At 44.5% G+C, this 133,846-nt stretch overlaps 4 protein-coding genes and 1 non-coding gene across 8 annotated transcripts; 2 read left to right on the top strand and 3 right to left on the bottom strand.

The window, feature by feature from the left end:
- Positions 1–892: 892 nt before the first annotated feature.
- PALB2 (partner and localizer of BRCA2) lies at positions 893–24,422 on the bottom strand. Of its 2 annotated transcripts, none has more exons than XM_055562772.1 (13): positions 24,214–24,422; positions 21,988–22,047; positions 21,750–21,852; positions 18,117–19,607; positions 15,116–15,783; positions 14,712–14,783; positions 12,589–12,750; positions 11,437–11,522; positions 11,018–11,179; positions 9,783–9,899; positions 6,879–6,966; positions 4,578–4,726; positions 893–1,400 (listed from the first exon to the last, which is right to left on the bottom strand). In XM_055562772.1, exons 1-13 carry the CDS (start codon positions 24,286–24,288, stop codon positions 1,193–1,195), a joined length of 3,441 nt encoding a protein of 1,146 aa, XP_055418747.1. In that variant the 5' UTR covers positions 24,289–24,422; the 3' UTR covers positions 893–1,192. The 2 variants fall into 2 exon arrangements, with proteins under 2 accessions (XP_055418747.1, XP_055418744.1); XM_055562769.1 differs by having other exon boundaries at positions 15,116–15,930.
- Positions 24,423–24,498: 76 nt separating this feature from the next.
- DCTN5 (dynactin subunit 5) lies at positions 24,499–55,131 on the top strand. 2 transcript variants are annotated; one of them, XM_055562773.1, is made up of 6 exons: positions 24,517–24,693; positions 25,444–25,512; positions 41,624–41,742; positions 44,672–44,783; positions 50,574–50,676; positions 53,782–55,131. In XM_055562773.1, the coding sequence occupies exons 1-6, from the start codon at positions 24,646–24,648 to the stop codon at positions 53,877–53,879; spliced, it is 549 nt and encodes a 182-aa protein (XP_055418748.1). In that variant the 5' UTR covers positions 24,517–24,645; the 3' UTR covers positions 53,880–55,131. The 2 variants fall into 2 exon arrangements, with proteins under 2 accessions (XP_055418749.1, XP_055418748.1); XM_055562774.1 differs by lacking the exons at positions 50,574–50,676; positions 53,782–55,131 and adding an exon at positions 47,057–47,194 and having other exon boundaries at positions 24,499–24,693.
- Positions 55,132–56,507: 1,376 nt separating this feature from the next.
- LOC129638248 (U6 spliceosomal RNA) lies at positions 56,508–56,614 on the bottom strand. Its single transcript, XR_008707755.1, has one exon. It is a non-coding gene; the product is annotated as a U6 spliceosomal RNA (small nuclear RNA).
- A 10,015-nt stretch (positions 56,615–66,629) lies between these two features.
- PLK1 (polo like kinase 1) lies at positions 66,630–77,919 on the top strand. Its single transcript, XM_055561587.1, has 10 exons — positions 66,630–68,147; positions 68,808–68,976; positions 70,097–70,241; positions 71,179–71,272; positions 72,520–72,739; positions 75,321–75,476; positions 76,488–76,565; positions 76,755–76,909; positions 77,007–77,189; positions 77,426–77,919. The coding sequence occupies exons 1-10, from the start codon at positions 67,746–67,748 to the stop codon at positions 77,630–77,632; spliced, it is 1,809 nt and encodes a 602-aa protein (XP_055417562.1). The 5' UTR covers positions 66,630–67,745; the 3' UTR covers positions 77,633–77,919.
- Positions 77,920–78,009: 90 nt separating this feature from the next.
- Positions 78,010–102,349, bottom strand: ERN2 (endoplasmic reticulum to nucleus signaling 2). 2 transcript variants are annotated; one of them, XM_055561585.1, is made up of 22 exons: positions 102,266–102,349; positions 99,944–100,049; positions 99,570–99,603; positions 99,273–99,345; positions 94,171–94,243; positions 93,924–94,031; positions 93,500–93,601; positions 91,385–91,649; positions 89,266–89,344; positions 89,026–89,173; positions 88,802–88,923; positions 86,997–87,152; positions 86,567–86,735; positions 81,734–81,818; positions 81,415–81,604; positions 81,234–81,333; positions 80,959–81,158; positions 79,320–79,467; positions 79,103–79,230; positions 78,464–78,587; positions 78,313–78,380; positions 78,010–78,222 (listed from the first exon to the last, which is right to left on the bottom strand). In XM_055561585.1, the coding sequence occupies exons 1-22, from the start codon at positions 102,347–102,349 to the stop codon at positions 78,010–78,012; spliced, it is 2,775 nt and encodes a 924-aa protein (XP_055417560.1). The 2 variants fall into 2 exon arrangements, with proteins under 2 accessions (XP_055417560.1, XP_055417561.1); XM_055561586.1 differs by lacking the exon at positions 86,997–87,152.
- Positions 102,350–133,846: the final 31,497 nt, after the last annotated feature.

Below are 133,846 nucleotides of genomic sequence, written 5' to 3' on the forward strand. Positions count from 1 at the left end.
TTGTGCTGTTGACTAAGTGACTCTTGTGAAAATGCAGGTACTGGTATCCCGGATGCATGTGAGAATGCAAATGAACAACAGCGTTTCTAAATTAGCATTTGAAATAGGCTTTGCGTTCCTTTTAGTGGGTATGTGAAAATATTACAAATTTCATAAAAGTATATTGCAGGACTTCCGTGATGGCTCAGTTGGTAAAGAATCCGCCTGCAATGTAAGAGATCCAGGTTCGATTCCTGGGTTGGGAAGATCTGCCTAGAGAAGGGACAGGCTACCCACTCCAGTATTCTTGGGCTTCCTTTGTGGTTCAGCTGGTAAAGAATCTGCCTGCAATGTGGGAGACCTGGGTTCGATCCCTGGGTTGGGAAGATCCCCTGCAGAAGGGAAAGGCTACCCACACTAGTATTCTGGCCTGGAGAATTCCATGGACTGTATAGTCCATGGGGTTACAAAGAGGTGGACACAACTGAGTGACTTTCACTTTGTTCCCTGGCAGTCCAGTCGTTAAGAATCCATGTGCCAATGCAGGGGAAACGGGTCTGACCCCTGATCTGAGAAGATTTCACCTGCTGTGGGGCAACTAAGCCCATGCACCACAACTAGGGAAGGCTGAGAGCCCTAGAGCTTGTGCTCTACAGTAAGAGAAGCCACACGGATGAAAAGCCCAAGTGCCATAACCAGAAAGTAGCCCTTGCTTGCCACAACTAAAGAAAACCCGTGTGTAGCAACGAAGACTTAGTGTAGTGAAAAACAAAAGTATATTGCCTATTAGTACACTGAGTTAACTGAGATTTACTGTGTAAGTATCACTGACTAAATATTCTAGCTGTAAAATCATTAGTTCTTGTTTCTGAAAATCATCTTTACAGGAGAGGAAAAAATATGCCAAACAGGATGTATCAAAATAAATATTTATTAACATTTCAAGCTTTATGTACATATGCCTTTAAAAGGAAATGTGCAAATGTGAGGAATCACAAAAATCCACTTATATACCCTCCCTCCCAACATAAGTACACATGAGCATTCAAGATCAGTAGTGCCCCACCATCAGAACACAGTCTGTCAGAATGAACACAGGTAAATAAGTGTTTTAAAACTCTTTCAAATAGTCTCCTTTAAAGCAGCAACTCCAAAGAGTACTAAGAGGCCAAAAATACCCAGAACACTGTGTTTTCCAAGTTACCCTAACTTTTTAGAAGCGGTATACAAATATATTTCCATCTTTTTGTCCAGCCAACAAATGAGAATCTGTACCTGACCATTTAACAAAAGACCAATTCTGGCCAGAGACAGGAGGAAGGAGAGCAGCGCAGTGACCCAAGAGTAAGTCCCAAACGGCAATGGTTCCAGAAGTCAATACTGCTGCTGCGAAATGGTCTTTCACGTCGCCTTCCAGGAACCTAGCAGCAAGCAGAGAAGAGACAATTCAAATCACGTATCAAAAACAAACAAAAAAACATTAAAACAAAAATAGGCCAAAACCACGGTCTCTAAAGCAACAAGAACAAAGACACGTGGGAACACGCATGTGTCCGTGTGAAATCCTAGGACTGCTGGCCATGATTGCTAGCGGCCCTGCCTGTCTCTCTGATGTACCTCTGTATCTCCTCACAGCAGCTCACAGTGGCCTGCTTCCCACTTGTCAAACCAGCCGACCCTGGCCTCACCTTGGTGTCTTTGCTTTTGCTTGTCCCTCTCCCTGACAGGTCTAACCCCAGGGCATTGCCTGGCTGGGTTTTGGTCACTGTTCAGGCCTGTCGCCCGCATAGAAGAGTCACACCTATTCAGCAACCTGAGCGTGCACGCACATATACATTCTGCTCCCTGTCTATCGCAGCACCTTCTTTTTACCATCACAGCAATGTGAGATTGTTTGCTTCCCTATCTGTGAGAATATGAATGTGAGATTCTCGTTTCCATATTTGGGGGCTGTCTGTCCCACAGAAAATGTAAACATCATGAAATAAATCTGGCTGTCTTTTTTAAGACAGGGCTCTGCAGTCAGCTACCAGGCTTTGAAAGAGTGCCAAATTCTAACCACTAGACCACCAGGGATGGTACTGGGGTTTGAATTCTAACAAAGAGATGTGTGACCCCAGCAAGTTATTTAACTTCATCAGTAAAATAGAGATACATGATACGAGTATCTACTTCATAGGACTGCTTTGAAGTTTAATAAAACAGTTGATATAAAAAGCTTAGTGCAGTACTTAACACATAAGAAATGCTTTGTTGTTCAGTCACTCAGTTGTGTCCGACTCTTTGCAACCCCATGGACTACAGCACACCAGGCTTCCCTGTCGTTCACCATCTCCCGGTTCTTGCTCAAACTCATGTTCATTGAGTCGGTGATGCCATCCAACCATCTTGTCCTTTGTTGTCCCCTTCTCCTCCTGCCCTCAGTCTTTCCCAGCATCAGGGTCTTTTCTAAAAAGTTGGCTCTTTGCATCAGGTGGCCAAAGTATTGAAGCTTCAACTTCAGCATCAGTTCTTCCGATGAATATTCAGAAGTGATTTCCTTTAGGATTGACTGGTTTGATCTTGCGGTCCGAGGGACTCTCAAGAGTCTTCTCCAGCACCACAGTTTGAAAGCATCAATTCTTTGGCGCTCAGCCTTCTTTAAGGTCCAACTCTCACATCCATACGTGACTACTGGAAAAACCATAGTTCTCACATCATATGTGACTACTGGAAAAACCATAGCTTTGACTAGATGGACCTCTGTCGGCAAAGTAATGTCTCTGCTTTTTAATATGCTGTCTAGGTTTATCATAGCTTTTCTTCCAAGGAGTAAGCGCCTTTTAATTTCATAGTGCAGTCATCGTCCACAGTGATTTAAGAAATCCTTAATACAAATTAATTATTCCTCACTGCCACATCACCAGTGCCTTGTAGAGGGCCTGGTACACAGTCAGCCCTACGTGAATATTGTGAGTGAACTGAATGATATATTTTATCCCTGGCTCACACCCAACTGTTTTTTTTTTTTTTTTTTTTTTTGCACCAAACTTTGTGTAGCTGTCTCTTAGCTCATCTTTTGAAAATCCGTAACGTTTTCCTTGACAGTCTCTCCCCAACCCTCCACTGCCAATTAAAGTGCCCTTCCATCCCAAACAGTGTAAGCCTTCTGGCATTATGCACACCAAACAGCAAAAAAATTTGTTTCTTTTTTCTTTTCTTTTTTGAGCAGAGGAGGATTTACTGTAAGGGCCAAGCAAACAAGGAGAACAGGTGACTTGTGCTCAAACACCTGAGCTCATTATTTTCTAACTTCCATGAGATTAGAAACAGTAGTGTTTCCTACAGGACTGGCACCAAACAGGCTTTCAAGATTTGCTAAACAAACAGGTTTGAAAAGGGCCAAAAGAAATGCTTGACCATGCACCTGCAATTTCTGGGCCTATGACTATGCTTCTCTCTTTATATTCAAGAAAACAAGTTTTATGTAAGCACATATTACAGATGAGAGTTCTGAGGTTCTGGTTGCGCTAAGAACACTTGCAGAAATGCCACGGCCAGCTACATACACAAGGAGAGGGACTTTTAGAACACGCATCACCTAGCAAGCTTTGCACAAGACCGAAAGAAAGAGAAATACACATATAACCATCAAGGTTGCTCACCCCTGAGTTACTAAAGCCAAACTTTGTGATCCTGATTTACTAGGTCTATTTTTTCTTTTTTTTTTTAGGTCTATTTTCATAAGTAGTATTTAGAAATGATACCTTCGATGTTGCTTGCTTCACCTAAGAATATTCGCACTACTTCAGAGCTTTATATAGCTCAGAAAACTGTTGGGATGCCCGTAACTGTGGCATCGGTAAATAGATCTTCTCATCAGTCAACAGATAAAATATTTATCAAAAGATAAATATCAACTGCCTACATGATGGAGGTACAGTCAACATTTCAAAGTACATATATCTTCTTTTTTTTTAATTATTTATTTATCTTATTTTTGGCTGTGCTGGGTCTTTCTGTTGCTACACGCAGGCTTTCTGCAGTTGCGGCAGCAGGGACTACTCGTAGTTGTGGTGCGTGAGCTTCTTATTGTGGGGCTTCTCTTGTTGCAGAGCACAGGCTCTAGGAAATGGGCTCAGTAGTTGCAGCACAGGTTTCACTGCTCCATGGCATGTGGAATTGTCCCAGATTGAACTTGGGTCTTCTGTACGGGCAGGTGGATTCCTATCCACTGTACCACCAGGGAAGTCTAACAGATCTTCTTAAGTGCATTTAAAACTTCCTTAATTTAACTTTTATGGAAAGAACATATACGATACGTTTCTTGTAGAGAATATTAATTACTCTGAAGTGTTTTGGTGTGGGGAAAAACAAGGCTTGACTATACATAAAATACCTATCTGGTGCCATACCGGTGGGCAATCATAGGATGGTGGGAATCTGAACTTTGACTCAGATTTAGTAAACTCCACACTTCAACCTACTTCTTAGTATTCTTTACCATGATCTGTAGTATTTCATGTTTCCATTCACGTCACAGAAAAATATTTGGTTTCTATATATGCACAGATGTTTCTCACAATGTCACACTCATTAGACGGCAATCACACACTTGCCTTCCAGCTTGCCCGTGAGGAAGGCAGTAGAGCATCACACCCATACTCAGGGTTGTCTTCGGGTTAATCACAATCAGCTGAAACACAGGGCTTCCCGATAACTCGTTCTCTTTGGCGCAAGGGTGACTTAGAACAACAAACAGGAGCCCCTGATGTAGGAGAAGAATTAATGACCAAATAAATCATCAAGAGTATGTGGCGGGGGGGAAGAAAGCATTGGCAGAGACAAAACTACAGAATCACAGGAATGGCCAACAGACTCTTAAGTCTCGAGGCTTTAATCCCTGGATCACTCTTTTTCAGGCAGAACCTCTGAGGGGACCACTGAGCTGGACTTTGGGCTTCTCCAGCACAGGGCTCCCCATGACTTTACAGCCAGTCTTTGCAGGTGTGAATCTAGCTGACTTACCAGGTTCCTCAACTTTAGAGCCTACTAACATTCATGCCATCCATCTGGGGAAATGCTGGTGTTAAGAAAAGAGGGCATAGAAACACTTGGAGGGAGTCTTCAAACCAGAAATGCTCACCTGTAAGTTGGTTTTTGAAAATTTGGAGCACATTTTCCCATAAAAACAATCTTTTCAGTGGTGACAGGATTTTCAGGACAGTTTGCAATATCCTATTTACTTGTAGACTAAAAATGACCCAAAAAAGGCACCATCACCTATGGTTATTTCTGTGGGAAAATGTGTTACAGACCTCCCACGACTTTAAAATTACATGTTCTAATAATAACATCTTTGTGTATGAAAATATATATGTCACACATATGTATAAACACACATGTATATTATTGAAAGTAATTATTTCAGGGGTAAAATGGGAAAGTAATTATTTCAGGGGGTAAAATGGGAAAGTAATTATTTTGGGGGGTAAAATGGGAAAAATTAATTACTGGGCCATCTTAGGATTAATAACATTCATTTCTAATTCATACATTTCTGTAATGACTGAATTCTTATAAGGATAATTAATTACCATTATAATTCATTGGTTGTTAAAAAAAACAACTGAAAGTCAAAAAATGTTAAATGCTATACACTTAACTAGGGGTTGGCAAACTCTGGCCTACAGGTCAAATCCAGTTCAGTGCTTACCTTCGTATGGTTTATGAGCTAAGAATGGTTTATGCATTTTCAAATAGTTAGAAAAAACAGGAAGAACATTTTGTGTCACATGAAAATTATATATGAAACTCAAGTTTCAGAAAGCTTTATTGTCCAAAATGTTTTATTGGCACAGTCACATGATTTGTTTATATGTTACCTCTGGCTGACCTGGGGCTGTAGTGGTAGAGGAATTGTGACAGGGACCACATGGCTTGCAAAACTGAAAATATTTACTAACTGGCCCTTCACAGAAAAAGTTTGCTGATGCCTATACTGATCTATTAACTATTATTTCTGGAGGTTGGCTTCATGGTGACATTTTACTTCCTATATCATACATTTCTACATTAAATGTTTTAATATCAAACAGGTATCAACGTAATAACAAAAATGTAAAATTATTTAAATGCTTAGTAGGGGTATTTAATCTTTCCAGAGATGAACTTAACCCTCTTATTTTAGAATAAAGAAAGTTAGCCCCAAGATGATGGGATAGGTTATCTAAGACCACACAACTGTTGAGCTCATTTCCACAGAAGTTGCTAGGCTAGAGGGAGAGGCACCCTTTGTGTTCAGAGCCTGTGCGTGCTGATGAGCGCGGGGCTGCCACTGCGCTGGGCAAGTCAGTCTCCACTCAGCGCTGAGCCGGCTGCTTCTGCCTCTGCTTGTGGCTCAGCAGCCCTTGTTACTCAGGCAGTTACCTCTGACTCCTGGACCAGTACCTTCAGCCTGTTCAGATGTTAAAACTGGATTGTAAGCCAAGTCTACTGACACAGCCCCTAAGAAGCTGTGTTTGTTTCTATACAGGAATGCTAAAGCCTGAGAGAAAAACATGTCGAGGACCCTTTAATCACCCTCCCTAAGGGGATTCATTCACATCATAAATCATTTATGGCAATGTGGTTGGGAGCCAAATCTGAAAATCAGCATATTGTTTCTAGGTACAGTCTAGAAATCAAGGTTTGCCCTTAAGTCATACAGTCAGAAATTTTACCCAGTCATATTGTACCATCACTTATATGCACTCATAAATTTCAAGAAAGAGCAAGGAGTGCTATCCAATTTTGAAAAAAAAAACAGGCACCAGAGAGGGCCTAGTAATTATGACTTACAAAGTTATTGCTCTCATTCAGTGAGAGCAATAGTAACCCACAGACTAGACACAAAGTGGTCCCAGCAGATCAAGACTTACCATTTCAGAGTAAGCTTTGTGACAGACCGAAGCTTGGTAGGAATCATCGATGTGCATCTTTTTCAGGAGCTGACCAGTTTTTAAGTTCCTTGGACACCAAAAATAAATAAGCTCATATCATTCTCCCAACAAACTGGTTTTCACATAACATTGTTATGTATCACAGCATCCTTCAGGAGGTGACCAAGGGAAAAACTAAGGGACACAGGACCTTAGTTCTGATTAGCCACTGATTTGGCTAAAAACAGAACTACAGTTTAACTTTGCCAATAGTGTAATTTGATAGTTTAGCTTTAGACTGAACCTGCTATGCCATTAGGGATAAATCTTTTCAAATTCCAGGAGAAAAGTTTTCCAGGATCTCACTTCACTTGTACTGAAAGTAGGCACAGGGCATAGCTCTATCATTATGATTTTATCACGTCTCTTGTTATATGACTAAATTTTCCATGTAAGTCAACGGTCAGGAAACCAAATGTGGTTAGGAGAGAAACCACACCTAGAATAGACTTGTAATTATATCTCTATAATATGTTAATACTAGAGCTAGACTAAGATAACAGAGAGAGAAGGGAAGACAGAGATGGAATAAAAAATGGAAAAAGGAAGACCGAAGACGGTGAATAAAAAGAAAAAAATGTTTGTTGGAACCACTCCTTAGTTCTATGAGGATGTGTGACACTGACTGACTGTTCTACCATGTGACTCCACTTATGAGAAACCCTCGGTTTTTTGGCCGTGCCACATGGCATGTGGGATCTTAGTTCCTCAGTCAGAGACAGAACCCACACCCCCTGCAATGGAAGCCCAGAGTCTTAACCACTGGACCACCAGGGAAGCGCTGAGGCGTTGCAACAGAACTTAAGGCAACTGTGGGGCTGCATATACCCCTTAAACTCAGAACTTAAACTGATACTTGGAAGCTCTAAGAATAGTCCCTTCCCAGCCTCGAATTCCACTGGGATCCCTTATTTACAAAATGCCAAAAGGCTATTATTAGAAAAAGAGGGAAACGGAAGGATGGAATGAAAAAAGGGAAAGAGTAGGGAACAGCTGGAAAAGAATTTTTGTAATGAAACATTAGGGAAATGGAAGGTGGAGAAAGCAAACATGGAGCCCACTGAAGGTTTTATTTCGTGGGGGGGTGGGGGGGGATGGGAGAATGAGTATTTGTAAAGTGATAGTATAAAACATAATCTGGAGGTTGAGTATTGAGACTAATCACTAGATTATATTAATAGTTCAGGAGCCAAACAATGAAGGGCCAGACTACAGAAACAGCAGACAGAACAGAAAAGACAACGTTAGCAAAGAACGTTGTCTGAAATAAGACCTGCGTGCAGAAACCCCGGGGCAAGTGCCAAAGATGGAAACCTGGTAGGTTAGGTCAGGGTCAAACTCCAGAGGCTCCCTGGTCGGGGGGGACAAAGTTTCTCTCGGGCCACACTTGCCTAGTTTATTCCTAGAGGGTTAGGGCTGAACGATGCAGAACGGGCGCGTAGGAATGACACTCATAACTTTCTCTCACCAAGACCCATTCTGGCCTCAATGGAGTAATTACTGGAGAGTCTTCTGAAAAAAAAGATCAATCTCTTCTCCTACCGCAAACTAACCTTGCAAGTGAAAAGGCCTGGTGTGGCCCTCCCCTGTGGTCAGGGAAGAGGTGGCTGGGGACTTCCACTGTCATTTCCCTATCACAAATTTGTTCCTGTGAATTATCTAATCAAACAAGTTTTACACATCCAGTAATTCTGGATTGTATTCTAGACACAATGACACATCATACAAACTCTGCATGCTGCTCCTCCGAAGAATACTGATTTTGTTTTCAACTCTATAGTCAACAGTTAAATTGGCTAAACTCAAATTCTAAATGCTGAAAACCCAGTTCAGTTCTCTTTGCTTTACCTTTTCTTTGCTTCTGCATTAAAAACAGTATTAAAAATCAAGCCTTTTCTACCAAAGCAGTTTCTAAGCAGCCCTTCTGCATATTATTGAATAATCCATGTATGCAGTTTAAAGGTCAGCCAGATATTTAACTAGAGTTCAGGGCTCCTTCCGGAGAAGGCAATGGCACCCCACTCCAGTACTCTTGCCTGGAAAATCCCATGGACGGGGGAGCCTGGTGGGCTGTAGTCCATGGGGTTGCAAAGAGTCGGACATGACTGAGCGACTTCACTTTCACTTTTCACTTTCATGCACTGGAACAGGAAATGGCAACCCACTCCAGTGTTCTTGCCTGGAGAATCCCAGGGATGGGGGAGCCTGGTGGGCTGCCGTCTATGGGGTCGCACAGAATCGGACACGACTGAAGTGACTAGCAGCAGCAGCAGCAGCAGCAGCAGGGCTCCTTTTCTGGCTGTCTATTTTTCAGAATTTTTCTTTCTTGCTTTCTAGCTGCTGCAATCACCTTGATTTCTATCCTTTGGTCCTTCAAGGCAGTAGGATAGAAGTTTTTCTGTAACCAAGTGTGCAGACTGGGGCCTCACCTTCGAACAGGAAATTTGCCCAGTGACACTTCCTTCCTCTATGTATTGAATTTCCTCCAGTATATATTTTTTTCTCCCTCTTTAGTGCTTTCAGATATTTGTTCTCTATCTTTTGCACAGAATTCGTAAGTATTTGAAGCAGAAGAGTTAATCTCAGAAAGCTACTCAGCCATTAACCAGAAAGAGTACATTTTTGACAGCAATAAAATTTCACTTATTTTAAAGTAGTCTGCTTGGACTATTTGAATTAATATGATGTTCTCATTAAGATAAGTATATAGCATCTGTTAGTAAACAAATGATAACACAATCATATTTACAGAGTTTCTTATTTAATCTTAATAATCCTGTGAAATTAAGAGATATAGCCTTATATTACAGATGAGAAAAATAGGGCTCTCAAGGGGAAGCTTACCAAATAACAATGTTGTTCATTATAGTGGTACCAAGCAGAACTTCCTGCATCCCTTGAACCTCAGCAAAAGTTAGTATGGTCTCTTCAGGGGGCATCAAAAGCTGTTTTTCTTTGCTTCTGTATTAAAAACAGTATTAAAAATCAAGGCTTTTCTACCAAAGCCGTTACTAAGCAGCCCTTCTGCATATTATTGAACAATACATAATAGACACTAACCTAATGACAGAAAAAAAAATTCACCCAGAAAACATGTGTATTCTAAACATTCTACAATGAACATATACTTTCACATTATCTATCTGGATATATTGTAAGCACCTCATATTCATCATCTCCAAAATTAAACTTACCAGCTCTATCTTTAAACCTGTTTCTTTCAGCACTGCTATCTCAACTAATTGTTCTACCACCTACCCAGATGAGCAACCCAGAAACTTGGACTTTATTCTTACCTCTTTCCTCTCTATTTACTCAATCACCAGGTCCTAATGACTTTACTATCTCATCTCTCTCAAATCCACTGCTTCTCCCCATCTTCACTAACATTTTCCTAATTTAAGCAAACAATTATTTATTTCTTGCCTGTTTTATTGCAATGCAGTTCATGCAGTTGCAAAGAGTTGGACATGACTTAGCGAATGAACAATTTACTGCAACAGGTCATGGATAAATAAGACAAATGAGGTTCATACCCTCTGTTATTAGGAAAGACAAATAAATCCAATAAAGTGTAATGAGTATATGACAGACATAGAAGATGCTGTGAGTTCTGTTTTTAACATGTTGAATTTGCGGTATCCATGAGATATCTAATAAACAGGCATGTAGGTCCAGAGGTTAGAAAGAACTCAGTTAGAAATATATGTTTGCAGCAGCCAGGATTCAGATGGTACCTGAAGCAATGGAAACCAAGTATGTGGAACCAGGTAAGTGTATAGGATCTTGAGGTATCTGTAACACTTAAAGGACATACAGAGAGGTCAAGGGAGACTGAAGGAAGAACAGACTACACTTTCTGAGCCCCTCTGCTCCCTGCCCTCTTCCCTGCCACGTCTGGCTCCACCTCCCTACACTGCTTCTGTATAACAGCCCAGGACAGAGGCAGAACCTGCTGAACTACAATACAACAGAGAAAACAAGATGCTACTGATTCAACTTTCTCTGAAGCCCTGTGATGAAATCATTTTTGATCTAACAGTAAAATCAACCAATGCTTTTCTTCAACCAATGCTTACCCTCCATCTTCGGCAAATGTCATCATTTCAACTTGCTGATCACAAAGGGTCCCACTGCTACTGACGAGCCTCCTCTTTGCCAGGCCAAGCACAGCTTTTATATTTCCAGAACTCAGGAGCACTTGCTTTTCACTTTTACCGTCGGGAGAACAAAGTAGTGCCCTAAACCATATATAAGGGAAAATGCAGAGCAGTCAGGAGCAAGCCTTTAATATGGAAGACCAGGCTCAAACTTTCAAAGGAAGTTTCAGTCAGGGATGTCACTCTATTAATAGCTTTTTTCAAAATGAATCTCTCTTTGGACCTAAATTTAGAGTCTTTCAAGACCCAAGCCTAGGTTATAATTTGCACGCAAAACTCAAAACAAGCTGACAAAGATCCAGGTAAAGGAAAAAAAACACGCCTTGAGAATTACTTACCTGATTTCTCTGATTTCCAAATTTCCCAAAGCCACACACACAAGATTGCAAACATCAGGCACTGCAACTATCTGTAATACCGGAACCTAAATAAAACAAAGCAGCCCAAAATTATATTTGGTTATTTCATTTTTAATTAATCTAAATTTTCCAACATTTGTCACATTTCTTTCTAGTGTCACCACATCTAGTTTCAAACACTTGAAACATTCAGCAAACATCCTCTTTTTACAAGATGTAAACTCAAATAAGCTATGTGCATGATAATGTTTACCGTGGCATTAATTTAACATAATAAATGCTTCTAGCAATGGGAGAATAATTAAATTCTGGTATGTGAACGAATGGAACAATATGCAACCATTTAAGACAAGTTTACGCACTGAACAAATATTTATGAGCAGCACTCTGCCAAACACACTGCTACTGGCTGTGGGTATACTGGAGAACAAGAATGAAATTTGCTACAACAGTCGATCTTAAGCATTCTCACCAAGGGAAAAAAAGGAAACCGCGAGGTGATATGCTGATTAACCTGATTATGGAAACGCTTTCACAGTGTGTATGTACATCAAATCATCACACTATGCACTTTAAATATATTACATTTGTCAATTACACCTCAATAAAGCTGGAAAAATAAAATTAAAAACAAACAAGTAAGTAGGAAGAATATGTAGAAACAAGCAAACATATTTATATGGTAAGAAAAGACAGGCTTAAAAATTTTAAGCATATTCAGACTGCAACCATGTAAAATATATACCAAGGTAGACAAGGACAGAAGAAACTACAGCTAGAAAAAAAGCAGAAATAACGTTTTGGTGAGAGGTATCAGCAAGTTTAGAAGTCAGAATAGACATAAAATTTCAAGCTTCTCCAGCAGGTATAGTGTAAAAATCCACCTCTGGATAAACATATGATAAAGCATGATATTAACTTTAGAATCTACATGCTGGGCATATGGGTGCTCCCTATATCACTTTCCCATATATTTGGAAATTTTCATAATTAAATACTGGGGGGAAAAAAACCTCATTTTTCTGCTCTGTCTTGCATAGTCACAGATCCCATATTTTTGGTAAGCTGCCCATCTGTATTACCATGCAACTGATTGCAAAGATCTCTTTCAGCTATAAGATTCTGATTTACCTCTGTGAAGTGCCAGGAATAAATTTTTTCCCACTGCCAAGCATCCAGAGGTTTCCAAAGAGAAACGACGTATTCACAAGCAGTTACGATACACGGCTCTTTGAAACCAGCTATTTCCCACCAAGTGGCACTCACATCCACAGAACAAGAACCTGAAGGATTCTGACACAGAATGGCAACAACAACGGCGTTAAAGGGATTCTTGGGGGCAGAATAAACATGAACAGTGACCGATTACAAGGATTAGATGAAATACCAACTGAATGTAATTAAACTTTCATGCAGGTCAAAAGAGACTTGTGGGTCTTATGTAACTACAAAAACTGCCCATACACACTCACAATGGATAGTTTTTAAAACGTGTAGCTCCAGACTGGAACAGATTCAGATTTAACCTTCAAAACAGACCATAAGAACTAATTGAAACATTAGTTTCTTAAGAACCGTTGGAAATGTAACATTCTAATGAAATACCCATAGGTTGAAGAGGGAATAAAACTGAAACAACATACTATTTCTAAATGAAGATGCAGAATGTGCTGGCCAAAGCAGTACTTAAAAAAACTCCTATAATTATAAAGGTGTTAAAATTTACTAAAAATTAATACCGATAAAAATAAAGTAAGCAAGCAGCTCAAGAAGTTAGTAAAAGAATAATGAAATAAGCACAATGAAAAACAGAAGGACTTACTAACAATAAAAACAGGAAAAAAAAAAGAAAGAGGAAACCAAAAACTCAATTAACAATCAACACAACAAAAAACTAGGTTTTGGGGAAGACTTACAGAATGGACACACCTCTTAAGTCTGATGTAGGAAAAAAAAATGCTTTCAGAGGGCTTCCCTGGTGGTCCACTGGTTAAGAATACATCTTGCAATGCAAGAGACACCAGTCTGATCCCTGGTGCAGGGTGATCCCACATGCTGCAGGTCAAGTAAGCCCATGCACCCTAGAGCCCAGGCTCCACAATAAGAGAAGCCACTACAATGAGAGCCCATGCCCAGCAACTAGAGAGCAGCCCCCTGCTCAGTGCAACCATAAAAAAGCCTGTGCGTAGCAACAAAGACCCAGCACGGTCAAAAATAAAGCAAGTAAATTAAAAAAAAACAAACCACTTTTAGAAATGGAGAGTGAGGAGAGGCTTAACTGTACATACCCAGACCAAAAACTATAACAAGTAACTTTTTACCTACAAATTTGGAAATATGAATGAAATGGCTGATTCCTTTCAGAAACTGTTATTAAAATTGATTTAAGAATAGTTTCGAAACAACGTAAGTGTATCTTTTACAGAAAAGGAATCTGGAACCCAGAGGCTAAACAGCTTGTGCCAGGTCACATAGCCAGTGATCCGGAGAAACAGTTTATGTGGATTTAAATCTTTTTTTTTCCGACACCAGTTGTTCTCAATTAGGGGTGGTGATTTCACAACCCTCCCCAGGGAGGGACAGTTAGCAATATTTAGAGACACTGCTGTCGTTCCTGCTGGAGTCGGGGCGGGGGGGGGGAGGGGTGGCGCGCGCGGTTATGACTGGTAGAGATCATGGCTGTTGCTGAATACCATACAATGCACAGGCCAGTCCCTAAGAATAAAGAATAATTCAGCCCCAAATGTTAACAGTAGTAAGACTGAAGACCCCCGCTGTGTACCATCCTATTTTAAGTATAAAAAGTTAACCAGGACATGGGTCCAATTCACCTCACAGGATTTACCAGAATATTATTTATATTTCTCAGAACCATATACATCACACAGCCTATGGAAATTAACCATTCACTATGTTATAATCGAGAACTGTTACCCATTTTCTTATAAAGTAAGTGATTCTTCTAGAAGTACTATATTATTTGGGTAGGAGAGTCATGAATGACCCCTCTCTGTCAAAATGCCTGATTTAAACTTAGATACAAAGTTGAGCTCCCTAGCTTAAGCTTTTCTTGGCAATAGCTTGACATAAAAACTTCTTTAGAAGATCTCAGAATATATATAACAGGTAAATATTGTGAAAAAGAATTTAAATGTTTTTCTGAATCTATTTTATCAAGGATCAAATTCTTCTGAATTTTCCAACCAGTTCATTGCATTTTTCACATGTAAGACACAAGAGATAAGTCTTCTGACCTTTAACTTTGAAACCAGCTGTAGGGTGCCCGGGTTTAAGCCATCCCAAGCAGGAACCTCTGCTATTTCAGTCTGTGGAAACAAAAGTCACATCATTAATGTATATATTATACATGGTATCTGTCTGTATCATGCATTCTTCAAACTATTTCCTATGTTTTATTTTCTGTAACAGCAGCAAAGCTCCAAATGCAACTGCTTCATGAATAACAAAGAGAAGAGCATCCCTTAAAAATACACATATTTTAATTAATCCTAACTTCCCCAGAATGAACTTAGTATTTACAGTGAAGTCATATCAAAGAAACATGGTAACACATTTTAAAACACTGAGGAACTGAGTCCATGTTCACTAAGACACGTCATTTCTTCAGAGAAAATTTCATGAAGAATGCAGTCTGTACCTGCTCAGCAGAATGTCTCTGTGATTCCTGGAGCTGACTTGCTTCATAGGTGAAAGACTCGGTGGGCAGAGTTGTTGCTTGGGGACCAGCGTCAGGGTCACAGGAAGGCTGTCCTGCTCTTCCTGCCACATGCTGGCTGCTATCTAATTTCAAGGGGCTGCTCCAGCTGTTGCCTTGTTTACGATTGCCAGCCAGGCTGACTGTGGCTTTTAAGTGAGAAAGACGGGGTGGAGAGCAGGTTTGTCCAACCACCTCTGCAGATACCTTTCCTCTGTGGGCTTGGGAGCCAAAAGCTGGAGTAGCGCCTAACACGGGGAAAGCAGGTGAGCACAGCTCTGCTGTCAGTCTGTCATTATCATCAGAGGCAACAGAATTCAAAGGAGTAAAAAGTAAAATGGATGAAGAAAGGTCCTTTCCCCGAGGCTGGCTTCTTTGGCTTGGCATTTTAGGATGTGCCTTTCCTGGAAGGGTAATTAGTTCCGCTTCCATGCCCTCCTTTTCTATATTGCTTTGTTTAGGGCTTGGTTCCTCCACAACAATATAACTTTCCCCTTTAAGATGCCCCTCTCCATGTACTTTTGATCCAAAAGTCTCCATCAGCTTTTTTGAGCAGGACTTCAGTTTTTCAAGCTTAAGAGACCCAAAGTCTTCGTCAGGTAACTGAAAGTCTGTGATTTTGAGAAAAGATGATAGATGCTTTAAACTTAGCATTCTGTTCTTACGAAATGGAGCACTGAAAGCATCATCATCCGAAGAGAAATAAGCGTAATTACTGTAACAAAGGAAGTCCTCTTTTTGACAGTGACCTTCCTTTCCTAAAACAGAAAGCAACAACAAAAACAGATACTCACCAATTCCCAACAAAGAGTGAGTTTCTAAACTCCAACATCATGCAGTGTTTTCCCACCCAGGACTCTAAAACTTCTGTGGACAGTTCAACAATCAGACATAGGTTAGTGCATACTGAGCAGCTCTCCCTCTGCAGGACCAAACCCAGTGTGGCTGACAGCACTGGCTGCGGCCAGCCTGGCGCCAGCTCTGCCCCCGGTTCGCTATGTTATCCTGGGCAAGTCAAATCCACCTCATTTCCCCTTGTCCCTTCTGACGGAGCTGGGTTAAGGATCTCTAAAGTCCTTTCTGATCCACAATTATCATTTCAACAGGCTATCAGAGTATCGTCTACAAAATGCTGGCTCTTCTCTTGAAGAAAACATAGTTCCCTTTTCAAACAAAGATTAATTTACTAGACTTCAAGCAACAGGAGCTCTGTATCATTCAAAATGTAGCTGCATCCAATACTTTATAAATGGATAGAGAGCTGTGCTACATGTACACAATGGAATATTACTCAGCCATGAATATGAATGAAGTGTTGATACATGCTACAATGTAGATGAATTTCGAAAACCAACTAAGTAGGCAAAAGCAGCCAGACACGAAAGGGCACATACTGTATACTTCCATTAATATAAAATACCCAAAATAAGTAAATCCACAGAGACAGAATACAGATTAGTATTTGCCAAGGACTGTCGAGAGAAAATGGGGAGAAACTGCTTAACAGGTATGGGGTTTCCCTTTGGGATGATGAAAATGTTTTGGAACTACACAGGGGTCATGGTGATAAAACACTGTGAACGTAACTAAATGCCACTGGATTGTTCACTTAACTTAAAACAGTTAACTATGTTATATGAAGGTTACCTCAAGAAAAAAAAATTTTCTATGTACCTGTAGGTTATTGAAATCACAGTAGATTATTTCAAAGTATACAAAACAACATTTCAAGCTTATTACTAGATTATCCCGCTTTCCAATTCCTTTCTTGTTGGCATAAAAGATGATGATTAAAAGAGTCATGATTATTATTTTTTAAAAATATTTTAAATTTATTTATTTGGCTGCACTGGGTCTTAGTTGCAGCATGTGAACTCTTTCAAGTTTACATGTGGAATCTAGTTCCCTGACCAGGAAATATGGAGTCTTAGCTAATGGACCACCGGTGGAGTCCCCATGATTATTATCTTTATTTAAATTAATAAATTGTGGCTCATAAGTCAAAGCCTGTCCAATGGTACAGACCTGCTGGCTGCCTGTTTCTGTAAATAAAGTTTTATTGAGACAAAGGCACATTTACACATTGTATATGGTTACTTCCACATTACACTTGAATAGCTATGACTGAGCACAGACTGTATTTTCTATTTGGCCCTTTATAGAAAGTTTGCTGAGCTCTCACACAGAACTGGAGTGAATTATCTAAATTCTGTGCTCAGTTTATCAGATACATCACCCAAGTAAACAAAGAAGTTTAAATTATAACTTGTCACTTGATATCCTCCAAAATCTTGTGTCCCATGAACCTCAGAGACACTATTAGACAGTTTACCTCCCAAAGTGGCTCAGACCTGTTGCATTTTATTACACAATCATTCCTAAGGGAGTTTGTCAGTGAATTCTTACTCTGACATTGATTTCATTTCAAATATACTTCCCTGTATTAGTTACTTCTCCCCATGGATAAAAGACTGTATTGTAATTGAATAAACACTAATTTTAGGTAAACATCCAACACATTTTCCCTCTCAGTGTCAGCTTTTTCAACCATATTTGTGAACTCTGACACCATGCAGCCAGATTTGAACCTTGACCCTGTGGCTTTAAAGACACTTTGATCACCTGGCCTTCGATTCCCCATCTGTAAAGTGAGGATAAAAATAGATTCTGGGCACTTCTCTAGTGGTCTAGTGGCTAAGACTCTGCACTCCCAATGCAGGGTGCCTGGTTCTGACCCCTGGTCAAGGAACTAGATTCCACATGCTGCAACTGAAAGATTCCATGTGCTGCCAAATATATATGAATAATAAAAAAATAGATTCTGCCTCATGTACAGTTGGTGTGATGATTCAGTAAGTATCTATATAACATTTATAAAGTGACGAGCATATAGTGTTAGCTACCACCATCATCAGCCACCACCGCCAACCACATCTCGATTTACCTTTAATTCTCTTCTTACTGTGAATAATTGCCTTTTCATTCTGATTTTTGTGCAAGGCAATTTCTTCCTTGGACTTCTTAACACCTGATGTGCCAGTAGCTGGCAAAAGTAGTTCATGCTGATCTAACGGAGAGGTGCATGCTGACTTTCTTTTTCCTCTGCATTTTTTACCTGATGGCTTGGTAACTGTCTTCCTAGAAAAGTCATCTTCTGTGGAGTCAGTGGAAAAGCTGACTTCAGTTAATGAGAGTGGTTTCTGGGGACTTCTTGAACTTGGTTGTTCTGCGTGTTTGTCAGACACCTTAATTTCACTTTGCTTAGTTTTTTCGTTGGAAACGTTAAATTTTTTAGCAGATTTCGTACTCTTATTTTTAAAGCCTTTTTTTCTGACACCTAAATGACTCTGAATTACAGCCTCCAGTGCTACTTTCCTCTGGCAACCTGACATGTGCCGTGTTGTCCTAACGTAATATTCTGCAGGAAAGAGAAGGCCTTCAAGCACTGTGCAAGAATGTATTTGATCTTCTGTAGAAACAGGAGAAATTACTTCCAGGCTAAGATTCTTAGACTGACTTAGAAGTTCTTTTTCCAGAAGACTTTCATTTCTACCACCGAGAGCATCATTGGGAGATTTAAGAGACATCTCTGTGTGATTTTGTTCTTCTAAGTTTCGGTTTTCATTTTCCACTAAGTTATCACAAGTGAGTTCATTTATAAAACATGAATTATCTGCCTCTAAGTTAGGACTTCTAGCTGCCTGGCCACTTGTACTTCCAGCTTTGTTTACCTCTGGGTTATCTGTAGAGACAGTCATTTTTTTCTTCTGTACCTCTAAGTTTACAGGTGAAGCAGAGCTAATGTTTCTTAAGCTGTGAGTAGTAAGTTCACAGTTACTTTTAGGACACTTGTGTTCGAGGCGCTGTCCGTTACTGCTATTTGAAGGTGTAGGCAGAGGAAGAGTAGTCGCCCTGGGGAAATCATTTCCTCTAAGGAGGGCATGAACATCTCTCTGTGGTTTGGTGCTTGGTAGAATTAATACACTCCCTACATTAGTTTCTGTAACTGGTGCTGGAGAATTTGGAATGGCACATTTAGGACTTGAAAGGGGGTAAGTTCTTAGTTCAGTTACAGGTGTTCTAGGATTTTCTCTATTGATTTTTTCCTGTTCTTTTAGTCTTTTTCCAGAGAGTATGAGCGAATCAATGTCAGAGAGAGATTCTCTCTCCTGTGAAATATATGTTCTCTCCTCTTTCTTTCTTCTCCCCAGCAGCTTATTCTGCCTTTTCTTAGCATCAGGGCCATTGACCCTGAAAGGAAAATGCTCCTGATTATCATCTGATCCTTGTATGCGTGATCCTTCCACTGAGACACGTCCAGAGCTAAACGACTCAGGCTTAACGTCAAGTGAGCTGGGTGTCTTTTCTCCAGTTTCTTCATCGACATGGGTGTTGATTTGCAACGTGTCACAAGGAGATACTGTATTTTTAGGTTCTGAAGAAGAAAAATTATATAGTTAATATTTTTAAAATGAAACAAAAACTACCCCATATTTACTTTTAAATATTACATACAAATATTACTAAATATTTATTTAACATAGAGTCGATGGTATATCATTCAGGCAGATCAAAGTAAGTTTTTAATAATCTTACAAACTATAGTAATATTAAGTAAATGTAACAAAAATGGAATTGTGTTGGGAAAATGATTTTCAAACTAAACAATTATCTATTCTTAGGACTTCTCTGGTGGTCCAGTGGCTAAGAGTCTGTGCTCCCAATGTTAGAGGGCCCAGGTTTCATCCCTGGTCAGCAAACTAGATCCCACGGCTGCAACTAAAGATCCCACATGCTGCAACCAAGACCTGGTGCAGCCACATAAATTATAAATATTAAAGCAAGATTATTCTTTATTGCAATCATCTTTTCTTAGTTTTTCCTTCTTTAAAACTTTACTGAACTACAACTGACAGATAAAAATTGCACGGTTAAAGTGATGCTTTGATATATGTATACACTGTGAAATGCTGGCACAATCAAGCTAACTAACATATCCATCACTTCACATAGCTATGATTTTTTTGTGTGTGATGAGAAGACTTAAGGTTGGCTCTCTCAGCAAATTTCAAGTATATAATACAGTATTATTAACTGCTGTCACCACGCCGTACATTAGCTCTCTAGGACTTATTCATTCTGCATAATTGTAACTCTTAACCCTTTGACCAACATATCCCCATTTCTCCCATATCTCACCTGATTTTTTACTTCATGTCCCTTTTTGGGCTCAAGTAAAATAGTTAAAAAAGTTAAAATAGAGAAAAAGAGCAACTAAATAAGCAATCCAAATAAAGTATAGTTTCTCACTCACAGAATGAGAGAAAATATTTACAAATCATGTATCTGATAAGGGTCCAATAGCTAGAATATATGAAGAACACTTACAACTCATCAATAAAAAGACAAATAACCTAATAAAAACAGATATTTCTCCAAAGAAGATATACAAGCACATGAAAAGATGTTCAATATCATTAGTCACTAGGAAATGCAAATCAAAACCACAATTAGATACCACTTCATATCTATCAGAACGGTTATAATTTTAAAAATAGAAAATCACAAGTATTAACAAGGATGTGGAGAGACTGAAACTCTTGTGTGTTGTGGTAGGAAAGAAAAATGGTACAGTCACTGTAGAAAACAGTTTAGTACTTCCTCAAAATTAAACACAGAGTTATCATACAACCCAGAAATTTCATTCCTAGGTACATATAGAGAGAACTGAAAATATATGTGCACACAAACAACTTGTACATGAATCTTCACAGCAGCATAAAAGCCAAAATTTATAATAGCCAAAAAGTAGAAACAACCCAAGTGTCCATTAACTGATGAATAGATATACAAACTATATCATATTATATTATGGCTCATAGCTTCATTGAGTTACACAAGCCCCTTCACCACGACAAGGTTGTGATCCATGAAGGGGAATGAAATATTATTCAACTGCAAAAAGGAATGAAATACTGATGCACGCTTAGATGAACATATAGATGGATGAATAAAGGTTGAAAACATTATGCCAAGTGAAAGCAGAGAGTCACAAAAGACCACATATTGTATGGTTCCATCTATATGAAAGGTGCAAAACAGGAAAATCCACAGAGACAAAAAGCAGATTAGTAGTTGTCCAGGGGTTAAGGGTAGGATGGGTACAGGGTTTCTTTTTCAGGTGGTAAAAGTGTTCTGAAATTAAGACAGTGATGATGGTTATACAATCTTGATGACGATTATACAAAGGAGCAATGAACTATACACTTTAAAGAGTCTACTGTTACTCCTTATCCTCTGATTGTGACAAAAAGAACCACAGCTAGGAGATTTCCCTGGTGGTCCAGTGGTTAAGAATCTGCCTTCTAAGGCAGAGGAAGGGGGTTTGCTTCCTGGTTGGGGAACTAAGATTCCCCCACGACAGGGGACAACTAAGCCCGTGTGCCCCAACACAAATCCCGTGTGCCACAACTAAGACTCGATGCAGCCAAATAAATAAATATATTTAAAAAGAGAATCACAGGCAAATTTACATGGGAAATGAGTAATAAAGTGTAAGAGAATGGGTTAGCTTTACCTGCGTGGGTTAGTTGTGTTGAAACTTCTTGCTGGAGTGAGGAATCTTGTTCTTCCACTGTTCTCCTAAGAGAATTTTTAAACTTCTCGGCTCTTTGGGCACGCTAAAGAAAACAAAAGCAACTCAAAAAACAACTTTATAAAAAAAAAATAAATTTTTGTTAACAGCTTAAATAAAGAGCTGTCTTTATATACTTTGTGGCATTAACACCAAGTTGAGAGAATATGATTTTACTTACTTGAAGGCGGGCCAATGTCTTGGTGTATTCCCTTTTCAGGAATGCTAATTTTTCTTTCAACTGGAAGAGGAAAAACACCAAACAAAACTGAGCAGGTGGGAAAGAAGGCATTAGAGAGAAGGGATGCAGGGCCTATTGGATACCAGTGTGCAGTGGTCAGCAGGTCCCTCAGCTGGAGGTGGGGAGGAAGCGGCACTGCCTTACTCTACTTTTAGTTCTCACAAAACATCAAGTTCTCTAATGCATCTCTGCATAACTTGTTCCTATCACCTGGAGCAACTTTCCCCAACTTACTTTGCTAATTCCTACTGATTCCTGAAGCCTTGGCTTAGATTTTTATTTCTCTGAGGAAAACTTGTAGGGAAGTTTCTAAACTTCTAAGTCCTTCTCCAAATCCAAGTTAGGATTCCACCTCTCCTCTGTGCTTGCTTTATCACAGTACTTACTATACATACTGTCTGTTCACTTCTCTGTTTCCTCCTACCTCACTGTGAGATCCTTGAGGGTAGCAGGGGCTATCATCCTCAGACAGTCATTCAACTTATGAGTCAGTTATTGATCCAGGTATCTCCAGCACCAAGAACAATAACTGATGCCCACTATGTCGGTAATAGTTCCAGGTGCTACATCTACAGAGGGGTCAAGGCCACTGCTTGTGGGCAGCTTACATACAGTGAGGGATACAGATAGTAAGAAAACAAACAGATAAGATGATCTCATGTGGTAATCAATACCTAGACAAACAGAGTGATGGGAGGGTGTCTGGGATGCAGGAGAATGGAATACTTTAGAGACAGTGGCCAGGGAAGCATTTCTGAGGAATACCATGTGAGCTCCAACCTGATGGAGGAAAGAGCTAGCTTTGGAAAGATCAGAGGGAAGGCAATTAGTCCAAGATCACACAATTTAAAACCAGCACGACTCAAACCATGCAGTCTGGCTCTAGGGTCTGTGCTTGTAACCTCTTCTCACAGCTTCGTACTTATCACCACCCTTATCACCATCTGAGAATTACCTTGTTGATTTGTAAATGAACTTTTCCACCACCACTGCAAGGCAGGCTGGGAGGAGAGGACGGATGAGTTATGGTGAATGAAGAGTTTTAGCACCACGCTTGGAAGAGCCAGTGCAAGATACATTCACGTTAATAACATCTGTCAGTTCCCTGGTGGCTCAGTGGCTAAGACTTTGCCATCCCGATGCAGCAGGCTGGGTTCCACCCCGGTCAGGTAACTAGATCCCACATGCCTCAAGGAACATAGAAGATCCCATGTGCCACAACTAAGAGGGGGGCAGCCAAATAAACAAATATTTTTTGAAAACCACAACAACATCTGCTGGCACAAGCACAAGGAGGCATATATAAGAACAGTCAGAGCAGCACTGTCGTAGAAAGAAAACCTGCAAACAAAAGGCTCTCAGCAGAGAAACATGTAAAGAAAAGATGCCACTTCCATTTGTAGGGTATTATACAGAATTTAAAAAACAATTTAAAAAAAGGTAAGTAAACATGATGCGGGGTCCATCCCTCGGTTGGGAAGATAGATCTCCTGGAGGAGGGCCTGGCAACCTACTCCAGTATTATTGCCAGAAAACTTCCATGGAAAGAGGAGACTGGAGGGCTACAGTCCAGGGGGTCGCAAAGAGTCGGACACGACAGAAGCGACTGAGCAGAAGCAGGAGCAAACAAGGACTCATGTGGATTTTAAACACGGAGAAGCAAAACGGAAGTTGCAGAACCATCTAGATCATACCATTTATGAACATTCACCTTCCCCCAAAATACATAATTACTCTTTGGTGATTAAGAGAATACAAATACGCCCCTCCACACCTCCACCACCCGCCCAACATGCACACACAGGCACACAAAAATATCTATAGTCCAGATGGTTGAGCGATTTACTTAACGGGGCGGGGTGGGAGAAGCCAAAACTGAGAGTGTGCAGGGTGGGGTGGGGAAGATGTCAAAGGGGACCTTAGCTTTATCTACAGTTTTACATTTTGTACTTTTGCATTTCTGCTGTAAAGAAAATTTGTTCTTTAAACGCCACCAAGGGAGCACGGCGCTCTCCCACACTTTCACTTCCTGTGCCCCCTCAATCCAGATAAAAGCGTAGGTTAGAGGTCACTGCCGCCCTTGGACGGTCGAAGGAAGCAAAGACAAGCCTAAAATCCTGGGATAGGGGGTCAAAATCTGAGTCAACCCTTCCGCATCCCCGGCACCTTTTCCTTCTCTTCACAGCTGAGGGTTTTCCCAGGAGGCTCTTCCATCTGGCCGGCGGCCAACAAAAAGAGCATTCGTCGCTGGCCCCAGGCCTGCGGACGAAAACAGCCCGGCTGGCCCTGGGCCCCAAGGCACCCCGGGGAAGGTTTGGGGAGCCCGGGAGCACGACAACACAGGGCCAGATAGCCCACGCCTGACGGGCGCGCCAACAAACCTGGCCAATCACAGCCGCCGCTCGGCCTGCGCACGCGCAGTCGGAGACGGCAGAGAAATGGAGTGAGGCCGCCTAGCGGAGAACCGAACTATGGATGATAACCCCGGCCTCCCAGAGCGGAAGTGGTGGAGCCGCCGGAAGTTGCCTGAGTTCCAGTCAGAAAGACGGGCGGACGGACTTTGACAGGAGCCAGAGCCGCGCCTAGGAGTTGGTGGTCATGGAGTTGGGCGAGCTGCTCTACAATAAGTCCGAGTACATCGAAACGGTGCGCGTGTCCAGACATCTGCCCTCCCCTCTCCAAGCCTGCGTTCTCTGAGGCCTCCGTCCTGTCTCTGCCCTACCCCTGGTCCTTTCGGCGTTAGTTCGAGATTACCTAATGAGAGTTCCTGTATAGTCTGGTTTTGTTATTTATTCCTTGCATGGCCAGTTTAGGCTTTTTTTTTTTTAATCTATTCCTGATTTCCTCGTAGAGATAAAATGCCTTCCAGAAAGCAGGACAAGTCTCATTCATTCTGATATTGATTACAGCTCTGGGCTTCAGGCCTTGTAAAAAAAAAAAATTTTTTTTTAATTTTTTTTGGTTAAACTAATGTGTGGTGATTTATTACTGTGTGCTGAGGACTGTTATTCGTTTTTAATAGTCAATACATGATGTATGTAAATTGCTCGAAACGGGTTTAGTGCTCAATCAGCATTACTCTTATTTTTTCATTGAAATCTCACAACTCTGATATTGGTAAAGTCATTATCCTGGTTTTAGATCTGTAAAACTGAAGTATAGAAATGAGACTAAATTCATGTCTGCTGCTGCTAGCCTATGTATGTAGCACATACAACTTCTGGATCTGTTCCTTGAATCCCTAGTTTCCTGATTCATCTTGCATTTTTGATATTCTGGACTCATTCCATTGCAGACCTCACCCATCTCAAGTCCTGTTCTCTGCAATATGAGCTTTCTTGGTGGAAATTTGTAGCCTAGAATCCACTGATTTTGCTCACCTCTGTTTTCTTTCAGGCATCTGGGAACAAAGTTAGTCGCCAGTCTGTATTGTGTGGAAGTCAGAACATTGTTCTTAATGGCAAGGTAAGGGACAGAGTCAGCCCCAAGGTGCATATTTCTGCTTTCTTTCCACTCATTATCAAATCAGCAAGGCAGATGAAATGTTGCCATGTCTCCTATTTATTGATGTACATTCTAAAATTCTGTTTTAAAAAGAATTCTCCAACTTGGATTTATTGGATACAAAAAAAGATTCAATAAAGGGAGGCAGCAGAAAGCCTTTTTCCTGTTATTCCAGGAACAAAATACAATGGCACCCAGAACTGAAATTATTATATAGTATTGTGTGTTCTACGTTACAGGACACAAAACATAAATTTTAGTGTAAAAACTAAAGTGATACTGATATAATTATCCATTTACTAATTAATGGTTCATTATTAATCAAAACTCTTAATGTGAGAATTAGGAAAGATAACTGAAATATGAAATCCTTTTGAAAAATGGAATGTGAAAGGCTTAGAACACTTAAGAACCAGAGAAAATATCAAGGTATATTTGAGCTTGACAAAAACTGAAGTCCATAGTTTCTTCCTGCTGTTAGGAACACTCAATTTGCCTTGAAATATTAAATCTTTAACTTCTAGAGGTAAAATAATTTCATTGTAGTCAAAAGATCACAGATATTTTCAGTAAAGACACAATTACTGTCTCTATTACTGTCTCTATACCAGGAGATTTAATGGAAATATAGTTTAGTAGTTAAATATAATTAATAATTATAGATGCACTGTTTCTGCACCAAATTAGAAAATTGAATTCACTCCATCTGACTCATTAGCAAGTATGTGGCGTTTTAAGTATACAATTCATTGACATTGATTACAGTCACAGTGTTCTGCAGTCATCACCACTCGATCTATTTCTAGAATTTTTTCATCACCAAACAAAAACTCTGTAAGGAACAGCTCCTATTCCCTTCTCCCAGGCCCTGGTAACCTCAATCCACTTTCTGTCTCTATGAATGTGCCTATTCTAGATATGTCATTTAAGTGGAATTATATAATACTTGTCATTCTTTGGGCTGGCTTATCGCACTTAGTACTATATTTTAAAGATGCATCCATGTTTTAGCATGTATAAGAATTTTATTCTTTTGATGACTGAATAATATTCCATTGTGTCTATGTACATTTTATCTATTCATCTGTTGATGAACGTTTGGATTGTTTCTACCATCCTGCTTTTGTGAGTAATGCTGCCATGAACATTGGCATGCAAAGATCTATTTGAGTTGCTGTTTTCAATTATTTTTGTCTATACCTAGAGGTGAGGTGGCTGGGTCATATGGTAGTTCCATTTTTTAGCTTTCTGAAGAACTGTCAAGTTGCACCATTTTACAATCCCATGGCAATGCAAGAGAGTACCAATTTCTCCATATCCTCACAAACATGTTATTTTCTCTCTTTCTTGGATTTGAGTATGAAAGGTATTTCATTGTGTTTTTTTTTAATTCATTTTTTATTGGTGTATCGTTGATTTACAATGTTGTATTAATTTATGCTGTACATCAAAGTGAATCAGCCATACGTATACATATATCCATTTTCTTCTAGACTCCATTCCTGTATAGGTCATTACAGAGCACTGAATAGAGTTCCCTGGGCTATAGAGTATGTTCTTATTAGTTATCTTTTATATACAGTAGTGTGATTTGCATTTCCCTAATGTCTACTGATGATGTGCATCTTTTATCTGATTGGTCATTTGCACATCTGAGGGCAAAAGTCTATTCAGTCCTTTGACCATTTTAAAACTGTGTTGCCTTTTTGTTGTTAAGTTGTATTTTTTTATATGTTCTCCATATTAAATCTTTGTCAGATCTATGATTGCAAATATTTTCTACCATTCTGTAGATTGTCTTTACTTTCTTGATAATGTTCTTTGATGCACAAGAGTTTTTCATTTTGATGAAGCCCAGTTTATCTATTTTTTTCTTTTGTTGCTTAAGTTTCTGATGTCATATATCTAAAAATCCTTACCAAACCCAAGATCATGAAGATTTACTCCTGTGATTTCTTCTAAGAGTTTGTGATTTTAACACTTTTATTGAAATGGTCTCGATTCATTATAAGCTAATTTTTTGTTTGAATTAAACTTAATTAATTTTTGCATATAATGTGAAATTGGATCCTATTTAATTAATTCTTAGTGTGTGGAAATTTACTTGTCCCAGCACCATTTGTTGAAGAGATTGTTCTTTCCCCATTGAATGGTCTAGTCATCCTTACAGAAAATCATCTGTACTTAATCATTACTGTAGCCTTGTAGAAAATTTTATAATCAGGAAAGATGAGTCTTCCTTTCAAGATTGTTTTGGTTATCTTGGATCTTCTATTTCTTTTGTGAAAGGTGTTTTATTTGGCAATATTTGGTGCACACAGGAGACTGATGTGTGATATATATGTTATGAAGCATAAAAATTGCATCAACATCATGAACCCACCACCCAGCTGAATAACTGGAACATAATCAATGCATAATAATACAGTACAACCTGAAGTTTCTCTCTTATTTCTTTCCTCCTTCCAAGAGGATAGCGCTATTCTGAATTTTTTGTCTTATAAATTCTTTATTTTTCAAAAACTTTTTTTTTGCCATATACATGCATGCATGTGTGCTAAGTCACTTTAGTCGTGTCCAACTCTTTGTGACACTATGGCCTGTAGCACACCTGGCTCCTCTGTCCATGGGATTCTCCAGGCAAGAATGCTGGAGTGATCCCTCCATGGGATCTTCCTGACCCAGGGATCAAACCTGCGTCTCTTATGTCTCCTGCATTGGCAGCTGGGTTCTTTACTACTAGCACCACCTGGGAAGCCCCACCATGTACATATGTATTTCTAAATAATATATTTTGTTCAGCTGTACTTGGTTTTCTGTGACTTACTATTATTACACTCAATTATTGTAATGATAACAATAGGAGACATACATTACACTTACTAAGTAACATTGTTCTCAACTCCTGTTTCTAAGATTCATTGTGATTTATGCATTTTCACTGTTGTGTACAATTCCATTTATCCCCTCTTCTATGGGTGGATAGTTATTTTGTTTCCAGCATTTTGTTATTATGAACAATCTGTTTTGTTTTGTTTTTCCCCAGCCCCTGTCCCTTTCAGAACTTTGACATTTCTGTTTTCCTAAGCCCTTATATCAGGTGTCCCAGTGCCTGCAGGGAGAAACAGGGTTTGTATGAGTAAAGAGGACTAGTATAAACCAGAGAGAGCGGTGGGGCCTGGTGAATTGGAGAATGCAGGACCTAGCTAAGCTCAAGTGGATTGTTGTTGCCACATGGGAATGCAGACATATACTTCCAGAGCTTCTAACTGTCCCACACTGGAAGTCTGGATTTTAAAAAAAAATGTAAAATACCCTACTATTTAAATAGCCTCTAACTTAAATGATAAAAGTGACTGAAGGGGTAAACAAAATGGTTTCTAGATGCAACCTTAGATCTCCAGCTTGCCACCTCTGCCTTGTCCTTGTTGAGTTCAGTGAACTCTGCTTTAGCACTGTTTTCCTCCCTTGAAGGTCTTTTAAGGCACTTCCTTTCATTTTAACACCCTGTTGCCCCTGTTTTTCATCTGACTTCTCTTTAGCTCCATTCTTCTGAGATAGGAACCAGAATTTGAATTCCTCTTGCTCAATCTCTTTGACCATCTGTGATATCATTTCCTTCTTATGTTTTTTTGTATTTGCTTCTTCAGTGTGAATGTAATTTAGGCTGACTGAGGGACTTATATGGATTTTCTTTATTTCCAAATTAAGACTGTTGTCTTTATTTAAAACACAATGAAACAATAACAGCCATTACCAGATACTCAGAACTCTTGATATTCTGTTTTCTTCTAAAAGAAAAAGAAGTCATTTTCTCTGATTGTAGATGGAAACATAAGCAGAAAACAATGATTGAAGTAAATTAAAAATCTTAGATGAAAGAATTATGTACTAGAAATAGACATCTCTCTAAGGTTGAAGAAGAGAGCTTTTTTTTTTTTTTAAAGAAGATAGCTTTTAAAACCAAGAGAGGAATTCCCTAGGAGACGAGTGATGGTGGTGGTGGTTGTTCAGTCGCCCCATTGTGTTTGACTCTTTGCGACCCCATGGACTGTAGCACGCCAGATCCCCGTCCCTCACCATCTCCTGAAGTTTGCCCAAGTTCATGATCATTGCATCAGTGATGCCATCCAGCCATCTCATCCTCTAACACCCTCTTCTCCTGCCCTCAATCTTTCCCAGCGTCAGGGACTTTTCCAGTGAGTCAGCTGTTCACATCAGGTGGCCAAAATACTGGAGCTTTAGCTTCGGCATCAGTCCTTCCCATGAGTATTTAGGGTTGATTTCCCTTAAGATTGACCGGTTTGGTCTCCTTGCTATCCAAGGGACTCTCAGGAGTCTTCTCCAGAACCACAGTTCAAAGACATCAATTCTTTGGTGCTCTGCCTTCTTTACTGTCCAGCTGTCACATCCATAGGTGACCACTGCAAAAGACCATAGCCTCGACTATATGGACCTTTGTCAGCAGAGTAATGTCTCTGCTTTTCAACACACTGTCTAGGTTTGTCATAGCTTTCCTGCTGACAAGCGGTCGTCTTCTGATTTCAGTCACCATCCTCAGTGATTTGGGAGCCCAAGAAGAGGAAATCTGTCACTACTTTCACCTTTTCACCTTCTATTTGTCAGGCAGTAATGGGGCCAGATGCCATGGTCTTAGTTTTTTTTAATATTTAGCTTTAAGCCAGCTCTTTCACTTTCCTCCTTCACGCTCATCAAGAGGTTCTTTAGCCTCTTCACTTTCTGCCATTAGACTAGTATCATCCACACGTCTGAGGTTGTTGATATTTCTCTCAGCAGTCTTATTTCTAGCTTGTTACTCATCCAACCCAGTATTTCTCATGATGTGTTCAGCGTATAGGTTAAGGAAACAGGGTGACAGCAGACAGCCCTGTCGTACTTATTTCTCAATCCTGAACCAATCACTTGTTCCTTATTGGGTTCTAATTGTTGCTTCTTGATCTGCATACAGGTTTTTCATGAGACTAATCAGATGGTCTGGTATTCCCATGCTTTCCACAGTTTGTTATGATCTGCACAGTTAAAGGCTTTAGCATAGTTAATGAAACAGAGGTAGATGTTTTTCTGGAATTCCCTTGCTTTCTCAATGATCCAGTGAATGTTGGCAACTTGGTCTCTGGTTCCTCTGCCTTTTCTAAACCCAGTTTGAACATCTGGAAGTTCTTGGTTCACATGATGCTGAAGCCTAGCAGGCACAGTTTTAAGTATGACCTTACTATCGTGGGAGATGGGTGCAATTGTCCGATGGTTAGAACATTCTTTAGTACTACCTTTCTTGGGAATTGGGATGAGGATTGACCTTTTCCAGTCCTGTGGCCATTGCTGGGTCTTCCAGATTTGCTGACGTATTGAGTGCAACACTTGGAAGGAAAGTTATGACCAACCTAGACGGCATATTGAAAAGCAGAGACATTACTTTGTCAACAAAGGTCCGTCTACTCAAGGCTATGCTTTTTCCAGTGGTCATGTATGGATATGAGAGTTGAACTATAAAGAAAGCTGAATGCCGAAGAATTGATGCTTTTGAACTGTAGTGTTGGAGAAGACTCTTGAGAGTCCCTTGGACTGCAAGGAGATCCAACCAGTCCATCCTAAAGGAGATCAGTCTTGGGTGTTCATTGGAAGGACTGATGCTGAAGCTGAAACTCCAATACTTTGGCCACCTGATGCAGAGCCGACTCATTTGAAAAGACCCTGATGCTGGGAAGGATTGAAGGCAGGAGGAGAAGGGGACGACAGAGAATGAGATGGCTGGATGGCATCACTGACTCCATGGACATGGGTTTGGGTGGACTCCGGGAGTTGGTGATGGACAAGGAGGCCTGGCGTGCTGCGGTTCATGGGGTCTCAAAGAGTCAGACATGACTGAGCGACTGAACTGAACTGAGTGCAACACTTTGGTATCATCATCCTTTAGGGTTTTGAATAGCTCTACTGGAATTCCATCGCATCCACAGCTTTATTAACAGCAGTGCTTCCTAAAGCCCGCTTGACTTCACACTCGAGAATATTTGGCTCTGGGTGACTGAGCACATCGTCGTAGTTATCAGGTTCATTAAGATCTTTTTTGTACAGTTCTTCCATGTATTCTTTCCATCTGCTCTTGATCTCTTCAGCATCTACTAGGTCTCTACCATTTCTGTCCTTTATTGTGCCTGTCTTTGGGCAAAATAGTCCCTTGATATTTCTGATTTTCCTGAGGAGATCACTAGTCTTTCCCCTTCAGTTGTTTTCCTCTTATTTTTATGCACTGTTCATTGAAGAAGGCCTTCTTGTCTCTCCTTGTTATTCTTTGGAACTCTGTGTTTAATTGGATGTACGTTTCCCTTTCTCCCTTGCTTTTCACTTCTTTCTTCAGCTATTTGTAAAGCCTCCTCAGATAACCTCTTTGCCTTCTTGCCTTTTTTTCCTTTGGGATGGTTTTGTTCACTGCCTCCTGTGCAGTATTACGAACTTTGTCCATAGTCCTTCAGGCACACTGTTTCCTAGATCTAATCCCTTGAATCTGTTTGTCACTTCCACTGCATATTCATTGGGGATTTGATTTAAGTCGTACCTGGCTGGCCTAGTGGTTTTCCACACTCTCTTTAGTTTAAGCCTGAATTTTGCTGTGAGAAGCTGATGATCTGAGCCACAGTCAGCTCTAGGTCTTGTTTTTGCTGACTTTATATAGCTTCTCCCTCTTTGGCTACAAAAAAAAACGTAATCAGTTTGATTTTGGTATTGACTATTTGGTGATATCCATGTGTAATGTCATCTCTTGTATTGTTGGATAAGGCTGCTTCCTGTAACCAGTGCATTCTCTTAGTAGAATTCAGTTAGCCTTTGCCCTGCTTCATTCTGTATTCCAAAGCCAAATTTGCCTGTTACTCTGGGTATCTCTTGACTTCCTACTTTTGTGTCCCAATCCCCATTGATGAATAGAACATCTTTTACTTGATGTTAGTTTTAGGAGGTCTTCATAGAACTGATTAATTTACGATTCTTCGGCATTGGTGGTAGGGGCATAGATTTGAATTACTGTTGAATGACTTGCCTTGGAAATGAACCAAGATCATTCTGTCATTTTTGAGGTTGCACCCAAGTACTGCATTTTTGACTCTTTTGTTGATTATGAAGGCTACTCCATTTTTTCTAAGGGATTCTTGTCCACAGTAGTAGATATAATGGTCATCTGAATTAAATTCGCCCTTTCCAGTCCATTTTAGTTCACTGATTCCTAAGATGTCTATGTTTGTTCTTATCATCTCCTGCCTGACCATGTCCAGTTTACCTTGATTCATAGGCCTAATGTTCCAGGTTCCTATGCAGCATTGGATTTTGCTTTCGTCACCAGACACATCCACAACTGAGCATTGTTTCCGCTTTGGCCCAGTGGCTTCATTATTTCTGGTACTTGTCTTCCAGTCTTTTCCAGTAGCAAATTGGACACCTTCCAATGTGGGGGACTCATCTTTCAGTGTTACATCTTTTTGTCTTTTTAGACAGTTCATGAGGTATAAACGGCAGGTATACTGGAGTGGTTTGCCATCCCTCCAATGGATCACATTTTGTCCGAACTCTCCACTATGACCCTGCTGTCTTGGGTGGCCCTACATGGCATGGCTCATAGCTTCATTGGGTTACACAAGCCCCTTGACCATGACAAGGCAGTGATCCGTGAAGAAGGGACCAGTGGTCAGGACTCAGCATTTTCACTACTGGGGCCAGGGTTCAGTGCCTGGTCAGGGAACTAGTATCCCACAAGCTGTGAGGCTTGACCAAAAAGAAGCAAAAACCAAGAGGAACTGTAGTACTTTACAATCAGCAGCAGATGTGAAAGTTTCTTTTTACCGATAGGGGTTTTATGGGCTGAACATATGCAGGTCAGATTGGTTAGCTCTTTCAGGTGTGAGTGCATTTCTTTTTTAGTATCTTCTCAGAGCCTGGTGTTCTGGCCAGTGATTTATCTAAATTCACATATATTTGAGGTGTTTCCATCTACCTCTGTACCCTGACCTTCTATCTTGGGCCCCAGACCTTTATTCACAGCTGCCTGTTGGTCATCCCATAGGACCCTCAAACTCCACATTTCAAAATTGAGTTTATCATCAAATCCCCAGAATTGCTCACCTCATCCTAGATTCTCTTTTTCTTGCCCAACATCTGAACAATGACCAAGTCATATAGAATCTCTTTTTTTTCCTTTTAAATATTTTATAATGGAATAATAAAAATAATTTTTAATTAGGTATATTATGTACAATAAAATGTACCCATTTTAAATATGCAGTTGGATGAGTTTTGGCTGATGTGGACATCTCAGCAACTAGTACCACAGTCATGATACAAAATATCCCCATCACTCTAATTCTTCTGCCTTTCTGCAGTCAAGCCACCTGGGTAACCTGTGTAAAACTAATATAGGTTAATTTTTCATTTTCTAGAGTTTCCTATAATTGGAATCATGTACTATTTTGGGAGTCAGGCTTCTTTCACTCAGCATAATGTTTTTGAGATTTATCCATGTCATTGGATATATTCAGGGATTAGTATTGGGTTGGCCAACAAGTTCATTTGGGTTCTTCTGTTACATCCTATGGGAAAACCCAAATGAACTTATTGGCTGACCCAATAGTTGGTTATTTTTAAACTTTTTTTTTTTTTGCTGCGCCGTATGGCTTTTAGGATAGGCCACAGCAATGAAAACCTGGAATCCTAACTACTACCACCAAGGAACTCCCTCATTACTTTGTATAGATGAGCAGTGTTATTTGGAACTTTGGGACAGTAGAGAAAACACAAAATAAGTCCCTATGTGTTTATTCGCCGGCTTCTACAGTTAGCGGTGTTCTGGCGTTCTTCCTTCGTCTCTATACTCACATGCCAAATTCAAACCAGTTTCGGAGTGGAATATTTTGAAGCAAATTGCAAGTATAATTTTGTTGTTGTTGTTCAGTTGCTAAGTCACGTCCAACTCTTTGCGACCCCATGGACTGCAGCACTCCAGGCCTCTCTATCCCTAAGCATCTCCCAGAGTTCATCCAAGTTTATGTCCATTGAATCGGTGCTGCTATCCAACCATCTCATCCTCGCCTGCCCTCTTCTCCTTTTGCCTTCAGTCTTTCCCAGCATCAGGGTCTTTTCCAGTGAGTTGGCTCTGCTTCCTGAGTAATATTTCTAAAATGAAGATTCAGTTGTGTTAATCCTTTGCTTAAAATCTTTCATTGATTTCTTATTTCCTCTATGGAAAAGAAGTCTAAACTTCTATAATTAGCATACATAATTCCTCATGATCTGGTCCTTGCTTACTTTCTCAGCTGTAACCCCAGCCACATGCACTCTTTTTAGATTTTTTACTTATTTATTTTATTTTTTGGTTGTGGTGAGTCTTCACTGCTGACGTGGGCTTTCGCTAGTTGTAATGAGTGGGGACCACTTTCTGGTTGTGGTACGTGGGCTTCTCATTTCAGTGGCTTCTCCAGTTGCGGAGCACAGGCTCTAGGCGTGTGGGCTCAGTAGTTGTGGCTTGTGGACTCTAGAGTGCTGCTGGCTCAGTAGTTGTATCACATGGGCTTAGTTGCTCTGCAGCATGTGGGATCTTTCTGGAGCAGAGAATGAACCAGTGTCCTTTGTACTTCAAGGTGGATTCTTAACCATTGGACCACCAGGGAAGCCTCTCATGCACTTTTTAACCTCATTTATTCAACAGACACTTCAAGAATGCCTGCTGCTGCTAAGTCGCTTCAGTCGTGTCCGACTCTGTGCGACCCCATAGATGGCAGTCCACCAGGCTCCCCCGTCCCTGGGATTCTCCAGGCAAGAACACTGGAGTGGGTTGCCATTTCCTCCTCCAATGCATGAAAGTGAAAAGTGAAAGTGAAGTTGCTCAGTCGTGTCCGACTCTTCGCAACCCCATGGACTGCAGCCCACCAGGCTCCTCCATCCATGGGATTTTCTAGGCAAAAGTACTGGAGTGGGGTGCCATTGCCTTCTCCTACTCTTTACCAAATATGGAGCATTAATTCCCCCCAATTTCTGGGGGAAATTAATAATCCCCCCATATTTAATTAATTATGTTATTCAGTCCCTCCTGGCAATGTCTAGGGAAGCCATGTGTCACATCCTGAAGTGAAGCATTTAATCTGAGTCCAGAAATTGGGAAAGGAAAAAGAACGTCAGTGGATTCACCCTGAGAACACGAAGCTGGAGGCAGTGAGTAGTCTTAGGAGATTAGACAAAGATGGGGGCAGCTGTGATTCTCCCTGGGCAAACAGCCAAGACAGGAGGGCAGGTGGAATGAGTGCATCTGAGAAGGTGCATAGACCAGGTCTGCTGTAGGTATTCTCAACAAATGTTTGTCCGTCCATTGAATCCTATTCATGGAAATTATAAGGGCAAAGCTTGTGATGTACTGTGAACATCTTGGAAAAACAGTCAACATTATGAAGGCAATTCTCTTCACATTAAAAAGTTTTCCCTTTTGACAGAACATGTGATTCAGTGGAGTATAGCATAACTCTCAGTGTCTTGTTTCCTACTCTTTTGTTATGTTTTAGGCTATGTAAAATATGCTTTGTTTCCTCTTTGACCCCTCACTCCTAGAGCAATGGAAATAAACACAAAAATAAGCAAATGAAACCTAATTAAACTTAACAGCTTCTGCACAGCAAAGGAAACTGTAAACAAGATAAAAAGACAACCCTCAGAATGGGAGAAAATAATTGCAACCAAAGCAACTGACAGAAGATTTATTTCCAAAATATACAACGAGCTCATGCAGCTCACTATCAGAAAAACAACCCAATCAAAATATGGGGCGAAAGACCTAAACAGACATTCCTGCAAAGAAGACACACAGATGGCCAACAAACAGAAGGAAAGATGCTCAACATCATTCATTATTGTTGTTATTGTTGTTCAGTCACCAAGTTGTATCCAGTTCTTTGCAACCCCATGAACTGTAGCATGACAGGCTTCTTTGGCCATCACTCTCTCCCTCAGTTTGCTCGAACTTATGTCCATTGAGTTAGTGATGCCATCCAACTATCTCATCCTCTGTTGCCTCCTCCTCCTCTTGCTGTCAATCCTTCCCAGCATCAAGGTCTTTTCTAATGAGTCTGCTGTTCGCATCAAGTGGCCAAAGTACTGGGGCTTCAGCATCAGTCCTTCCAATAAATACTCAGAATTTATTTCCTTTAGGATTGACTGATTTGATCTTCTTGCTGTCCAGTTGAATCTCAAGAGTCTTCTGCAACATCACAGTTGAAAAACATCAGTTCTTTGGTGCTCAGCCTTCTTTATGGTCCAACTCTCATATCCATAGATGACTACTGGAAAAACCATAGCTTTGACTATACAGATCTTGTCGGCAAAGTGATGTCTCTGCTTTTTAATACGCTGTCTAGTTTGTCATAGATTTTCTTCCAAGGAGCAAGTGTCTTTTAGTTTCACTGTCCACAGTAATTTTGGAGCCCAAGCCACTTCCCCCCCCATCTATTTGCCATGAAGTGATGCGACTGGATGCTATGATCTTCTTTTTTAAAATGTTGAGTTTTAAGCCAGCTTTTGCACTCCTCTTTCACCTTCATCAAGAGGTGCTTTAGTTTCTCTTTGTTTTCTGCCATTAAAGTGGTATCAACTGCATATCTGAGGTTGCTAATTTAACTCTCAGCAATCTTGATTCCAGCTTGTGAGTAATCCAGCCTGGCATTTCGCATGATGTACTCTGCATATAAGTTAAATAAGCAGGGTGACAGTATACAGCCTTTACGTACTCCTTTCCCACTTTGGAACCAGTCTGTTGTTCCATGTCCGGATCCAACTCCTGCCGGGGTCCAGCCCCGGCTGATCCAGGGTATTCGAAGCGGGGACGGCGTCGGCGACTTATTTAATTATTTATTCATCAAAGATATAAAGAGTAATAGAATAAGGATAGCTCAGTGAGGAAATTCAGTGGAGAAAAGCGGCTGAAATAAGGATAGCTCAGTAAGAAAATTCAGTGGAGAAAAGAAGCTGAGTGGCTTGGTTTACGCAGAAAATCAATATAACCCGTGACACCAGGTTAGCTCTGACCACGGAGGCCGCAGGCGCCCTCTCGAATAGCGGAAGGTGCCCCACCTTAGACACCTTCTCGAGTGGGTCTTAGAAGCCCAGGCAAATAAATGGTCGCAGAGGACATCCGCGCTCCAGATGGACACTCAGCTGGAATTTGGGAGAGAGAGTGACATGGGGAGACCAAGTTTCAGTGAACAAGGCCCGCACTTTATTTTCCAAAGTAGTTTTTATACCCTAAGTTATGCATAGAGGATAATGGGGGAAGGGGTAGAGTCATGCAGCAAGCCAGGCTTTTTTCCTGTAAACTTATCATATGCAAAAGTTCAGGTGATAGACATCATCTTCTGGCCAGGAGGCCTGTTAACATTTTAAGAAACTTATCTTTCTCTAAAGGTGATTATTCCAAAGTCAGGCGCCAGCCTTCCAAAAAGCATTGGACAAAGCTGCATTTTACATTTCTATACACCCATTATATCAATCAATACACTGCCAAGGACACAGTAGGTAAGGAGTATGGAGACTTAGCAGCAAACATTGGCCCAACAAGTGAAAAACCCTTCACCAATACAATTTCTAATCAATCTCTTAACTACTCAAAGGACTCTGTGTTTAGGCAGTTTAGAACATCTCCTGCCTCTCACAGTTGGGAGGCTCTGAACAATCACATGTGGCCGGAAAAACCCATTCAGGCAGGCTAGAGGATTTCCAAAGGAGTTTGTAGGTTGAAACACTGTCACATCCAAGAATTATTAACTGGAGCTGTAAGCTAACTCTTTTTCCAGAGAGAGGTAGTGGGGGACAGCCCCCTGTAAAGTCAGAGGTGTAGGTGAAAGCACAAAGCAGAAAGTAGGCAGACTCTGGTTTTGGGGGTAGATGCTCGAGAATTTCCAGGGGGACTCCTGAGGCTCGATCCCGCCTTTGCGTATGCCGAGCCTCCTTCCTCATGACCTTTGTCATGGGCGGAGTGCCTCATGCTGGCTCCCGGCAGTGATAGAATTCCAGTTGAGCTATTACAGATCCTCACTCAATATGCAATATGCCGGCTCCCAGCAAACTATTGCTTCTTGACCTATATGCAGGTTTCTCAGGAGGCAAGTAAGGTGGTCTGGTATTCCTATCTCTTGAAGAATTTTCGAGTTTGTTGTGATCCACATAGTCAAAGGCTTTGGTGTAGTCAATAAAGCAGAAGTAGATGCTCTTTGGAATTCCCTTGCTTTTTCTATAAGTCACGGATGTTGAAAATTTGATCTCTGGTTCTTCTGTGTTTTCTAAATCCAGCTTGTACATCTCGAAGTTCTCGGTTCGCATACTGCTGAAGCATAGCTTGAAGGATTTTGAGCCTAATCTTGCTGACATGTGAAAATGAATGCAATTGTATGATAATTTGAACTTTGTTTGGCTTTGCCTTTCTTTGAGATTGGAATGAAAACAGACCTTTTCCAGTCCTGTGGCCACTGCTGAATTTTCCAAATTTGTTAACATATTGAGTGCAGTACTTGAACAGCATCATCTTTTAGAATTTTAAACAGCTCAACTGGAATTCCATCACCTCCACTAGCTTTGTTGGTAGTTAATGCTTCCTAAGGCCCACTTGACTTCACACTCCAGGATGTTTGGCTCTAGGTGAGTGACCACACTATCATGATTATCCAGGTCACTAAGGCCTTTTTTGTACAGTTCTTCTGTGTATTCTTGCCCCCTGTTCTTAATCTCTTCTGCTTTTGTTAGGTCTTTGCCATTTCTGTTGTTTATTGTGCCCATCTTTCCAGGAAATGTTCCATTGTTATCTCCAGTTTTCTTGAAGCAATCTCTAGTCTTTCCCATTCTATTGTTTTCCTCTATTTCTTTGCACTGTTTGCTTAAGAAAGCTTTCTCATCTCTCCTTGCTATTCTCTGGAACTCTGCCTTCAGTTGGGTGTATTTTTCCTTTTCTCCTTTGCCTTTTGCCTCTCTTCTTTTCTCAGCTATTTGTAAGACCTCCTCAGACAACCACTTTGCCTTCTTGCATTTCTTTTTCTTGGGGATGGTTTTGGTCACCACCTCATGTACAGTGTTACAAACCTCCATCCATAGTTCTTCAGGTACTCTGTTTACCAGATCTAATCCTTTGAACCTATTCATCACCTCCACTGTATAATCATAAGGAATTTGATAAAGGTCATACCTGAATGGCCTGGTGGTTTTCCCTATTTTCTTCAACTTGAGCCTGAATTTTGTAGTAAGGAGCTGATGATCCGAGCCACAGTCAGCTCCAGGTCTTATTTTTGCTGACTGTACAGAGCTTCTCCGGCTTGCAACTTCAGCTGCAAAGAATATAATCAGTCTGACTTTGGTACTGACCATCATCTGGTGATGTCCATGTGTAGAGTCGTCTCTTGTATTGTTGGAAGAGGGTGTTTGCTATGAGCAGTGCCTTCTCTTGGAAAAACTCTGTTAACCGTTGCCCTGTTTCATTTTGTATTACAAAGCCAAACTTGCCTGTTAATCCAGGTATCTCTTGGTTTCCTAGTTTTGCATTCCAGTCCTCTATAATGAACAGGACATCATTTTGGTGTTAGTTCTAGAAGATGTAGATCTTCATAGAACTGTTCAACTTCAGCTTCTTTGGCATAGTGATTGGGGCATAGACTTGGATTACTGTAATGCTGGATGTAAACACAATGAAAAGGCAAAAAGATATGACACCAGAAGGTGAGCTCCCCAGGTTGGCAGATGTCCAATGTGCTACTAGGGAAGAGCAGAGGAACAGCTCTATAAAGAATGAAGGGGCTGGGCCAAAGTGGAAACAGTGCTAAGATGTGGATGGGCCTGGTGCTGAAAGTGAAGTCCAGTGCTGTAAAGAACAATATTGCATAGAAACTTGGAATGTTAGGTCCATGAATCAAGATAAATTGGTCAAGCGGGAGATAGCGAGTGAACACTGACATTTTAGGAATCACTGAACTAAAATGAATAGGAATTGGTGAATTTAATTCAGATGACCATTGTATCTACTACTGTGGGCAAGAATCCCTTAGAAGAAATGGATTACCCCCTCATAGTCAACAAAAGAGTCTGAAATGCAGTACTTGGAGGCAGTCTCAAAAACAACAGAATGATCTCTGTTTGTCTCCAAGCAAACCATTCATTATTAGAGAACTGCAAATCAAAACAACACTGAAGTATCACCTCACACCAGTCAGAATGGCCATCATCCAAAAATCTACAAACAATAAATGTTGGAAAGGATGTGGGAAAAAGGAATCCCTCTTGCACTGTTGGTGGGAAAATAAAATGATACAGCCATTATGGAAAACAACATGGAAGTTCCTTTAAAAGCTAGGAATAAAACTGTCATATGACCCAGCAATCCACTTGGGCATATACCTTGAGAAAACCATAATTCAAAAAGACACATGTATCCCAGTTTTCATTGTAGCACTGTTTACAATAGCCAGGACATGGAAGCAACCTGGATGTCCATCAACAGATGAATGGATAAAGAAGTTGTGGTATATATTTATATAATGGAATATTACTCAGCAATAAAAAGGAGCAAAATTGAGTCAGTTGTAGTGAGATGGATGAACCTAGATTCTGTCATACAGAGTGAAGTAAGTCAGAAAGAAAAAAACAAGTAGCATATATTAATGCATATATACGGACTTTAGAAAAATGGTACTGATGAGTCTATTTGCAGGGTAGGAATAGAGACACAGATGTAGAGAACAGGTTTGTAGACATGGGGGAAGGAGAGGGTGAGATAAATTGGAAGAGTAGCATTGACATATACACACTACGATCTGTAAAATAGCTAGCTAGCGGGAAACTGCTCTATAACACAGGGAGCTCAGCTTGGTGCTCTGTGATGACCTAGAGAGGTACGATTGTGAGCGTGGCAGGGAGGCTCAAGAGGGAAGGAACGTATGTGTACTTACAGCTGATTCACGTTGTTGTACAGTAGAAATTGACACATTATGGTAAAGTGATTATCCTCCAATTAAAATACATTTTAAAAATGTGCTGCTTTGTTTTATAGACCATTGTGATGAATGACTGTATTATCCGAGGCGATCTGGCAAATGTAAGAGTTGGACGTCATTGTGTTGTAAAAAGTCGGAGTGTCATAAGGCCACCATTCAAGAAATTCAGCAAAGGGTATGTAATTTAATCATTTGTTTCAGTCTTGAGCAAGATGCTGCTTCTGGTGGTGAAATGCATGTGTGGAGTCATGGGAGAAGGAGCGGGTCTATACTTTTTGGAACACTGAGTGAGAACACACCACAATGAGCACAATTGGTGGCGGTTGTCTTAGTCTAGTTGGTGGTTAGTTGCCAGAAACAATCCACGTAAGCTGGCAGAAGCAGGGGCGGGGTGGAGGGGGCTTCTGGTTAAACAGACACAGGTGTATTTGATGGAATTTCAGGGTAGAAAAAGGGGGCCAGGTTTCACAAGGGACTGGAACCTGGAGCTGGACAGCTTGCCAAAATCAAGACCACTATTCTGTCTGTCTGCTGCTCTGCCACTGAGACAGTTTCTTATCTGTCCTTCTCTCTGTACTTCTTCCCTCTTTTTTCTTCCTGCTGTATCTTCCCACTTTTCTCCTGGAGCCAACTTTGCTGCCTCAGCCCTTTAATTACATCATGTCTTCATTTAGGCTTCCAGCCTAAATACCAGTCAGAGATTTTAAATTGTCCTATTAACAAAATCTTGGTTAGAGTGAATCTGATTGGCTTAGTTTGCAGTTAGGTGCCCACCCCTAGTCTACAAACAGCTTTGACCCAGAGGGTATGGTCAAGTCAGGCTGACTCATCTCTCAGTGGGAATAAGGATTGTCAAAGAAAAATTGTGGGCAGAGCAGGAAGACTGCCTGCTATGCTTGATATGGAGTATTCTCTTTGCCTCCCTCTCTGTTTGCCCTCCTGGCTCCTACCCATGGCACCATCTGCTTCCCATCCAATAATTCAACAATCATTTATTGAGTGTTTTCCTTACGCCAGTCACTAGGTTATAATCTGGGCATATAAAATATGGATAAAATGAGGTATCAAAACCTAGTGTTAGAAATAAAACAAACAAGTGAATGTAACAAAAAAGAGAGATTCACAGGTGTATAGAACAATCTAGTGGTTACCAGTGGGAGGGTGAGGGGTGAGATAGGGGATGGGGATTAAGTACAGACTACTGCATATAAAATAAATAAGCAACAAGGATATATTATACAGCACAGGGAATATAGATAATATTTTATAAACCTCTAAAATTGTGAACTACTATGTTGTATGCCTGAAACTTATATAAAATTAGCTACACCTCAGTTAAAGCAACAGCAATCACCGCCACCTTGTGGTAGAGATGACTGACTGAACAGCTACTATGGAATATAACGCTGCAGCAGGATAGCCACTGTGTGCTAGGGTGCTGCTGGCCCTGGGGTATGGGCATGGCTAGGGAGGAACAGAAGAGGGCACTTAATTCAGACAGTAATACTCGGGTGTATATCATGCAGGAGTCGTCTGCATTTCTTGTAGTGATGCTGGACTCCAGGATTTCATTACATACAACAATTGGAGCAGGGAGTCATTGTATATCATACGAAATTCGAATGAAAACATTTGCTCATTAGTTCAGAAGGTGCTTGAGGGGGAGCCGGAAAACCTTTTCATGATTTCATACAGTAACTGATGCTCTGCTGGAATTGTTGACTCCACCTCCTAATAAAGGCATTATTGGGCTGGATATGGTCCAGGAAGAAGACTGAAAATGAACAGTCTTTTCAGTGAATGGAGGGATGTATAAATAAGAATAGTCCACATGTGGCAGCCTGGATGGGAGGGGAGTTTAAGGAAAGAATGGATACATGTATGTGTATGGCAGAGTCCCTTTGTTGTCCACCTGAAACTATCAGAAAACTGTTAATTGGCTATATTCCAATATAAAATAAAAAGTAAAAAAGTAGTCCTCATGAGAAATACAGAAATACAACACATGCATAGAAGGTGAATGTCGATTTCCTCCCCTGTATGTCTCAATACCAGAACCAGAGAAGAGTAAAGAGTTTTCAGTTTAAAATTGAAGAGTTGACAGCCTGCTATAGACTATGATAAAATTAAGGAATCCACTGTTACCCAAGGGGTCTAGACTAAAAATGCAAATAAACTAAGGAAGATTTAAATAAGTTATAGGTGTATGGAAGACAGGTATCATCTCTGATAAAATATTCCTGACAAAATAGAACACAGGACTGGAAAGAGCCAGTGAGTATCCAGGTGCTTTGTATTAGTTCTAGTCCCAATATTTTACATCCAAGAACTGAAATTTCTTGGAAGTATGATCACAGACCACTATCAGTTACATTTGAGGAGTCCTGGAGAATGCGAATGATGTCACAAGTCTAGAGAAACCCTACTAACTCCTTAAGTCTTGGCTTAAATGTCATTTTCAATTAAGCTTTTACCAAACCTCCAGTCTAAATAAACTCTCTTTGTCATGCCCTCATGATGTGTTATTTTTCCTCTGTAGCCCTTATCACAGTTGTAACTTATTACTTATTTAATCATTTATTTAATCTCTCTTCTCCTGATTGTAATCTCCTCATGGGCAGGATCAAGTCCCTTTTGCTCGCCATTGTATTCCCCAGTTCCTAGCATAGAGTCAGGCAGTAAAACCAGACAATATATAAATTTTCAGCATGTTGGGAATTATATCCCATGAACATTACATCAGTCCCCTGAAGCATTATAGAGAAGATTAATGAAAATGTGATCTGTGGGCATTTTCAGAGGAGGCTGGAATGAGCAAAACATTCATTTGTTTTTATTTGATGCTAGCTTTTCTAACTTTGAAGGTCTTGCCCTTGCTCTTTTGCTATTTGCTTCACATTTCTGTAGTCTAACATTTCTGATTTCGGTTTAGTAGTCACATGCATCTTCTTCAATGTTGCAGAATTCCTCAAACATGAGGATTCTTTCCTTGCTAGGGGCAGTCTTATTAAGACAAGATGGAGTTGCAGTTATGATCTTTAGTTTTATAAACCTTGACCAGAAATACATCACCTTGACTGTTCTTTGTTCTCTTTCTTCTATAGCGTTGCATTTTTTCCTTTACATATTGGGGACCACGTCTTTATTGAGGAAGATTGTGTGGTCAACGCAGCTCAGATTGGCTCTTACGTTCACGTTGGCAAGAATTGTGTGATTGTGAGTATGCTGGCTTGGCTGGCTGAGCAGCCTCACTCCCCTTTGAGCTCCTGTCCCTCCCATCAGTGGGCCTTTGCTTCTGTCATCAAGCAGGGTAGAAGTTTTTTCTGGTCTACTAGTTTACCAGAATTGTTATTAAATTTGGAATTCTTCCTAGGCACTAGTAATCATGGCTAACCTTTATGGACTCTTTTCTATATGATGTTAAACTCTTGCCTTTGGTTATTTCATTTAATCCTCACAACCATCCAAGGATGATAGACTGTAATTATCCCTATTTTCAGGTGAGGAGACTGAAGACCTCTGATATTAGGGGATTTGACAAGGCTAGTAAATGCTAGAGTTGGAATTTGAACCCCTGTGGTGTGAGTAGCCATGCCACTATGTGGCCTCCCTGTCACCTCACCTTGAGAATCTTAGAGTCTAGTTGTGTGAGGGGATCTTGAAGGGTGAATCAAAATTGGCTTATAGACAAGAGGAGAGAGAGTGTTTCAGGGGAGAGATTGGCATGTGTAAGGGTCACAGTCACCAAAGGGCATGACGTCAAAGGAGCTGCACGTGGTTCAAGATGCTGGGCCTGCCAGGTGCTAGTGGGCCTCTCGCTCAGCAGAACCTGTAGGACACAGGTCCACAGGTGCCATGGCATTAGTTTGTTAATGCCAAACATTAACCCAGCCAAAGCTTTCCAAGGCTGAATTTCTTGATATTTCTTAGATGAAGAGGTTGATTTCAATTAGGATTTCTGAGTCCATCCTGAGTGAGAATGATCAGAGGCAAACTTCCTAAATTTTCAGGGAAAATATTTCCTACATTTTATATTTGCCCCTCAGATTCTAGGAAAAGCCAAGACCCCTCTCCTGTTTTTATTTATTTATTTTTTTCACTAAAAGCCATTCACTTTTATTAATAACCATGTATTAATTTCACACATAGTTGAAATAAAACCTTTTATAATCCACGGTATGATCCATGATTAAATACACATCAAAAGTACAGAGAAAGATATTCATTTTTTGATATAATGATGTGAGATTTGTGACTTTTAAGGCTTACCAAACAAAGCCTAGGAAGCACTTAGCAAGCATGATATACACTAATTCCATGCCTTTTCCAGGAAGGGTTTCTAATACATTTCTAGGTTGCTGTTAAGTCGCTTCAGTCATGTCCGACTCTGTGCAACCCCATAGATGGCAGCCCACCAGGCTCCCCCGTCCCTGGGATTCTCCAGGCAAGAACACTGGAGTGGGTTGCCATTTCCTCCTCCAGTGCATGAAAGTGGAAAGTGAAAGTGAAGTCACTCAGTCGTGTCCGACTCCTAGCGACCCCATGGACTGCAGCCTACCAGGTTCCTCCATCCATGGGATTTTCCAGGCAAGAGTACTGGAGTGGGGTGCCATTGCCTTCTCCACCCTTTCCTGTTTTTAAATGGCTGCTCCTGTTAACACAAAGTCAGCTCTCTGCTCTGGATAAAACTCAGACCCTAAAGTATGAGAAAATCTGCAGAAACCATGCAGTCACTTTCCAGGAGCCATGAGGCTACAGCAAAGGTGGACAGTGCAGAGAACCATGTTCCAGTCTGACTTGTTACTCAAAATTAAGGGGAGCAGTTGTTTTGCCAAATATTCTCTGGAGGAGTTCCTTAATATGTATTAGAGACAGAATGTCTTTGGTTCAGCCTGATGTTGAGGAGAGGGAGATGATAGTGAAATCCATCCTCTTTCCTCACTAACTGCTTGATTAGAGCAGGCTTTCCAAGCCAAAGCTGAATTTTTCTGATATTTTCACAGTAATGTGAAGATATCAGCATAGTAGCTTAGTCCTTTGGGTCCAGAGCCAGATGTCTGAATAGTTCATATCCAAATGCTATTCCCAATGCTTAGGAAATTTTAGTCCTATTGTTCAGCATCTGCTTTTTATATCACTTTTCAGTGCATCAACTCCTGGTATTGTCATTGTTTGGCACTGGCTGTACTTATTTGCTGAGTCTTTACAAATTCTCAGGAGAAAGATGCTTTGAGAATCTCAAAGCTAGTAGGAACTCTTTAGAGTCCAGCTGTCCCCATGACACACAGATCCTTCCTGTAGCATCTCATGTAGTACTGTAACTTCTGCTTGGATATGGGAAGGTATGAGTGTTAATCAGAATTGCCCAAAAGTCTTCAGGAAAAGCCTAACAGGCATTACGAGTCAACTGTTATCATGCCTTGAGGTTTACATTTATCTTTAATCTTAATAGCATCCCAGCAGGCTTGGTTTTACATGCTGTTTCACAGGATGGAAGAAATTTGCTACATAACTGGGTTAAAGAGATATGGGACTTCCCTGGTAGTCCAGTGATTAAGACTCCACACTCCCAATGCAGGGGGCACGAGTTTGATCCCTGGTCAGAAAACTAAGATCCCACATGCCATGCAGTGCAACCAAAAAAAAGAAAAAAAGGAAGAAAAAAGAAAACAGCCAAAAAAAAGGAGATGAGGGTAGGTGTAATACCAGCAACATGTAGTTCTTAACTCCTTCTTGAAAAGTTCTCCAGGAAAGAATAAAGAAGCAGTTACAGCTGTTTACCTCCTCGGCTATTGGCAACTCATTCATGCCTAAGAAGTACCTGCATTTTTTATTTTGCTGCTGTGGAATCAACCAGTTTACCCAGAATTCTCTGAAACCCAAATGAGCACATTTCTCTGAGTGGGCAGAATGGCTAACTAGACAAGCAGGTGCCCTCCGGCTGTTTGGTAACCGAGGTACACAGTGGGAAAGCTCCTTTCCACTGCTCTTCTTTTCCAGGGCCCTTTGTCTGTGGATCCCTGTCTGTGAGGGTATCCTGCCACATGCAGCACCTCATTTCCTTTTGCTCAGTGCCCCACGTGCTTGGTCTGGGTTTTTAGGAGCCTCGGCATCTTAGGGAATCTTTGAGTTAATTTGGGAGTCACCAGGGGAGTTGGCCATCTGCTCCATTTTTGATATTGCCAATAACAGGTGATTCATGGAAGAGAGTTTTCCAAGGAGAAGTGAAGATATGCAGATATAACTTGCTTCTGACCTAAAGATGTTGCCCAACTTGGCTATTATCCACCCAGCTGGAGACAACTGAAGAAATTCAGACCTTCAAAGTATAAGCTTTTTAAAAAATTCATTTGGCAATCTACCCAGGAGCTCTTGGACATACATATGATTTAGGTACTTAATATTGGGGGATATTTTAAACACAATGAAATCAAAGTGTTTCCTATTCTTTGGTAAAGTCTGAGATCTAGATGGGTTAGCATTATCTTGATATTGGTTATGTGTTCCACATCCTCAGCCCAGTATGTTTTATCTGATATTCTGACCAGAACACGAGTGAACTATAGGCTTGGATGATGCAAATGCAACTGGTAAAGACCAAGACTTGCATTTACTCAGCAAGTCATCTGAGACACATTGTTGTTCAGTTGCCAAGCTGTGTCTGACTCTTCCCAAAACCGTGGACTGCAGTACACCAGGCTTCCCTGTCCCTCACCATCTGAGTTTGCCCAAGTTCATGTCCACTGAATCGGTGATGCCATCCACAGTCTCATTGTCTGTCACCCTCTTCTCTTTCTGCCTTCAGTCTTACTCAGCATCAGGGTCTTTTCCAGTGAGTCAGCTGTTCACATCAGGTGGTTGAAATATTGGAGCTTCAGCTTCAGCATCAGTCCTTCCAATGAATATTCAGGAATGATTTCCTTTAAGATTGAGTGGTTTGATCTCCTTGCTTTCCAAGGGACTCTCAAGAGTCTTCTCTAGCACCACAGTTCAAAAGCATCAATTCTTCGGCGCTCTGCCTTCTTTATTGTCCAGCTCTCACATCTGTACATGACTGCTGTAAAGACCATAGCCTTGACTAAATGGACCTTTGTCAGCAAAGTGATGTCTTTGCTTTTTAAACACACTGTCTAGGTTTGTTATAGCTTTGCTGCTAAGAAGCAGTCTTTTTCTAATTTCATGGCTGCAGTCACCAACTGCATGATTTTAGAGCCCAAGAAGAGGAAATCTGTCACTGCTTCCACCTTTTCTCCTTCTGTTTACCACGAAGTTTTGGGACCAGATGCCATGATCTTAGTTTTTTAATATTGGGTTTTAGGCTGGGTTTTTTACTCTCCTCCTTCACCCTCATCAGGAGGCTCTTTAGTTCCTCTTCACTTTCTGCCATTAGAGTGGTATCATCTGCATATCTGTGGTTTTTCTTGCTAAGGGAGATGCCAAATGGAAGGCATCCGAGATACAGCTTTAACCATATACAGAAGTGTCTCCTTTTCCTTAAGTCATGAAACACGTGACTCTCCCAAACCTTATTTCTTGCCCCCAAATTGCTGTGGGTGATGGTAGAATTGAATGACTACCTAATAACTACCGTTTACCCATGGCAGAATAAGTGAACTCTTAACTTCATACCCAGAAGAATTTCCCAAGACTTGTCCAGTTGGAGTTTACAGAAGAACAAACGGGCTTCCCTGGTGGTCCAGTGGTAAAGAATCCACCTGCCAATGCAGGAGACACGGATTTGATCCCTGGTCTGGGAAGATCCCACATGCCGCAGGGCAACTAAACCCACGGGTCACAACTACTGAGCCTGTGCTCTAGAGTCATGAGCCACAACTATTGAAGCCCATGTGCCTATAGCCCCTGCTCCACAACACAAGAGAACCCACTGCAATAAGAAGCCCATGCACCGCAACTAGAGAAAGCCCACACACAGCAACAAAGACCCAGTGCGGAAAAAAATAAATGAGTAAATAGATAAATCTTAAAAAAAAAGAAGAGGATAATAATAATAAACCTTTAAAAAAAAAGACAGACCTTAAACTGGTAGGTGCAAAACAAACGTACTGGCTAATATGAACCACGGTCACAGAAGTAGATCCTAATATCATACACAAATGGCTCCAACTGACATCTCAGTTGATGTCATGTGAATTAATCTCCTTCCTGTTTTTAGTTTCCTCTGGAAACCTCTCAGGCAGGTCCTTTAATGATGGAAACCAGTGGCTGGTTCAAGATTCTGTCCTATCCTCTAGAATCCTTACTAGAAAGAGCTTCTTTTCCCAGTAGTCCCCAGCAGAAGCCCTGACCTTGAGATTCATCACGGTTCATACACCAATTCCCTAAACCAGTGGCTGCAGCCAGGCTTGGGGTTTAGAGTTTGGGATGAGAGATGAAGCACATGAACTGAGATAGGGATGGGGTGGTATCCAACAAAAATATAAGTTCTGTTACAAGAAGAAAGGGAAATGGACGTCGGACAAGCGCAACCACAGATATCCACTAAGTAAAAGCAAAGAAAATTAAACAGAATTCTTGAAGATCAAATTTCATATAGTCTGAAATACCTAAGATAGCCTGAACTGTCCCTAGTGTACAACCCCCACTTCAAATTTAAACACACACAGGACTCACACACACACACACTAATGTTTCTACCTCATGCTTGTCAGGTACCATCTGCAGTAGGGATTGTGGCCAACCCTTTTGTCCCTGATCATGACGATTATAGGCTTCCCAGATGGCTCAGACAGTAAAGAATCTGCCTGCAATGCAGAAGACCTGAGTTCGATCCCCTGGTTGGAAAGATCCCCTGGAGAAGGGAACGGCAACCTACTCCAGTTTTCTTTCCTGGAGAGGTCCATGGACAGAGGTACCTGATGGGCTGTAGTCCATGGGGTTGCAAAGAGTCAGACATGACTGGAAAGTAAACAACAATAACACAGCAGACAAGACAACTTTTACTCCCATTTCCTGGTCTGTTTCCTATTAACAAGATTTTAATTTCAGGGGCGCCGGTGTGTGCTGAAAGACTGTTGCAAAATTCTCGACAACACAGTATTACCCCCAGAAACTGTGGTCCCACCGTTCACCATCTTCTCAGGCTGCCCAGGTAACCCGCGGGTGTTAATTATTAAAACTAAAGTTTATTTTCTTTCACAAAAGTCATGCATGTATTTTCTGTCTCTTAACAGTATGTTAGTCTAGCTAACTGAAATACTCTTCTGATACAGAGTACCTATAAATGCTATCCAAAATATAACTTGTATCTTTTTACATGCATAATCGGATTCATAAGGAACTTATTAGGAATCAGAAGCAAAGTGGAAACTAAATGCAGACTTTCAAGGATGCTTCAGGTGATGCCATCTCTATAGTTGTATGGTTTGGGATTTGATGCTCATGTGGCATGAGAGATAAAGCCTCGGATCCACACAGGGCAACGAGATCCTCTTGAAGGGCTTTCCCTCAGTAAAAAGTTGATGGAGGATGAATCTGCCCCCAACACAGGAAAAGTACAAAGAAGAGTGTCTCTCTTGGCCTGGGCTCTGGGCTGAAAAAGAAAGTCTCTCCAGATGATGGCCTTATCCTCACAATGGTTGGGGGTTTGAACTTGTACTTCCTGCCTGCTCAGAAATGCCCTAACTGAAATATTACCATAAAACATGGCAAAGACCAGTGAGAGCTCTGGGATACCCAAGAAAAGCAAATATATTATCATTTGACCTTGGCTGATGAAATGCCCACAGGCAAAGTCCTTATGAGCTCAAGAGATGCAGATTACAAATGTGGGGAGACAGAAGCAATCCATGCTCATTGTAGAAAGCTTGGAAAACACTGAAAAGCAAAAAGAAAAAGAAAAACCTCACATTCCCCCACCCCCACCTCAAGATAGTCTCTTCTTCTACCTGTTGTTTCACTCAGTGGAAACCTCCTAGAACATACAGAGGTACGTGACAGATTCACAGATGGAAGATGATATGAAGAGAGAGGATTTGACAGTATATGGTATCTAGCCACTGGGTGGTTTAATTGTTTTTCCAATATAAAAAAAATCTCATTACTCAGATCATTGAATATGAGTTTCAAAGAGATACATAAATCATCCACTAAGATTCTTTGGGGAGGAAATGAGCCATTCTGCACTTTCATGCATCTCTGCATTTGTAGAGGAGGAAGAGACTCATTTAGTAATTCTCCCCATACTGAGTTCCCACTGTGAAACAGCTTAACAGTTCTTAGCAAGTGCTAGATCAGAACAGTCTTAAATTGTTTTGAGTGTTTGTGAGACAAACATCTGATCTGAGGTGAGAAGTATGTTGTTGGAAAAATAGTTTAATCTCCTCTAACTTAGTCAAGGCCCTTAGAACCAACTTATGATCTTTGAACATTGATGGCAGATTGCAGGGAAGCACTTCTAGGTATTTGAAATCCCAGTAAATTCTGTGTGTGGAGGTTCTGCCTGGGATCTTAGAGATCATTGTGTAGGTGAGGAAACTGAGGCCTGGAGAGGTTGAATTGTCCAGGGTGTCAGTGCTGGTTAATGGGGAGGCTTTGACAAGCATTTAAGACTCCTTGTTTATTTATTTATTTTTATTTGACTACTCAGCTTATGCAGTCTCAGTTCCCCAACCAGGCACTGAACCTGGGCCGGGGCAGTGAAAGCAGCAAGTCCACTAGACCACCACGGAGCTCCCGAGACTCTTTGTTTAGAGTCTAGTACTTTTTGCACTAGCAGGGTACTTCTCATGTTTATTTGTGTAGTTTCACAAACAAATGCTAACCATCTAGATACTACTGTTGACAACCTCCCTCTTTATCAAGAGGTGTGGGGTGGCAGGAAAACTAGCATATTTTTTGAAGGCTCCCCAGAATGAAAGGCGAGGCGTCCAGAAAGATTCTGAGTTAGGAACCAAAAACTCAGATGCCCACAGGAGCCAGACAAAATATGTAAATAGTTGAAGTAATTGCCTATCATAGCTGTTTAAGCATACAGGCATGAAATTATGTGAACTTCTGGTGTTTCATGAGGAGCTAAAAATCTGAATTTTTATGTGTTGAGTACCAGTTTTTTTTAGTAGATTAAATACTGTACAGATTCAATATATATTTGGAAATCTTAATGTGCTGCTAATTTGTAAAAGGTGCCTGCGAGAATTGTGTATTTTTTTTAAGACCATTTTTTCATTCCTGTTTTCTCTCTGTATGTATACAAGAGTATATGTGTGTGTGTTTATATGTTTATGAGTGTATGCATATGTGTGTTTATGTATGTATTTGTATATATAATATGAAACTTTTTATATATAAAAATAGACTCACACTCTCTATTCTGTTAGGAAACTTGCTTCCTTAGTATATCTTGGGCATCTTTTCTTGTCAGTATGGAGCAATTTATTTCATTCCTTTTAATGGCTATAGGGTTTGCATTGCATAATTATCCCATGGTATAATCAATCATCCTCTGGTATAATGGATCAAAAAAAGTTATACTTGGTTTTTTATAATTAGAGACTTTGCTGCATTAATGCTTTTGTATCTATATTGTGCAATTGGGCAAGATTATCTGTGGAATAAATTCTTAAAAGTTGGATTATCAGATCACAGGGTATGAACTTTTAAGTTATGCTAGTTATTCCTACATTGCTCTTCAAACATCTGTGTGAGTTTATACTAATACCATACTGTGTGAGTGCCTCTTTCCTGGAAATTCTTCATTAAGTTTCCCCCATCTTTTGTCTGTTTGGGCATTTCTGTTCTACTCCCATCTATGATTCGAATATAACTGCTCAGGCCTTGGATTCAGTTTCATTGTATGAATAGCAGGGCAGTTTCTCCCCTGAAGAGCGCTCACCTTGGCTTGCCCCACAGGCATCACCCCAGAATCCAGGGGATAGATGAATCCTTACCTGGAACAGCCTCTGATGTAGTCAGATTTCCTTAACTCTTCAGTAATGTACTAACTTCTTTTACTTGGAATATATTTCTGCATTTTGAGAACAGTATTATTCCCCACCCCACCCCCAACTCCCTCCACACACAGATTCATATTATCTTGAATATATGGTCAGGAAATATTCTGTTAGCACCAAAGATGGAAAACCTAGTATTTAGACATTTGCAGCTAAAGAAGGCTTCTGGAGGTTTCAGCAGAAGTCAGAGCTGCATGTGGGCCTCCTCTGGCTCCTTGTGGTTGACCAGGTCTTTCTCTCCCCAGGACTCTTCTCAGGGGAGCTCCCAGAATGTACCCAGGAGCTGATGATTGACGTCACCAAGAGCTACTACCAGAAGTTTTTGCCCTTGACACAGGTCTAATGTCTCTGCCTTGTGTCTTGAATTTGCTTGAGCTCTGAGATGAACTTGGGGACAAAGTGAGCCAGACAGCATCTACAAAGAGCTCTTGTGTCTTTGACACCTCCCACCCTCTTTATTTTTTTTTTTGGTTTCATTGTTTAGAATTTCTCAGTCCTCCCAGGCTCTAAGTTCTTAAGACTTTACTAACAGAACGACTGGAGGGTTGTCTCCAAATGCTGTGCTTAAACTGTATCTATTCACTGTCACTCTGTACCATGATGTGGGGAGCACAGACTCATCTGTTCCCAGCACTCCCACCCCTTGGCCCTGCGGACAGCCGGATGGAGCAGGGCACTCTGCCCCAGTGGGGAGGCTGTGTGTGGCCCATGGCCGTGAGCTGCCACAGCGAGCATCCCTGTTGGTGTCCCTGCTGCTCATGCAGTTGGCCAGTTGCCACAGCTGCTTGTCATCTGCAAAAAAACTGTTTGCCACTTTTCAGAGCCCAGATTCCTCTTGGCTGCTAAAACTTGAAGGGAGGGTGGTTAGTATTTCTCTTCTTTCCAAAATAACCCGATCATCTTAATTTGGGGTGAATAGTAAAGACTTTCTAGCATTCTATTCTAGGGCCTTGGCTTTCACTAAAAGCTTAGTGAAAGCATCCAGAAAGCATCCCTTAGCATCCAGATTTTATTTTTGCAAAGTCCCAGGTTTAAGTGTCCCATGTGGATGGACTAGACTGGCAGCCACTCCTTGTCTCATGGTATTTAGGGGAAGCAGTGTATGTCTTATTTCACTGGAGATGTAGCATTTTTGACACTTGCTCCTTGGCCTGGAACCATTCAAACTACACTACATTTGCCATAAACCTCACAGTTCAGACCAAAATATCTATACTTTGGCCCAATCTCATATGTACATGGGGGCCTCTTAAAATCATTCTGGGGGCATGGAACCCCGAGGAGTAGACAAAGTTGCCAGTGCTATCCATATCTTCTAGGTAATATCTCAGCCCTTCCCATTCTGCTCTAGTAGGAAGACTTAGAAGTGAAGGCCTGAAAAGGTTGGCCTTGCTCGATGCTCTAGTGCTGTTGTGAATGGGGTAGGACAGTTCAGCCTCAAAGGTTAGAACCTAGCAGCAGCTGTCTTGACTTAACATCTGGTCTGGGGTTTGCAAAAAGAACTGTATGTAGTCATCTTTGCTAGTTGAATATAAGACTGCTTTCTGGTTTCTTATTTTTTATGTTTGTACATTAAAGGCTGACACATGAAACAAGTCATTTGAAGATGATCACTGTTCACCTCCAGCAATGGCGACCTGTCTTCCTTGGGCACCTCACTGTGTTCCCGGTGTCCTCCTACAGACTTTGTAGTCACTTGCCTACTTAGAGCTTACAGCAGCCCTATAAGCTGGATGTTATCGCCACTTCACTGGTGAGGATAAAAACTCAAAAATGTTAGATAACTTGGTCTAATTGGCATGGTGAAGGAGTCACACTCGTGTGTGTGGCTCCACAGCCCACGCTCTTAAGCTCTGCCACGGTGAGATGGGACAGTCCACTGCATCCTGTCTCATGCCAGCAGTCTGTGATGGTTGCAGCTTTTTGGGGAGCCATATACCCTAGCTCCTTTCTCTTTTTGGACCACCAAAAAGGAGGATCTTGGAGTTGGCAGAGCTTAGATGTGCCTTTGGCTAACCTCTTGCTCCCTAGAGAAATTTTCCAGGGCGTGTCCAATAGATTCCCTTCCAGTGCATGTTTGAATACCTCCAAAAGGAAGCTTGCCACTTGACATGACTAACTGTCCGTTTTCTTCTTTTATTTTCTTATTTTATAACTGACATGATTTTTTGACTATCCATTTTGTTGATGAACAACCAAAATTAACAGAAAGTGGGGTGTTTATTTTCCTGAGCCTTTTAAAAATCTTTAGGTAATTTGAGCTGTTGTCATTAAGTCGCTAAGTCATGTCCAACTCTTTCGCAGCCCCATGGACTGTAGCCCGCCAGGCTTCTCTTGGCCATGGGATTTCCCAGGCAAAAATACTGGAGGGGGTTACCATTTCCTTCTCCAATGGACCTTCTTTCCCTTCCTGACCCAGGGATTGAACCCGAATCTCCTGCATTGCAGGTGGATTCCTTACTGCTGAGCCCCTAGGGTAGCCCAAGTAATTTGAGTACACAATTCCAAAAATCCTATCCAGTTACTAAAGAAAGGACATACAATGTAATAGATTTTGCAGATCCAGAATCCAGTCCTGTGCTCTACTTCCCACAGGCAACCACTCAGAATAATTTTCAGACTGTTGTACCATTAGTCTGTTCTTGACATGAACAGATACACACGTCCACACCAGCCTCTGTACTCATATGGATGTACTATCCCACATCTTTCTCCTTTTACTTAACAATATATCTTAGAGGTTGTTCCATTTTGGCACATACAGGTGATAAAAATGGCAATTGTTAACATATATGTTGTTTACCATGTACCAAGTACTCTTCTGAGTTTTTTGTTTTTTTTTTTTTTTTTGGAGGAGGAATTGCAGACTGAATCCAGGGGCCCTCGATGGGTTAAGTTACCTTGCTTATGAGCGAGTTACAGCTAAAAAGCTGATGTGAATAGATTATGGATATGGATAGGGGTGAAATGGCAAAATATGGAACACTTCACAAATTTGCGTGTCATCCTTGCGCAGGGGCCATGCTAATCTTCTCTGTATCGTTCCAATTTTAGTATATGTGCTGCCAAAGCGAGCACCTGAGTTCTTTTTTTGGCTCTGCCGGGTCTCAATTGCAGCACGCATGTGGCATCCTCGGTCTTCGTTGCAGCACGTGTGGTTTTTAGTTGTAGCATGTGAACTCTCAGTTGTGGCATGTGGAATCTAGTAGTTCCCTGACCAGGGATTGAACTGAGGCACCGTGCATTGGAAGCTTGGAGTCTTAGTCACTGGACCACCCAGGAAATATCCCTCTTTTGAGTTCTTTACCTTTATTGATGCCTTGAATCCTCACAGTATCTATGAGATAGGTCCAGTTTTTCTCCCTAAGGAGCAGAGATAAATTGTCCAAATTTCTACATCTACAATGGTGAATTTAGGCATTCTGGCCCTAGAGCTCATACTTTAAATCATTATGCAGAATCCTTCCATGTTCTAATAACTTTTGCAAGTGAAAGTGAAAATCGCTCAGTCGTGTCCAACTTTTTGCGACCCCCTGGACTATACAGTCCATGGAATTCTCCAGGCCAGAATACTGCAGTGGGTAGCCTATCCCTTCTCCAGTGGATCTTCCCATCCCAGGAATCGAACCGGGGTCTCCTGCGTTGCAGGCAGATTCTTTACCAATTGAGCTATCAGGAAGCACAGTACCTTTCATTGCCCCAAATGGAATCATTTGGCAAGCCTTTGCTGCACAGAAAGCATTTCAGGCAGGCAAGGAAAAGAGGGTTGGGACTGGGTATTGTTGGCCCATCTGCAAATGTCTGCCATAGGCAGGAAGCCTAGTGCCCCCTCTGAGAAGATGGCCTGGCCCTGGGCCTTGTTGTAGCTACAACTGTGTTCTGACTAGTTAAGTGGGAGCTGGTTTCTTGAAAGAATTGTTCTGCTTGTGGCCATTAAATGGTGTCTTACAGTTCTGTAGCACAAGTTAGCAAGCTATAAAAGAATATACAAACTAAATTAGACAAAAATCGAATTTCAACGCTTTGTTGCAAGTGGCAGAAATCCAGCTTGAATCAATTTAAGCAAAAAAGGGGTTTTATTGACTTACACAACGATCACAGAAAGGATCAGCTTGAGAAGCAATGTAGTGTGAACCCTGAGCAAGTTACTTAATCTCTCTGTGCTTTCGCATCATAGGCTATACAATGGGGATCATAGGCTGTAACAGTGGGGATCCACAGAGTTGGAATGGATTAACGGAGGTTTTTACTACCTCAGTTAATCGATTAACTGTAGTATTTACTACGTGTAAACAGTAAGGGCAATTCCTGGCGCTTAGAAGCACTCTGTAAGTGATCAGCTATCATTGTAGGGACAACCCTATCCAGAGATACAGGGCTCTTTGCTTTTATATGTTTTTCATCTTTACATTAGTGGAGGTATAGACTGTGCTGTGGTAACAAAGAAACCATCAAAATACAGAAGACTATTTGAATATGAGAGAGAAGGTAATTTCACTGACCTCACAGTGCAGGGATAGGCAAGTGGTGCAGCAGAGGTAGGTGACTGGGCTCCACGAGGTCATCAGGCACCCAGGCTTCTACTTTCTTGTCACATGACCACATGTAACTGCACAGAAGGCTGTAAATTTACTGTCTAGCTGGGCAGCCAAAACTCAGAGGAAAAAGGTTCTGGTAGCAGGAGAGGGAGAGAGTGGACCTTGAGAGTCAGCAGGCAGACTCTCTAGGCCTGTGTGTTGGTTCCTTTTCTCCTGCTGCACATGGTCTTGCTCCACACGTTAGGGCACGTGGCAGCTGACAGACCCAGCCTGGCATCCTCCCAGCTTGGTGGCCCTGAAAGGTTTCTTTGCTTGAGTTCTAATTTGGACATGAGTCTGAGTGAACTCTGGGAGTTGGTGATGGACAGGGAGGCCTGGCGTGCTGTGATTCATGGGGTCACAAAGAGTCGGACACGACTGAGCGACTGAACTGAACTGAAAGAAACTTTCTCTTCGGGCTGTCGTGAGCCCCCTGTGACCAAGAATGTATGGCACTATAATTAACCTGATCTGGGTCATGACCTTTCCTCCCCTCCCGTCCTCAGCATTACAGAGAAACAGCAAAGCGTATTTCCAAAACAAGGTGCTGGCAAGACAAAACACTAGCTACTATTATTAGTAAGTGAGTGTTTAATTACGGACTGATACTGCTTTAAAGGTGTTGACAATTGTGTGTATCCTAGGAAAAGCCAGCTGGACTCTGTCTCCATGGTGGCTCTCACCCCAGGGGCAATCTGTCACCAGACAATTACTTTTTTAACCCCAGAGAAAAAAGTCTCTTTGTCCTCAGAATACTCCCAGAAGAGCGAGCAGGTGGAAGAGACATGGGTTGGGACGCTTTCCATTTGATTTAGGGCAGAGAGGGGATTATTGGCTCATGTAGCTGATGAGGCCAAGTCTAGAGCTGCCATCGAGCTGGATCCCAGGACTCAGAACTCACAGGGTCACCAGGGACCTGACTCTCTTCAGCTCTTGACTCTGCATTCCTTTGAGTTGGCTTCATTCTCCAGGCTTCACAATGTGACCCTGCAGCTCCAGTTATTGGTAGAAAGAGCTCTCCTTCTCTGATAAGCCCGTGGACCTGACTATCACTAGCCCAGGATGGAAGTGTCCAGCCTCAAGTAACCACTGTGGCCAGGATGATGGAATTCACTGATTGGCCGGGCCCCGGGGCACGTACCCATATGGATTGGGAGCTGGTGCCTGGTGGCTGTATTTTACCAGAACAGGAGATAAATGGGTGCTGGGCCGGAAAGATTCTGAGGTGTCTAGTTCAGACCTTTTCCCCTTCTCCAGATTTCTTTCTTGCCCAGTCTTACCTCCTGTCCAATCTCTCATTACTCTTGGTCTTGGGAAATACCTCCTGAGGGGTATCTTGGCCTGAACTGGGAGCACGGTTGCTTAGCCAAAGTGGAGTGTTCAAGAAAGAGCCATTTGGAGGATGCTCCTCTGCTTGGATGGGCTTCCTAGGTGGCTCAGTGGTAAAGAATCCTCCTGCCAATGCAGGAGATATGGGTTTGATCTCTGGGTCAGGAAGATCCCCTAGAGGAGGAAATGACAACCCACTCCCGTATTCTTGCCTGGAAAATCCCACCGATAGAGGAGCCTGGCAGGCTACAATCCATGGGGTTACAAGAATCGGACATGACTTAGCGACTGAGCGCGTATGCACTTCTGCCAGAAACTGCTTCCCTGTGCACCTTACGAAGGGACCTTTTTCAGAGTCTAGGTAGAATTTTAATTACATGCCTGTGCTCTTGTCTGAACCCACACTAGCTGTGAACTCCTGAGGAGTCAGGCATGAGCCTGTGGTTTTCCAGCACATGGGGTGATTACCTGGATTTGAGTCCCCCTACCTCTGGTCCCCACCCCACCCCAGATAAGTCTCAAGTTGCAGGATCCTGGGTGCAGGGAACAAGGTTGACTGATTGACTTCCTTCTGTTGGCCAGTTCTGTTTCACATGGCTGCACAAGGCCCTTGTGGTTTGTTGGGGTCTGTGGTGGGTTCTGAGTTAGTCACTTCTGCATGAGCCAGTTCACTCAGAGCTGAGGCCACAGTTACTTTCTTAGCCACTTGGGCCCATCTGGGTGATAACAGACTTCGAAATGAATCAGACAAACATTGCTGCCTTTTCCACATCCTTGGAAATTTCTCAGCTATAAAGCAGGGATCTTGGTGGCTCGGGAAGCTTTCCTTGGTGTCTGGATCTGGCTGGTGAGCCCACAGGGTGTCCAGAACATGGAGCTCCAGTCCCATTCTGACTCGCTCTCAGCCATTAAGGACAGATTGCATCTAACAAAGCTGAGTGGTTCTGGGTGGTCACATCAAGCTGGCTGGTCTCCTAGTGGTAGCTGCTGTAGGGCTGTAAGGCCCCTGTAATGGCAACGGCAATGTTAGAACAGTGTGTTCAGAGGCGTGGTTATTTCAAAACAGGTGTTGGCAAAATGTCCTGCCAACTTGGACCAGTTCCCATAAGTCCATGATCACTGAAACGCTTCTAGAGCCCCAGTGATGCGCTGTGCTTTCGTGCTTTTGCTGCCCTTTAGGGCTGGGGGCGGGGCCGGGGGGGAGGGGGGCCTGACCACATGCTGCAACACTTATTTATTCATTAAACAAATACTCACTGAGCCACGACTGAGTGTCAGGCGCTGGCCTAGTGAAGAATAAGACAGAGCCACTCCCTGCCTGTAGGGATCTGACGGCTTAGCTCGGTAAACAGAACAGTTCTCCAGTGGAGGCATGAGGGGCTCTTCTTGAGGGTCTTGGGGGGCAGCAGATTGAATCCCAGCCCTGCTGTTCTCTAGCCATGTGAATTTGGGCTAGTTATCTCACCTTGTGGAAACTCAAATATCTCATCCTTAAAATGGGAAAGATTCATAGGGGTTATTATAATTAAATGCATTCATATATGTGACGCATGTGTAGGGACCCAGGGTGAACACTCAGTAAATGGTAGTTATAACTAGTATTATTAGAAATGATACATCTTATAGTATATGTGTATGCCATACTATTATGTATGCATGTGAGCATGCTGGTCACTTTAGTTGTGTCCAACTCTTTTTGACTCCATGGACTGTAGCCTGCCAGGTTCCTCTGTCCGTGGATTCTCCAGGCAAGAATACTGGAATGGGTTGCCATCCCCCGCTCTGGGGGATCTTCCTGACCTGGTGATCTTGTGTCCTGGCCCCTTATGTATGTCTTACACTGTTGTTAGGAAGTGAACCCTTTATAGTGTAAGGTGTGGCATTCCTATATATTTTTAAAAATTTAAAGTGAAATTAAGACCATCTTTCCCTATCATCTTTCCCTTCATCACAAAGAAAAGGCAGGGCAAAGAAATCACCCTTCCTTGCTTTGTATCTGTGGGGTGTCAGACACTTATTAGAAAACCTTTACTCCTCCCAACTGTCAAAAAAAAGTAGGGATTTTTACAACCCAGCATACAGTGTCAAGGAGGCCAATCTTAAGAGAGGTTAGGTAAATTTGCCCAATATCACATAGCTAATAAATGGCTGAGCTGGAATCAAAGCCAAGTCTTATCTGGCTGCAAAGTCCATGTTTTATGCAGCAAAGCCCTTAACCTGAGGACTGCACTTGCTGCTCTGTTGGTTATCCCTTGCTTTCTTGAAGTTTCTGCTGCATGTTGGCCACACCTATTCTCGTTATGCACTCTGACCTGGATCCTAAAGTGAGAAGAGGCGGCCCAGGACATCCTGCTTCCCCAAGGAGACTGAACAGCTTGTTCTGTACCTCCAAGGCCATTGGATACCAGGCAGATGGTTGTGCATACGAAAATCATTCAAGAAAGAGACACAGGAATGGTGTTCACTCCTCTCTGACTTTGATCCTAAATCTGAAGCCTGTGTGGGTTTTCTTGGCCCTGCCAACTTTTCTTTAGCTACATTCATCACAGCCTTTCATATCTGCTGGTTGGACTTTCTGGTTTTCAATGGAAGTAGCAAGAGGCTGAGGAAACAGTATGACCAGAGGAGAGGGGAGAAGTATGGAAATTCGAGAGGCCCAGGAACTGGAAAGTCCTGTTGAAGACTCCGAGCTCCCTGGGATTAGGTACAGGTTCTTTTTATTTCAGTAATAATAAAAACATTATTCTAAGAGATTCCTCTTAGAATTTCTCCACGAAAACCTTAGGAGATAGGCATGTCATCTTCTAGATAGAATCCTAGGAGAAGGGCACCGTAACCATCCCTGTTTTATAGACCTGGAAATTGAGGCAGAGAGAGGTTCAGTCACTTGCTGAAGTCACATGGTGTTTGAACCCGGGGTTTCTTCAGACCGTGAGTTTAAGCATATCATATTGCTTTTTGGTAGGAGTGAATGAGTGAGTGAGTGAGCTAGTGAACCAAAGGAGTCTGGGATTTGGTTCTTTTTTAAAATAATGTTATTTATTTATTTTTGAACTGTGCTGTATCTTTGTTACTGTGCACGGGCTCTTCTCTAGTTGCGAAGAGCAGGGCATCTACTCTTCGTTGCAGTGCTCAGGCTTCTCATTTCAGTGGCTTCTCCTGTTGCAGAGCATGGTCTCTAGGGCACACGTGCTCAGTAGTTCCAGTTCCTGGGCTTTAGAGCACAGGCTCAATAGCTGCAGTACACGAGCTTAGTTGCTCCTAGGCATGTGGGATCTTCCTGGACCAGGGATTGTCTCAGTGCCAGTGTCTCATGCATTGACAGGCAGATTCTTTACCGCTGAGCCACCAGGGAAGCCCTGGGATTTGGTTCTTCCCAGAACAACAAGGCCCTGAGAGGCAGTGTGCCAACAGGTATGCTTTGGAGTCAGCAGAATTGAGTTGGAATTCAAGCTTGCTACCTCCTGCCTGCATGACCTTAGGCAAGTAACCTGATGTAGAAGTGCTCATTTCTTTATCTTTAGGTGGGAAAAGTAATCCTTTTCTCCTAGGGTCTTTGTGTGGATTAAAAGAAATTATCTCTATAAAGCTCTTAGCCCCGTACCTGGAATATAGTAAGTCCATAAAGGCTCACTGTTAGTGTTACTATTACTGATACCATGCAGATAGATTGTATTAACATGACACAGTTGCAGCTATATAAATTTGAAACTCCCTGTTGATAAGGACTAGAATGGAATATGAAAACAGTTGTTAAAGGATGGCTGAAAGGGAATTAAGTTTCTTTAATGCTTCATAAATTTTTTAATAAGTGTTCCTGAATGAAATAAATAAAACATACATGCAAATGGGTGCTCAACAGGCCTTTGCATGTACGAATGAAAAACAGTCTTAACTTTTTAAATTAAAAAAAAAATTTTTTTGACCATGCCCTGAGGCTTGTGGGATCCTAGTTCCCCGACCAGGGATTGAACCTGTGCCCTTGGCAGTGAAAGCTGGGAGACCCAGTCATTGGACCACCAGGGAATTCCCTAATTTTTTTTTAATTGGTTGAATCTGTTGCTTAAAAATGTATGATAGTGGATATCCTTGGTGGGGGGGTATTACTGAAAGGGGGCCTGTGCAGCAAAGAGTAAACACTGCTGGCCTGTGATGATAACCCTGTACATTGCTGAATTTACTACTAGGGGTTTGAGTACATTTGCAATGAGAAAAAAGGGGAAGTTTTTAAAAAATGGCTTTGTATTTTGTGGCCATTTTATCTGGAGATAAGATAAAATTGATTTATAATGTTACATGCTTGTAATTCCATAAGTGCTAGTGGAGCCATCTCAAACATACAACATTTAAATTAAGAAGGTATTGCTGGGGTATAGCTTCCTTGCTTTTCCTATCCATAGGTAGGTTGGAATTTAAATTCTTTGGATTTTTAGAGCCAGAACAAGTCTCCATACCTGATGATTTTTGCTATGATTTGTGTCTGTTGAAACCTCTGGAAAGAGGGTGACAACATAAGAAGAGAGGTACTCTCTGAATAGAAATACACATTTGGATTTTGAAAAAGCAATTAGTTAAGTTTCTAATTGGCCCTTGTTGAAATCAGATGTCTGACCCTTAGAGGTTGATGATTGTCCAGTCTGATATGCATGTTTTTGAATGGGTCAGTTTGGACTCTGAGACTGACAAAAGGGGTACCATGCTGTCTGGCACTGCAGCACGCCTTTGCTGAAGAAAAGTACCCACCTTGATTGGAATCCCCAGTTCACTGACCCTCGTTGCCTGGACCTCACTCTAAGCTGAAACCTGACGCTGGCTGTCAGTACACTCTTTCAGCTTCCCAAGGAGCAGTGCTGAACTGAAAGCAGACCCAGGCTCCCTGAGCAGAACTCAGGCAGACTCGGGGACCACTGGAGATTTAGGGCCCCTCTCTGGAGCTCTAAATGATGACAGCATACATCGTGGATGCTGGCTGTACCGACTGGGTCACATACTAATGCCCACAGGAAGGAGCCATTCTTTGATGGGACCGTCCAAAACAAGCTGCTGATCAGCTCGTTTATGTCTAATGCAGAGGCTGATTGCATCCTGACTTGTGATCCCTCCCAAAACCTGCAAGTTGGAGGAGGGCACATCACAGGGACTCTGACCGCCGGCCGCCTCCTGCTTTTGACATATCAGATCTGGGCCTTCCCTGGGGGTGACTCGATGCTTTTGATTTGTGTGCTCAGCCTCCTGGGTGAACTGCAACTTTACTACTACGGGTTGAAAGGCTTACTCCGCCTCCTCACTTTCCCCTCTGTACACACACCTTGTAAGGCAGAGTGACTGCTCTGGTGTAGCTGTCTCTGGAAAAGGACTGATCTTTTCTAGGCTGTCTCTGGGAAAAAGGGGTGGAAGGTTATATAAACCCACTATGAAAATTTTTACATTGAGGACTTCATCCTCTATTAGTGTGCTAGGGCTGCAATAACAAAATAGCACAGACTGGATGGCTTAAAAAATCGAAATATATTTTCTCACAGTCCTAGAGACTAGAAGTCCAAGAGCAAGCAGTTGGCACGTTTCTCCTAAGGCCTGTCTCCTAGGCCTGCAGCTGGCAGCCTTCTCTCACTATATCTTCACATGGTTGCCCCTCTGTCTGTCTGTGTCTTAATCTCTTCTTATAAGAACACCAGTCATATTGGATAGGGCCCACCCATTTTACTTTAATCACCTCTTTCAAGGCCATATCTCCAAATACAGTCACATTCTGTACTGGAGGTTAGGACTTCAGCATATAATTTGGGGAAAACACAGTTCAGCCCATAACATATCCTGATCAATTCCTGAATATTTTTCTGGTTAAATTATATTAAAATATTTATCTTCAAAATTATTCCCATGTCTCTTGCACACAGCCCTTCTGGAGGAAAGGCCTGGATGAGAATAAAAGATTATTGAAAAAATGTCAGGTTAGTACTGCTGATCAAAAGCCTGGCACCTAGGGAGCTTTGGGGGCCGGGGAGAGCATTTATGATCTTCATTTCTCAGAAATATTCTGGAAACTTTCCCCTTTTCCTGAAGGAAAGCTCCCAGTGCCATCAGCTGGAAGATTGGCCCTCAGCTGGCATCTGGGTTCTTGAATTTCAGGAGAGTTCTCACCATTCCCTAAATGATAGGAGTTGCTTACTGAACTTAAACTGTGTAAACAGTGTGGTTTATGCTGCATGCCTGCTTTCCTTCCAGGAATGTAGAATTTTGGTGTGTTACAGGCAGAGGGTGCCTGTGTGACCAAGCCCCAGAAAAGCCCTGGGCTGGAGTCTCTAATGAGCTTCTCTGGTAGATAACATTTCACACATGTTGTCACACTCATTGCTGGAGGAATTAAGTGTGTCCTGTGTGACTGACTCCACTGGGAGAAGACTTTGGGAAGCTTGTGCCTGGTTTCCTCTGGATTTTGCTCTGTGCACCTTTCCCTTGGCTGATTTTGCTTCATAACCTTTCACTGTAATAAATCCTAGCCATCTATGAGTAGGACTATATGCTGAGTCCTGTAGGGGGATGGTCTTGGGGCCCCCCAACACAGGGCACAAGGGGGACTTACGGGGTTGTTGGTCGTGTACTCTTTCTCAGTCTGGGTGCTGCTTACATGAGGTGTACTCATTTTGTGAAAATTCACTGAGCTCACATGAGGTGCTGCTTACATGAGGTGTACTCATTTTGTGAAAATTCACTGAGCTGTCCAATTAACAGATATATACTTTTTTGGTACATAGATTCAACTTTATAAAAAGATAAAACAATATTACACACCACAGGGATTAAAAAATAATAATTTAAAAAAAAACTTCCTTTTTTTTATAAAGCATTTTAGTCACTCCTTTTTGCCAGGCATTGTGCTGAGTGCTTGGGACATGGGGTAGGAAAGATGTCTTCATTGCCTCTGAGTTTATTGGGAGTTATGTAAGAGATAACTGTGAGATGACTGACTTTTGCTGACTCCTAGCATTGGAGAAGGAAATGGCAACCCACTCCAGTGTTCTTGCCTTGAGAATTCCAGGGATGGGGGAGCCTGGTGGGCTGCCGTCTATGGGGTCATACAGAGTCGGACACGACTGAAGCGACTAAGCAGCAGCAGCAAAGACATCATAGGATGCTGGGCTTATAACTTGAGTGATTCTCAGGGTTGCCACTTAAGTATCTGTGGAAGCCAGAAAGGCAAAGGGGCAAAGGAGGGTTAGCAGGGAACTCTGACAAACTGGGAAGGTATGTTAAGCATAGAGTTGCAACAGCTAATAGTTTTTTCTTAAGGAAAAGCCACAAAGCTTAATTTTTATGTGAGCGCTCTTGATTTTTTCAGTCCTGTCTATGAATCCAAATTTTAAAAAGTGAAAGACCAAACAAAACACCTCTGCAGCCAAATTTGACCTTGGCTTACCAGTTTGCCAGGCATTCTGCCAACCTGTCATCTTTCCCTCTTACAAAACAATTGAGGGTCCACCATTTTAGGCACTGGGAGATAGAGCAGTGAGCCAGCCAGACAATTTTCTTGCAGAATGACCCTGGCGGGGGTGGTGGGGTTCTGGTACTGCACTTCTCAAACTTCAGTGTGTGGGAATCACTGGGTAGATTCTGAATTGGGGGGGTCTGCGTTGAGGCCTGAAGCTTTGCCTTTCTAACAAGCTCCCAGGTGTTGATGATGCTGGTGGCCCCTGCTGTTATTTGAAGAAGAGTAGGGGGTTTGTCTGGAAGGTGCGTTTGCCTGGCAAGCATCCTCTTTATACTTCGATTTTAGTTTATGGGGTGATTTGGAAGACAGCTGGTGACTTCCGAGGCTGATATTAGGGCTCCCCCATGCAGTCTCTCATGCTAGGCCTCTGTCCTCAAGAGCTTATAATCTAGAAGGCGAGGTGGGGGGTGGAGGAAGGTGCTGAGAAAAGCTTCCTGGAGGAGGTACTCGCGAACTGCAGGCGCTTCCCCTGCTGCCGAGAAAGGAGAAACCCTGAACTCCCCCTCTTCTGGGGCGGGGTCTCAGCAACCCCACTGCAGCTATGGTTTCCCAGGCATCCCACGTGTCTTCCGTCCGCCATCCCTGCCAATCAAGCTCCTCCCAGGGGCTGGGTGAGAGTTTAAAGGCGGCTGCAGTGCCGAGCGCTCCCAGAGTGCCGCGCGGCGGGCGGGTTTGGATTTTAAATCCCCGCGGCCAATCAGTAGCGCGTAGGCTCTTGTAACGTTCCCGGCGCCGCGTTTGAATTCGAGGAGAGGCAGAGCCGTGCCAAGCCTCTGCCTAGAGCCTGCTAGGTCCGCTGGGCAACTCCGGGAACATGAGTGCGGCGGCAACTGCAGGGAAGCTGGGGCGGGCACCAGCCGACCCAGGGAAAGCGCCCGGAGTTGCAGCTCCCGGGGCTCCGACGGCCGCCGCGCCAGCGAAGGAGATCCCGGAGGTCCTAGTGGACCCTCGCAGCCGGCGGCGCTATCTACGGGGTCGCTTTCTGGGGAAGGGTGGCTTTGCCAAGTGCTTTGAGATTTCGGATGCGGACACTAAGGAGGTGTTCGCGGGCAAGATCGTGCCTAAGTCGCTGTTGCTCAAACCGCACCAAAAGGAGAAGATGTCCATGGAGATATCCATTCACCGCAGCCTCGCTCACCAGCACGTCGTCGGCTTCCACGGCTTTTTCGAAGACAACGACTTCGTGTTCGTGGTGTTGGAGCTCTGCCGCCGGAGGGTGAGTGTCACTGCTGGGGAACTGGAACTGCCCTGGGGGCAGGGGTTGGGGCGCCGGGAACCGGAGCTGCTGGGGAAGGGGCGCCCCGGGGCTCGGAGCTGCTGGGGAAGAGGTGCTGGGAACCTGGAACTGGAAATGGAGAAAGTCTTAGGGAGAGAGAAGGTTCTTGGCACTTGGGGCCTCTAGGGAAGGCGGCTTCTGGACGCTAGGAGTTGGGTGGATTGGGGGAGGTGCGGGAAAACCTTGCTTATGGACGCCAGGGCTTCCGGAGTTGCTAGGTAAGGGGTATTGCGGACCCTCACTTTCCGGAGTGGGGTTGGGTCAGGCAGAGGGTAGTTGGAGCCAGACTTCAGAGCTTCCGGGGGAGGGGAGAGGTAGGAAAGGGACCTGTTGCTGCCGAGAGTTCCGGGACCGGGATACTGGGGACTCTGAGCTTCCGGAGTGGGCTGAGAGAGGGGTCCCAGGTAAGGGACTTGGGAGGGAGCCAGTGGGAGAGGGTTGCTATGAACTGTTGCGGCCTGGTTTGGAGGGGAGTCTGGATCATAGTTGTCCTGGAGAAGAAATGGGTAGTAGGGTACTGGCTGCCTTTACCTAATGACACCCCCTCCCTGCCTTGGGTCTGAGCACCGGCTCCCATTTCTCCTTCCCTCCTGCTCCCAGTCTCTCCTGGAGCTGCACAAGCGGAGGAAAGCTCTCACGGAGCCCGAGGCCCGCTACTACCTGCGGCAGATCGTCCTGGGCTGCCAGTACCTGCACGGAAACCGCGTTATTCACAGAGACCTCAAGCTGGGCAATCTCTTCCTGAACGAGGATCTGGAGGTGAAAATAGGTAAGGAGCTGGGACTGCAGGGGCACTTGACATGCAGTGGGGATGAGGAGGAGCTGGGAGGGAGGGTGGGGGAGAGGAAATTTGGAAAGAGACAAGGGAGGGAGGAGGAGGATGGTAGGAAGTCTGGGCTGTTGATTGCCTCTAGAATCCTGTCTTTAGGACGGGAACTTAAAGAGCTACAAACCAGTGTCTTGTCTGCAGATGTGCTTTGGGGGGTGTGTTCTTCTATACAGTTTTGTTTTGTTTTTTTAAGAATTTGGATTTGTTTTCACTTTTTAAAAAAATTTTTTTAATTTACTTATTTTTGGCTGCACTGGGTCTCCGCTGCTGCATGCCTTTCTCTGGTTGCGGTGAGTGGGGGCTACTCTGCATTGCAGTGTGCGGGTTTCTCATTGCAGTGGCTTCTCGTTGTGAAGCACAGGCTCCAGGTGTGCAGGCTTCAGCAGTTGTGGCTCCAGGGCTCTAGAGCACAGGTTCAGTAGTTGTGGCACATGGGCTTAGTTGCTCTGTGGCATGTGGGATCCTCACCAACCACGAATGGAACCTTTTCTCCAGCATTGGCAGGTGAATTCTTCACCACTGAGCCATCACGGAAGCCCCTCATTTTCACTTTTTTAAACTGAGCGCCTTGATGTAAAATTTTGAATTTGGAGCTCCTTTTAAACACTCCAGCAGTACAGAGCTCCAACAGTACAGGGGTAGCGTTCCCTCAGGACAGCTCTTTGCTGTACTGAACAGCAGCTATTCCCTTTAGATGCCCTATGCTTTGCCACAGTCTCCACCCCTCTGTATCACTTCCTCACAAACTTGCCAAGTAGCCATCTTGACATTTACTTGCTTAATCCCTGAAGGCATTTGAGTTTTGCTATCCCTGTCAGTTCCCTTTTAGAAGTAACCCCCCCCCTTTCTAAGGGGAGGGGTGAAGAGGGTCTTTGGGAGGCCCCTCCCTAGGGCCAGCATGGTGGGAGGATTCCTGGGTAAGCCTCGCCGTACACAAAGACTAGAGGCTTTGAGAGATCACTTGACCCTGGGTCTTGATGGTTACATCTGAACCAGCTGTCTGCATTGACAGACGACAGAAGCTGGCATCTGAGCCTCCATCTTCCTCCCTCTGTCCCAGGGGATTTTGGACTGGCAACCAAAGTGGAGTATGACGGGGAACGGAAGAAGACCCTGTGCGGGACTCCTAATTACATAGCTCCTGAGGTGCTGAGCAAGAAGGGGCACAGTTTCGAGGTGGACGTATGGTCCATTGGGTGCATCATGTAAGTTGGGAGTTGTCTCAGGACCCACCAGTCTCAGCAAGGGACTTTCTGGACATTTCTAACTTGATAGACTTTATCCTGCAGACCTTTCCGCCTTTGGAAAGGCTGCTCCAGAGGACAGATGGCCTCCGAAGGAAGCCTCATTGCTGAATTGGTATATCCTGTAGGATTCCTGCAGCCTAGGCTGTGGGTTCAGGGAATGAGGGAGGGAATGTCTCCACAAACTTGCTCTAATATGGCAGACCAGCTGCAGCATCACCTAGGAACTTGTTACGCAGAATCTCAAGACCCAGGCTAACTGGATCACAATCTGTATTTTAAGACCCTTGAGTGATTTCCATGCACAATAAAGTATTAGAACCACTGATCTAAAAAGCAGCATTGGGTGGGAAGAATTAGGCCAGGAGTGGTGCTGGCAGGAGGAGGTCCTGTGGTCCGTCTGGGTCAAGGCCATCAGAGGTGGGTGGTGGGCAGAGGTTGGCCTGTTCAGGTGTTACCCCTTTTGTTGTTCCCTGGATACTGGAGAGTTAGAAATGGCTTTCCTACTTCTTTGCATTGGAATTTCCCACATGAAAACTTGTAGCCTAAAGTACAGAATTGTTAACTGTGGGGCTGCCTCTGAAGGAGCAAGTGGCCCCTGCTTGGACCTGCTCCATGTTATCCAGCAGCCTCTGGCTCCTAGATTACCACAGGCTATAGCTAAAAAGTCACTGATTTTAGAACCCAGTCTCATCACCTGTATTCTACCAAGGGCACCTCCCTGCCAGTTTGTGGCTCCTGGGGCTGGTTAGTGAACTTGTGAATTGTCCTCTGGGGCCCCAGAGTCACAGTGAATGCCCAAAAGATGTCTGACTTCCTTTCTGGCCCTGGGAGGATTCCTCCCTGCATCTGGGTTTTGGTTGGGAGCCTTGAGCCAAATCCCTCCTTGTGCTTACAGGTATACCTTGTTAGTGGGCAAGCCACCTTTTGAGACCTCTTGCCTAAAAGAGACCTACCTCCGGATCAAGAACAATGAATACAGTATTCCCAAGGTGACTAAAACCACTTTAAGTTTACATTTGTTTTATTTAATTCCTCCCCCACCAAGTGATTTACGGAGCCCAGCCATATCCTGGGGAAAGAGATGGGTCAATGCCACCCCTAGGGTAAGCGTAAGAGCTTTAGAGGGTCCTGTCTGAAATTGCATACAGAGTCGGACGCATGTGCACAGAAACAGTTTTTCTTGGGATGAGAGTTTGTAGGCTCTCAACGGTTGGGCAGATAACCCAAAAGATGTGTAAAACAGAGAGAAAGAGCTGGAGTAGGGGGCAGACGGAGAAGTGCTGCTTAGCCTGGCAGTGGACTGTCTTGGTTCAGATGGGCTCTGCCACTTTTTAGCCAGATCACAATGGACAAATGGCCTGAGTCTTCTGAGCTGCAGTTGCCCGTCTGTAAAATGGAGTCCCTGCCCTAGAGCATCTTGCACACGGCGAGTGCTCACAGAATCGCGAGCCACCGTGAAGGCACAGTGGCGTGCTTTTGCAGACACCAGCAGGAGTGCATTGGGAGGGATAGTCTGCAGCAGTCTGGCACACAGCTGCTTCCCAGTTTGGCATCTTTGTCTTATGTGAAGCCAAGAGCCCTGTCTCCATCAGGACAGATGGGCTGAATCTGTTACAGAGGGTCAATTATTGGGCCGAGCAGAGTGGTTCCAAGTGTGGGGGTTGCCCCTGACTCTGCCTCTGTGTGGGTACTGGCTCCACCACTCACTCGGGATGTATCTTAGGCACTTAACTTCTCTGTGCCTGTTTCCTCATCTGCAAAAGAGGGGTGGTACTAGAGAGCTTCACTCCTTGGGTGTTTCTCTGAGGGTTAAGTGAGTTCATTTACATGAAGTGCTTACAGTATTTTGCTGGTAGATAGTAAGTACATAGTTGATGCTAGGCTTACTGTGCATTTGACCTACCCTGGGTTGGGTCTTCTTACCAGGGCTCCAAGCTTGGTGCTGTGTCCCCACTTTATAGATGAAGATACAGAGGCCCAGAAAGTTGGGTTGGTTGGCACAGCTGGTGTTAAGGGACAGAACGGGGACTTATACCAGGTCTTTATGACCTCCAAGCCTTTGTTTTCAAGTGCTGTTCTAGTGGTGAGCAACTTGTCAACTTAGGAAACCTGCCAGTGGAAACTTGGGACATTTATAGCCACTGAACATGGTGTATTTGAGGCTGGGTAGGGGGTTGTGGTGCAGCAGCCAGGTCCCGTGTCATATCCTGCTTATGACTCCCCATCTCCCCTTCAGCACATCAACCCTGTGGCCTCCTCCCTCATCAAGAAGATGCTTCAGCCAGATCCCACTGCCCGCCCAACCATTCACGAGCTGCTCAATGACGAGTTTTTCACTTCCGGCTATATCCCTGCCCGCCTCCCCATCACCTGCCTCACCATTCCACCGAGGTTTTCAATCGCTCCCAGTAGCCTGGACCCCAGCAACCGGAAGCCTCTCACCGTCCTCAATAAAGGTAAACCAGAGTGTGGGTAGACAGCCTTGCCTGCCTCAGTGTGTGACTGGATGGTCCCCAAAGCTCCGGTGTGCAGTAGGACAGGCCCCAGTCTTTGAATCCATGGTCCCCATCCTCATGTGGCAAACGCCTTTCCCCATAGCCCAGTCAGGAAAGACAGACCTTACTGTAACTGAATCAGACCTGTCATGTCCTGAGAGAAGAGAGTGGCTAAATGCCATGCCTGAACAATTCTTAACATTTTGTTTTTTTAAATCGCTGATATCGCCCTGCATGGTTCATTGGGAAAAATGTTGGGAAGCTTCAGGTACACATATGGAGCACAATGTACGTGGGACCCACATCGCCACCACAGTCAACACTTACTAAGATTTGTAATGTTTGCTTCATCGCTCCTTGTTTGTTCCTTTGAAGTATTTTTGAAGTTAATTCCAGACATCTTGCCATTTTACCCCCAGGAACTTCCGTGCGCATCTCTCTAAAAGGATGGACATTTTCTTACAAAAGCGCATCTCATTGCTTGGTTTGTCATTGTTTCTAGGTCTCTTCAGAGAGCAGAATTAGAAAATACATAACTGGGGTGGGGGGTGACCTTGGATTTACACCATTTCTGATTCACATTTTTGAGTGTTTTATTTTGATATTATTTCAAAATATGAAAAGTATAAGAATAGACAAAATCCTCCTGTATCTTGTACCCCCTTTGGTCCACCAATTAACATTTTTCTACATTTGCTTTATCTCTCATTGTATGTGTGTGTATTGTTTTTGACCCAAACATTCTGGCCTTTACTACTTAGTACTTCACTGTGTATTTCCTAAAAACAATTCTTTTATGTAACCACAGCACAGGACATAGTTATCAAGTTCAGGAAATTGAAATTGATGCAAACTTGTCCTTCAGCAGTCTTTTTCTCCACTGTGAAATTACTACTTTAATTCTCTTTTGGTAATTTGTAAGTATCTAATTTAATATTATAGGATTTTTACTTTAATTTTATGCTTGTATTTCTTTTTCTCTTACAATGAAAACTTTGTTTGCTTACACGGTATACATGAATTTTCAACATATATAAAGTATGTTATGAAACTATGTTTATTTCCATGCAGTTCTTTTTGTCCTTAGACTATATTTCTCTCTCTCACACACACACACACATACACACACACAAACCCCAAGAAAAGCCACTTGAAATACTTTATTTCTCTGTGTGGATATAGCACAACTTTATGAGTTCATTTCAGTTATGACACTGCTGTTTTAAGGATTACCTTTTTCTTTTTGCTTTAATTTTTGATATTTTCTTTGATTATATGAGTATTTCCTTTGAATGGTGATCACTTGGTTAAGGTGGTGCCTCCACTGCATAGTTACTGATTTTCCTTCGGTGATTAATTTAAGCCCCATGGGGAGCTTCTCTGAGAGAATACTGCTTCTCAGACTTCAGCTCACTGATGTTAGCATCCATGGTGGATGCAGCAGCAGTTATTACTGTGGTATTCTAATGGTGATTTTTCTATTGTCATCTATTAATCAAAATTATCATCTATTAATCAAAATTCTTCTGTAAGGAAGAGCTGTCACTTCTCTCCCATTCATTTATTTGGTTGATATGGACTCATGGATATTTATTCTTAGAGCTATAAGATAATATTGTTATTTTAAAGGATTGCTTTTTTTTTTAGTTTTAGATTTTGGACATAAAGCAAAACCCAGAAGTAGAATGACCTTTTTGGGAAATACATAAATCCCATTTTTCATCATCTGTTTTTAATAATTATCATTGTCTGCCTATACTTGTTTTTATCATTTCCACCTTCTTCCTTTTCTTTCTGCTAGATATTTTGGGGGGTGGGGGGAGGTTTTGTTTTGTTTCCTCTTCCCTGTGGTTTGTGGGTCCTCAACCAGGTACTGAACTCACGGCAGTGAAAGAGCTGAGGGAATTCTCTTGCTAGAGTTTTTAAAGCAAGTCTCAAATATTCTATTCTTTCAAACTTAAGTCTTTATCATAGCATAGATTTTTTTTAATTGAAAATTCAGATCTTTAAATATTTTAAGAATTTCATGTTGGTTGGGAAAGAATTAAACTTTTAAGCATAAAAGGCAATAAAAATCATCCATGATTCCACCACCCAAATACACCTAGTCTTAAAACTTCAGGGTGTATCTTTTTAGATTTCAGTCACATATAAGTACATAAAGCAGATTTTATGGGGGAAACCTCTTATGTTTTCATTAAATGCCTGTTAGGCCAACTTATGGGTTGCAATTTACTGAGCCCTCCCATTTTCCTGGATACAGAAGATGCTTTTCATTCTTAGATTGAAGCCAGGCAGCTCCAAGCTGCTCAAGACCAGAGGTGCCCAACAGGGCCCAGCATTGGGTCAGAGGCCTGAGTGTCTGAAGCATTATGGCTGTGTGTGGCCATGAAGCCAGCAGGGCAGCTCCTGCTCTAATAACCTGCTGCTTGCCTAAAGCAGTGGCAGCGTAAAGAGCTTCTCGAGCTGTGGTTGGGGTCCCAGGCCCTAAAATCCTGCAGCCTTTGTGCCTAACTAATGCCCATGTCTGCTCTCCTTACAGGCACGGAGAACCCCATGCCTGAACGTCCCCGGGAGAAAGAGGAACCAGTGGTGCGGGAGGCCAGTGAGCCCGTCGACTGCCATCTCGGCGACATGTTGCAGCAGCTGCACAGCGTCAACGCCTCCAAGCCCTCGGAGCGGGGGCTGGTGAGGCAAGGTGGGCGCTGGGGCAGGGCACCTGGAGAGGGCAGGGAGGTCTCAGCCCCAGAATGCTGGCAGCTTGTCCAGGCCCCCAGCTCCACAATGCCTTTCCTTCTCCTGTTTCCTATACATTACAGCCCAGGGAAGTTGGCCTCCTGGCTCAGGCCCTCCATGGTCAGGCCTCTCCTTTCTTTTTGTGACTCATCTGTTCTGTCTCCACAAGTGCCCCACCTTTCAGCAGCTCCATATGCTGGCTGTGTGCTTCTGCACACACTCTCTCTTCTGCTTAGGGAATTCCTCTGTGGCCTCAAGACAGTGGGAATAATAGACCCAGGCGTGCTCCAGCTTCAGGACCTTTGCTCACACCGCTTCCTTCCCCCAGCACTCGCTTCATCCAGATCCCTGCATGGCTGACACTCACCCCTTCACGTGCTTCTACCAGCATTACCTCTGTGAGCATCTCCCTGCCCCCAACCCCTAGCATTTCTCCTCCCCCTTACCTGCTTTATGTTTTCTCCACAACACTTCCCATCTAACATGAAGTTTCCACATTTGTTTATTGTATTTGAAAGAGGGGATTATAGCATGCATGGAACATCACATTTTCATACATCTGAAATTAGCTTCTCTTAAAACTTTTTAATCACTCAAAACTCACTGATTCTCACCATGATAGTTATAAGTAACTTACATTTCTGTGCATATTTATTTTGATTGGTCTCTAGCCCTGGAGCCAGTTTGCAGGCTCCGGGAAGTAGGTTTTGTCTTTGCTCACTATGCCTGTGACGGCACCTGGCACACAGTGGGCCTTTGCTAAACGGCTCAGCTGAACGCACAGGTAGACTCGGCTGCACTGTGACTTTCTGTCTCAGTGCTGCCTGTCTAAGCTGCTTGATGGCAGAGGCCCGGCTCTGCTCTCCTCTGGGGCCCCAGGCCTCTGGACCGAGTTCCCTGGTGTGGGCCACCCGAGCACATCAGAGGGGAAGAGGCTTGTCCTGACTGGTTGTCTTGTCTGTTTCTGTCCCAGAGGAGGCCGAGGACCCTGCCTGCATCCCCATCTTCTGGGTCAGCAAGTGGGTGGACTATTCGGACAAGTATGGCCTCGGTAGGTTTCTCCCAGGTGGGTGGGTAGCTCGAGACCCTCCGAGTTGTTACAGGCACTTGCTTTTCTTAACTCTTGGGTCCTCTTTCCTCAACACTCTGCTGTCTGCATCCCAGGCCTCCTAGTTCCAGCTTCCAAGGCCCTCTCTGCCCCTCCTCCCGCTTTCTGAGGTCTCCTCCCCCTCACCACTAGGGTATCAGCTGTGCGACAACAGCGTCGGGGTGCTCTTCAACGACTCCACGCGCCTCATCCTCTACAGTGACGGCGACAGCCTACAGTACATCGAGCGCGACGGCTCAGAGTCCTACCTCACCGTGAGGTCCCACCCCAACTCCTTGATAAAGAAGGTGAGCGCTGGCTGGCCTGTGCGGTCCTGTGTTGCAGAGTGAGGGCTGTGCCCGGGGACAGGCTCTGACTCGACTCCCTCTCTCACCCTCCAACCAGATCACCCTCCTGAAGTATTTCCGAAACTACATGAGCGAGCACTTGCTGAAGGCGGGCGCCAACATCACGCCTCGGGAAGGTGACGAGCTGGCCCGGCTCCCCTACCTGCGGACCTGGTTCCGTACCCGCAGCGCCATCATCCTGCACCTCAGTAATGGCTGTGTGCAGATCAACTTCTTCCAGGTGAGCTGGGCCCTGGAAGGCTGGGGTAGGGTGTCTGTGCCTCTCTGCCAGCCCACGGAATTGGGTGGGGAGTGGGGGGCATGGACCCATCCTTGGCAGAAGCAGTAGAAAGAAATAAACGTGTCCCCCTCCCACCAGCTGGCCCATCTTCCCTCTACTGCCAACACACAGTAGCAGCTGGGGTCTTCAATCACCAATAACCCCCTCTGTCCATCTTCTTGCCCTCTCCCTCACAGGACCACACCAAACTCATCCTGTGCCCACTGATGGCCGCCGTAACCTACATCGACGAGAAGCGGGACTTCCGCACATACCGCCTGAGCCTCCTGGAGGAGTATGGCTGTTCCAAGGAGCTGGCCAGCCGGCTGCGCTACGCCCGCGCCATGGTGGACAAGCTGCTGAGCTCGCGCTCGGCTGCCAACCGCCTCAAGGCCTCCTCATAGCCCCCCGCCCCCCGGACTGGCGCCTCCTCCCCAACTAGCACCTTGGCCCGCGCTGGTTAGCACCGTGGTGCCACTTTATAGTGTGTCCCCAGCCCTGGGGGCCGGGGCGAGACCTTCGTCATCCCTGCAGGTGGGGGCTGCTGTGTAAGTTATTTTTGTACATGTTCCATGTGGGTTCTGTGGCCTCTCCCCTTGCCCTCAGGCCCACCCTATGAATTGTACAGAACGTGGCTGTTGAATTCGGGACTGTGCTTGCCTTTATACGCATTAAACATACGTGAATCTTCCTTTCCTTCTTGTGTTCCTCGAGGGGCACATGCTGTTGCTCCGGTGGCCCCCGCGGCCTGGCCTCTGCTGGTCTGTCGACCCGGGCGGGCTCAGCTCCCCGCTGCCCCCGGGCTCGGCCCCCTCACCCCTGTGGCCGGCGGATAGTAAGGCAGGAAGAGGCTCTCGGAGGCGCAGCTCTTCATGGCACCGTGCGTGTGTAGCAACAGCCGTGGGAAGCGGTTGGTAAAGTACTGGACGAAGCTGTCAGGGACAGAGCCCAGCGTCTGCCGTACCTCCTCTGGGAGCTCCCTGTAGTGGTGCTTCTGGAGGGTCGGAGCAGAGAGCCGGGGCTCAGCCGGACCAGGCCTCAGGCCTCCCCACTGTCCAGGCCCCTACCGAGCCCTGGAACACACCTTGTTTCTCACAGCACGAAGCAGGTCTCGCACCGACGTCCCCTTGTACGACCGGAACCTTCTCAGATCTGTGGGCAGGGAAGGCGTTGGCACAGCCGTCCCTGCTGGGGCGTCCCTTTGACCTCCTGGGCCCCCCAAGTCTGGCCTCTACCTGTCTGCAGTGGCACCGAGATGTGCTTGTGCCAGTCACTCCGGACCACCTCGGAGCCTCCTGCCTCGAGCGCCGTCACCAGGGGCCCCTGCTCAGGCTCCTTCTCCAGCCAGTCACTGACGTCCTAGGACCCACAGAGCTGCTGAGCCTCCTGACCAGGATTGGAGGCCACAGGCCAGGAGGGTCCAATGGCTGGGGGCGTGCAGCAGCCAGAGCTGCTCGGCTCAGGGTAAAGGACTGTTGCCTCCTGTCGAGTGGAGCTTCTCTGCTACACAGGGTCTAGTCCAACCTGTGACGGAGGCGCTGTTTTCCCCATTTTACAGACGAGCAAACAGGCTCAGTGACTCAAGGTCACAGAAGTGGAATGTGCTGTCTGGGCATGGGAATAGCATGAGAGATAACTAGGGCTGAAAGGAATGGGGTATGTCCTCACACCAGGGGCAGCTGAGCTTGGAAAGCGGTGCTGAGGAGACCATGCAGGGCTGAGAGGGCAGCGTTTGGGAATCTGGGCTCTGTCTTGGTTTAGATCAAGGAGCTGGGCTGCATGGAACACAGATGAGTCTCTTTCCCCCAGCCAACCTGGTTTCCCTTGCTCAGAACCCGAACTTTCTGAGGCCTCTCTCCATATTTCCAACTGACCTGGAAGAACTGGAGCTGCTTGGCTCTGTTCCAAAAGAAGGGGTGGGCAAGCACCTGGTGAGCAGAGGGGCGAGCCTGCGGCAGGGGGCTGAGCATGGCCTCCACCAGGTTCCGGGCGACGACCTGGTCTGCAGGAGCAAGAGGGAGGGGTGGCTTCAAGCCCGCCCAGCCTCTGCCTTGCTTACCCCCCTTCTCTGCCAGCCCAGGTCACCCTCACCGTGGGCCTCTTCCTCCAGGTGAGCCAGACAGGGAGCCCCCGCAAGGATGTTTGCCTGACGATAAAGACTCTCTCCGAAGGGGTGGCTGCCACCGGTAAGCACATAGTAGAACACGCAGCCTGCAGAGAAGATGTCCACTGCGCTGGTCTGGGGGCCAGAGGAACAAAGATGAGGAGGAGGTCTCTGCTCCAGGAAGTCTGCCTGGCTGCGCTCTGCCCGGGGCTGGTGTGGCAGCAGCCCAGGATTTGGTTCAGGCTAGAACTCAAGGATACTTCCCAAGAGGCATCTTCGTGGCCCTACATTCCCTCCCCTCTGCACTAGTGGAGGGGACGTGTGGTTTTTATCCAGAATCTTTGCACCCACTGAGCCTCTAGTTGAGGTCTCCACGCGTTATTCCTCCAGGTCTGGTGGGTGATGCTGACATGTCCGAGTGAAGCTAGCTGGGTGTGAGGCAATAAGGCAGCAGTGGGGACAGTGATCTGGTACCATCCCCATCCACAGCTGGCCTCTGGCACTCAGCTGCAGCTGGTTGCCTCCAGGGGACTTTCTCAGGTGGCAGAGCTTTTGATTTTGCAAAAGAATCCAGAAATCTAGACTTTTATGTGGAATTTCCGAGGTTAAAATGGTGGCTGCAAATTAAAAAAATCAAAACCCGCACAGGCTCCTAACATCAGTGCCCTGGTTCTTGGGCCTCCACGTTGCCACTTCTAGCTCTCGCTCTACTTCAGGGGTGGGGGTGACTCTGTCTGTTCGCCTGTGTGTTACTCTCATCCATGCCTATGACGTCCCCCTGAACACTGACTCAAAAATCTGTGATCCTGGGTCTCCAAGTGCCTCCGGGGGTCAGACACTGCTCTATGACTCAGTTACATTAGCTCATGTGCATGTGCGCATGCTAAATCACTTCAGTCGCGTTCGACTCTGCGATGCTAGGACAGTAGCCCGCCAGGTTCCTCTGTTCGTGGGATTCTCCAGGCAAGACTACTGGGATGGGTTACCATTTATTCCTCCAGGGGTTCTTCCTGACCCAAGGATTGAACCTGCGTCTCTAAAGTCTCCAGCATTGGCAGGCAGGTTCTTTCCCACTAGCACCACCTGAGGAAACCATTAGCTCATCTGATGCTCCCCCAAACCCTCCAATCTGGGTGGCTCTCCACTCTGGCTTCACAGTAAAGTCGCTGGGGGTCAGTTACTGGGTGTAGGGCCTGGGCACTTGGATTTTTTCAAGCTCCTCAGTGACTACACCACAGTAGAGATGAAAACCATTTTCTAGCTCTTCTCAACCTCGGGACTGTTGACATTTTGGACCAGATGATTCTTGGTCCTGGAGGACCGTCCTGTGCATTGGGTGTCTCACAAGCATCCCTGGCCTCTGCCCACTAGGTGGCAGTAGCAACTTCCTTTTCCCTGCCAGATGGACGACCCAAAAGGTCTCCAGACTTTGCCCAGTGATGGCAAAAGTCACCCCTGGTTGAGAACCACTGCCCTAGGGGAAAAAGGGAGGAGTTATCCCCACTTTACAGATTAAGAAACATCTGGGAGGAGTCACTGAAGGCCACAGAATGGGTGATCCAGAGCCCAGGCAGCAGAGACACTGGGTGGGGAGGCATGGCTGCAGCCTGGGGTGGCAGGACTCACAGGGCTGTCCGGAGGCAGGACCTGCAGGAGCTCGGGCGCCATCCAGCCTTCTGTGCCCGGGATGCCCGAGCGGAGGCTGAAGCTGCAGCGGCCGGCAGGCAGCTTCTTGCAGAGGCCGAAGTCTGAAAGGACCACTCTGCCTAGGCCCTGGCTGTCAGGCCCCGCAATGAGGACGTTGCCTGGCTTCAGGTCGCGATGCACTGTGAGAGCAGAGCAGAGCTGAGAGCTGAGGGGGGCAGGCAGGGGCTCAGAGGGAGGCCGGGAGGGGCCGGTACCTATGTGTAGGGAATGCAGGTGAGCCAGGCCCGCCATCAGCTGCTGCAGCACCATCCCGGGCTCCAGGCCCCAGCCGTCTGGCTCCGGGTGTTCCACGTACTGGGGAGCAGTGAGGGGCAGAGCATCACCCTGCGGCCCAGGACGCCTGGCCCCGCTCCCACCCCTGAGCGCAGGCCTCACCTCCCGCAGCGAGGCCCGGCAGAGCTCCAGGGCGATGTAGTGGAACTGGGGTCCCCGCTCAGTGCAGAAGTAGCGGAGCACGTTGGGGTGCCTGTCCGACTCCTGCAGCAGCTGCACCTCCCGCCGGACCAGACTGAAGCACTCACGGAGGAGCCGCTTGACCGCCACCGCCCGCCCCTCAAACTGTCCCCTGGGTGGGGGTCCAGAGGGCAGACGAAAAGGGAATCGTTAGGATCCACGCCCACCTTGGGGGTTCTTTGAAAGAGGTGCTCTCCAAGGGATAGTGGCCACCTCAGCCCAGCTCCTGGGTGCCACTCACCGGAAAACAAAAGTCCCACCGGCTCCGCGGCCCAGGACGTCCTTGGGGTTGAAGGAGATCTTCCCCACCACGGTGAGCTGCTCGGCTAGGGGGAAAGGAGAGGGGGTCTCAGGGGGCCTCTGCCCATGGCTGCCACCCCGCCCAGTCCAGACCCGTCTCTCCAACCTCGATCTCTCTCCAGCCTCCGGCTTCCATGCCCCTCCAGGTGCCAGACAGGGTCTAGTGCCTCAGGCTACCACTTACTCCAGGCAAGTGACCTAACCACAGTGCCCCGGTTTTCTCATCTGTAAAGTGGGACTATGTCAAGGATCCTGCATAATATTACTGTGAGGATTAATGGAAAAAAGGGTGGGGGGGAGGTCTGCTCTGCTGTCCTTTTTTATCATTTTTCCCTCTTCTGGCATTTCCTGCCCAGGTTTCTTTCCTTTCCTCACCTCCACCAGTTACTAATATAATAAACCCTTTCGACTAAGGTATTGGCTTCAAATAGGAAAGTGAATTTTGTCAGCTGGAAGCATGATGAAGGTAAAGGCTGTGGCAGAAAAGACTGTCCTGGGCGGGGGTTAAGGGGGGCGGGGAGCAGTGGGCATGTGGATGCTGAACTGTCTAGAATTAGTTCCAGGGAAGCAGGGAGCCCCCAGAAGGCCTTGGCTTCCCATTACAAAGGGTGGGGTTGGATTTTCCTGGTGGTCCAGCGGTTAAGAATCCGCCTGCCAGTGCAGGGGACACGGGTTTGATCCCTGGTTCGGGAAGATTCCACACACCACAGGACAACTAAACTCACTCTGCAGCTACTGAGCCCATGTGCTCTGCAAGAAGAGAAGCCACCGCAATGAAAAGCCCGTGCACCGCAACTAGAGAGGTAGCCCCCCGCTTGCAGCAACTAGAGGAAGGCCTCAGGAGCAATGAAGACCCAGCACAGCCAAAAATAATTTTTTTTTTTTTTTTTAAGAAATGGTGGGTGTGATTGGCTCAGGTAAGTGGAGGAATTGGGCGGTTACTGCTCTTCCTTTCGGGTCACCTGGGAGAGACACCTCACAATGACCCAGGCACAGGGCAGGCTCCTGCTCAGCACCCAGGGGGCCCCATGCACACAGTTAAGTGCATCTTGTGCTTCTAGAGTTGTGTGCCCCTCCGTGGTCCTGAGAACACTCTCCCTAGGAAGAGCTGGCAGCTTTAGTCTCTAATCGGCTCTAGGAAAAAAGCAAATGAAAATCAGCGTCAGAGATCTGTGAGCAAAGTATTAAGCTGTCCCTCAGCACTGCTCTAGGTTATTTGCTTAAAAACTCTCTGCTGATGAGATGCAGGCAGTAAGTGAAATGTGTGTACCCTGAAATGTGTATACTCCACCCTCAGGAGTGTGGTCTTGGGGCCATGCTGGAAGCACATCACACACAGGTAAGCTGGGCCTGTCTCTCTGGCAGCTCAGAAAGCAGGGGCAGAGTTACCGGAAAGCCTGTTTGGACAAGCCCTGCTCAGCTGGCTCCAGGTGAGGGTCCCTGAGTGCTTCCGGCTCCTCTTTTGTACCACTCTGTACCACTCGCTTGGTTCTGCTGGTTTCCTGTCTTTTTGCATGTCTGCCTCCCCTGCCTGGATGCCCTCGTGAACACTCACTATGTGCTTTCTGGGTTAGATTCAGAACTAACTCTAGATTCAGGAGGACCCTCAGTGCTGGGATGGAGGCCAGACTTCTGGCCATGAAGTTCTTGAATGCAGAAATAATGAATCAGGAGGCTCAGTCTGCACAAACATATTCACCATCATTTGCTCAGCCTTCTATATCGTGATAACAGAGAAGCAACAAATGCAGGAGAATTTCTAAAGGAATCAAAAGTTGTCACATGGTGGGGAAGTGATGTATGGTCAGAATCCCCTCTGAGATCCCCAGAAATATGTGAGGCACTGCGTTGCTTCTTTTACACGGCTTGGGAAACCATTCAAGCAGGTTACCTACTTCATGGGCATTGCCAAAATTCAAACAGATATCATCCCAAAGTTGACCTGCTTTTGAGTTCCTGGGCTGCTACTTACTGGCTTTGTGAGTCCGGGGTGGGAGTGTCATGAACCTTTCTGCCTTCAGTTTCCTCTTCTATAAAATCAGCATAATGATAGTATCCACCTTGTGAATATGACTTCATACATGCACAATATTTAGAACAGGACCCAGTGTACAGTAAGTGCTATATAAATGTTAGCTCTCAGTTTTAGCTGGTTGTGCCAGCTTGATTGTACTCACTTGCTGCTGAATGTACCATGTAGCCAGCAGTCCTGGAGGACACCCTACCAAGCACGTGTAGATGCATTGGTGGAGGTTAAATGAGAGTGGGGCAGAGCTCCACTGCAGATTTTGTGAACCATGAAAAGGTCCTGAGGAACGTTCCTTTCTCTGCACTGAGAGGAGGACCAAAGGTTCCAAGGTCAGAGTTCCTGACATAGATGTCCTAAGAACACGTTAGGGGCTGCCATAGGAGTGGAGGGCTTTTTTGGAGAGTGGTTCTCGAAGCTTTCCTGCCATCTGCCACATGTGTTTATTTGACTCTTCCTGCATGAAAGATTTTGATACACTGGACTCCAAATTGCTGCATATTGAATGGGCAAGTCCTAGCCATTAACTCTGCCTATACCTCATACCTGCTTAGCACATATTCACTCTGCATATATTTATTAAGAGTGCTGTCTAATCTAAGAATCTCTGATGGCCAGTGTCAGTCACTAACTCAACAGATAATTCCTGAGTCAAGCTCTGGTCCAGATTGCAGCAGTAAGCAAGGCAGGCTTAGCCCGAGCACCGGTTCTCCAGCTGGCCACAGTCCCCACCACTCCCTATTCTCTCTCCTATGTGACTGCTTCACTTCTCTGCTTTATCCACCTGACCCACCCGGAAGCATGAGTTTGCAACCCTCTTCTCAGCTTCCAGAATGTGCACCCTGCTTTCTCGCATTTCTGAACCTTCACCTGTGCTCTTGGGGCCACCTGGAAGGTTCCTGCTCCACTCTGCCCTGCTCACCTGGGTAATTTCTTCTTCTCTTTGGGATCACAGCCTAACTTCACTTTGAGGACACTTCCTATGTCCCCACATCAGAGCTCCATGACCCTCCTCTGTGTTCCTACAGCTCCCTGTATCCTTCCATCCCCATCACAGCATTTATCACAGCACTTAATAATTACCTGTCCCTTCCATGCTTTCCTAGAAGTTATGAAAATACCAAAGTAAAGCTTATTGAAACTTTAAAGAAAGTAAAAGAAATAGAAAGGTTTCTTTTAAGGTGCAGAGGGAACTCAATATTATATAGAGATTGTTACCACTGAGTTTTGTCACAAAATGACCACGCTCTAGCTGGGTATTTTATTTTCTTAGATTCTTCTCCTGAAGCACTGATAATACTTTGATTGTTTTTTCACAGTGAGTAAAGAAGTTTAAGTATTTCATATAACAGGGGAGCCTGGATGAACCAGGGTTGGAATTCAACATCCTCTTTTCTCTTTTCCTCTGTGGGTTAGTGGTATCTATAGCCCCACGAGGGGACTGAGGAGATGTCTGGGGGAAGGAATTCCATCCCGTCAGTAACTGGGTCTAGTAGACCGTGGTGGTGAGGGACAGTAAGGTCTTTTGACAAGAACCACCTGGGACGACATGGAATCTGGGTCATCTGGGGAAAGACTCAGCTTGAGTCACAAGGTCCAAGAAGAAGTGTTTCAGGGTGCAATGGAGTGTTGGGTGGACCCACCCAGAGCCACGAAAGTGACTGGAACTGCAACCTACAGGGCTCAGGCAACTCTGCGGTGGGGGGCTTTCTACAGGATCTGAGCCCCCAGGAAGGAAGCTGCTTTCCTCTCAGCACAGGATGTGGGGGTGGGGGGTGGCGAACACAGGGGGAACTTCGGAAGCAGCATGGGAGCATCCCACCAGACACAGGGCGGACTTCAGGCTGAGTTAGCGGTGCAGCAGAGTAGCTCCAAGGTAGGAGGCAGTGGCTTGAGCAGTGCCAAAGAAGCAGGAGAGAAGCAGCGTGGACTGACCAATAAAAGCACATGTAAGCTCCCCTGGGGCATCCCACAGGTTCCAGAGGAAGCCTGAAAGGGCTTCTTTATAGGATGAAATTGAGAGAAGAGAGGAAAAATGTTAAAAAAAAAATAAAAAGCCCTAAAGGGAAAAGGAACCAAAGGATACCTAGGTAATTTACTATTATTATTATTATTACCAAATAGGATATTCTTTTAACACATATTAATAACATCAGCTTGGCATGATTTAATAATAGTGTTGATGGTAAACCAGTCATATGAGGTGATGTAATGGAGTAGGCGTTATCATTCCCACTTGACAGATGAGAAAACTGCAGCTCAGAGGAGTCAAGCAATTTATCAAAATTAACAGTGGACTTAGATCTATACCAGTTCTATCTGTATCCAGGGTCCCTGAACATAATGACAACAGCAAAAATGATGGCAAACATTTCTAGAGGGCTCCACTTCACAGCAGGCACTATTCAAAGTTCTCTCCTGTTAACTCACTTAGGGTTGGCTTCCCTGGTGGCTTCGTGGTAAAGAATCCACCTGCCAAGGCAGGAGATGTGGGTTGGATCCCTGGTCAGAAAGACCCCTTGGGGAAGGAAATGGGAAACCCACTCCAGTCTTGTTGCCTGGGAAATCCCATGGACAGAGGAGCCTGGTGGGCTACAATCAATGGGGTCACAAAAGAGTCAGACACAACTTGTTCAGTTCACAGACTGAACAACAGCAGTTGTTGTTCCAATAATCTGATTCTGGAGCTAAACCTGCCTCTCTCTTTTCTGTCCCTGACTCTGACATTTCTTGCTCATGTGAGCTCACCTTCAGGGTCTTCCAGTGGCTGGCCTTGCTCTGGGGGATTCTGAAGCTTCTTCTGGCTCTGAAGGGTGGCACTGGAGGGCTGGGGCTGAGCATCCTGTGAGATGTCAGAAGGGCCTGCAGGTGCGAGGGGAGCCTGGTGCTGCTGCTTCTCTGCCAACTGCTGCTGCTGCTGAAATATGGGGGCTGAAGAGGGCTCAGCCCTGGCCAGCCCTGCCCCATGATGGGCCCAGAAGCTGTGCCTGAGATGGCCAGTCCCTGGAGCATTGATATAAAGAGCACAGTATCGAGGGCTCTGGGAGCTGCTAAGAGGAAGGCAGGGGGTAGAACTGGACCTGGGTGAGGGAGAAACTCGCTAAGTGGTCTTGGAGAGGAGCAGAGTTCCTCTAGGAAGACCATAAGATGGACCTGAGGTCAGAGGTGATGGGCTTACCTGCCTCATTAGGAAGAGAATCCATCCTCCCAGGAGGAGAGCAGTGAGACTGGCTGCCAGCAGGTCTTGGGGTCCCAGGCCTGGATACAGTGCTGAGGTTTTCTTCTCAGGATGCAGCTCCAGGTCCGGAGGTTCCTCCCGGCTCAGGCTCAGGAGCTGAGGACAAAGGGGCTTTCACTCTCAGCAGCCCCTCCTGCTATGGAACCCCTAACCCTTCTTTATCATGCAGTACAGGGCTGGGCTTAGCTGAAGGGGTGGAAAGTGAGTGGTCTACATGATGGCAAACCTGGCGCTCTCCGTGGTGCTGAAAATTGTGGTGCCCCAGGAGACCTGGGGTGTCACTAAAAAACCCAGATACTCTTCAGTTCAGTTCAGTTCAGTCGCTCAGTCATGTCTGACTCTTTGAGGCCCCATGAATTGCAGCACGCCAGGCCTCCCTGTCCACCACCAACTCCCGGAGTTCACTCACACTCACGTCCATCGAGTCAGTGATGCCATCCAGCCATCTCATCCTCTGTCATCCCCTTCTCCTTCTGCTCCCAATCCCTCCCAGCATCAGACTCTTCCAATGAGTCAACTCTTCGCATGAGGTGGCCAAAGTAGCTTCAGCATCATTCCTTCCAAAGAAATCCCAGGGCTGATCTCCTTCAGAATGGACTGGTTGGATCTCCTTGCAGTCCAAGGGACTCTCAAGAGTCTTCTCCAACACCACAGTTCAAAAGCATCAATTCTTCGGCACTCAGCCTTCTTCACAGTCCAACTCTCACATCCATACATGACCACTGGAAAAACCACAGCCTTGACTAGACGGACCTTTGTTGGCAAAGTAATGTCTCTGCTTTTGAATATGCTATCTAGGTTGGTCATAACTTTCCTTCCAAGGACTAAGCATCTTTTAATTTCATGGCTGCAGTCACCATCTGCAGTGATTTTGGAGCCCCCAAAAATAAAGTCTGACGTTGTTTCCACTGTTTCCCCATCTGTTTCCCATGAAGTGATGGGACCGGATGCCATGATCTTCGTTTTCTGAATGTTGAGCTTTAAGCCAACATTTTCACTCTCCACTTTCACTTTCATCAAGAGGCTTTTGAGTTCCTCTTCACTTTCTGCCATAAGGGTGGTGTCATCTGCATATCTGAGGCTATTGATATTTCTCCCGGCAATCTTGATTCCAGCTTGTGCTTCCTCCAGTCCAGCATTTCTCATGATGTACTCTGCATATAAGTTAAATAAGCAGGGTGACAATATACAGCCTTGACGTACTCCTTTTCCTATTTGGAACCAGTCTGTTGTTCCATGTCCAGTTCTAACTGTTGCTTCCTGACCTGCCATCACCAAAAAATACAAGTATCTGCCTCCAGAGATTCTGAATTCAGTGAGGTTGGAATGGGCTCCTAAGTAATTCTGATGAGCAACCAGATTTGAGAATCATGTCATTCTGAGAACAGAGCATGCCTGTTCCTTCTAACCTTGAACTACTAGCGACTCTTGTCCAGTCCTCTCCCAGGAGGGCATACTTTTATAGTTTTTCCATTTTCATTTTCTCACTTGATAAATCTTTTGCCACCTCTAAACTGAAGAATAAAGAAAACCGTGACCCGTGTGTCACAATTTAGATAGCCAATACCGTTTTGACACTTGTAACGCTTTTTTCTGGCAATAACAACAAAAAAAGTTTTTCTTCTGAGAAACTGTGAGGTCAGTTGACCCACCTCAAATGTTATGCCTAGAAGCCTGAGGAAAAGGTCCAGGGCTGCCCACCCCACGGCATCTCCCCACAGGCCCTCTGCCCATCAAACACTGACCTCCAAGAAGAGAGTTGGAGCCTGGATGCTTTCTGAGGGTCTGGTCCCAGAAGCCCCACTCCCTGGGGTGGGATGGACTCTCAGCATGGTGGTGTGCAGGACTGGGGGTGGCTCATGGTGTCCTAAGGGGCAGGGACAAGGTCAGGGGGCTGAAGGTGACCTCAGCCTTCTAGCTCAGAAGCTGGGCTCACAGGTCCTTTAAGTTTGAGTGGAAGGGGTCTCACCAATGAGAAGCCACTGGCTAGGGAGGGCCACGCTGCCCGAGGGGTATCTGACAGCAGTGCTGGGTGAGCCCTCTCGCTCTCCTGAGACTTGCAGTGTCACCTCCTCTGTGGTGGGGCCATCGGTGGGGGCCAGGGTCAGGCCACGAGGCTATGGCAGAAGATGGAGAGTCCTGAGTGGTGGCGGGGGGCTTCTCTCCTGCTTCATCCCCTCTTTCCAGCCCCTCAGAGGCCCTTTCTCACCACTAGGGCCACCCCAGTGTGAACCAGTGCTTTAGAGACATAGAAGCCAGCTTCATCCTTTCCCACATACAGGGTCATCCTAGTGGGGGAGAGGAAAGGGGAGAAGAATGAGTGAAGGTGGCAGGCAGTTTCAGTCCCATCGTACTGGTGTCCTTCTATTGTTCCAGCCCACACGTACTCTGGCCTGGGTCATGTGACTTGCTTTGACCAATGAGATGATAGCAAATGAGACAATCAGAGGCTTGAGAAATGCTTGTGCATGGGGGCTTGCCTTCTCATGGGGTTCTTTGGAACCTGAGACCACCACAAGAGGAAAACAAGGTTACTGTGCAGGGTATGAGAGGCCTTATTTGATACCCCATAGGCCAAAGAATCCACTAAGTATGAGATAGGTGAGTGAAGCCATTCTAGATTGTCCAGGCTCAGCCAAGCTGCCAGCTGGCTGCCCAGACCAGAAGACCACTCAGCTGACCCACAAAATCTTGAAAAATAAGAAATGTTCATTCTGAAGCCCTAAATTTGGGGAGTGATTGGTTATACAGCAAAAGCTAATGATACAAACTCTACAATCATTGCTTCTAAATCTGTTTCTAGCCCAGACCTCTTCCAGGAGCTCAGTTTTCTAAATCTGAATTCATCACCTCATTCCTTACCTGCTTCTCTTCCTCCTCCCCTCTTCTTCCTCCTCCTCCTCCCCCACTTCCTCCTCTAGTGCCCCCTACCTTTGAAAACAACAGCACTCATGTGCTTCTAGAAACCTGATGGTAATTGGTGACTCCTTGCTCACAATCATCAAACTTTCTAATCACCAAATACTGTCTTCTCCTCTTAATATGTGTTAGCCTCCACTTATTTCCATCTCCACTGTTTCCGTCCTAGTCCAGAGTGTCTTCTGCCTGAACTAAGGCAATGTTCTGTGCCTGCTTCCTCCCCACAGCACTAAGATGACTTAACACTGTAGCCAGTTATCTTTCTGAAATGAAAATATGATCAAATCAATTCTTTATCTAAAACCTTCCAATGCCTTCTCCTTAACCTTATCCTAAACCCTTCAAATGATCTGATAAGATCCCTGTTTAACAGCCTCAGACCTTGTTCTCCGCTCAGAGTTGTGCTCCAGCCTTGTTTTGTTAACTTACTCTGTTTCCTGGTTGCCATGATCTGTCTCTCTTGTTTTCTCTTCACCTTTTAGGTTTCAACTTGTATGTCCCTTCCTCTAGGAAACTTTCTATGATTGCCTCCTGCCCCAAGTCTTGATTTAGGTGCCCTTTTATACATTCCCATGATACAGTATACTTCTCTTATCTCTTCCCTTATCATACCATATCATGATTACCTCTTTACACCCCTGTCTCTTGCACTAGACTCTGAGATTTCTGTAGGTCAGAACACTGGCTATATTACTGTACTCCCAGAGCCTAGCAAGTGATTGCTACGTAGCAAATGCTCAATTAATATTGGGAGAACCAACTGAATTAATGGGTAATCCCTGATTTTCCCAGTCTGTCTCCTGGCTCCCCAAGATGGGGATACTAAGGTATTCGGTGTTATAAGGAAGGGTCATTTTTAAGGTTTTTAAAAATCAATAAACACATGTGCCTGTGCACTCAGTCGCTTCAGTTGAGTTCAACTCTTTGCGACCCTATAGACCGTAGCCCACCAGGCTCCTCTGTCCATGGGATTCTCCAGGCAAGATGTTGGAGTGGGTTCCCATGCCGTCCTCCAGGGGATCTTCCTGACCCAGGGATGGAACGCGCATCTCCTGCATTGCAGGCAAATTCTTTACCACTGAGCCACCGGGAAAGCCCCAATAAACACACAGTGCCTACCAATCAGAACAGATGCCTGCTGTCGCACTGGGATGGAGATACGGAGGCCCTCCCTTGGCCAGATTTTACCCTACCAGTTGCTGAACAGTGAGGCTGTCCAGGGGTCCTGGGAGCACATGGTGGGCATGCAGGGCACTGGTTATTTACCAAACTGTTTGAAATACTGTGACCCTTGGTCCAGCTATACTGGTCTGTCATGGTTGGACATCACACCTGCCCATTGGACCTGGGCTACACTGGTCAAAATACTTCCAGAAGCTCCTCCCTGGCCCCCAGACAGGGGTACTTACAGCAGCTGGGTGTCTAAGGCAGGGAAGTGGGTGGCCGTGTCCTGGGGGCCTGAGGCTGGCAGTCGGATGTGGCCCCAGCGGAGGGCGAGGAAGTGCAGGGTGTCTCGAGCCAGTGTGAGGTGGGGTAGCTGGCGCAGGTTCTCCTGGTGCCATGTGTAGATGCCCACCACAGGGACGCCCAAGTCCTGTGTCCATAGCACTGCCCCACTCCCTGGGTCCACGGTTAGCAGCAGACCCATCCCACAGGATGCCAGGTAGCTCATGTCTGCCGGGAAAGATGGTGCAGAGATGTGGTCAGGGAGCCCTGCCCTGAGGCACTTTGGAGCATCTTGGGGTGGGGAAGCTGCTTTGAGGGTGGGCTGTCAGCAGGGCCCCTCAGGTGTGTGGAGGTCAGGTGAGATCACTGGAGGGTTATCAGGACATGGGAAGTTCACTGGGTCACTTTGATCAGGCTCAACGGGACAGTTGTGTAAGATGTAGGGGTAAGCTGAGGTCATCCAAAGGCAACTCCGGTGTGCGAATAAGTCCTTGTCACTTAGGATGTGGGGAAGTCAGTCATGGTCTGGCTTTTGGTCAGTCAGGGTGGTCTGGACACATGTGGGTAACATGGGAGTCATTTAGAATGTGAAGGGGGCTCAGTTAGGGGCCTTGTGGGTGTCACCTGTGATGTGTCAGGGTCGCCTGTGTGAATTCTCAGGTGGAATGGTGGAGTCAGGGTCTGGGAGTGGTTTAGGGTACCTTTGGGGTCATTCAGGCATTTAGGAAGGGCAGTTACTATTATTTTTTTTAACACAACATGATTATATTTTAATACACAACCAATATACCGAATACCAGAGTAAATTGATGGCAATAAAATACGGTGTTTCATTTATACTGCATGACAAATGGTTGACACCTTTAGTCATAAATGCGTTCTTAGAAACCAGTAACAAATATATTGATATACTAAGGGAAATGAAAAAAAAAAAAAAAAACCCAAAACAGAAGGAAATGAAATAACACAAGTGACTACTATGGATTAAAGATATATGAAGATGACTGAGCTGAACAATAACAGAAGAAAAGCAATTTCTTTGTAATATTATACTACCCAAGATTGCAATGGCATCCCACTCCAGTACTCTTGCCTGGAAAATCCCATGGACAGAGGAGCCTGGTAGGCTGCAGTCCATGGGGTAGCTAAGAGTCGGACATGACTGAGCGACTTCACTTTCACTTTTCACTTTCATGCACTGGAGGAGGAAATGGCAACCCACTCCAGTGTTCTTGCCTGGAGAATCCCAGGGATGGCGGGGCCTGGTGGGCTGCCATCTATGGGGTCGCACAGAGTCGGACACGACTGAAGCGACTTAGCAGCAGCAAGATTAAAAATCTAACATTTGTATAGTTTGAGGCAGCATACCCCAGAGAAGGCAATGGCAACCCACTCCAGTACTCTTGCCTGGAAAATCCCATGGATGGAGGAGCCTGGTGGGCTGCAGTCCATGGGGTTGCTAAGAGTCGGACACGACTGAGCAACTTCACTTTCACTTTTCATTTTCATGCATTGGAGAAGGAAATGGCAACTCACTCCAGTGTTCTTGCCTGGAGAATCCCAGGGACGGGGGAGCCTGGTGGGCTGCCGTCTATGGGGTCACACAGAGTCGGACATGACTGAAGTGACTTAGCAGCAGTAGCAGCAGCAGGAAGCATGCCCACACAGGAAAGGGCAGTCATTATATCAAGGAGGGTGGTGACTCTAGGGGCAGTCACTCAGGGTCATCTCTCATCTCTGTCAACACTGGGGGTCAGTTGGGGCACACAGATGGGGACTGCTCAGGTGTGCAGGGGTTGCTTGGGGGTCACTTGGGGTCTGAGTAGCACCCAGGGTGACCTGGCTGAGCTCACTGCAAGTGTGAAGGACTCAGGATGCTGAAAGCTTCTCAGGGTACAGGAGGGTCAGAGGCTGTGTGCTGAGTGGGTGACCTAGGCTGTCCATCAAGAGGGTGGCATTCAGTATGTGGGGTTCCTCGGGGGGTGAGATGGGTCTGAAGGTGGTGGGGCTTAGTTGTGGATGCCACTCAGGGTTCCTTGAGTTGCTCTAAGGTGGGGCCAGGGCAGGGAGACACTCACATTTACCAGGCGAGCCATCCACGGGGGGTGCGGAGTAGCGGCGGAAGGTGGTGTTCCAGCGCAGGGCCGGGGTCCTGGGGTCGTGCATGGTGACCGTGTACTCTGGGAACACCCAGAAGCAGGGTTACCAGGAACGCCCACGTGACGCTCCTCCACCCCTACCCGGGGGACCTCATTTTGTGGAGGCAGGGGCTTCCCGAGCACCCAGCCTGGAGGCCGGACTCTGTGAGCATCACCATGGCCGGACCAGGTTTGCTTTGTTACTGCCGTGTCCCTGGCTCCTCCTTCAGTGCTCAGTGACAAGTTTGTTGACTGACAGAGTGATTCACTGGCTCGAACTCAGCGTGGCGAGCAACTGCCAGGCCTGGGCAGAGCCAAAGCGGGGGCTGTCCCGAGCTTGGGGAGCAGCTGGGGTCTGACTCACGTGTCCGGCCGATGTAAAGGCGGGGGGTAGAGGGTCGCTCTGTGGTCAGTGTCATCTGCGTCTTCCCTGACTCAGGGTCCACCACAAACCAGGCATCCTGCTTCCGGCCTGTGGAGGTAGGAAGTGTGCCCGCTCTCTAGATGGGCTAGATAGGGCATGCAGCCTGTCCGCGCCATGCCCCGCTGGCCTGGCTGGACCTTGGTCCTATCCCTGCTGGACTAGGACCCCGGGCTGGAGGGATGCTTACCTGTGTAGAAGACGCCATCAGAGCTGCGACATGGGGAGGCATGAACCAGCTCAGGGATGGTGAAGGGCAGCCTCTGGGGAGCGGGAAGAGCAGAGAAACACATGCAACCTATTCGCTGGGCACAACAATGATCATATCCATTTCCCGAGAGGCTGAGTCACTTGGCTAATGTCACACAGCTGTAAGTAGCAGAGCCAGCTTCCAGAACCTGCACAATTAACCACTCTGCTACATGACCTCCGAAGGAGCTGCAGTAAATCCCACCCCCAGCACCAAGATGCCACCTGATCATTCGCTCCTGGACTAACAACCTCAGAAACACTCGCTGAGACTTGAAAATTTCAGTGGCCATGATGGCCTTGGAGATGCTGGGTAACTGTGCCAGATTAAGAGACACCCAGGAGACAAGGCTGGCCTCCTTGGTGGCTCAGATGGTAGAGAATCTGCCTGCAATGCAGGAGACCTGGGTTTGATCCCTGGGTCAGGAAGATCCCCTGGAGAGGGGCATGGCAACCTGCTTCAATATTCTTGCCTGGGAAATTCCATGGACAGAGGAGCTGGTGGACTACAGTCCATGGGGTTGCAAAGAGGTGGACACGACTTAGCGACTAAGACTTTCACTTTCAAGAGACATGAGGGCCAGATGCAAGGGGTGGTCTTGGTTCAAGTTCTGGACTGAAAACAATAAAGCACACCACTGGGACACTTGAAAAAATTAATGTGGGACTTCTCTGGTGGTCCAGTGGTTAAGAATCCACCTGCAAATGCAGAGGATACGGGTTTGATCCCTGCTATGGGGAGATCCCACATGCTCCACAGTAACTAAGCCCGTACACTATAACAACTGAGCCTGAGTGCTCTGGAGCCTGTGAGATGCAACTAGAGAGTAGCTCCCGCTTGCCACACAGCCAAAAACAAATAATTGATTAAATAAAGTCTTTTTAAAAATGAAACATTAATATGGATGTGGATTAGATAACACTATTGCCTCAATGTTAAATCTCCTGATTTTGAGAATTTACACTCAGGTTGTATAGGAGAAAGTCCTTGTTTAGGAATACACAATGATGCTTTAGGAATAAAGGGGTAGAATGTCTGAAACTTTTTCTCAAAGAGTTCAGAAAAAGAAATTTTATATATACACATGTAATAGTATCTGTCTATATCTATAGATAAACACATGTGCAATATTATCTATCTATATCTATTAAGATAGAATAATATATATTTTATATATACATGTTTAATATTATCTATATCTATTAAAATAGAATAATACAAATTTTATATATATGAAAGTGAAAGTGCAAGTCACTCAGTCATGTCTGACTCTGCAATCCCATTGACAGTCCATGGAATTCTCCAGGCCAGAATACTGGAGTGGGTAGCCTTTCCCTTCTCCAGGGGATATTCCCAACCCAGGGATAAAACCCAGGTCTCCCGCATTGCAGGCGGATTCTTTACCAGCTGAGCCACAAGGGAAGCCCAAGAATACTGGAGTGAGTAGCCTATCCCTCTCCACCTGATCATCCCGACCCAGGAATCGAACCGGGGTCTCCTGCATTGCAGGCAGATTCTTTACCAACTGAGCTATCAGGGAAGACCTTTATATACATATATATATATATATATATGTATATATACACATATATACACACATACATGTAATATTATCTATCTATATCTATCTAAGAGAGAATAATAAAGTGAAAGTGATAAGATGTTTAAAAAAATTGATGCAGCTGGGCAAAGGGAATAAACAATTGCTCTGTACTCTCCTTGCATTTTTTTCCCTTAGGTTTGAAATTATATCAAAGTGAAAAAAAAAATCCCTAAACTCCACATACAGAGCTCTTAGAAGACAGTGCCCCAGGCACAAACATGTACTGAGTCAGAACGGACAACAAAAGAAGGCAATACAACCTACAGCTTGCGTGTAAGGTTAGTGCTGTGATAGGGGAGCGCAGAAGCTGAGGGTACCTGATGCAGGTGGGCAGGACGGAAGGACTGAAGGAGGACGTTCAGTGGTGCGTTCATTCATTCAGTCATTTCACCTATTACTAGCTGGGTGCTGGGGCCCAAGTGCCTTTCTGCACAGAGTTACATTTCCGGTGTGTGTGATAATAAACAAACAAAAGCACATAAACGACGATGCCGGGTAATGGTAACTGTTATTAAAACAAACTCAGAAAGCTAGGATAGAGTGATTAGAGGCGCTATTTCACATAGGGAGGCTAGAGAGTAAGAACTCAATCCAAGGGAGCAGTGAGGCTCAGGAGCATGTGGAGGGCAGAGGGACAGAATGCTGAGACCACCAGCAGGGCCACCTACTGACAAGCCCAAGTGGCATGTTTGAGGAACAGCCAGTGTGCTGGGAGTGGGGATGGAGAAGGGCAGACGGAAGTGGAGGCAAGCTGGAGGCAAGATCACGGGCTGGAAAGGAGTTTGGATTTTAAATTGGGTCTTGGGGGATGAATAGGAACCAGCATGAGGAAGGGGAGCACGTTTCACAAATATTCTGGTTCTCCTTCTGGGCCCTGGTGAGATTACCCTTCTTTTGTGCTTAAAGTGGGCACAGCCATGAAACCCAAGTTAGCCGAAGGGAGGGTGCAGAAGAAACCATGTCACTTTCCAAACTCTTTGCTGCGGGAGAAGCCCAGGTTGAGACGGAGCATCTGACAGCTTGGGTCTGCAAGAGACCATAGTGGATAGAGTCCCCAAGGACCCACATGGGTCACACGGTGTGAGCAAGGCAGCAAGCCCTGTGGATCCACGGGGATGTATGTGCTGTTACTGCAGCAAGCTGGAACCCAGGCAGTCTGGAACCCTATGGGGAAAATCTGGGTGAAGCCCCAGAGCTGGCATATTCAAGAAATTAATCAGTGTGAGTGTGTGCACGTGTGTGTGCACATAGGTGCCCGTGGGTGAGTGAAGATGCTGCAGGAGTGAGCTGGTCCTGATGTGCTTTGTTGGGGCAACTGGACTTTTTCCCAGACGCAGGGGAGTGATGTCACCGACAGCCACACCTGCCCCATGAGACCCGATGGCGGACACACAACTGGATGAACAGGAGGTCTGCTCTCTGCCTCTCTCCTGGGAGACACACTCGTGTGGATCCCATCAGTGGCCGCCCTGTGCTCTGGCTTCCAGTGGGGCTGGGATAAGGGAAGGGGCAGGGACGGGGGAGGGTTCCCTGGGCTCCTCTCCCAGAGTCATCGTGGGCTGGCTGTGCCTCTCCCCCAAAGGCCTCCTGTCACGTGGTCCTCTCCCCAAAGCCCTTCCAGCTCCAGGTAGTGATAACTGCTCCCCCCACTGTCTTAGAGCTGATAAATAGCACCCCATGGTACTACCCTCTCCTACCCTCGGCCCCGTGGGTAGCTCAGCTGATAAAGAATTTGCTTGCAAAGAAGGATACCCCAGTTCAGCTCCTAGGTCGGGAAGATCCCCTGGAGAAGGCATAGGCAAGGCTACCCATTCCAGATTCTTGGACTTCTCTGGTGGCTCAGACAATAAAGAATCTACCTGCAATGAGGGAGACCTGGGTTCTATCCCTGGGTTGGGAAGATCCCCTGGAAGAGGGCATGGCAACCCACTCCAGTACCATTGGGGCAAACTTCGGGAGATGTTTTGGAGAGATGGCGAGGGACAGAGAAGCCTGGAGTGCTGCAGTCCATGGGGTCGCGAAGAGTCAGACACGACTGAACAACAACAACACTAGGCCCCCATCTTTGTAAGTAACCCCATTAATAAAACTTCCTTAAGCTCTCCAGTAGGAGGGTGCTGTCTATTTGCTGCGGCCTGCCTGTTGGACACACCATGGACACACCAACATCTCTTATCAACTCAGTTTCCTAATCACAGAGTAAGCCCGTCCTGGCAGGCCTCCCATGGCACAGTCAGAGCTCTAGACACTGCCGGCCTCTGCGCTTGGCCACGTGACCAGCTTTGGCTGATGAGACATTAGCGAATGTGATACAGGCAGCCTCCCTATCCAGGGGTTCCGCACCCACAGATTCAACCAATTGCAGATTGAAAATATTTTTTTTGGAAAGAAAAAAAAAAAGCTTCAGAAAGTTCCAAAAAGCAAAACTTGACTTTGCTGCACACCTGGCAACTGCTTACATGACATTTACATTGTATTAGGTCTTATAAGTAATCTAAGATGGTTTAAAGTATATGGGAGGATACCTTTAGGTTATATGCAAATACTGTGCCATTTTACATAAAGGATTTGAGCACCCTCTAATTTTGGTGGTGGGAGCTTGACCTGGAACTGATCCTCTGTGGATACTAAGGGATAAGAGAATAAGCAAAGCTTGAAAACTGCTCATGCCCTGGCCTTGCCCCCTCCTGCTGCTTCTGATTCCCTTGTTGATACCACGTGAACAAGTCCAGACTTGTCTGCTTAAAGATGAGAGACCCCTGGCCCAGTGGCCCCTGTCCAAAGCCAGCCAACTACCAACCAGCTTTCAGAAAAAGAGCCGGCTGACCGACAGCTGACCACAGATGCTTGAGCAAGACCGCCCGGCTGAGTCCAGCCTCAACTGTCATCCCACGAAAATGAGTTAAATAAACTGTCTGCATTTGAAGTTTGAGTTTTGGGGCGACGTGTTATTTAGCAAAAAGTAACTGATACATGGGCTTCCCAGCAGTAAAGAATCCACTGGCCATTGTAGGAGATGCAGGTTCGACCCCTGGGTAGGGAGGATCCCCTGGAGAAGGGCATGGCAACCCACTCCAGTACTCTTGCCTGGAGAATCCCATGGACAGAGGAGCCTGGTGGGCTGCAGTCCACAATGTTGCAAAGAGTAGGACATGACAGCAACTAAACAACTAATACATAGGTTTCCCCTAAAAACCCTCAGAGCCCCTAGAGAAGCTCCTGACACTCTCAGCGACCTGACAGTCAGCCTGCTGTACAGATACAGCCAGAGCCAGCCCCCCACTCCCAACCTCGACAGACAGCCTCCAGACAGCCTCGCCCTGGTGCTCTCAGACTTCATCCTCTGCAGGACACTCAGATTCTGGCCCTACAGCCCCCTCGGTGCCCTGGCTTACAGAAGTCCTGATCCTTGCCCATCCAAGCACAGTACGCAACACACCATTAATCCCTGTTGCTTCTGGGCCCCCAAGATGTACAGGCTGCCATCAGCTGGGTCTGAGAGAAAGACGGTCCTGTGGGGCAGAGGAACAGGGGAAAGGTTTGTTCATGCCCCCTGATTCCAAGAGGGCCCCTTCCCTCCAACTTCCCTGCCAGTAGGAGCCCACCCCGACAGGAGGCACCACAGAACTCCAGACCCAAAGTTCTTCCCTTCCTTCCAGCCCACGTGCCCCTCCAGGCAACCCTGGCTTCCTCATCTCCCAGCTGTCCGTGCCCTGAGAGAGCCCAGTCCACTTACTCTGTGACGTACATTGGCCCCTGGATGATGGGATCTGCAGGAACAAAGACACGACCATGAGCAGTCCCCTCCAGACTCTCCGTTGAAAGGCATACCTCACATTGGTACTTACCGTGTGCCAGACACCAAGCGAGCATTTTGTCATGAGCGTAATGTAATACCTCTCCTGTAGGGAGGGTCGTTACCCTTGGCCCTATTTTACAGGTGACGACATTGAGGCTCAGAGAGGTGAAGTGACTTTTCCAAGGCCACACAGCCTGGGTAAATGGTAAAGCTGACTGAAGACACCTGAGTATTGGATTCGAGACCCCATGCTCTTATCCTGAGATGATCTCCCCCAGCTCGAGGTCCAAGGAGTGACAGCCCTTCTTTACCATCTTTCAGCGTCCACTTCAAGTCTCCTGTCTGCTTGCTCAGGGCGTGGAGACTTCCATCCAGGGTGGACACAAACAGGAGGTTCTCTGGCGTGAAGCTCTGAACCTGCAGTGGAAACAAAGCCTTCTGAGAGGCCTGGCACCACCCTAGTCCTTGTTCCAGGCAGGGACTCCCTGTCTCCCAGAGGGAAACAGAAAGAAGGGTGGATGATTGGGAAAGCTGTTGGCTCCACCCCCTGATCTCCAAGACCCTAGAGAGGGGCGACAGTGGGAGCTGGGAGCCTGGCTCCTTTACAAAAGGACATCAGTGGCTCTTACAGCCTCCCTAAGAGACTGATGCTTTTATTAAAAATTTTTATTTGGCTTAGCTGGATTTTAGTTGCAGCATGAGATCTTCCCTGGTGGCTCAGACAGTAAAGAATCTGCCTACAATGCAGGAGACTCAGATTCAACCCCTGGGTCAGAAAGATCTGGAGAAGGAAATGGCAACCCACTCCAGTGTTCTTGCCTGGAGAATTCCATAGACAGAGGAGCCTGGAGGATTATAGTCCATGGGGTCGCAAAGAGTTGGACATGAGTGACTAACACATTCACTTTCACTTGAGGGCTCTTGGTTTGGCACACAGGATCTAGTTCTCTGATCAGGAATCGAACCCAGGCCCCCCGCCACTGGGAGCACAGAGTCTTCAGCACTGGACCACCACAGGATCCAGAAAGAGGTGCTATTATTCTTACCACTGTACTAAGGCTCAGAAAAGTTAGGAAGTTAGGTAATCAGCCTAAAGCCACACAGATAAATGGCAGGACTGGGACTTGAACCACCATCTCTCTAGTTCCAGCACCTGGTCCCTTTCTCCTTGGCTTCACTGTCTGCCTCTCTGGGGAAGACCCATTCTGCGCCCCCGCCCCCCAAACCGGCCCAGCTACTTTTGGTGCCAGCCTGCAGGGGGCCCCCTGGATCAAGGCTGGGGGTGGCCACGGTAGGGAGGCTGGCCCCCGCTGAGCTAACTCACCTGCTCCAGCCCTTCCTTGAGCAAACAGGGTGGGGCTGAGCTCCTAGCAGGAACTCTAACATCCGGGTGGCCCTGCTGCACCTCTGCAAAGGCCACATCCTGCCCCTGGACCCTCAGGTTTGGGGGCAAGCCAATGGTTTTGGAGTAGAGTCAGGAAGCTGCCTCTGAGCCTTCTCTTTTTCCGTCCTGTTTTGTGATCTGCCACATGGCAGGAGGGAGACTGTCCTGGGCAAGAAGCTGCAGACTGAGTCCACAGTCGAGTTTTGTTTGACCATCAGGGGGTTTAAAATTTTGTCTACAGTTAGCTACCAATTTCTAAAAATTGGAAAGATTTCACTTAAAAAGTCAAGTTTCTAATTTTTGTCATTTCTAGCTTTTTTTCTTATTTTTTTTCCTGGAAACACCCAATCTGGCCACACTGTGCTCACATTCCTAGATGGCAACCACGGGGTGGGTCTCAAGCTGGAAGTGGGCCTGGGTGGCACGAGCAGTTGCCTCTGTGTGTGTGTGTGTGTGTGTGTGTGTGTGTGTGTGTGTGTATGTTAGTTGCTAGTGGTGCCTGACTCTCTGTGACCCCATGAACTGTAGCCCTCCAGGATCCTCTGTCCATGGAATTCTCCTAGCAAAAAGACCAGAGTGGGTTGCCATTTCTTCTCCAGGGGATCTTCCCCACCCAGGGATCAAACCTGGGTCTCCCAGGTTGCAAACAGATTCTTTACCATCTGAGCCACTTGGGCACAGTTGCCTCTGGGAGCCCAATAACTGTTCTGGGGGTTATAGGTTAGACTCTTGGGTTGTAGTCCTGGCTTTTCCCTCTCACTGCATTTCTGTAAGACTGGACTTTTCCGCTCTCGGCACGGTTGAACCAGATTCCCATAAGTCCAGCTTACTTATCCCAGAGGTTGTAAGTTCGGGGTCCAGTCACAGGTAAGGGGGAGTGCTGTGATCCCCCTGAATTTGTAAAAATCGGTGTGTGGGCGCACTTCTCCACAGGGGACCTTTGAAGTTCCAAGGAAGCCGGGTTCCAGAAGTTTTAAGAGGCCTGGCAGGAAAGCGAGGGCCCCCTCCCTCGGTCTGTTCCCTCTTCCCACACCCCCACGCCGCAGGAGGGGCGGGATGCTGGGTCCCCTCTGCAGCTCGTGGGGCAACTAACAACTCCCCCAGACGAGGAGGTTTTCTCCAGCTAGGGGCTGACTTGGGGCCACCCGGACCCGGGGGAGGGCGAGGCGCCCCCTGTGGCCCCGCCGCACCCCCGGACACCTGCGCCCCCGACCGGAGCTTGGAGGCTCCGCGGCCGCCCGCTTCTCACCTGGGGCCTGAGCGTCCCGAGGAGCGCCGCGAGCTGGAGCAGGAGCGGGAGCCACGGGCCGGACCCCCCGGCCGCGCTCGCCATAGCCCGCGTAGACGGCCGCCACACGGCTGGCCCGGTCCCTCGGTGCCTCCGGGGAACCGCCCGGCCCCCGCCCGCCCGGAGGAGACTCCGCCCCAGGCTGGGCCAGCTGGGTGCTCGAGCCAGGACGCAACCTCAGCGGCTGTTTCCCTCCTTCCCCTGCCCTTCCCATCGCACTCACACCCGCAACCACCGGACACCCCGCGAAGGATGGCTCCGAGCTTTCCTGGGAAAGGCATTTTCCCAACGGAGGCCCTTATGGAGAATTTCCCACCTGCCAAGTATTGTACCAAGTGCTTTTACATCCGTCATTAACTCACTGACTCTTCACGACACTTCCAAGGTAAAAGCTGAGGCTCAGAACTCGGATTCGAACTCACATGTCTGACCTCAGAGCTTGCGCTGTTTGTTACTATGCTAGCGGCCTCTACTGAGAGATGATGAAATACAAATCAATTACTCGTTCAATAAATATTTATTACGTTAAATTAATTAAATTAACCATGTAATCTCAGCCTGGGAAGCAGGAAAGATAAAGTCCTTGTTTTTACAATACTTACAGATTCCCAAGCGTTAGATGGGCCTCCCTGTTGGCTCAGGAGTAAAGAATCCACCTGCAATGCAGGAGATGTGGGTTGGATCCCTGGGTCGGAAAGATCTCTTGGAAAAGGAAATGGCAACCCACTCCAATATTCTTGCCTGGGAAATCCCATGGATATCCCACACTGCCTTCTCATATAGTTTCCCCATCCCCAGCACTTGAGCAAGAATTCCTGTCTCTGGCTTTGTTTTTAAGAACCTACCAGATCTAAAACATCCTCTAACCATCAACATGGTTAGCTTTGGAAAACCCAACTGCCTCATGGTGCAAAACTTCTTTTAGAAATAGGTACATCATGAATCCTTTGGTTCACTTGGTTACTCCCTCATGCTTAGCTGGTCCAAGACCCCCAAATTAGCATAATAAACTTAACTTCATAACAAAAGTGGTTGTCATTCTAGAAACCAACACAAGCTACTGAGCCAGTGAGTGGGCCTGCCTTTATGCTTTATATTTTGTACTCTGTACATCTGTTTTAAAATGCTCATTGTGTTTCTTAATTATGCTTGGGTTCGTAGGACTTTCGCATGCGATAAATTTGATTTACATAGAACACAAACAAGTGAACTGGTTTAGGTAATTTGTGTTTGTGATGATATAAGTAACACATTCTACAAACTTAGCAAAATTTTAAAAAATATATAAATTAGAAAACTCATTCATGTTTTCACCTCTCGGAAGCACAGCATCTCTGTTAACATTCTGTTTTTATTTCCCCCAGTGTTTTTTTCTCCCTGTGCCTATACGTCTGGTGGTTACTGTATTGAAATATGTGTTTTCCCCACCAGAGCTTCTTTTTCCCCTGACAGCCCTTCTCCTATTTGAATGAGGCTGCCCTGACTCTATTGCCTCAGAGAAGGGATGAGGAAGCAGAAAGAAAGAAAAAGAAGCTTCTTTTACCTTTTGAGTATTTCTGTAACTCGTGGCATGAACCTGGATTTAAGAGAATGAACAATGAGAGTAGAGCAGAGTCTCCAGACACGAAGAGGAAGGAGGAGCAAGGGATGAGAAGATGCTGCAGGCCCTTGGGAAAGGGGGATCACTCTGTAGCCCCTTCACTCAAGGACAGGACCCCACGTAGACACTTGGGATCCAAGTGCAAGGGGATCTGTGTCTTAATTCCTGGATGGAAATGGTGCGTGCTGTGTCTGGGCAGAAGAGGCGCTAGGGCGGTTCCCACTGCCTAGTGTGATATGGAGGTGTGGGCGTGTGTGTGCTCAGTCATGTCCGACTCTTTGAGACCCCATGGACTGTAGACTGCCAGGCTCCTCTGTCCATTGAATTTTCCAGGCAAGAACACTGGAGTGGGTTACCATTTCTTCCTCCAGGGGATCTTCCTGACCCAGGGATTGAGCACACGTGGCCTGCATCTCCTGCATTGGCAGATGGATTCTTTACCACTGAGCCACCTAGGAAGCCCGATGTGGAGGTGGTGGGGGAGGAGTTTTCTAAATGCCAGAGGGAGGAAGAGGGTGAGAGACAGAGAAGGAGGTGGAAGGACTCTTCAGAAAGAAAAGGGACAAGGCAGCACAGGCCAGTAAAGACAAGAGACAGGACGCAAGGAGACCATGGCTGTCTCGGGGATGGCGGCTGGGACAAGGATTCGGTACCCTCTCACTTCCTGGCACTGTGTCGACTCTACTGAATTTAAACCCATCCTGGAGAAAAGCTGGGAAAACCCAGATGGAAATGAATTTCTTCCACCTGGCACAAAGTGAACATTTATTCACCACACCTTGGTTTGTGCTCTGCTTCTGGACACATACATAAACCAATAGCCTTCCTCCATTCTAGGAAACAGGATTAGTAATGGGAAAAATATTCCAATCATGATAGCAGTAAGAAGGAAGTCCTTAGGAATAAATTTAACTAGAAAGGTACAGTACCTATATGAAAACTGTAAAATCTTATGAAGCCTATAAAACAAAATGTGATTAAATAAAAATATATGGCTGTATGGGAAGGTTTAAAATGATTAAAATATCCATTCTCTAAATTAAATTGTAAGTATAATGAAATTCTATTATTGCTATATTAAATCTATTTCATGGTCTTTAAAACTGGACTAAAATAGAGATTATATATAAGAATAATGCTTGAGAATAGTCAAGAGAAGTGTGGCAATGAAGAATAATGAGAAAGGGGGCTTGTCTTACCAGATATCAGAACATACTGTAAAACTAGAGTTATCAATATAGTTTCAGCACAGGAATTGACAAATACAAAAATACATCAATGGGATCAAATAGAGAATCCAGAAATATATATCAGCATATGTGAGAATTTAATAAATGATAAAGATAATATTTTAATTCATTGGAAAATGTAATAAATGCCAGGGCATAATTATCCATCAAGAAGAGAGTAAATCTTTTTCACTCTTTTTTGAAAAATAGATTTTATTTTTTACAGCAGTTTTAGGTTAACAGCAAAATTGAATAGAAGGCCCAGAGATTTCCCATATACCTCTTAGCCTTACAATTGTAGAGCTGTTCCCATTATTAACATCCTCCACTAAAATGGTAAAAGTGATAAACCTACACTGACCCATCATTATCACTCAAAGTCCACAGTTTGGAGTTGATGCTTGCTTATATATTCTATGAGCTTGGACAAATGGTGGTGACGTGTGTGCACTGTTACAGTGTATTTTCACTGCACTAAAGTCTCCTGCACTCCACCTATTCATTTCTCTCTCACCTCCCCACAATCCCTGGCAACCTCTGATATTTTTACTGTCTCCATAGTTTTGCTTTTTCCAGAATGTCATATAGTTGGAATCATACAGTATGTAGCATTTTCAGATAGACTTTTCTCACGTAGTAATACACATTTACGTTTCCTTACATCTTCTCATGGTTTGATAGCTCATTTCTTTTTAGTGTTGAATAACATTCCTTCGTCTAGATGTACCACAGTTTATTTGTCCATTTACCCGCGGAAAGACATCTTGGTTGCTTCCAGGTCTTGGCAATTATGAATAAAGCTGCTGTAAAGATCTCTGTGCAGGTTTTCAAGTGGATCTTGTCAACTTTCTACTGAAATACTCATACTTAGAGAAAAGTGTGCAAGTCATAGGTCATAAAGGGAACACATCTGTTTAAACCATACACAGACCAAGAAACAGACTGTGACCAGCAACACCACAAAGTTCCTTATACCCCGTTCTAAGAGTAACCTCTACCCTGACTTCTACCACCATACATTAGTTTCCTTAGTTTTGAAATTTATATAAAGGGCATCATACCATATATTCTCTTCTATGTCTGGTTTCTTTTTCTTTTCTTTTTTTTTTTTTGGCCATGCTGCATGGCTTGCAGATTCTTAGTTCTCTGACCAGGGATTGAACCCAGTTCCCCCTGCAGTGGAAGCTAGGAATACTAACCTCTGGACTGCCAGGGAATTCCCTGGTTTCTTTTTCGATACTATTTTTGTGAGATTGTCCAAGTCATCAAGTGTAGTTGTATTTCATTCTCATTGCTGTATAGTGTTACATTATATGAACATACCACAATTTATTTGTCTATTCTAATGTTGACCAGCATTACCACTTTTTCTCCCTATTGGCTTTTGGCTATGATGAAGTGCTATGAATATTCTTGCACACGTCTTTGGGTGACCACATCTACACATTTCTGTTGTGTATATACTTAGGAACAGAACTTCTAGGTCATAGGATATATAAATGTTCCTCTTCAATAGATTCTGCCAAACAACTTTTCAAAGTGGTTGTACCAGCTTACATTTGGTAGTGGGGGTGGGTAAGTTTCTTTTGTGATATAGAAAATATAAATGCTGTAAAAGAAAACAAAACATACACTTATAATATATAAAAAATTTAAAATCCTTAGAAAGGCAAAAGATATTATAAACAAACATCAAAAATATTGGCAACACAGAATACAAAGATTAACATCTATAATACAAACTGCCCCTATACACTGACAAGAAAAAAACAACCAAGAAATATACAAATGCAACAAATAGGCACTTACATAAGATGAACTCCAAACATGTGAAAAATGTGCTCAGAAACACTAGCAGTTAGAGAAATGCAAAAACAAGATTTTTTAAAAGTAGCAATTATATCACTTTGTGTCCATAAATTTGCAAAAATTATAAAGAAAGCTATAGTAATGGCAGAATGTTGATAATTGCTGAAGCTGAGTTGTGAATATTTGGGGGGCTCATTATGCTATTTTATTTGGTTTCAAGATGTTTGAAAATGTCCACAATAAAAAGAAAATCCTCAAACAAACAAAAATAAGAAGGCAAAGCTGACTACTGCCAGGGATTTGGAGAAGAACATGCTCTCATATGGCGTTGGCGGAAATATAAATTGTAAGACTTTTTTGGGATGCAATCTGGAGACAATTGTTTAAAATAAGAATTGCATAATCCCTTTGACCTGAAAAACCCATTTTCAGGATCTTTCCCATAAAAACAAAAGATCTTTATATAAAATTATTTTAAAATATACTTTAAAAGGTTTATGATGGTAGCAGTGTAAGGGGGCTTATTGGACTAGTGTTGTTAGTACAAACAAGTACAGAAGCCAAGCGAGTAGCCTTTAACTGAGATTTAGCTGATCTAGTTACAGAACATCTATACTTTGGAGTATTATGCAGCAATTAAAAATGGTAGAGTGTATTTATTAACTCAGAAAGATTTTTGTGAGTTGTATTAAGAATATGATACATGGGGGAAGGGTAGTTAGGGAGTTTGGGATCAACGTGTACACACTGCTATATTTTAAATGGATAACCACCAAGGATCTACTGTATAGCACTGTATAACACAGGAAACTCTGCTCAAGGTTATGTGGCAGCCTGGATGGGAGGGGAGTTTGGGGTAGAATGGATACATGTATATGTATGGCCGAGTCCCTTTGCTGTCCACTTGAATCTATCTCAGTATTGTTAACTGGCTATACTCCAGTACAAAATAAAAAGTCTAAAAAAAGAAAGAATAGCAAGGTGCAGAAAGAGCATTACAGGAACCTATTTTTGTAAAGCCATATATATGTATATATATGTAAATTATCTTATATGAATATGGATAATAACACAGAAACCAATAGGTTTGCTAACAAGGATTATGTGATATGCTAGAGATAGTATGTTATACTAAGAAAGAGGTAAAACCAGCAAAAAAGAAAAAAAAAGTTAAAGCTGATTGAAAAATATCATGTATCTATCCCTTTTATGTAAAAGTAGATGTATATATGTGAAATGTGTGTATACATTTTAATGTGCATTTAACTCCTTGCACAAATGAAATAGCTGTTTGTATATTATTCAGAGCAATTTTAATCCCCATATTTCCACACTTGTCAGTTCTGTGCATAACCTTCACAAACAAAACAGGAGTCTCCTTTTCATTCTGATACTGAAAATAGTACTTCTGAAAAAGACACATGACCCTCTCCTTGCTTCATATATAGTATCTTACCTAGTCTTCAACTGAGCAGCAAGGAGGGCTTTATTGTTCCTGTTCTGTAGATGAGCAAACTAAGTCTCAGAGAGGTGAAGTAAAATCTACCTGTTTAAAAACCTAGTGAGTGAAGAGGCAGTGATTCAAACCTAGCTTTGTCCCACTCGCTGTGAACTTCAACTCTGTCATATTTCCTTTCCCCTATTCTCTCGACCTGCTTTTCCATGGGTTCACCTGGTCAGCGGGCTCACTGATGACCCAGGAGGAAGCAGTCCTCGTTCATTTGCCCACTGGCTCACTGGCAGACCACACTAGGGTTCGAGGACAAAGCCCCATTTGGGACTCCTTGGCCAGAACTTGGTCCCTACATCTCCCCTGGGACGTTTGTGGCCCCAGATATTCTCCAGAGACTTGCCAATACTCAGATTTATCACTCAGTTGTTTCTCTATTTTCTCCCACCCTGGGTTGTGAGTAACAGAAGGTCCCCTTAGTGGAGAGAGGTGAGTAAGCGCCAGGGGACTGGGTTTGGAAGGAACTTTCAAAGTCCTGCAGGCGGGGCATTCTGTCTGGGCCTCACGAGAGTCCTCTATTGGTAACATTTCAAACTGCAGGCTTACAATTCCATTGTAACCTGCAATGGAAACAGTGACAGACTTTCTTTTCTTGGGCTCTAAAATCACTGCAGATGGTGACTGCAGCCATGAAATTAAAAGATGTTTGCTCCTTGGCAGAAAAGCTAGGAAAAACCTAGATGGCGCTTTAAAAAGCAGAGACATTACTTTGCCAACAAAGGTCCATATAGTCATAGCTATGGTTTTTCTTGTAGTCATGTATGGATGTGATAGTTAGACCATACAAAAGACTGAGCACCAAAGAATTGATGCTTTTGAACTGTGGTGCTGGAGAAGACTCTTGGGAGTCTCTTGGACTGCAAGGAGATCAAATCAATCAATCCTAAAGGAAATCAATCCTGAATATTCATTGGAAGTTGAAATGAATTGATGCTGAAGTTGAAGCTCCAGTACTTTGGCCACCTGATGTGAAGAGCAGACTCATTAGAAAAGACCTTGATTCTGGGAAAGATTGAAGGCAGGAGGAGAAAAGGACGACAGAGGACGAGATAGTTGGACAGCTTCTCCAACTCAAAGGACATGAGTTTGAGCAAACTCCAGGAGATATTCAAGGACAGGGAAGCCTGGTGTGCTGCAGTCCATGGGGTCACAAAGAGTCAGACATGATTTAGCAACTGAACAAAAACACCAACCTACAACGCAAGCAAACAGATCCAGTGGTTGAAAGTCAGGGTGTTGGCGATCCACCGAGGCTTCTGAGGAAAGGAGTCCAGTGACGACAAGGAGGGCCGAGGGAGTCTCCTGGAGATCCGATCGTGCTGTGTATTCTTTCTTTTCATGGGTACTGGTTGCGCGCTTCTTTGTGCGTATTTCATAGGTATGCTGGAGCCCATTCATGAGAGCAGACTATTACATTTTCCGGTATTTTGAGAGTTGTCAGTTAATCACAGCCATTGTAAAAAATGAAATTATATTAACTTACAATGAAATATATATTTTTTGACAAATATAATAAATACTCAGAACTCATCACTTCCTAACTATTCTACTGTTCTCTCTGCCCTTGAGATTATTTACAACTTTGGTGTGTGTATGGTGGAACTACTACATAATGGTTGCTACCTGTATCGAATCAGCCCAGCTCCACTATCATGAACATCACACTAGCAGCTTGTAATCATCCATAGCTGAAGTATTTACACCATGGAAATCAGCAGATGCGATAAACCAGGGCTTGCTTTATTGTTCTGTTGATTGCCTAGAAAGAAAATGTTCACAAAGCATGTTAAATTTGAAGCTGTTCTGCATCTGTGAATAGTGTAAAAGAAATCAAGGAAATATTCTTCCTATTTGAAGTGTATTATCTGGTTCAGCAAAGAAGACTGAGCGAAGTTATGAAACAGGTCTTTGCTGCTTCATTTCCCTCTTCCTTGTTGTTCGTGTAAACAAGAGTATCAACCAAGGTACACGTCAGAACTACATTTAGAGAGCCAGTTGTTAAAATTTTATCAGCACACCACTGCTGATACTTCAATAAAAAGTTAAAAACAAACAGAAAAGCTAGCTCTACGCTCTTATGGTCAAAGTGTGATGGGTCTCATTCATAGTAGTTTTGTTTAATTTCCTTAAGAAAATCTAATAATATTGTAAAAGAAAACCGCATTCCCAGCAAAAAACAAAACTTTGCAGTCTCTGCTCAAGGTTTGCTGAGCACCATGCTGCTGAGCAGTATCTACTTGTGGGGTCAGGGGACGTTGTCTTGTGTAGCAGACACTGTGATGTCTCACTGCTGCTTCCCCAAAGCAGTGAGTGGTGGCTGTTTACAGATCACAGCTGTCTTCCTTCTCCAGAGCATCGCTCTGGGCTCCTGGGAGCTGCCTCTTCGGAAAGTCACCCCACCCCTCGGCTCTCTGTTGCCCTCCTGGCCTCAAGGAGGGACCATTCTGCAGTATTACTTATGCTCCACCCCTCCCCACCAACAGACCACATCTTTGCTTCACCTCTTCTCAGGCCTTACCCTCTTTCTCACTGCCTGACAGGTTTCCCTGCACGAGATTCCCTCAGTGACCCCCTTCTCTAAGCTCTGACCCTACCTAAGATTCCCCGGATGTTCAGTCTTTGGGAGTAGTACCACTTTTTGAGGGCAAGCTCCCAGCTCAAGTGGGCTGTGTGTGTGCTTAGTCACTCAGTTGTGTCTGACTTTTTGCGACCCCGTGGACTGTAGCCCACCAGGCTCCTCTGTCCATGGGATTCTGCAGGCAAGAATACTGGAGTGGGTTGCCATGCCCTCCTCTAGGGGATCTTCCCAACTCAGAGATCGAACCCAGGTCTCCCTCATTGCAGGCAAATTCTTTACCATCTGAGCTACTGGGGAAGCCCAAGTATACTGGAGTGGATAGCCTATCCCTTCTCCAGGGGATCTTCCTGACCCAGGAATTGAGCTGGGGTCTCCTGCATTGCAGGTGGATTCTTGACCCACTGAGCTACTTCATCTCTTGCAAACTGATTTGTCTCCTGGGACTTATTTCTAGTGCAGAATCTGAAAACATGTCACCATGATCAATTCTTCCTCTCCCCGCCCCCCCACACCCACCTCCCCAGACCTATTGAATCAGAAATTCCGGGAACTTACCTGGTGGTCCAGTGGTTAAGAATCCACCTGCTAATGCAGGGGCATAGGTTTGATCCCTGGTCCGGGAAGATCCCACAGAGCATCTAAGCCTGTGCGCCGCAGCTACTGAAGCCTGTGCTCTTAGAGCCCGTGCTCCACAACGAGAGACGCCACCGCAGTGAGAAGCCCGAGCACCACAAGTGGAGAGTAGCCGCCACTAGCTCCAACTAGAGAAAGCCAGTGCACAACAACGAAGACCTAGCACAGCCAAAAGTAAGCAAACAGATAGTTTAAAAAGAGAAATTCTGAGGGTGGAGCCCAGCAAGCTGTGTTTTAGCAAACCCTCCTGATAATCCTGAGGCGCACTAGGGTTCAAGAACCATGGTAAGTGTGTAAGATGTCACTGGCTCAGAGATGATACACCCATGGACAGTAGATTTTCTTTCCACCTCACACTCAGAAGAAGAAGGAATTAACCACTTAATGGGGGATATCCCCCATGAATTTAAAGTCAGAGGTGGGTAAATTAGGACAATCGGCTTCTTGGCAAAGCTAAGAAAGCAAGACAGCTTCTCCTCTCCTTTCTTCTCTTCTTTGCCTGCACACTTTTCCTCGGGCTGGCCACAGCAGCATGAGTTGAGACGTTCAGATCAGGGAACCTTGCTTTGGGGTTGGAAAAGGCTACCTTAGGAAGGAGTCGGTGATTTGATTTTAAGCTGCTGCTGTAGTCAGTTTAGGTCCTCATATTTGCTGTGTTTTCTAAATTTTGGGGTGTCCTGAGATATCCTTCTGGATCCTACTGACTTCTAGAACTTTGAAAAAGTGAGGCAGGTCAGATGCCGGTTGAAATAAACAACTTGATCCTGGAGGTGTTGATGGATCCACACGGTCCAAGCTGCCTCCTGAAGAGGTAATGAAACCCCTGAGTAAGTCCTTCCAGCCGTCAGGACTGGAACTGAGAGAAATGAGAAGGGAAAGTGGAGAGCAACACGACAATAGTAAAGACACAGAGTGTGAGGCGTGCTGGCCACATAGAGGATATTACATAGTTCTTGACTATACACACTGTACATTTCATACCTGGGACTCACTTATTTTGCATCTGTAAGTTTGAATCTCTTTCTCTCCTTCACCTATTTCCTTCCTTCCCTCACCCCAGGTCTCTTTTTCAAGCACCTATAGGATTGATTTTCATAGTTACCTTTTCTTGCCCCCTTGCCTGACAAAAGGCTTGGTTTTCAATCTTTGAGTGGTCCTGAGAAAGGAGAAAGGGGGCTGGCCTCGAGGGGAGCCCAAGACCCCTCTCCACCCCCATCCTCCCAGTGGAAGTGTTTTGAAGCTCAGACTTTGGCAAGATTATTTCACTTTTGTTTTTTCTTGTTCATGGCTTTGAATAGTTCCTCTTTTATCTCCCTTGAGGCTGGTGTGGTAGAGAGATCTGGTACTGCTTCTTGCTGTGTGTGTGTGTGTGTGTGTGGGTGTATATGTGTATGCATGGGTATACATATGAGGGTTTTGTATGTATATATATGAGTGTGTATATATGGGTGTGCATATATGTGTATATATGTATATGTGTGAGTGTGTATATGTGTTTGTGCATATACGTGTGTATTATGTATTTGTGTGAGTGTGTATATATGTATGTGGGTACACGTGTATATATGTATATGTGGGTACACGTGTGTATATATGTATATGTGTGAGCATGTATATGTGTATGTGGGTACACGTGTATATATGTATATGTGTGAGCGTGTATATGTGTACATGCATATATATGTGTGTATATATGTATATGTGTGTGTGTATTTGTGTATATGTGTATGTGGGTACACGTGTGTATATATGTATATGTGTGATGTGTATTTGTGTATGTGCATATACTTGTGTATATAGGTATAAGTGTGAGTGTATACATGTATATGTGGGTACATGTGTGTATATATGTATACGTGTGAGCGTGTATATGTGTATGTGCATATACATGTGTATATATGTGTGCGTATTTGTATATGTGTGTGTGTGTATATATATGTATGCACTGTATATGTTTGTGTGTATGTGCACTTGCATGTGTATGTGTGTGTCTGTGTGATTTAGAAGAGTTTGGTTATAGATAGAGTTTTGATAAAAAATTCTTTGCCCCGGAGTCATCTTTCCTGGTCATTAACATCTTGGTAGCTACTCTAGTCACTTAGTCGTGTCCGACTCTTTGCGATGCCATGGACTGTAACCCGCTAGGCTTCTCTGTCCATGGAATTCCCCAGACAAGAATACTGGAGTGGGTTAAGGGTGGCTACAGCGCCGACGAACAGCAGGGGGCAGTGGAGTGTAGCTGTTAAAAGTCAGGGCTTTGCCACTGTAGTTGGGTTTAACCCTGGCTTCAACCAGTCATTCCCCCATGCATCTGTGATCATGCAGCTCTCTCAGTGAGGAAGTTTTGAATATGCACCCTCAAATATATGTAAAATTATTGATAATTATATACATAACTCCTGTCCTTATAGAAGAATTGTACATACTATAAAATATAACAAAATTGAAATTAAAACTAGAGAACAATGGTGAAAACAACTTTTAAAAATGCTTTATTAAGATGTAATTGAACAGGGACTTCCCTGGTGGCCCAGTGGTTAAGAATCTGCCTTGCAATGCAGGGGACACGGGTTCAGTCCCTGATTAGGGAACTGACATCCCAGATGCCCCAGAGCAACTAAGCCTGTGTGCTGCAGCTACTGACATGGAGTGCTCCGGAGCCTGCGGGCCACAACTAGAGAGTCCACGAGCCGCCAGGAAAGATCTTGCATGACTCCACGAAGATCCTGCCTGCCACAACTAAGACTCGATGCAGTAAAATAAATAAATATTTTTAAGATGTAATTGACCATAAATTGCACATGTTAAAAGCACACAATTTTATTCAGTTCGGTTCAGTTCAGTTGCTCAGTTGTGTTCGACTCTTTGTGACCCCCATGGACTGCAGCATGCCAGGCTTCCCTGTCCATCACCAACACCCAGAGCTTGCTCAAACTCGTGTCCATTGAGTCACTGATGCCATCTAACCACTGATGCCATCTAACCATCTCATCCTCCGTCATCCCCTTCTCCTCCTGCCTTCAATCTTTCCCAGCATCAGGGTCTTTTGTAATAAATAGGCTCTTTGTATCAGCTGTAAAGTATTGGAGCTTCAGCTTCAGCATCAGTCCTTTCAGTGAATATTCAGGACTGATTTCCTTTATGATTGACTGGTTGGATCTTCTTGCAGTCCAAGGGACTCTCAAGAGTTTTCTCCAACACCACAGTTCAAAAGCATCAATTCTTTGGCACTCAGCTTTCTTTACAGTCCAACTCTCACATCCGTACATGACTACTAGAAAAATTTTACAGGTTTTGACATAATTCTCCAAGCCAGGCTTCAGCAATACATGAACCGTGAACTTCCAGATGTTCAAGCTGGTTTTAGAAAAGGCAAAGGAACCAGAGATCAAATTACCAACATCTGCTGGATCATCAAAAAAGCCAGAGAGTTCCAGAAAAACATCTATTTCTGCTTTATTGACTATGCCAAAGCCTTTGACTGTGTGGATCACAATAAACTGTGGAAAATTCTGAAAGAGATGGGAATACCAGACTACCTGACCTGCCTCTTGAGAAACCTATATGCAGTTCAGGAAGCAACAGTTAGAACTGGCCATGGAACAACAGACTGGTTCCAAATACGAAAAGGAGAATGTAATCCAGTCCATTCTGAAGGAGATCAGCCCTGGGATTTCTTTGGAAGGAATGATGCTAAAGCTGAAACTCCAGTACTTTGGCCCCCTCATGTGAAGAGTTGACTCATTGGAAAAGACTCTGATGCTGGGAGGGATTGGGGGCAGGAGGAGAAGGGGATGCCAGAGGATGAGATGGCTGGATGGCATCACTGACTCGATGGACGTGAGTCTCAGTGAACTCTGGGAGTTGGTGATGGACAGGGAGGCCTGGCATGCTGCGATTCATGGGGTCGCAGAGTCGGACACGACTGAGCGACTGATCTCATCTGAAAGGCTGTATATTGTCACCCTGCTTATGTAACTTCTATGCAGAGTACATCATGAGAAACGCTGGGCTGGAAAAAGCACAAGCTGGAATCAAGATTGCCAGGAGAAATATCAATAACCTCAGATATGCAGATGACACCACCCTTATGGCAGAAAGTGAAGAGGAACTAAAAAGCCTCTTGATGAAAGTGAAAGAGGAGAGTGAAAAAGTTGGCTTAAAGCTCAACATTCAGAAAACGAAGATCATGGCATCCGGTCTCATCACTTCATGGGAAATAGATGGGGAAACAGTGTCAGACTTTATTTTTGGGGGCTCCAAAAATCACTGCAGATGGTGACTGCAGCCATGAAATTAAAAGACGCTTAGTCCTTGGAAGGAAAGTTATGACCAACCTAGATAGCATATTCAAAAGCAGAGACATTACTTTGCCAACAAAGGTCTGTCTAGTCAAGGCTATGGTTTTTCCAGTGGTCGTGTGTGGATGTGAGAGTTGGATTGTGAAGAAAGCTGAGCGCCGAAGAATTGATGCTTTTGAACTGTGGTGTTGGAGAAGACTCTTGCGAGTCCCTTGGACTGCAAGGAGATCCAACCAGTCCATTCTAAAGGAGGTCAGTCCAGAGTGTTCTTTGGAAGGACTGATGCTGAAGCTGAAACTCCAGTACTTTGGCCACCTCATGTGAAGAGTTGACTCATTAGAAAAGACTCTGATGCTGGGAGGGATTGGGGGCAGGAGGAGAAGGGGACGACAGAGGATGAGATGGCTGGATGGCATCACTGACTCGACGGACATGAGTTTGGGTGAACTCCAGGAGTCGGTGATGGACAGGGAGGCCTCGCGTGCTGCAATGCATGGGGTCACAAAGAGTCAGACATGACTGAGCGACTGAACGGAACTGAACACCCATGAAACCATCACCAGTCAATCACCCTCACACCCCAAAGTGTCCTCGTGTCTCTTTGTGATGCTCCTTTCCACCCTCTCTGATCTCCGACCCCCTGATTTGCACACCACAGATTAGTGTGCAGTTCCTGGAGTTTAATATAAATGGCATCACACAACATCCATTCTATTTTGAGGAGTCTGGCTTCTTTTACTCAGCATAATTTTCTGAGTTTCAAAAAAATCATGGATTAAAACATTAGGGCACTTTAAAAATAACGTTTTGTTCATATCCTGGCATGAAATACTTTGCACTCAGACTGTAGAGGTTCGTCTTCATGTTCTGGATGCTAGATTCTTTTCCCTTTTTACATTGAATTTTTAAAAACTTGCAATTAAATATTTGAACAGGGAACACATTCTAACCAGATAAAAAGGTAAAAGTGAAAAGTCCCCCTTCAGCTAGTACCCACCCACCTAAGTTGCACTGTGTCCTCCCACCTTCCAAGTCACTGCTTTGATTAGTTTCTTCGATGTCTTCAGGATTTACTTATGCAAATGTGGATATATTGTTGTTGTTTAGTTGCTAAGTCACGTCTGACTCTTCATGACCCCAAGGGCTGTAGTGCGGAGCCAGTCTCCTTTGTCCATGGGATTTCCCAGGCAAGTATACTGGGAGTGGGGTGCCATTTCCTTCTCTGGATCTTCCCGACCCAGGGATCAAACCTGCATCTCTTGCACTGGCAGGCAGATGCTTTACCATGGAGCTAGCTACCTGGGAAGCCCAAATATGAATATATATGCACATATCTTTTTGGATTCTTTCATATTTTTACAGAAAAGATAGCATGTTTATTCACAATGAGACACGTTGTTTTGCAACTTACTTTCTTAACTTGCTCTATCTTAGTGATCTCTCTATAAATGTTTGTTGGAAGTACATTTTTTTTTTTTACAGTTTCATTGTGTTTCAGAGTCCTGTAACTTATTAATCTGATGGATACTTGGGTGGTTTCCAGGGTTATTTTTTTTTTCTGGGAAAAACAATGCTGCATCAAATAACCTTGTGTATGTGCTATTTTACAAGTGTGCAAATGTATTTGTAGGGTGAATTTTTAGATGTTGGATTGCTGGGCCAGGAGTGTACAATTTATAACTTTGATAGGTAGCACCTTCATAATCTTCACAGAGGTTATGCCAAACAACACACCCACTTTCTGTGGGAGACTCCCTATAGTCTCACAGCGTTTAACCAACTTTTGGATTTTTTCCAATCTCAAAAATGAATGTATCTCAGGGTAGTTTCGGAGAAGGCAATGGCAACCCACTCCAATACTCTTGCCTGGAAAATCCCATGGATGGAGAAGCCTGGTGGGCTGCAGTCCATGGGGTCGCTAAGAGTCAGGCATGACTGAGTGACTTCACTTTCACTTTTCACTTTCATGCATTGGAGCAGGAAATGGCAACCCACTCCAGTGTTCTTGACTGGAGAATCCCAGGGACGGGGGAGCCTGGTGGGCTGCCGTCTCTGGGGTCACAGAGAGTCGGACACGACTGAAGCGACTTAGAAGCAGCAGCAGCAGGGTAGTTTTAACTTGCATTTATCTTCCTGAGACTCCAGTTGAATTGGATGCTTAGTTTTTAAATGTCTTGCTAATTGTGATGATTTCATAACATTATATAACATCTCAAGGCATGAATCATGTCAAGTGCCTAGCTTTTGTGGTTTACCTGAGCTTTCCATGTGAAAGGAGACGCTTGGAAGAGTTGAGATTCTGATCTACTGCAGTTGAATCAAGCGCGTGTTTACTTAACTTCTTTGAATCCAATTATATACCTAGAAAAGAGGGAAAATATTACTTTAAGTGGTGTTGTCATGAGACAAGGAAGATAATCCACCAGAGTATATAGCACTCTTTTTTCCTTACCTCATCTTATGACAAATATCATTCACCTAGTTGTATTTATCAAACAAGGTCATAGACAAAAACCACATATATGGAGTTTCATGGTAATAGATAATTTTGTCTGCACTTGATTTTTGAATTTCGTGTTGACTTAGGAACTGAATTTCCTGCCTAAAAGTAGCCTATTGTCCTGGTTATGAGAGTCTGTTTCCCTTAATTCTTAGCATGGAAGAATTGCATGTCAGATGAGACAGTATGCTAAATTCTCTGCTTCATGCCTTCTTGTGCTGAGGGAGGAATCACTAGTGCATTTGTGTGAGACTGGTAATGTGTATTTGGCATGGTGTTTTGTGCTTTAGGGGCTTCCCTGGGGGCTCAGCTGGTAAAGAATCTACCTGCAAGGTGGGAAACCTGGGATTGATCCCTGGCTTGGGAAGATCCCCTGGAGAAGAGAAAGTGTACCCACTCCAGTATTCTGGCCTGGAGAATTCCATGGACTGTATAGTCTGCTGCTGCTAAATCACTTCAGTTGTGTCCGACTCTGTGCGACCCCATAGATGGCAGCCCACCAGGCTCCCCCGTCCCTGGGATTCTCTTCACTGGAGTGGGTTGCCATTTCCTTCTCCAATGCATAAAAGTGAAAAGTGAAAGTGAAGTCGCTCAGTCGTGCCCGATCCTCAGCGACCCCATGGACTGCAGCCTACCAGGCTCCTCCGTCCATGGGGATTTTCCAGGCAAGAGTACTGGAGTGGGATGCCATTGCCTTTGCTGTATAGTCTATGGAGTCGCAAAGAGTCAGACATGACTGAACAACTTTCTCTTGTGGTTTAGGGAGAGAAAAGGTGAGTGTGGAACATGCTTTGGGGTCACAAGTCTCATGCATAATTCTTTCTGTGAAATTGACCTCATGGTCCCTGCAAAAGGAGTGGACTTAGGGAGTCATGTTTGCCTCAAGTTGGCCAAGACTCTTAGGCTACAGCTGAGTGGATCAGACATGGATACCTGATCCTGGTGAAGCCTTTAAGTTTGAATCAAAGAAAGAAAAGTTTAGGGGCATTAGAGCTGTGATCTACTGAAGGATTTGGGCCACAGCTGATGCCATGGGACCCAAATTCAAGGGCAAGTCTAAATTATGGAGGAAAGAGACACTGGGAGTCTTTCAGAGGATACTGATCTGCAGAGGGAAGAGAGGATACACAGAAGAGGAAAAGCAGAAGTGGGAGATGCTTTGTCCCTCAAGAGGAAAAAAGGCCAGATTGTCCGGGAGCTGAACGCCTCACTCCAGGTTTCCATGAGATTCCTCAAATCCTGACACTAAAATTCCTTTTCTTTAGCCATTTAATTTCCTTTCAACAAATCCTGAGCCTTTGGATTATAAATGTCTAGGACAGGTGGCAATAGTTGTAAAGAACCCACCTGCCAATGCAGGAGACTTAAGAGAGGCAGGTTCGTTCCCTGGTTGGGAAGATCCACTGGAGGAGGGCATGGCAACGTACTCCAGTATTCTTGCCTGGAGAATCCCATGGACAGAGAAGCCTGGCAGGCTAGAGTCGGGCTTGCCTGGAGAATCCCATGGACAGAGAAGCCTGGCAGGCTAGAGTCGGGTTGCAAGAGTCAGACACGACTAAGCATGCATGCATGCATACACACAGGATGCTAAGACTATGCTGGGGAAGTGTAAAATCACAGCCAACACTTTTCAAAAGAGTGATTTTATCTTCTCATGTTGAATATTCACATATTCTGTTACCCAGAAATTTCACCAAGAAAAAGTCTTTTGCCAAGAAAAACTCCTGCCGGTGTAAACAAGGATGTTTGTACCAGCATTGTTTACAGGAACTGAAATCTGGAGGCCCGTCAACGGGAGAGAGGGTGGATAAACTTTGGCAAAGTCACGCTATGAATGTTAGCAGTCAAAATAATGGGTTACTAAACAATACGGCTGAATATAAGCCCTGTGATATTAAGTGAAAAAAGTGCACAGCCGGGACCATGTCTGTTTTGTTCCCAGCTCTAACACTCCATCCAGCACACGCCTGCTCGGTAAATATTTCTCAAATGAATGAATTGGAAGAGCGATCTCCTAGGGAGACTGTCATTTAAGCCCACCGGAGGCGGGGGACATAACGCTACTTCTCTCCCAGCCTCTCACTCCTCCCTTTTTTCACCCATTTTGTCCTCTTCTGCTCTCTCTCTTTGCCCCACCTTTTCTTCTTTTGGGGCAAGAGATGACCAGTCCCAGTTTTTAGTTTTGTTGACATTGGTCACTGACTCAGCTTCTGATCTAATTGGCCTAAAGTTGGGCCCCTGGCAGCTGACACTTAAAAAAATGACCTGGTGGTTCCCATGTGCATCCAGAATTGCCCATTTGCCTTGCCAGTGTGTTTTGGTTTTGTTTTGTATGAGCGTGTGATGTAACCTCAGCTGATGAGATGAAGAGGAGGTCTGTTGAGGCAGACTTCTGGTTCCTCTTAGCAGGAACCCCCCCATTATCCACCCATCTTTCCTTGTGTGTGTATGTGTGAACAACTCAGAAAGAGTCACATGAAAGAGGGGAGGCGGTCGTTACCTCTGGGGATGAGGACTGGGGGATGGGAGCTGTCAGGAGAAGCCTCACTGTTGTCCAGGAATGCCAGAGACCAAGCCTTGAGTGTTGTCCCAAGATGCCTCCAGCCCTTGGGGTGCCCGAAGGCTGTGGGCTTCAGTGGAGAGATGGTAAGAATGGCCTCAGCCTTGACTCTGGGTCACGCTTCACTGACACAAACTGAGCTGAGAGACATGAAGCTCCCCGCGACCGGGGACGCTGCCTCCCGAGTCTGCCTCCTACCAAAGGATCCAGGGAGGACAAGACCTCCCCCACCCTCCCCTTCGTCTTCCTCTCTGCTGGTACCTCCTCCCGGCCCAGCCTCACTTCTCTGTTCTGTAAGGCCCTAGTGTTAGGCCGAGTTCCCTGGAAGCAGAACCAGAGACAGGGACTCTTGTTCAGCTGATTTATTTAGGATGTGAGGGAAGCAGGACAGGGCAGAGAATACAAATCAAGGCAAGAAAGTGACCTCAGCTGAAGGCTCGCTACTTTCTAATCCCACAGAGAAGCTCTGGAGCGTAAACTCAGGACAGAGCAAACCCCTCTGGGGGCAAAGGGGCTGGTCCATGGGCTGAGCTCAGCACTGGAGTGTGTGTGTGTGTGTGTGTGTGTGTGTGTGTGTGTGTGTGTGTGAGACCTCTCGGGAAGGGCGGCTCATTTTCTTAACCCTTTTTTTTTGCCACATCCAATGGCAGGTGGGATCTTAGCCCCTTGACCAGGATCGAACCCATTTGCAATAGAACCCTCTACAATAGAAGCTTGGAATCTTAACCACTAGACCAACAGGGAAGTCTAAAAGTGGCTTGTTTTTGACCAAGCACAGTTTTCCAGAAAATGGAGGCTTCCTGAGTTACCAGCCAATACATAAGCTGGGGTCTGGGGTGTCCTGGGGTCTAAAGGGGACCGAGAATAGCTACTGCGGTTCTCCCTTCATGGATGCAGACAGGCATATAGGAGGGTGTGTGTGAGTGTGAGTGTGTGTGTGTGTGTGTGTGTGTGAGAGAGAGAGAGAGACAGAGAGAAATTGAGTGTTGGAAATGGAGAGATGCACGTTGTCATGTGTGCGTGCTCAGTTGTTCAGTCGTGTCTGACTCTTTGTGACCCTTTGGACTGTAGCCCACCAAGTTCCAATGTCCATGGGATTTTCCAGACAAGAACACTGGAGTGGATTGCTGTTTCCTCCTCCAAGGCATCTTCCAGACCCAGGGATCAAAGCTGCATCTCCTGCATTGCAGCAAATTCTTTACCACTGTGCTGCCAGGGAAGCCCCGTAACTGTCATAAACGAGACAAGAATTCTCTTCTTACATTGTCACTTGCGCAGGACTTAGCCTGCCCCTTCAGTCCTTTCGCTGCCTAAGAGGCAGAGGGGGAGGACATCCTTTTAAAGCCAGGGTCATTTAAAAAAAAAAAAAAACAGCTTTATTGAGGTATAATTCACATACACAATTCATCCGTATGAAGTGTACTATTCAATGGTTTTTAGTGTATTTACAAAGTTATGCAACCATCACCACAATTTGAAGTTTACATCATCCCAACAAGACGCCCTATGCCCTTTACTAGTCACTCCCCACCTTCTGTGAGCAGCCCCACCTTATCCGCAGGCAACCCAGGATCTACTTCTGTCTGTATGGATTTGTCTGTTTTGAACATGCCATACAAATGAACTCTCATGACATGTGGTCTTATGTGCTTGGCGCTTTTCACTTAGCATAATGCCTTCAAGGTTCATCCATGTTGTAGATGCATTGGGTACTTCATTTCTTTCTATTGCTGAATAATATTCCATTGTGTGGATATACCATATTTATTCATTCATCAATTGTTTCCACCTTTTGGTTTTGGGTGAATATATATATTTTCATTTCTCTTCTACGTACCTAGGAGAGGAATTCCTGGATCAACCAGTCATTTTTGCACTGTTTCTGTGATGGCTTCTGCGGTCAAGCTCTCCAGAACTGTCTTCTCGCCTTTTTCCAAACTCAATTCTTTAGCCTTCTTCCCCCTAAACCAGTTTGGCTTTCATTCTGAGATTTCCTCCCCGGATGAACAAAATTGTCCTGAAGGTCTATGAGAACAATGGCTTGGAACTCTTGGGTTAACGCCAGTGTTTCCATTGGCATCCATGAGGCATGGAGGTGCTCCAGACTGAATGCCCACTGGGTCCTGGTTTGTTTCAGTCTTCATGCAAAATTCTATTTTCCTGGAGAACTCTGAAAAGAAAACATGTCAGTCCTTTACTGAGCACTGTCTGTAGAGAACACAGAAGTTATAAACACATTAGCAATGGTCTGTATGCTAAATCCATCCTGTTCCCTATTTTTGCCTTTGTTTTCTTTTAACTTTTTATTTTACATTAGGGTATAGCCAATGAACAATGTTGTGATACTTCCAGGTGAATAGCAAAGGGACTCAGCCATATGCATATACATGTATGCATTCTCCCCCAAAATCCCCTCCCATCCAGGCTGCCACACCACATTGAGCAGAGTTCCATGTGCTATACAGTAAGTTCTTGTTGGTTATCCATTTTAAATACAGCAGTGTATACGTGTCCATCCCAAACTCCCTAACTATCCCTTCCCCCATTCTTCCCCCCAGCAACTACAAACTCATTCTCTAAGTCTGTGAGTCTCTTTTTGTTTTGTAAATAAGTTTATTAGTATCATTTCTTTTTAGATTCCCCATATAAGGGATATCATATGTTATTTCTCTTTCTCTGTCTAACTTATTTCACTGGGCATGACAGTCTCTAAGTCCATTCATGTTGCTGCAAATTACCTATTTGTGTATAAAGCTAAGAATAGATTTTACATTTTCAGATCATTGAAAAAAGGACTAATATTTTGTGATGCGGGGCAAATTATATGATTTCAAATTTTAGTGTCCATAAATAGTTTTGTTGGGATATAACCAAGTCCATTTGTTTAAACATTGTCTATGGCTGCTTTTTCACTGCAATGGCATAATTGTGTTGGAGGAGAAGGGGGAGACAGAGGATGAGATGGTTGGATGGAATCACTGACTTGATGGACATGAGTTTGAGTAAGCTCTGGGAGTTGGTGATGGACAGGGAGGCCTGGCGTGCTGCAGTCCATGTGGCTGCAGAGTCAGACAAGACTGAGCGACTGAACTGAACTGAACTGATGGCTGCTTTTTCACTACAATGGCAGAATTGTGCAGTTGTGACAGAGACTGTAGGATGCACAACACTGGAAAGATTTACCATCTAGCCCTTTACAGAAGTGTGCCAACACTTGATGGCGCCAAGACCCAACTGCCCTGCAGCACTCAACCAGGCCTTCTAAGCAAAAGGAGAGGTGAGTGTTTTCAGTCCTCATTTAGAAAAGCACTTCATACACACAATCCCCAAATTTACCTTATGATTATCCACATTTGAACCACAGTTATCCACAGTAACTCCAATTTAAGAATATTATACTGACTCTTATTATCAGACTCCTGTTCTTCACTTAGCTGGAAAACCACACTCCTGATTTTCCTTCTACTTCACTGGCCACTCCTTCTCCATCTTTATCAATTCCCTCTCTCTTCCCAAGTTCTCAGTGTTGGAGCATCTTCGGTGATTAGTCCTGGACCTTCTTATCGTCTTCCTTCATTCACATCACAGATGATCCTATTCGATTTCCTATTTTTTTTTAATTTATAAAAAGTTATTAATTTCTGGCTCTGCTGGGTCTTCATTGCTGCTCGGGCTTTTCTCTACTTGCAGTGAGTGGGGGTACTCTCTAGTTGCGGTTCACGGTCTTCTCATTGCGCTGACTTCTTTTTTTGAGGAGCACCGTCTCCAGAGTACAGGCTCGATAGATGTGGTGGAAAGGCTTAGTTGCTCCAAGGCATGCGGGATCTTTCTGGATGAGGGATGGAACCCGTGTCTCCTGCATTGGCAGGCAGATACTTTACCACTGAGTCACCAGGAAAACTCTCAGTTTCATAGTTTTAATACCATTTATTCAGTGATAATTCCCAAATGTGTAGTTCTGTCAATTCTTCAAGGAAATATAGCAATGAGAAAGGCATATATACCAAATAACAGAACTCCCGAATAGATGAAGCCAACATTCACAGAACTGAAGGGAGAAATAGACAGCTCTATAACAATACATTGTGATGTCAATATCTCATCTTCAATACTGGATAGAACATCTAGACAGAGAATCAATAAGGAAATAGAAGACTTGAACAACACTAGACCGACTAGACCAAACAGACATATAGAGAACACTCAACCCAACAAGGGCAGAGTACACATTCTTCTCAAATGCACTTGGAACATTCTTGTGGATAAATCATACATTGGGGCCCACAAAACAAGTCTCAGTAAATTAAAAAATATTGAAATCATACAAAGTATCCTTTCTAACTGCAGTGGAAGGAAACTTGAAATCAATGAGAAGGGAAACTGGAAAATTAACAAATATGTGGTGATTAAACAATACACTCAAGCAATAGGTCAAATAAATCACAGAGGAAATTAGAAAATACTTCGAGATGAATGAAAATAAAAGTGCAAGATAGAAAGCATATAACGCTTGTTTCAACTTCTCTCTTGGAATCCAGTTTGCCATACCCAATTAGCTATTTAACATCTTTACTAGGATGTATAATAAGCAGCTCAAGGATTTTAAAAATTTCCCTCTTTAATATGCACTCTTTTCCTTCTATTCACCATCTCAGTTAGTGGTAGCTTCCAGTTGTTTGTCACCAGAAGCTTGGATTTATCCTTGACTCTTGTTTTTCTCTCACACCTTATATTCAATATATCAGCAAATCTTGTGGTCTCTTCTTGCAAAATAGGACCCACATTTGATCCCATCTCACCACTTCTGCTTCTAGCACCCGGATCTACCATTGTCGTCCATTCAAATTATCTGCAGTATCTCCCGGTTTCCATGTTGCCCCAGTTAAGTCTACACATAACAGCCAGAGTAATTCTTGTGATGTTATGAAAACAGAAATTGAGTTATCTTGTTCTCCAGCTTAAATCCCACCATCATTTCCTATCCTGAAGCTGAAGCTCAAATATTTTGGCCACCTGATGTGAAGAGCCAACTCACTGGAGAAGACCCTGATGCTGGGAAAGATTGAAGGCAGGAGGAGAACGGGGCAACAGCAGATGAGGTGGTTGCATGACATCGCTGACTTAATGGACATGAACTTTAGCAAACTCTGGGAGACAGTGGAGGATAGGGAAGCCTGGTGGGCTGCAGTCCATGGGGTGGCAAAGAGTCGGACATGACTTAGCCACTAAACAACAACAGATGTCCTATCACACTTAAAACTCATGTCCTAAAAGACTCTGCAGGACCCTGCAAGATATGACTCATACCTACTTGATGTTCATGACCTGTATCCTTGCCATCCTTTTTTCCTTTGACCTCAAGGCTTGTGGGATCTTAGTTCAATCCCAACTTGGACCCTTGGAACTGAAGCATGGGGTCCTAACCATTGGACAGCCAGGAAATTTCTTGTATCCTTGCCATCTTGAGCACATCAATAATACAAACAGTCTCTTGTTTTAAAATGTGCTTTCACTCTTTGTCTTTTTTTCCCCTAGAGACAATATATACTTTGAAACTTCCTGAAGTTAGGCATCCTCTTATGCCATTTACCATTTCTATTTCACATCTTATCCAATTTTTTTTTTTTCTGATGAGAAAAGTGTGGGGAGTTTTGGGTTTTCTTTTTCTGTTGTTTTGTCATTTTCCTTTTGGTCTTTAACGACCTTTGTATTCTAATGAAATCATCTTTTGCCTTTTATATAGACTGTGAATATTTCCCCAGCTAGTCTTTTTGACCTTGAAATCTCTCTCTCTATATATATCTTCATACAGAGACTTTAACTTTCACGTAGTCAAATTAGCAAATCTTTTCTCTATGATTTCTGTGTTTTGTTTCATGTTTAGAAAGGGCTTCTTCACTTCAAGGTTATAACAAAATCTAAGATTTCTTCTCAAATTGTTTGGTTTCATTTGTATTTAAACCTTTATTCTATCTGGAATTAATTTTGGAAAGTAGGGGTACAGCTTTATTTTTTTCCCCCAAAAGACAGATGTTCCAAATGACATTTATCCAGTAATCCACATTTCCCTCACTGATTTGAAATGTCATTTTTATCACATGCCACATTCCCACATGTATTTGGGTCTATTTCTGACTTTTTTGTCTGTTTCTCATCTGTCTATTCTTGCCCTATTACCACAAAGCTTATCATAACTTTATAATATTTACATTTAAAAGATATGTTAGAATTAATTTGTCATCATTACTTTTTAATTTCAAGAGCACCTCTTGCTATTCTTGGTTTTTGATTGTAAAAATCTTTTGTTCAGTCACTAAGTCATGTCCAGCTGTTTGCCACCCCATGGACTGCAGCACAGCAGGCTTCCTTGTCCTTCACTATCTCCCAGAGTTTGCTCAAACTCATTGAGTTGATGATGTGAGCCAACCATCCCATTCTCTGTCATCCCCTTCTCCTCCTGCCTTCAATCTTTCCCAGCATCGGGGTCTTTTCCAATGAGTCAGTTCTTCTTCGCATTAGGTGGCCAAAGTACTGAAGCTTCAGCTTCAGCATCAGTCCTTCCAATGAATATTCAGGATTGATTTCATTTAGGATTGACTGGCTTGATCTCCTTGCTATCCAAGGGACTCTCAAAAGTCTTCTTTAGCACAACAGTTTGAAAGCACCAATTCTTTGGTGCTCAGCCTTCTTTATGGTCCAACTCTTACATTGTACATGACTACTGGAAAAACCATAGCTTTGACTAGACGGAACTTTCTTGGCAAAGTAATGTCTCTGCTTTTTAATATGCCATCTAGGTTGGTCATGGCTTTTCTTCCAAGGAGCAAGTGTCTTAACTTCACAGCTGCAGTCACCATCTGCAGTGATTCTGGAGCCCAAGAAAATAAAGTCTGTCACTCTTTCCATTTTCTCCCCTTCTATTTTCCATGAACTGATGGGACTGGATGCCATGATCCTGAATGTTGAGTTTTAAGCCAGCTTTTTTCATTCTCTTCTTGCACCTTCATTAAGAGGTTCTTTAGTTTCTCCTTACTTTCTGCCATTAATGTGATATCACCTGCATATTTGAGGTTTTTGATATTACTCCTAGCAATTTTGATTTCAGCTTGTGCTTCATCCAGCCCAGCATTTCGCATGATGTACTCTGCATATAATTCAAATAAGCAGGGTGACAATATACAGCCTTAATATACTCCTTTCCAATTTTTAAACCAGTTCGTTGTTCCATGTCCAGTTCTAACTTTTGCTTCTTGGTCTGCATACAGGTTTCTCAGGAATCAGGTAAGGTGGTCTGGTATTCCCATCTCTTTAAGAATTTTCCACAGTTCGTTGTGATCCACACAGTCAAAGGCTTCAGTGCAGTCACTGAAGCAGATGTTTTTCTGAAATTCCTTTCTCAATGAAAGGAATAGAAATCCCTTTCTCTATGAAAGGAATAGAAATCCCTTTCTTGATGAAAGCAATTTCTGAATTGCTTTCTCTATGATCCAACGGATGTTGGCCATTTGATCTCTGGTTTCTCTCCCTTTTCTAAATCCAGCTTTTACATCTGGAAGTTCTCAGTTCATGTACTGCTGAAGCCTAGCTTGAAGGATTTTGAGCATAATTTTGCTAGCAGGTGAAATGAGCGCAACTGTGTGGTAGTTTGAACATTCTTTGGCATTGCCCTGCTTTGGGACTGAAGTGAAGACTGACCTTTTCCAGTCCTGCGGCCACTGCTGAATTTTCCAAATTTGCTGTCATATTGAGTAGAGCACTTTAATAACATCATCTTTTAGGATTTGAAATAGCTCAGCTGTAATTCCATCACCTCTACTAGCTTTGTTCGTAGTGGTGCTTCCTAAGGCCCACTTGACTTCACACTTCAGGATGTCTAGCTCTAGGGGAGTGACCACACCATCAAGGTTACCCAGGTCATTTATCAACCTCTTTGTTGAGATATAATTCACAGAGTACATAAATCACCACTTAAACTGCACAGTTCAATAGATAGATACATTCACCATCACCACAGTCAATTTTAGAATGTTTTCATCACCTCAAAAATAAACCTGTGGGACTTTCCCTGATGGTCTAGTGGCTAAGATGTCAAAATCCCATATGGGGGCCTGGGTTCCATCCCTGGTCAGGGAACTAGATCTCACATGCTGCAACTAAAGGTCCCATGTGCTGTAGCTAAGACCTGGTGCGGCCAAATAAATGAATATTTTTAAAAGTTAAAAAAAAATAAAATAAACCTTCTACCCTTTACCTGTAACTCTCTTTCTCACTGGCTCCCCTAGCCCTAAGTAACCACTAATTTACTTTCTGTCTCTATAGATTTTCCTGTTCTTGACATTTCATGTTATAATGAAGTAATATCATATGTGGTCTTTTGTGACTGGTGTATTTTACTTGGATTGTTTTCAATGTTCATCCATATTGTGGCATGTATCAGCACTTAATTCCTTTTTATGGTTGAATAACACTTCATTGTAACATATATGTCTGGGTGTGCTCAGCCATGTCCAGCTCTTTGCAACCCATGGATTGTAGCCTCCCAAGCTCTTCTGTCCACGGGATTCTCTAGGCAAGAATGCTGGATCCTCCTCCAGGGGATCTTCCTGACCCAGGGATCAAACTGGTATCTCCTGTGTCTCCTGCATTGGCAGGCAGATTCTTTCACCACTGAGCCACCTGGGAAGCCCATAATTTCTTTATCACATTTTATTCACCCATTAGTCAGTGGACATTGGGATTGTTTTCACCCAGTAGCTATTGTGAATAATGCTGCTATAAACATTCATGGACAAGTTTTTGTTTTACCACTTGTTTTCAGTTCTTTTGGGTATATACCTAGGAGTGGAGTTGCTCATATGGTAATTCTGTTTAACTTACTGAGAAATCTCCAAACTGTTTTCGGTAGCAGCTGCACCATTTTACATTTCTACCAGTAATGTATGAGGGTTCCAATTTCTCTACATCCTGGCCAAGATGTATTATTTTCCATTGTTTTGTTTTGTTTTAAATTCCAGTCAGTCTAGTGGGCGTGAAGTGAAATCTCATTGTGGTTTTATTTGTATTTCCCTGATGACTAATGATATTGAGCATCTTTTTCATGTGTTTCTTGGCCATTTACACATCTTTGGAGAAATGTCTGTTTAAGATTTTTTTTTTTGCCCACTTAAAAATTGGGTTATTTGGGGGTCGAGGGCTTCCCTGGTGGATGAGCAGTAAAGAATCCACCTGCAATGCAGCAAACTTGCAGGAGACACAGGTTCTATCCCTAGGTCGGGAAGATGCCCAGGAGAAGGAAATGGCAACCCACTCCAGTATTCTTGCCTGGGAAATCCCATGGACAGAGGAGCTTGGCAGGCTGCCATCCATGCAGTCCTGAAGTGTTGGACACAACTGAGCCCAGCACAATAAAACTTTATTTAAAAAAACCTGGGTTATTTGGAACCTGCAGATTTTAGCCCACACATGGCTGCCCCATATCACAGAAGTTCCCAGCTTCCTCTGCAGGTAGGCTGGTTGTGAGACTAACACTCCCTCCAAGATGGACTGGGAAATGATTTATATGACTTCTAAAGATATTTCATAGAAGAGAGAGACAGGTCCTTTTCTCTGCTTCTTCCTCTATCCTGCTGCTGTTCTCAGAGCTCTGTGGCTGGAGGTCCACTCTGGCTGGTGTGCATCCTGGGTGAGGGCAACTCTCTGGGGATGGTAGAGCATCCAGGGAGAGGAGTTTCCTGGAGCAGCCCTGCCAGACCAGCCCTGGGCTGTTTGCCTCCAGACCCGACCATGAGACAGATGAAAACGTCAATTTGCCGTTCTTACGTGAGGGTTCTTTGTTACAGCTGAACCTTAACCAAACCAGGACAGCAGCTATCTTTTTAAAAAATCAATCAATTAATTTTATTTTGTTTTTGGCTGCATTGGGTCTTCATTGCTGCAAGAGGGCTTTCTCTAGTTGCAGTGCTCGGGCTTCTCACGGCAGTGGCTTCTCTTGCTGCAGAGCACATGCCCCAGTTGCTTGGGCTATAGATGTTGCGGCTCCCAGGCTCTAGAGCACAGGTTCAACAGCTGTGGCTCATGGATTTAGTTAGTCTGACACATGTGGGATCTTCCTGGCCCAGGGATTGAACCAATTGTCCCCTGTATTGGCAGGCAGGTTCTTATCCACTGTACCACCAGGGAAGTCCAGAACAGCTGTCTTGGAGGGAACTTCTTATGTAGTTACCTTGGGTAGCATTGCTCCAAGAACCACAGCTGTTTGAAATTCTCAACTCTCCCTTCCTCGTGGTGACAGCCAAGATCAGCTTCAGCCCACTCTCCTTTCCAAGTACCTCTGGAAATCTAACATGTGAAGATCCTTGCTCCCAACTAAACAAGCCCGGAGCTAATATCATCATCCAGGGGCTACGTCTTGTTCTTTCCTCCCCCATTTGTGCACTCCACCCCTACTCTCTCCCAAAGAGGCAGCCTGTTTTAAAATATGCTTTCCCTGTGAATATCCGTAGATTCTAATTAAATAACTCAGGAAACAGGCCACCTTGTGTGTGGTGTAACTTGATTATTGCTAGAAAGATGAGTTTGGAATGTATAAGTTCCCTGCTAAGCTGAAAAATTTAAAAAGCTTAATTTGAAAAACTAACCAAGTTCCACTCATAGCATTAGGGCGGAAAGTTGGATTTGGTCAAGCCTCAGCCTGAGCTCTCAGCCTGAGGACACAGATATTTGGACTTTACAGGTATCTGGCCTTGTCTATATAATATCTTATATGCCCTCCACCTTTAAGCGGCCTGCAATTTTATGGGAAAAAAGAGCTCTAACATATTTTAAAATATTAGGACTTCCCTGGTAGTCCAGTGGCTAGGACTCTGTGCTCCCAGTGCAGGGGGCCCAGAGTTTGATATCTACTCAGGGAACTAGATCCCACATGCCATAGCTAAAAAGATCTCGCATGCCTCAATGAAGAGCAAAGATCCCAAATGTCACAACTAAGACCTGATGCAGCCAAATAAATAAAAATAAATATTAAAAAATATTAAACTCATTGTGAACATTGTAAAAACAATTTGAATTTTTTTATTATTGAGTTGAAAGTGCTCTATATTTCCCCAACTATCCTTGGATATTTCTTAATTTGGAACAACAGACTGGTTCTAAATCTGGAAAGGAGTACTTCAAGGCTGTCTATTGTCACCCTGCTCATTGAACTTATATGCAGAGTACATCATGTGAAATGTCAGGCTGGATGAAGCACAAGCTGGAATCAAGATTGCCGGGAGATATATCAATAACTTCAGATACGCAGATGACACCACCCTTATGGCAGAAAGCAAAGAACTAAAGAGCATATTGATGAAAGTGAAAGAGGAGAGTGAAAAAGTTGGCTTAAAACTCAACATTCAGAAAACAAAGATCGTGGCATCTGGTCCCATCACTTCATGGCAAATAGATGGAGAAACAGTGGAAACAGTGGCAGACTTTATTTGGGGGGGGCTCCAAAATCACTGCAGATGGTGATTGCAGCCATGAAATTAAAAGAAGCTTGACCTAGACAGCATATTTAAAAGCAGAGACATTACTTTGCCAACAAAGGTCTATCTAGTCAAAGTTATGGCTTTTCCAGTAGTCAAGTATGGATGTGAGAATTGGCCTATAAAGAAAGCCGAATGCCAAAGAATTGATGCTTTTGAACTGGAGTGTTGGAGAAGACTCTTGAGAGTCCCTTGGAGTGCAAGGAGGTCAAAGCAGTCCATTGTAAAGGAAATCAATCCTGAATATTCATTGGAAGGACTGATGTTGAGGCTGAAACTCCAATACTTTGGTCACCTGATGCGAAGAACAGACTCATTGGAAAAGACCCTGATGCTGGGAAAGACTGAGGGCAGGAGGGGAAGGGGATGACAGAGGATGAGATGGTTGGGTGATATTGCCAGTTTGATGGACATGAGTCTGAGCAGGCTCCGGGAGTTGGTGAGAGATAGGAAAGCCTGGCATGCTGCAGTCCATGGGGTGGCAAAGAGTCAGAGGCGACTGAGCGACTGAACTGAACTGAACTGATTCTTGCACATGCATTTTTCCAGTCGGACCTCCGTTATACTGAAGTTGGAAGTATTGCTTCCTCAAGAATGGCTAGCAACTCTTGTGCAGCTTAAAAGCAGAAAACAAGCATTCAGCCTGAATCCTGTTCAACAGATTCTTCAGATGAAATTCTCCCCAAAGCATCTCTCCTGTAAATGCCCTGAAAAGATGTGGCCAAGTATATATATGAAGTTGACTGGAATGCTACTTGTGTGCATGAAGCAAGAAGGGGTTCTAACAGAGTGTTTTCCTGGAAGCTTGTGATGGTGTGTGGATGCAGGCTGTTAATGACTCGCTGACCTGATTTGCGTCAGTGTAGCGCTGACTCAGAGATTAAGGCTGGAGGAGCCCAAGCTGGCCTGAGGTGATTATTGCAAATTCCCAGGGACTGTCATCACCTCCTGGGTTCAGAACCTAACCTGACCTACACTCCTAGGGATGCACTGCAGTGATTGCTGGGCTTCATTAGGGAGCAGCATGGTTTCCCGCATGCTTTAGTCCTTGGGGGGCATTGAAAGGGAATCGAGAATTCTTTGTGCCAGTTGTCTAATCCTTGGGGTATCTGAAAAAGCAGAATGCACTTCTTAGATCAATATTCTCAAGGCTTATCTGATGTGAGACTCTGCCTGGGGCTGGAGGCTTGATTGTTTCCCTCTCTCCAGGGTGGGTATGAACTTGAACCCTTGAAATGAACAGCTAGCATCTTTTCCCCTTGGGAAATCTGTGTATATATGTGATTATGATGGGGGA

This window comes from Bubalus kerabau, chromosome 23 (assembly GCF_029407905.1).
Source record: "Bubalus kerabau isolate K-KA32 ecotype Philippines breed swamp buffalo chromosome 23, PCC_UOA_SB_1v2, whole genome shotgun sequence".
Taxonomy (NCBI): domain Eukaryota; kingdom Metazoa; phylum Chordata; class Mammalia; order Artiodactyla; family Bovidae; genus Bubalus; species Bubalus kerabau.

What these genes read in the sequence shown, in the direction of transcription:
- PALB2 (XM_055562769.1), bottom strand. Translation starts at nt 24,288, where the DNA reads ATGCTCTTTTTGTTGGCCGCCGGCCAGATGGAAGAGCCTCCTGGGAAA. An exon ending in GCTGTGAAGAGAAGGAAAAG is followed by an intron (nt 22,048 to 24,213) that starts GTGCCGGGGATG and finishes TTCCTCTTCCAG; the next exon opens with TTGAAAGAAAAATTAGCATT. An exon ending in AGACATTGGCCCGCCTTCAA is followed by an intron (nt 21,853 to 21,987) that starts GTAAGTAAAATC and finishes TGTTTTCTTTAG; the next exon opens with CGTGCCCAAAGAGCCGAGAA.
- DCTN5 (XM_055562773.1), top strand. Translation starts at nt 24,646, where the DNA reads ATGGAGTTGGGCGAGCTGCTCTACAATAAGTCCGAGTACATCGAAACG. An exon ending in AGTCCGAGTACATCGAAACG is followed by an intron (nt 24,694 to 25,443) that starts GTGCGCGTGTCC and finishes GTTTTCTTTCAG; the next exon opens with GCATCTGGGAACAAAGTTAG. An exon ending in TTGGCAAGAATTGTGTGATT is followed by an intron (nt 44,784 to 50,573) that starts GTGAGTATGCTG and finishes TTTTAATTTCAG; the next exon opens with GGGCGCCGGTGTGTGCTGAA.
- PLK1 (XM_055561587.1), top strand. Translation starts at nt 67,746, where the DNA reads ATGAGTGCGGCGGCAACTGCAGGGAAGCTGGGGCGGGCACCAGCCGAC. An exon ending in TGGTCCATTGGGTGCATCAT is followed by an intron (nt 70,242 to 71,178) that starts GTAAGTTGGGAG and finishes TTGTGCTTACAG; the next exon opens with GTATACCTTGTTAGTGGGCA. An exon ending in TCTCACCGTCCTCAATAAAG is followed by an intron (nt 72,740 to 75,320) that starts GTAAACCAGAGT and finishes CTCTCCTTACAG; the next exon opens with GCACGGAGAACCCCATGCCT.
- ERN2 (XM_055561585.1), bottom strand. Translation starts at nt 102,349, where the DNA reads ATGGCGAGCGCGGCCGGGGGGTCCGGCCCGTGGCTCCCGCTCCTGCTC. An exon ending in TAGCCAGTGGCTTCTCATTG is followed by an intron (nt 88,924 to 89,025) that starts GTGAGACCCCTT and finishes CCTGCCCCTTAG; the next exon opens with GACACCATGAGCCACCCCCA. An exon ending in GCCGGGCCTCGCTGCGGGAG is followed by an intron (nt 81,334 to 81,414) that starts GTGAGGCCTGCG and finishes ACTGCTCCCCAG; the next exon opens with TACGTGGAACACCCGGAGCC.